At 45.5% G+C, this 104,532-nt stretch overlaps 4 protein-coding genes across 4 annotated transcripts; all 4 read left to right on the top strand.

Moving 5' to 3' along the window:
- Positions 1-6,277: 6,277 nt before the first annotated feature.
- Positions 6,278-38,867, top strand: LOC135812523 (uncharacterized). The gene is made up of 5 exons (XM_065325855.1): positions 6,278-6,443; positions 6,862-6,974; positions 29,567-30,070; positions 34,424-34,639; positions 37,814-38,867. Exons 2-5 carry the CDS (start codon positions 6,938-6,940, stop codon positions 38,821-38,823), a joined length of 1,767 nt encoding a protein of 588 aa, XP_065181927.1. The 5' UTR covers positions 6,278-6,443; positions 6,862-6,937; the 3' UTR covers positions 38,824-38,867.
- Positions 38,868-46,653: 7,786 nt separating this feature from the next.
- LOC135812522 (uncharacterized) lies at positions 46,654-52,026 on the top strand. Its single transcript, XM_065325854.1, has 3 exons — positions 46,654-47,135; positions 50,087-50,335; positions 51,151-52,026. Exons 1-3 carry the CDS (start codon positions 46,838-46,840, stop codon positions 51,681-51,683), a joined length of 1,080 nt encoding a protein of 359 aa, XP_065181926.1. The 5' UTR covers positions 46,654-46,837; the 3' UTR covers positions 51,684-52,026.
- Positions 52,027-61,905: 9,879 nt separating this feature from the next.
- Positions 61,906-65,476, top strand: LOC135812520 (uncharacterized). The gene is made up of 3 exons (XM_065325853.1): positions 61,906-62,236; positions 63,142-63,363; positions 64,545-65,476. Exons 1-3 carry the CDS (start codon positions 61,939-61,941, stop codon positions 65,078-65,080), a joined length of 1,056 nt encoding a protein of 351 aa, XP_065181925.1. The 5' UTR covers positions 61,906-61,938; the 3' UTR covers positions 65,081-65,476.
- Positions 65,477-72,362: 6,886 nt separating this feature from the next.
- On the top strand, positions 72,363-79,913 carry LOC135812519 (uncharacterized). Its single transcript, XM_065325852.1, has 3 exons — positions 72,363-72,390; positions 77,451-77,672; positions 78,861-79,913. Exons 1-3 carry the CDS (start codon positions 72,372-72,374, stop codon positions 79,394-79,396), a joined length of 777 nt encoding a protein of 258 aa, XP_065181924.1. The 5' UTR covers positions 72,363-72,371; the 3' UTR covers positions 79,397-79,913.
- Positions 79,914-104,532: the final 24,619 nt, after the last annotated feature.

Here is a 104,532-nt window from a genome sequence, read left to right as displayed (position 1 = left end):
AACTCCGTCAAAATAAGTCTATCGCGACAATCGATACACCGTTGGAAAGGTATTGAGCTCAGCTTTCCAGCAATAGAACGTTCTTCACGATAGGAGAAAGATTACTGGAGCGGCGACGGTGTGAACACAAAATTCACGGCACTGAGCGATCGTGAGTTTTTTTTGTTCGTGCGTTCGCAGTTTTCTGTTGCGTGCCAGGGGATTTCCCTTTGGCACAGCGCATGCGTAATGGACACCAGCGGAAGCACGTGGATCTCAGGTTTGCAGCGCAGTTTGAATAGTGAAAATCGGCTGACCTGGAACAAGAAACCGAAAAAGAATGTGAGATCGAGTTGCTGTGCCTTTCCGAGGCATCGTGAAGTAGTTTCGACAGGACATAGAAGTTGCACCGCCATGCATATTGAGTTGAGAGCTACCAGGATGGATTCGCTTGGTCGTGATCTTTCCAACAAGCCCAGGATGATGAAAATCCATCCAGGTAAACTGAACTGAGAGAAAAATTCGTTCGGACCTGTGCGCGAAAACGACACCAGGAGAGTCAGTGCGCTGGAAAGTCAGTTTGCTGGAGTAAAAGGGGTCAGCACGGAAAGGGTTAATAGCAAGTGTTAAAACACTTAGGTATAAATGTCTTCGATTGCGAATTATCATCCAGCAAGGTCAAATTACCGATTTCACTTCAGTGTTGATCCTTTGATGGTATGCTACCCATATTCACCTTGATGTAATGATGTGAACAAAAGATGCTGCTAGCGTCAGAGCTCGCGCTCTCTTCTGACTGACTGACTCGTGATTGCCTGACACATGACTGACTCACGGCTACCTTCTGGGGTACACCAGAAGATTTCGGGACCATCCACTCTTCAAACCTGCACATATCCCTCACCGTGAGTCCGGCATTCAGTAAGAAGGAATCGAAATTTGTTAGCCAGCAGTCAAAACCTTCTTGGAGAATTGTCCAGCAATATATCAGTCAGAAGCAATACGGTTTTTGAACACTGGGTAAAATGTCTGAATTTCAGTTCATGCATCTTAATCTATAGAAATCAGAACGGGGGGGGGGGAACGACAAAATGAATGTTATTCAAACAAAACTGAGTGATGTTTAACCACGAAAGCGTGTTTAGCGACTTGCTGAGTAATTCCAATAGATTGATTTAGTAACTCGATGCCTGTGTGGCCTTAACCCATACGCAAGGTTCATTAGCAGTGGTTCACGTCTAGCAATAGTTTAAATTACGGAGTACACACTAGGTACCCAGCATGGAACAACCTGCATACGTCCCACAGTGCCGATAATTGGTCTTGAAAAACAGTTCACCACAATGAATGACTTGGGGAATATTCACATTTTCATCACTCCAGCATGAGCATACCCGCACTGAAATTGACCTCCTTGAGAGCAAGGTTAGGACGACGTCACTTGCTTCTTGGTCATGTACAAGCTTCCTCCACAAATACTTCCACAAATTGGGTGAACTGACTCATGCATAATCGTTAATTCTATGATTGAATATGCTGAAAATTCATCTGTCACGACGTGCCCTTTGTGGAAAATGGCTGTGAGGACTGCAGCAGCTACGCGTGCTCCCTGGAAAGACAACTATAACATGGCCCCATGACCACAGGATTTTCACACGGGTATCATGGTGAACTGGTGGGCAAGCCAAACTTTCACTTACGTTGGTTGCAAACACGGAATGTTTCGACGAGTTGGTTCATCTAGCTTTTCTCAGCTCATGGTACTTTGCGACCGTGCTCCAAAGAGATGGATAAAACAATCTTTGGATGGCATGTGTTACTGCTCCGATCTTCATTTCAGTTTATCTAGAGTTAACTGCACTCTTTTGATTATACAGTCATGTACTTGCACGTGAATTGACCTTTTGACGCCCATCGCAGGAGGGGACGATAGCGTTGCTACGGCAGAAGCGACAGGAAGTTGTGCTTGGATAGCAACCTTCAACAGGTTGAAGAATTGACCGCCACTTATCAGGCTGGTCTACACCACACAGCTATGCAGTGGCGTTTTCTGGCCAGTGAATCCATACTTTTTCGTCTTTTTCCATTAAAAAAATGAAATGCACGGATATTATGTATAGTATCTCTTTCATAATGCAGATAGTGACACAAACTGTGCAGCAGTAAGCAATCTTACCCGCTATTACCTCGCTCGGTTTATAGTCTTCAATAGGGAACCTCACGCGAACCTTCGCCTCGTGGTCCAGATAGGAGAGAAAGCTGCTACTGAAGTACATCGTATGAGCATTACTCTGCACAAAGTCAATCAACAAATGGCATGTAGGACTTGCAAGTAGGAATTGGAGTACGGCCACTGATGGGGAACACAAAGTACCTGATAAATAGTTCAAGAAGCATGGCAGCACAGCAAACTGGAATGAGAAAAACTAGAATATTGACTGTTGGATGTGTAATCCAACGCTCTTTATCACACGAGTGCAAACAGTGTGACTTTGCGTTTAGCGTTTCTGTGGAAGATTGTCAGAGCTACCTTTGTCATGTTACTACATTGAATTTCAAGTTAGCATTAAGACACTACACGCCTGAAGTACGAGAATCTACTCTGATACATAACTGCACTACAATCATGAACATGCACTTCAGGTATTGCAGAGACGAGAACTGACCTCATACTGTCAACTTCCATACTTCTCTGATGTAAACATATTATAAACATGGTGCATATCGTGACAAGACAGGTGTGATTTTATTTTAGCTCCACAGTAGGATACCGGATGGCGTTAGACTGGTGGTCTCTAACTGTACCGACGCAAGAGACTTTGAATTGGTGCAGAGTAAGTAGATGTGCTTCCTTATGGTTTGCCAAAGACGTGGGCCTAAACCCAAAAACAAGTGAAGTCTGGGGAAAATAGGTTATCGCTGCTGATACACGCCACCTTCATACTGGCTTGAAGTTACGCGAATACAGCACGCATCTCCTATAAGGTTGGCGGCTATAGTGATCAACTTCTCAAATTCATTTTCATTTGCCATAACTAAGTGTCCTGAAACTTTATTCATAATTATGATGGTAAACACGCACCTGGCTATATGGCGGTAAATACACGCCGGCCAGTGATTAAACAACAGGAAGAAAGGAGATGAATTCCCGTAAATACAGTACTGTACAAGTATAATGTATAGTTACCACGTACAGTAATATCGTCTATAATAGTATATGGCCTCTAGTGATCAAATTCAATTTTCAAACCCCTCTGCTGCATAATTTTTGCATCGGGTAAAGTAATTGATGTGACATTAAGTGGTATCAGATGCGAACAGGCGAAATATTTGCCAAGTGTGGTTTCGTGAGTTCTACTTGTATTAGTTGTCCAAAATGCTCCTCCATCATGAAGATGAGTCAGATACCGGACGAGTGACCAGGCGGTGTGGTGGAATGTACGAGTCAGGACCTGCAGTATCGACAGTGACTGCAAAGCGACTGCAAAGTAGAGAGAAAGGGTCAAGAGCTGCGACATTGGAGGTGACGAAAAAGACGCGACATTCCAGCAATCAGCAATCGGCTATCAAGAGTCATCTGTCGGCTAGTGTTACCTGTCCTGAGTTGTAGAGAGATGATGTTTTCTCCATGTTGGCCCGTGGCAGACTGGTACGACATTTGTCTGTTTTGGAAACGTTATAATTATATTGGTAAGTTTTCCCCCTGAACTATGCGTCAGACATAATAATTATGCTTTGTCACTTCAGTTGTTTACCGCTAATCCACGGGAAAGTGTTCGGAATGTTACTCCTCAGTGATGGTTTCATTATGTTTCAGTCATTTCTTCGTCTTCACCCTGTTTTCGACTTGTTCAGCTGAATTTTATTTTCCACACGTATAGCGTGAGGTTCCCGATCTATGCCTTTGCTTTAGCTCTATACGTTACAGTATTTTGACATTTTTTCCATTCTTCCCTGTACTTACCCATGATGAGAAGGGAACGAAAACGTTCGGTTATTAAATTGGCTAACTTGATGGTGTAAATTGCGTCGGTGCTGACACGTTTCTTTAGAGATGTTATTATTGTTATTATTTGCCTCTCCGCGTTTGCATCAGGGTGGGCTACTGCAAATATCAACAAATCGACATAATACACATCTATCCCAAGCATTCGCTCAGGTCGATCAACAAGTCAGAAAACAGTGAGGACAAGAGATAGCGAGGAAGGGGCACAGAGCAGCGGGGTCGAAAGAAGGAAACAAGAAACAGGAGGTAAAGAATATGGAGGAATTATATCAGATTGTCCATTCGTTCACTTCATACATCATGATTGACATGTTCCATTTGGGCAAATCCGGACACTTCTCTGCAGGCTCAGGTTCAGAATAGCTGCCGCCACACGGCTGTGTCTTGTGCCAGGTTCCTGATATGAAATAGATCTTTATTCGTCTGCAGCTTCATTCCCTTTGATGCAAGGTCCGTTCTCAGTGTTGTTGGGAGTGTGGAAGGTGGCCGGCTAAGGATCGTTTTATCGTCCTTTGTTTGTCGGCAGTAGGATGTAATGGCAACTTGTCCTGGGGACTCCTTGTCCACTCTGCCGAGGTTACGGAGTAGTCGTATCCAAACAGCTTTTACCAGGACAGTTAGTGGTTGCGTCTCTGTTCTGCAATGGATGTCATCGTTGCTGATTATTTGTAGGTAGCGGATGCCCACCACGACTCTCTGGTGTCTTCCACATGTCGAGTGAAGAGTACACAGCTGAGAGTCTGAGAGGCCCCATGTGCCTGCGTTGTACATAAGCAGAGGCTTAATGAAGGCTTCGTAGAACCTCACCCGTAGCCTTTCGCTGACCAGATGTCCGCGTGACCACACTGGCCATATCTTGTTAAATGTGCCCAAATCAATCTGGATTCGGCGCGCGATAATCATGTTCTTTGTCTCCGATAAAGAATCCAAGCTTGCATGTTCGCCTCCACTCTTGCTCCACTCGATCCTTCTTCTTCTGGCCAGTAGTGCATTCTGTTTTGGCTTGGTTAACCTTCAGGTCCCAGTCCGCGAGGCAGCCGCCAACAATAGGAATGATCGAATCCAGGTACTCAGAACTGGTGCTGACAAAGTCCACATCATCGGCATAACCTAGGGACGGCGCCAAAGTGAGGGTGATGTCCAGATTAGGTGAAGGTGGGATACAGGAGAAAACATCGCGCAGTGCAGTCTCGAGGTACATGATGAATAACACGGGCGACAGCGAATCACCTTCTGGGATGCCTGATGTTGTTGCGAATGGTCGTCTTTGGGTGTTTTTGATACGTGTTGATAGCTTTGTATCTGAAACCAGGAGCTGGTTTTCAGGGCACCTCATCTGGCTCCACGAATGACCGCAGAGGATTGACGAGTTTCCTGCGACAGATAGTGTCAAGAGCGCGAGACATATCGATACCCAGAATACTGATTCTGTACTGTAGGTGCTGGCAGCGCGCAGCGATCCACGGATAAGCCCATACTACATCTGTAGTGCTTCTATTTGGTCTGTAACCACTCTGCATTTGCCATTATAAGCTTGATCTCGGGGGTTATCTCATTTCTGCAACGAGATTAACTCGCTACTGCCAAGTGTTCGGTGTTGTCCTGTCTCAACGCACATGGTATGCAGTTCAGCCAGATATGTGAAAAGGCAGGCAGCTCATCTTTGAATAATTCTGCTCGGAGTTTGCCTAGCCCAGGTGATTTGTTGTTCTTAAGCCGTGTTGCTAGGTTCCTGACTTTTATTTTTCGATTGGTCTTTCCATTTTGCCTATGTGATAGTCAGCCATGCTCAGTCTGTCTTGGTCGCTATTCGAGAGAGCAGCATTGAAGTGCTCTGCTATCTTTTCAGCCAGTTCCTGAGATTGGACGATTTATTGGCGATAAACTGACTACATGGAACAGCCATACATAGGGCGATGATAAAAGAACACATGGGCAAATAACCAATCAACAGGCTAAGTACGCAATAAGTGAGCGTTGATCACGCGCAGGATACTAGTCTAGACGTACTGTACTATTAGTGCATGCCATTATGTGGTTCCTGCAGCTGGTCACAACTGGTACATGCATTGCATTCACGCATGGATAGCTCCGTTCAATCTGCGCACGCATCCCGTACACTCACGATAGGTCTCGAAAGGCATCCTGTTGCACCCACTGGGCTACACTGCATGTGACTGTAGTGAACGACCACACAGTTACCCTACCCGAAGCTCTACGGACGGTCAGCGATTACAGCCATATGGCTGTTAGAAGTTGTCCAATGTGACTGCATTGGGCGAGCGTTCGGGATTATTCAGACGGTCCTGCAGCATTGCTAGATTTCTTGTTGAATCGATATCAAATCAGGTACTGTTCATGTTGCCTTGTTTGGCCAGAAACGCAGTTGCGTGTCCATTCCCTGCAAGGTTCATCGAACACGACGGACACGTTGCTTCACCGAACGGAAAACCAACCAGTAAGTTCTGAGTCTATTGTTCTACTATCAAACATTGAGCAGGCAAAACATTTCAAATGCCAATCGTTCTCCTTTCGACATGGCCATGACCATGCACTGTACTGTATAACTATCGTTTCGACCTTCTGATTTCGGAAATTCTTTTAGCACTACCCTGAAGCATGCATTGTGAGCATAGTATCTGCCTTAGCTGGCCATAATGCACCAGATGTCTGTCAGCCGAGTCAAAATCTGATAAATAAGCGATACACCCAGGTTTGTTTAGAACAATCCAGGTCCGCTTTTCTGACCGTTATTCTACCTTGCAAAGTGCTCGTGATTAGGCAGAACGGGATCTGCACTGCACACAACAACCAACGCAAACATGTTGCAATTTCAATGGGGGAAACTTATAATCTACAATGTTGCTGTTCAATAGGCGTTCCGTTCAGAAAGCAACACGAATGCTGCTATAACCTCCCGGGAACCAACGACAGCCAGTGACAGCAGCTGGAATGAAAATGCAGTTTCCAATAGTTCTAATTCTCCCAGGTAAGGCTGAAATACTGCTTGACCATCTTTCCGGCTGATATTATCTACATTGTATTTTTGTCCCTTTCCATCGCCATCATAATATTGGGCAAGTCTGCCCATTTGGGTTGCGACGTTAAATGAAAACAAACAGCAACAACAGCAACAACAACAACGACAACAACAACAACAACAACAACAACAGCAACAACAACAAAAACAACAACAACAACAACAACAACAACAACAACAACAACAACAACAACAACAACAACAACAACAACAACAACAACAACAACAACAACAACAACAACAACAACAACAACAACAACAACAACAACAACAACAACAACAACAACAACAACAACAACAACAACAACAACAACAACAACAACAACAGCAACAGCAACAACAACAACAACAACAACAACAACAACAACAACAACAACAACAACAACAACAACAACAACAACAACAACAACAACAACAACAACAACAACAACAACAACAACAACAACAACAACAACAACAACAACAACAACAACAACAACAACAACAACAACAACAACAACAACAACAACAACAACAACAACAACAACAACAACAACAACAACAACAACAACAACAACAACAACAACAACAACAACAACAACAACAACAACAACAACAACAACAACAACAACAACAACAACAACAACAACAACAACAACAACAACAACAACAACAACAACAACAACAACAACAACAACAACAACAACAACAACAACAACAACAACAACAACAACAACAACAACAACAACAACAACAACAATAACAACAACAACAACAACAACAACAACAACAACAACAACAACAACAACAACAACAACAACAACATACCCGTACACACTGGTAGAAATGCAACAACTGGGGACGCACTTACAACAGCAGGCGCTGGTGGTGCACCAGTACAGCCAACATTTACTCAGGGTGCTGCTGGGAGCACAGGATGCGATCCCCGTCAGAACAACTGGCAAGAACAGCGGCGAAGGAGCAATGAATCAGCGGCGCACAGCGATCCCATTGCCCGGGCAACAAAATCCAAAGTTGTGTCTGTCTACAGAAAAATGGCCACAGAAAACCCCGACCCCAACACACTCACTGGAACACATCTTCCCAAGCGATGTGCCTTCTTTATCGGGAATGTTAGCCTTGGAAGTAAGGCACAGTCCATTGTCATCTGGTGCACTGATAGGGGCGCTGATGTATACGCATGCACAATTGCCGAAACCCAATACTTTGGTACCTGCTATTCACGCGTTTCTGTCGCGGAAGAGTTTGAGCAAACGCTGCTTGACAAGGAATTCTGGCCCGACACCATTGCGCACACCGTCCGCAAATGGCGCTATGCCGACTCCGCTAGCAAGTGATGGGTCCTTGGTTACCTAGCCAACAGCTAAATCCTCTTTCCCAACCCTTTGTGCCCCACGCAAGTTCATCACACCCTTCCGCTCATTGCGTTACATATTCTTCTATATCTAGTGGTCATATTCCACTTGCTAAACCATTCCTTCCTGATTCTGGACGACAAACTACTAAAACTCCTAATCAACAGCAGCTCCACGACGCCCCTTACAACAAACTAATGTCGGTCTTCACCCCGTTGAGCGCTCATGCTTTCCCGTTTTTCCCGGACCACGCAAATTCTATTAACATTGTAACTATCAACTGTCGCTCTGTAACAAACAAACTTCCGGAATTGTACGCAATATGTCATGCCAACAAGCCCACCATAATATGTTTAAAAGAAACCTGGCTAAGCCCGTCACTTTTATTCAGTGTTCCAGGCTACACATGCTTCCGTAAAGACAGATCTACACCCAAGAACCTGAGATCAAACCTACGTGGCTATGGTGGCGTGGCCATTCTCATACGTGATGGGACATTTCCACATTGCACCCGTCGCCATGACCTTGATTCTCCCCAAAGCGAGGCCTTATGGCTTAAGCTTGGTGTACCGGCAGGTCTCCGGGCCAATCCGCTACTCATTTGCTGTCATTACCGCCCCCCTTACAATCCCTTCTTGATATCACCTCCTTTTGCGACATACTTACCGACAATCTGTGTTCCTTGGACCTCTCTTTATTTGATGTTTTTCTTACCGGTGACTACAATGCCCACAATTCTGACTGGTGGAGTGGTGACACCACATCGCGTGCTGGTACGGAGCTATCACACGTGTTCTCTAGCTTTGGCCTCCAGCAGCTTGTCAATTTCCCCACCCGTGTCGCTCCGAATGGAAGACTGTCCTGTCTGGACTTGCTTGCTACGAACCTCCCCCTCTCTGAACGCTCTGCTAACGGTGCTGCCCCGCTTGCTGCATCGGATCATTTGGAAGTCATTACAACGCTAGCCTACAACATTGCCACTGCTAACACCTCTTACAACTGCTCTCAGACTCCTACCCCTCCGCGACATGCCTTCCGCAAGGTTGCACCCTCCACTTGGTCAATCATCAACTCTGCACTTTTTGCCTGTGACTGGCATCTTTTATTCACCTCCACTACTGTTGATGAAGCTGTGGAGAAGTTCACCACAGTTCTTGATGACGTGCTCTCCTTCTATGTGCCACCATACGGAGCAAGACCCGCTACACCTAAACATGACAGCCACCACCCTCGTCAGTCCAGCCGTAACCCCAAGATCCCTTGGCTCGACAAAGATCTCCAAGGTGCAATTAAACTCAAATACGACTACTATAGCTTAAGTAAGAAGTACTCCACCTATGCTAATATTTCTTTATACAAAAACAGCGCAGTCTGGTGAAGTCATTGTCACGTTCTAAGTATCGAGCATATTTACGTTCGCTCACTGCCACCCTATCTCACCCCTCTTCCAGGCCTAACCTGTATACCTTTGTTCGCACTCAAAGGACAACTAGTACACGTCAAGACATACCACCGTTATTGGCTTCCAATGGTTCGATGGTGACTGACCCCAAGTCTATAGCTCATACTCTCAATACGCAATTCACATCAGCTGGTATTCAAGACGACCATTCCTCTCCAATACCACCTCTGCAACGTTCTGCGACTGTGTCTTCTGATCTGCGCTCTATACATACCACCACATCATCTGTTCGCAGCTACCGAAAAAGACTAAAAAGCAACAAAAGCCCTGGTCCTGATGCCCTACCAAATGAAGTTCTCAAAGTTCTGGCTCCATATCTGGCGTACCCACTGTGCCTTATATTCAACCTGTCCTACTCCTCCGGCGTATTTCCTGATCGTTGGAAGATCGCTAAGGTCACGCCCATCTACAAGTGTAAAGGCTCCCGATCACAAGCCTCAAACTATCGTCCAATATCTCTTCTCTGCTCCCTTTCAAAAGTATGTGAAAAGGTATTTTACGACCAGTTATATTGCCACATTTCACCATGCCTTAGCCCTTCCCAATCTGGCTTTCGGCGCAACGACTCAACCTCTGACCAACTAGCTCGTCTAGTACAAGACATTGCCACCCTTCGTGATGCTCGACACCATATTGCTCTCTGTTTCTTTGACTTGGCAAAGGCCTTTGATACTGTCTGGCATCGTAGCCTCCTTCCCAAGCTACATATTGTCTTTGGTGTGTCTGGCCCTGCTCTCTCCTGGCTGGAGTCCTATCTGAGTAGCCGATCACAGTTTGTTTCTGCCCTCTCCATCAACTCTGATCCTCTACCAGTGTCTTCTGGAGTTCCCCAAGGTTCCATACTTGGACCTCTTTTGTTCGTAGCATACGTAAATGATTTACCCTCTATAGAGGTTATGCGAAAGGATCACGTGCAGGCGGTGTGCAGGCGGCCAAAGCGGCCGCGCTCCGCAGGGGTGGCAAAAGAGATGAAAAGTTCAAAAGAAGTACATGTGCCTGGAATAATTTCACGAAGGAAATTTCCTGTATCGCTGTTACGTTCCTCTTCTGTTCTTTACAAAGGACTATTGTACGAACGCTGAATCAGTGGCCATGACTTCTCCTAAGTTTTCAAAAGTGTATGACGAGTTAGTTGACTCCAGCAAATGCCGGTACCGTGAAAAGCTCGAGCGCGTTGCACCAGACTCGAGTGATCCGTACCTGCCCAGAAGTATTTTTTTAGAGGAAGATAAATTTCCACTTGTGGACTATCCCGATATTTACAATTTATTGGTCAACGCGCCCAGCCCCTACACCAAGGAGCAGCTCAAGGCCTACAAGAGCTTGGAAGGGTACAAATACCTTGTCAGTGGCTGGGTCGGCGATGTTCGTGCGTTTCCAGCGTCCGAATCTGACACATGTGACAGCAAGTTTGTCATCGCCAAAGTCCGCCATTCCCAGTCAGTTTCCGGCACCCATCTGCAACCCTGGATTGCTGCGCAAAACGACGGTAGCGTGATTTGTGCACACTGCACTTGCATGGCTGGTCTTGGTGAGTCTTGTTCTCACGTTGCTGCACTGTTGTTTAGCTGATTCAGAACACAGGAAGCACTTCATTGCCGTGCCAATGGTCAACTCCTTCAATGAAGGAGGTGGAGTATGCCAGGATTCGTGACATAAACTTCACTGCACCCGACACTAAGCAGCATGGGAGCAAGCGCCGTAGGTCGGAGAAGAAGGTCCCTGCTGATATTAAGCAACCCTCCAGTGCTGAGCTGGGTGAACTATAGGAAATTTATGTCAAGCCGGTAAACCGTCATTACTCTACCTTGTTCCCGGGTTCTGCGATAGGTACGTACCTTCCAAGCCCGAGGGATATCCACCCATTTTGGATTTATTGTACGAACCAGACATGCTGGATGCTAGTTTTGGGGACCTGCTCGTTCGTTGCAAGGCAGTATTTCCAGCGGTCTGTGTTTCAGAGGAGGAAGCACGCGCTGTGGAACAGGCAACGCGGAACCAGGCAGATTCCAAGGCCTGGTTTGAATTTCGCGCCGGCCGGATCACAGCTTCAAAGTTGAAGTCTGCCGTTCGCACGGATATTAGCCAGCCCTCTGCGTCCTTAGTCCGCTCTGTGTGTTACCCTGAGGCACACAAGTTTCGTAGCAAAGCCACACAATGGAGATGTGATCACGAGCAGAAGGCAATTGACAACTATAGTGAACATGCCAGTGCAACACATCAGAAGGTTGAAGTACTGCCCAGTGGCTTTGTAATTCATCCCGACTATCCATATCTTGGCGCTACTCCCGACTCCCTTGTGCAGTGCTCCTGCTGTGGCAACGGCGTGGTGGAAGTGAAGTGCCCGTACGGGTGCCGAGACAGTGGTCTGCATGATGCTGCCGATTCAGGGAAGTTCTGTCTAGTAAAGTCCGGCGGAGCACTCCATCTTAAGCAAGACCACATGTACTACTACCAAGTACAGCTACAGATGCTTGTGTGCAAGGTGCAGTACTGTGACTTTTTTGTGTGGAATGAAGGTCAGCTGTTTGTGGAGCGTATCTCTGCAGACACAGATTTCATCCGTGAAGCGGTAGCAGGTGCCAAGAAATTCTTCCAGTGGGCTGTTCTCCCAGAGCTTGTTGGGAAATGGTTCACTAAGACGTTCTCCACTCTTCCTGCCGATGCGTCTTCAGCGGCTACATCAGCCTCGGAACCACTTGGTGCTGCCAGTACAACATCTACTGCAGATCAAGAAGGCCCTCCGGAGTTTTGCTACTGCAAGTCTGTGAAGGCTGGCGAGGTACTGCGATGTTCCAACAACGATTACAGTATTCGTTTGTTCCACATGGCTTGTTTGCAGCTGAAGAGTAAGCCAAAGCGCAAGAACTGGACCTGCCCGGAGTGTCGCAAGATCAAATCTGCCACTAAATAATGATATGCATGTACAATTACAGTGGTAGCGACTTTGGCGACAAGGTTATAGGAATGTTGGTCGCTAAGCACAACGTTCGTCAGCCTACTCAAGCTCAACTGCCTGAGGGGTGAATTCCCCGAAACTCTGTGTATTGAGCAGGGAGTGGTGCTTTCTTGCAGGTTTGCCGGAAGGAGGGCTCGAGGGACTTCTTCTCTGCTCTGGATGGCAGTTGTGAGTCAGTCAAGTGTCTGGATGGAAGTCGTGAGTTTGTCAAGTTTCTGAATGGCAGTCGTGAGTCAGTCAAATGTCCAGTCAAGGCGGCAGAAAAGCTCGACCTCTAGTATGGGGTGCAACCAACTTTCCATGTACATAGTCATTTTTGTCGTAGCATTTGTAAATCCAAGTCTCAAGCATTTGAGAAGTGATTTTATTCATGGAGCCTGCTATTCTGGTATTTCTAGAGTTGCATTTTCAACTTTTGTTCTGCTGTGCCTTCCACGGTACTTGCTGTTGCACTTGCCACGTGTGTGCATACAATCGGTGGCTGGGCTTTCACAACGATTTCCGTTACCTTTCTTGTATTTCTTTGCTTGCATGTATCTCTGAAAGACCATAATGCTGATTCGTATTTGTGGGTCCCAGGACATGCGTGAAGACCACTCACTGCTTATGCATGTGAGCAGAGGAACTCCATCATTACACATCAAACACTTCGCTCTTTTACGTCTCTTCCGGGTGATGTTGGCATAAGTTGAGTTGTTCTTTGGTGCTGGGCATACTACATCTGATGGTACATCGCGCACTACCTAGCACCCTAAGTTGGGTTTCAGGGCTAGTCATAATTGTTATATTGTGTTGTCCCTATTTGGACCACGAGTCATTGTATTGATGCAACAAGAAACGGAGGCATGTCGTGAGTGATGATAGAAGCCATTATTATTACTATTATTATAAGTCTGTTGGCTTTGCCATGACCAAGCAAACTTGGCTAGCCAGACAAAAGAAACTAGGAACAAGCGAGGTCAATGAGGTGAACACATGCGCATGCAACTGCAGAATAAGTAAAACAGAAATATAATTGCCGGTATATCCAGACAGTCCTAAAAACAAACGACATGTCAACTATTTGCTTCAACAGATACTATAAACGGATGAATATTCGTTGGTTTGAGGGAAAAGATGCAAACGGGACAAGTTTGAAGACAAAATTGACTGTCACCACCAGGACTTGAACCAGGAACCTTCGCTTGAGGCCAGGGAATATAGATAACTAGAAAAATTGACTGTCACCACTAGGACTCGAACCAGGGACCCTCGCTTGAGGCCATCGATGCTCTAACCACTGAGCTAACTTATGGGGTAGCTGTCATCCCAGCAGAGGATGAATATAGATAAGAATAAATAGAAAAATTGACTGTGACCATCAGGACTGGAACAGGCAGGGACCTTGCCTTCAGGTCAGCGATGCCCTAACCACTGAGCTATGGTGTAGCTGTTATCCCAGCAGAGGATGACTATAGATATGAATAAATAGTTGATAAATATGGTGGTAAAGACACACCTGGCAATATGGCGGTAAATCCACGGCTGCCCACACACGCTCTCTAGGCTGCAAAGTTCTGGCAAAGAGCTCTCCGTCTCACCACCACCACCATCAGTTCGCGCCTGGCGTCTAGTCGATGCATGGTTAGCGGTATCCGACATAGCAGGCTGGTACATCAAGTAGCGCATGGCACATAGAAGAGGACACAGCAACGACATAGCTCGATTGCGACGTACGTCTCGTCCCCGCTGGACTCATCAGGCAATCTTCTTCTTGGATGTCTTCATACGGAGCTTGACTCGGGAGAATCAATAGAATAAATAGTAATAATAATAATATATTGATAATTGAAATGGGAATGGGATGAACTTGAAATTCAAGGGTAATAATAATATTCACTGGTTTGAGGGAAAGGGTTAATAATAAATATGAATAATAATAATTTGAAACTCGGACTCTTAACTCGTATCCATATGTCCTTTTCTCTTCTACAATAATAATAATAATAATAATAATAATAATAATTAAAAAGCTTCCGTGGAGATAAAAATGTAATCAACGCAATAAATAGAGTAAGCTGCGCACTCAGTACAAACACCATAAGCAAAACTTGTTTTCATGTAAATAAAGAAGCTTGTTCCTAAACGTTTTCGTCGCCATCTCATCAGAGGATTACTGGCAAATCAACAAAAGCTCTTAACTCAATATATATACGCACAATGCAAGTAATAATTTAGACCCTAACTAGCGCGATAAAATGAGAGCTGAAAGAAACATTACACCATTCAACGATATCAGGTGACAACAGATGCGATAAATTCACCACTAGAAAGTTACCATGCAACCACAAACGAGAACTACTGATCTAAATTCACAAACAATTTCAACGTAAACAAATTCTTTTTCTGCCTACACAAAATCGGCTTAGTGGTAAAAATGTAAATAGACTCCAATACACGCAAATACCTTTGACTACGTGAACGAGACCAAACAGAAAAGCAATCATCAGCATAACTAGAACGACAATCACTATTCTGAACAAGATGGTTGGCGATAGAAGATTCATACACCCTAACAACGCTACTAGAACCAGTACATACTTTGGAATTACGTGACAATGTAACCGACCTGACATTCCTTGCCGCTACTGCCAATCCAGACGAGGCCGATGTAGATGTCAGTACCAAAGGCACGTCCGTTACTGGCACTACCTGCTGCGATGATGCTCCCTTTGACGTTCCAATGGCTGTTGATGTTGATGAAGAGGAGGAGGGAGATGAGGAAGACGCTGACGACGACGATGACGACAACGACGGAGACGATAAAGACTCTGCTAACCTCGCCCTAGAGCGAGTCACTGGTCCCGCAGACACACCATCCGGTGGCTTCTTCGATAATAATAATAATAATAATAATAATAATAATTTGAAACTCGGATGTTGAGCCATAAATAAATGTGGAAGAGAAAAGGACATATGGATACGAGTTAAGAGTAACTCTCCATCACTGTAACATGATACTATATACAGTCAGAAAGTGCAATAACTAGGCACAAAACTGACAGAGTACTGAAACATTCGACGTCCTGACACCTAGCTTCAACACATCTCCGTAGCGCTAACCGACAGCCTTCCAACTTGGAAGGTTCAAGGTTATGGAAAAGACCAAAGAGGGGAAGGCAAGCGCAACGAAAACGAGCAAAAGCTACAGTCCCAACGGAACAAAGAATGTCGATTGTTACTGGACGATGACGAGACCAGTACGATATCTGACAAAGCGGTCTAACTACAATTCGAAGCAGCAAAGCAGCACACCACCCAACTTGGGTGAGTCATAAATATCAAAGATAAGTAAAGAAAGGGAAGCTTTGCGAAAACGAATTGTACAAGCCGAAAGCCAAACTCCTACAGTACTCCTCATGCATGACATTGTGATGGACTAGTTGACTACTTTGCTGCTTCGAATTGTAGTTAGACCGCTTTGTCAGATATCGTACTGGTCTCGTCATCGTCCAGTAACAATCGACATTCTTTGTTCCGTTGGGACTGTAGCTTTTGCTCGTTTTCGTTGCGCTTGCCTTCCCCTCTTTGGTCTTTTCCATAACCTTGAACCTTCCAAGTTGGAAGGCTGTCGGTTAGCGCTACGGAGATGTGTTGAAGCTAGGTGTCAGGACGTCGAATGTTTCAGTACTCTGTCAGTTTTGTGCCTAGTTATTGCACTTTCTGACTGTATATAGTATCATGTTACAGTGATGGAGAGTTACTCTTAACTCGTATCCATATGTCCTTTTCTCTTCCACAATAATAATAATAATAATAATATATAAATAATCGACGCGGAGACAACAATTTTATAATAGCTATAAAGAGAACAAATTCTGCTGTCATCGCCACACTACAACAAAGTCATGAAGGTTTACCAAAATCGATTTTAAGTCATGAAGGTTTACCAAAATCGATTTTCTTGTCACAATCATCAGTGGAAAGCCGTGATGATTGTGACAAGAAAATCGATTTTGGTAAACCTTCATGACTTTGTTGTAGTGTGGCGATGACAGCAGAATTTGTTCTCTTTATAGCTATAATAATAATATAGCAATCATTACAGCTGACAAAGCGGCATGATATAATTTACTCAAAAGGTACGATGGACTCACAACAGTTGCACAGAGCACAGCAGACGGTGACAACCTTGTCAATGAATGCACATGATGTAGCTTTATCGTCATGCATGAGGAAAGCAATGGGCAAAGTGCCAGAGAGGATCGTGTATTTCTGGCGAAGCATTCCAATCACTCGCTCCACATGGATACGGACGCGTGTCACTTGTCTAGCACTGTCCAATTTCAGCCTGGAGAGTTGCTTCTTCCCCTTCGTAAATGGGGGCATCACCAACTCTGCGCAGAACATGCCAACACTGTCTTCAACAGTGAAACCACGGTCAGCCAGCACCTGGTCACCCGGATGTAGGTGACTAAGCAGACCGCAGTGCTCTGTGATGAACTTGTCTGAGGCTCTCCCGCCCCATGCATGCGAAATAAATGTAATGACACCTTGTGGCGCGACGCCAATCAAAAACTTTGCAATGTTATGGCTTTTATAGTGAGAGTACGTTTGAGCTCTTGCCATCAGATCAGAAGGTCGTTCACAAAAAAACTTCAAAGCAGTCAATAATGACAGCACAGCCCGGGAAATGCTTACGAAATTCAAGTGGCAGAGTTTTGCGTAGTTCGTCCCTTTCCGGCCATTTGACAAGTGGTCCCAGCATCACATGCATCACCCGGATCCAGCGCTGGAAAATCCGGCACACGGTCGACTGGTGAATGCCGAATCTGTACGCCAAGTCTTGGTCCCGACAATTCAGCCGAAGCTTCAGGAGAACAATCAAGAACTGCTGGAAGAGAGAGAGCGTGTGGCGGTGGTGCTGTGGAACTCTCTTCCTCACGTGTTCAAGTATGCCCATCATGGTCATGCAAACCAGTGTAGAAGAGCACCTTCGCGTTGTCTTTCTCGAACGACTCGATTGACAAGGTGTCACCTTGTCATGGAGCGTTTGGCGTCCGTTTGCTTTCCAGGACCAAACGGTTGTTTGTCTCCTCCAGCCGCGTCAAGTGCTCCATATCCATGTCAGTCTGCGATGAGACACTGGAGACTGCTACAGGATCAGACTCTACCTCTGCACCATAGGCACCAGGCAAATCTGCCATTGCCTCTGTGAAGTCATTCCCGGAGGCGTCCACTTTCATTGGTGTCTGCGTCTTGCTCTCCTCGAACGTCAGCTTCCGCTTCGCTCGGCGTTCATATGCCACCAAATCCCTCTCCGCTTTACGCTTTACATGAGTCCCGACATGTTCAAAAAGTTTCGGAACGTAAGCGGGAGATAGTGGATCGTTGCTCTTCTCTGCGCCTACGAAATGGTCTGAACAGATCCTGCTACTGTCAGTTGGCTTCCAATTCTCTCGTCTCAAAGCCGCAACCCATAGTTTGCGCCGCTCGTCCGCTACAGGAAACTTGTAAAACTTCACAGCCGTTCCAGGATCGGCACGATTGCTACATCCGACGGCTGCACAACTCTTCGGCGTGTTGAAGGCTAAAAACTTCAGCAAGTGAGACACCAGCGGAAATCAAAATAAAAGTGAGGAACGACATGTCGACAACCAACAACAAATTTTACTTTTCCTCTCAAAGACGAGTAAAAAATAGATCAAGCAGAAACGACTTCATTTTGCCACCCCTGCCACTCGCAGCCGCCTTGGCGCTCCTCGTGACGTCATTCGCATAACCTCTATAGACCCAGGTGTCTCGTTATTTGCTGACGATACAACCCTACTGTCAGCATCCTCGTCCTCAGCGGCTCTTGTACCTCGAGTGTCGGCTCAGATATGCAGTGTCCTACGCTGGATGCAAACATGGCGACTTAGACCCAACCTGACTAAAACCGAAATAATGTTCCTTCCCCCAATCTCATCCATGTCGCTTTTACGCCATCCTGATTTCCCAGAATTCATAAAGGTTGTTTCCAACCATAAACACCTGGGAATAATGTTTGATGATCGTCTCTCTTGGTCTTTCCATATTGATGCTCTTTGCAGCCGTTCAAGCTCTGCCCTAGGTGTTATACGTCCCCATTGTTTCCATCTTCCTTTAACAATTGTAAAATTTTGTTTTACAAACTGTATATCCTGCCTCTTTTCATGTACGCTGCTGTTAGCTGGTGTGGCTTGTCCTCGGTTCTCGCTGAGCATCTCCAAATCCACCATAGAAACTTCTTCGTATCCTGTTTAGTCTACCTCTACTCTTCTGCTTCCCTGTATGTCCTTGAAAATGCTTGCCCACTGTCGACCCACCGTCAAACATTAATTTGCACTTTTGCTCACAAATTTAAACTAGCTCTACATCCTCCTCATCTTAACGTGTATAACTGGTTCCGAATCACAGATGGCTCCCAGACAAGATGCTCTGTTGCCCTCCCCTTGGCTAAAACGTCCTCCCTTGTACGCTCTCCACTCTTTGTTGCTTACTCTGCTTGGCTTGCGCTGCCCGCTCCTACGCGCAATGCCAGTACCCTGGACGCATTTTAATCTGTTCACTCGATTCACCATCACCTGTCCCTCCCATGCTTCTCCGTCTTGACAATTACTTTTCTTCTTTTATTCACCATGGTTGGTTAACACCCACATCTCCAGTACTGGCTGATTTTCTTCTCATGCCATGAGGTGTTGTCTATAATAATAATAACAACAACGACGACGACGACGACGACGACGACGACGACGACGACGACGACGACGACGACGACGACGACGACGACGACGACGACGACGACGACGACGACGACGACGACGACGACGACGACGACGACGACGACGACGACGACGACGACGACGACGACGACGACGACGACGACGACGACGACGACGACGACGACGACGACGACGACGACGACGACGACGACGACGACGACGACGACGACGACGACGACGACGACGACGACGACGACGACGACGACGACGACGACGACGACGACGACGACGACGACGACGACGACGACGACGACGACGACGACGACGACGACGACGACGACGACGACGACGACGACGACGACGACGACGACGACGACGACGACGACGACGACGACGACGACGACGACGACGACGACGACGACGACGACGACGACGACGACGACGACGACGACGACGACGACGACGACGACGACGACGACGACGACGACGACGACGACGACGACGACGACGACGACGACGACGACGACGACGACGACGACGACGACGACGACGACGACGACGACGACGACGACGACGACGACGACGACGACGACGACGACGACGACGACGACGACGACGACGACGACGACGACGACGACGACGACGACGACGACGACGACGACGACGACGACGACGACGACGACGACGACGACAACAACAACAACAACATCAACAACAACAACCACAACCACAACCACAACAACAACAACAACAATAACAACTACAAAGACGTAAAGACTTAGCCATCTGATTTTTCGATTACACACTACGGTATAAAGCGCTGCGTCTACGTCCACGTTAGGAGTTTGTGGTCGGTTATAATGATGATCCGTTTTCGGGGTGAAAACGGGAGCAGAAGAAACCGGAGACGTAGACGCGGTATGGAGAGGGGGTGGGGGGGGGTGTATACGACTTTCTGTATGAATGTGCGTATCTCCCCCAGCCTTTTTTCGAGCGATCCTGTACTTCAATGATCGTGTGTTCATATAATAATTTCTTTTTTACTCTCTTTCCCACTCCTGTGTGCAGCCACACCATACGTGCTCCCACCCCTAACACACCTTTCTCACATACACACGCACACAGCAACAACAAACAGCCTCTGCGGGAACAGCAGCAACAGCAACTACACTGCACTTGCAAAGTAAGAAGAAAAAAAGAATGCCTCAGCCGGAGCGCGACGACGACGACGACGACGACGACGACGACGACGACGACGACGACGACGACGACGACGACGACGACGACGACGACGACGACGACAACAACAACAACAACAACAACAACAACAACAACAACAACAACAACAACAACAACAACAACAACAACAACAACAACAACAACAACAACAACAACAACAACAACAACAACAACAACCACAACCACAACCACAACAACAACAACAACAACAATAACAACTACAAAGACGTAAAGACTTAGCCATCTGATTTTTCGATTACACACTACGGTATAAAGCGCTGCGTCTACGTCCACGTTAGGAGTTTGTGGTCGGTTATAATGATGATCCGTTTTCGGGGTGAAAACGGGAGCAGAAGAAACCGGAGACGTAGACGCGGTATGGAGAGGGGGTGGGGGGGGGGTGTATACGACTTTCTGTATGAACGTGCGTATCTCCCCCAGCCTTTTTTCGAGCGATCCTGTACTTCAATGATCGTGTGTTCATATAATAATTTCTTTTTTACTCTCTTTCCCACTCCTGTGTGCAGCCACACCATACGTGCTCCCACCCCTAACACACCTTACTCACACACACACACTCACATACACACGCAGACAGCAACAACAAACAGCCTCTGCGGGAACAGCAGCAACAGCAACTACACTGCACTTGCAAAGTAAGAAGAAAAAAAGAATGCCTCAGCCGGAGCGCATGCTCCTAATATCTCGCATTTGCGAGCAGCAAATGTCAAGTCATGCAAAAGAAAGACAAAAAGAACTACATTTCACGTTTCTTTCCTACGTCAGCCAACGAGAAATGAGGCATTTTCTAAAAACCGGACTTCGTGCACGCGTCAGGAACTGTGCCTGTCTGCTGACAGGACCATCCGTTTTGTTTTTCACCATAGACGTAGAGGTAAACGGGAGTCGGAGAACGTAGTGTGATAACGGTCTCAGCATTATACAAACGTTTTTGGACCATTATCGGCTGGACCGTAGTCCACTTTACACTATGCCATTAATGCTTATCTACATTGTTTAAGGAAGTGCACCCATTTTTCAAGTAGTGTCCAGAAGAAAGACAATTTGATAGCGGTTCTAATCTTTTGCTTGGACACGATAAGCCAAACTTGGCAACGCGCCAATTGTATGATCACGTTGCCATACCGACCAGCAGAGCGATGACGCGCGTTCAGCTTAGCTTAATGAGAGAGAAGGTCAATCACGGCAGAATTTAGTCAATTACAATTGGTTTATTGTATTCACATGTGGAAAGAAGGTCTGTCTTCACCGCTGTTATTGCCTTGAAATGTTTATTAGTAGTACTTTCTGTTGTCTGTCACGAGAAAAAGAATATGGATGCAGTGAATGGGATTTTCGGTCTTTGACCACTCGCTGGTGAGCTGATCTACTCACCTCCCACCGCTTTAGGAGCTGCGTCTGCTCCTTGATCCTTGATATGTGGTGGCGTTCCTACGGATGCGGAAAACTCGGTTTCCAGCCGAGTCTCACGCGTGATTTTTTTCTTTTTCTTTTTCTGTTGTCTACTGGGACGTGACACCGATCGAAGAACGCTGGAATGCGGAGACATCAGCAGACACGCAAGAATAGTGACAAACAAAGTCCTGAAATCTGTTTTGAAACAAATCAGACTTTCACCATTTACCTCAACCAAGGACCATGCCGTTTGCTCAAGTACCACGACGATTCCTGATGAGTTTTGTACGACAACTTGTTCAAATAATACGCGGTAGTACCTTTTATAACTCTTCTTTGAGCCGATAGCTGGTAACTTTCTAATACGGGTGGACCTTTCGATTGCTCGATTCTGTTTATGGAAAGCCCCTAGACGGCTTGGAAGCCCAGGAGCCCTCCCTATTCTTGGCCTTTAATTACCCAGGTAATCATGTTTTTATCCTAACTGATAGAAACTTGGTTGTGAGCAACACTGGCTCACACTCAAATCACTGCTTTTCACCAGAAAAATATTTTATTTACATCTGCTGGGCGTATGCAGTCAATGTATGGTGTGCCTGAACCTCAACTTTTTTCCTCCCATTGAACAGCATTCTGTTACCGTGCTGCCACCCTTATTTTACATTTGCTCTGTACTGCTCCTGCTCATTTTTTCTATTTTCGTATTTTTCTGTTTGGCGCGCATGAGTAATGCTGAGGCCGAGACGCCTGGTCGGTTTAGCTGCTCTTGCCCCGCCTCCGCTGCTTCGGCTGTCATCGCTATGTGTATCTCTGTGCGTTTTTTCCGGCGTTTGCACCATGATGGTTTGTGGTTGTCTTGTATAAAAAAATCAAAAATTCATTCCTGATGATGGTTATTTCATGACCGAAACGTGGAAATAAAATATTTTTCTGGCGAAAAGCAATGACTTGAGTGTGAGCCAGTGTTGCTCACAACTAATTTTTTACGTATGAGGCTGCGTGATTTGTCCTACAAGATATTAAACTGATAGAAACGTCTTCGCAATACAAAACATGTGCGCGACAATCGTATTGCAAAGACGTTCCTACCAGTTCGAATAACACTCATGGTGACCTAGGTCAAGCATATCGAGGGCTCCTGGGCTATCAAGGCTTCTCCTTCACAAACCCAACTGCGTGAAACCATAAAGCAAAAACCGAAAGACTCAACCCAAATGGCAAAATCTAAAACACTCAATTGAATTATAATATTGAACAAAACGTCTTGACAAGAAAACTTTACCTATTTGGCCTACACGCCTCTGTCCCTGTCAGCACAGCGGGCGGCAATATGCTTAAGGTAGCAGTACTGGAAAACGGGTGTCAGATTTAGCCAAAATATCAATTTCACGGGAACTGCTTCAAGTGTGATTTTTCTGAAAGAAGGAATACCAAAGGGTCTACAAATGAATTTTTTTGGCATTCGAACCAGCCAAAGCAGAGATATGGCCCTTCAAAAACTGAAAATACCCGTCAAAATTTCAAAATTGCACTGATCAGCTGATCGATGTCAATCTATTTCGAGAGGGTTTCTGTACAATATCAGCGCATCCTTGCCAATCTCGGCCTGATTCACACTATCTGTCCAGCTAAAACCAGTTTAGAGCTGGGCTGAGTGTCGCGATCGCCACATTACATGCAGCGCCTGCCTGGCCTGGCCCAAGCTAGCTGGGCTGGCCTGCACTCAACCCACGCAATTGTATTTTCAAAAATGATAAAAAAATTCTTTGTTCTCAAACTGTTTGCCAATGCGACGAGCGTTTGTCAGCGACGTTGGAGCTCTGCGCTTGAGTTGTTGTGCTGGCGCTACTTGGTCAGGAGACGGGTGATGAACACAAACGAAGGTCGCTCAGCAGGCCAAGGAAAAGCAAATTTCCTAGAGTTACGTCCAAGCTCGTCTCAAATCCTGAAGTATTTGAGCCAATTGAGGGGAGTGAAAGCGAACACGAGTCGCAGGCTGATGGAGCTGGTGAGGGCGTAGAAGATGACTCTGATCTTCCAGCTGATTTTTTATCCAGTGATGCCTCGTGTGATAACGATGGAGATTAGTCTGAAGAGGATTGCGATGATATTCCATCAGGAATTCGATTTGTTCACATGGAGAGCTTACAGCAATTGGTGACGTCAGCGTGTGTATGTAGTAATTATCAAGAGGGCAACCTGACTATCAAAGATAATTTTCGTCATGGCCTCGCCTCAACAATTAGTTTGCAGTGCGAATCGTGCTGCTCATCAACCAGTGTAGCCCTGGCAGAAAGACACCCACTTGCTAAATTGTACGATATAAACCGCTGCCGCAGTGTGCTTGCCATGCGCCTTATTGGTAGTGGACGAGAAGGTCTGAACAGTATCTGTGGGATATTGGATATGCCGCCTCCTGTTAGCAATTCTGGGCACAGCGATGCACTACACACTGCTGTGGAAACTGATGCTAGGGACAGCATGAAGAGTGCTGCACAGCGTCTTCTTGTTCGGCGAACAACAGAACAGCATTCCCACCCGGAGCATGTTGCAGTTAGCACCGATGGAACGTGGATGAAGCGCGGATTCTCATCAATGTTTGGTATGCCAACTGTTGTGTCCCATGAGACAGAAAAGGTTCTGGACGCGGAGGTGCTATCAAAACTCTGCAGTGGATGTGAAACTTGGAAGAACAGATGGCAAGCAAGAAAGATTTCTAATGCTGAGTACGAACAATGGAAATGTTTTCGGCTGTGCTGGAAATGATGAGCTGCTCTAAGTTTCACTTGCCAGCTCTGGTCTTCTCAAGTTGGATGAAGAGAAGCAGTATCACAGGAGGAGAAGGTCCAGTGAGGAGCAAAAGTCAGCCAGGAAGAGAAGAAGAGCCATTCGAAAGGGATTTGCTGACACGATACAGCAAGCAGAGGTAGTCACATACATTGCTGGAGGGTTTTCAGAGTGCCAAAAGTTAGTGTTTTTTGGCCTTCCGACCAAACTTTGGTACACTATATCTCCAGACTGGCTCATCACAGCCCAATAAACCTTATATGTAGATTGATCAGTGGAAAATTTCCCAGATGCTGAATATATTTATAAAGCCATAGTTTTTTGTTTGGCGGATGTTAGCTGCCTCAGTAGTAATAATCTTTTTCGACGGTGACGGGCGTCTTCACAGATGATGTTGACTGGGTGGTGCTATTTGTGTCCTATCTCCAATCTGTTCTATTCAGCATCTGCTACTATTGTAGACTGTCGCTTATGATGCATTTTTAACACTTCAGCTGATATTATGTTGCTGCTAGCATGTACCAAAAATCTGAGATGACGGCATTTTTTTACTCTCCAGTGCAGTGAACTTTTGGGACGATGCGAAGTAAATAAGTTCAAGGTAGTACTTTTATTAGGTGGTGGCGTGAATCATGAATCTGTGCTCAAAGTTTTGTGGGAAAAGATCCACAGACACCGAAGTAATACCCGATTTTAGTTGTGTGTATTTGCGAATGGCATATTCCAGTACTGCTACCTTAAAAGGAGCTCCGACTCTGTAGTGGATGTGAGAGGCTATGCAACCCTTAAATCATGTGACTACCTATCATACCAGTATTAAGAATTCAGATGTGTAGAAATCGTGTAGTGAACTGACGGACAAACGAAAAATCTATATACACATTTATCTCTTTTAAACAGAGAGGTTCCAGGCTGTCAAATATAGTGCTCAATTCCGGAAGACAGATCTAGTTCAACCAATAATAACAGGGTCACAAAGGTGTTTTTATGCCGAGTTTCATGCAATAAGCGATCATCAGAAAACAGTGAAGAGTAAATCTGAATACTGGTTTATAACCACAAAGCTAAAGTGTAAATGACTCCCTTCTACTTGTGTCTGGGGTGCCACCTTCTCTGTTGAGCATGCTCTCTCTCTCTTGCCCCACTGGTGGTTTCCTGACGCTCCGCCATAATGAGGTACGGGACATCATCGCTGGCCAACTGAAGAAGGTGGCACACAGCGTAGAAGTAGAGCCTCATCTCCAACCCCTCACCGGCGAGCTTTTCCGCTACCGGACACCGTCCACTATCAGGCCCGTCTGGATGTGGCAGCGAGTGGCGTTTGGAAAGGACGGTTTGAACACGTTTATCTTGATATACGGGTGTTTAACCCATTCGCTCCTTCGAACCGTTGTTCTTCTCTCGCTGCTCGCTATCAAAGCCACGAGCGCGAGAAGCGTCGCAGGTATGGTCAGAGGGTGCAAGAAGTTGAGCGAGCCTCCTTCGTACCAGCCGTATTCTCACCCACAGGTGGACCCAGTCGAGCTGCTTCCGCTCTTATTATTATTATTATTATAGACAACACCTCATGGCATGAGAAGAAAATCAGCCAGTACGGGAGATGTGGGTGTTAACCAACCATTGTGAATAAAAAAAGAAAAGTAATGGTCAAGACGGAGAAGCATGGGAGGGACAGGTGATGGTGAATCTAGTGAGCAGATTTAAATGCGCCCAGGGTACTGGCATTGCGCGTAGGAGCGGGCAGCTCAAGCCAAGCAGAGTAAGCAACAAAGAGTGGAGAGCGTACAAGGGAGGACGTTTTAGCCAAGGAGAGGGCAACAGAGCATCTTGTCTGGGAGCCATCTGTGATTCGGAATCAGTTATACATGTTAAGATGAGGAGGATGTAGACCTAGTTTAAATTTGTGAGTAAAAGTGCAAATTAATTTTTGACGGTGGGTCGACAGCGGGCAAGCATTTGCAAGGACATACAGGGAAGCAGAAGAGTAGAGAGGGGGTTGACTAAACAGGATACGAAGAAGTTTTCTATGGTGGATTTCGAGATGCTCAGCGAGAACCGAGGACAAGCCACACCAGCTAACAGCAGCGTACAGGAAAAGAGGCAGGATGTACAGTTTGTAAAACAAAATTTTACATTTGAAAGGAAGATGGAAACAATGGGGACGTATAACACCTAGGGCAGAGCTTGAACGGCTGCAAAGAGCATCAATATGGAAAGACCAAGAGAGACGATCATCAAGCATTATTCCCAGGTATTTATGGTTGGAAACCACCTTTTTGGGTTCTGGGAAATCAGGATGGTGTAAAAGTGACATGGATGAGATTGGGGGAAGGAACATTATTTCGGTTTTAGTCAGGTTGGGTCTAAGTCGCCATGTTTGCATCCAGCGTAGGACACTGCATATCTGAGCCGACACGCTGAGGACGAGGATGCTGACATTAGGGTTGTATCATCAGAAAATAACGAGACACCTGGGTCTATAGAGGGTAAATCATCTCAAGCGAGTTGCTGCTCTGTCTGCAGAGAAAACAGGAGAGCCATACGCAATGGCGTTTCTGCGTTGTCCCCTCGGTTTTGGTCTCCTGCGTGCCAGTGCTGCCTGCCTTCGCGGTGCCCGGCGAATGCGTCGTGTCAATGATCAGTCTGCTGTCCTCGCAAACGCGGAGCGTGCATTGATTTAATTTTCTTTGCAACTCCTGCAGGTAAAGTACTAAGTATCATTATAATCTTGTGTCTGTGTATGCGTATGCCAGCAGAGTTGATAACGTTATTGTGTGAAAAAATGTTTTACCCCTCTTGATTTCTCATCATTGTGTTGCTTTTAATTTTGCCCGTAAGAGAGGCTGTTGGATTCTGAAAAAAAGTGTAAATGACAGCAGTGGTGAAAGATTGCATCATGGCGTAAATTTAAAAGGTGCGAATGACAGCAGTGGTGAACTGTATCACTTCAAGTGACAAGCACTGGAGCTGTATGGCTGTGGAGGGTTTGAAGTTCCGAAGGTAGTGTTTATTTCTGTGGCCACAATTTGGCGTTATTTAACTCATCTCGTTGAGGGATAGGTGCTTGGGTACTGGCGCAATTTCTAATTTTTTGAAGGACAAGATTGAACATAAAGGCTTGACAGGAAAAAAATAGCGACACACACAAACCAAAAGAGAGTCTTCTGTCTGGACGTGACATTGACCCTGATCACCGGACAGTACTTTCCTTACCGGAAACCGAACAACAACCCGAATAATATTAACTGGAACTCAAACCAGCTACCTACAATCATCCAGAATCTGTCTGCATCGATGAGCAGAAGACTCACAGATATTTCCAACGATGAAAACATGTTCAGAGATGCGACACCGGCCTACAGTGACGCACTGAGACAGAGTGGATACGGGGAGAACGTACAGTGATTTGACGAGCGTACAACGAACGAGCCAAAAAGGAAGAAGAAAAGGGATCGCCACCGGGGCATAATATGGTTCTATCTACCGTTTAGGAAGAACGCCGCCACCGACGTCGGACATCGCTTCCTGCAGCTAGTGGCCAAACACTTCTCTAAAAGCTCAAGTCTCATCAAAATCTTCAACCGCAACTTGTTAAAGATTAGCTACGTACCTGCTTGTAGAATATGGCCACCATCGTCAAACACCACAATTAACACTATCCTACGACCCAAGAAACAAGCCAACTGAGAGTTCCCTGTGAAAAAAGGCTGACGCCTGTTGGGAGTTCCCTAGTAAAAGAAGAATATATAATAATGATAATAAGAATAGGTAACAACGACACCAGGACTTGTAACTGTCGGACGAAAGAATTATGTCCACTGGACGGAGCGTGCCTAACGGAGAGCACTGTCTATAACAAAGAGTAACCACAGTTGCAGAAAGCAAGAGTCTACTGAATTACGAACAACAACATTCAAATAACTCCATTATACCCACCAATCATCATTCCCCCTAGGACAACAGGAGAAGGAGACCCGCCTACCGCCGTACTTCTGGGCCAAGAAGGATGAAGGGAAGGCATTCAGCATTCAATGGGCAGTACACCGCAGAGCAATGACCTACAGCAACAAAACAAAAATGTTCAACCTATGCCGGACGGACAAATTAGCAATCGCGTTAACACCCAAGCTCCCCTCTCTCTCTCTCTCAACAAGAGGAGTGAACTTGTGTCAAAGTGTCGGCACAAGATTAAGTACTACCTTCGGAATTTCAAACCATCCACAAGTATCGCCTAATCAAGTAGCAGACAACCAGCTCCAGTGCTTGTGACTTGAAGTCACGCCTTTCACTACTACTGTCATTCGCACCTTTTAAATTTACGCCATGATGCAATCTTTCACGACTGCTGTCATTTCCACTTTTGCTTTGTGTTTATATAAACATTTTTTCATCCTCAATTTTCGGACAGAGCTTTTACGTCCTTTGTGGACTCGTCAGCGCAGCACAGAGGAAATGAGATCGAACCTGATAGCAATGAAATATGTATTTTCCAAAGCCAGATTTAAACCAGGCCCGAACGTTCGTTGCCAGAGTGCTCAAACTGAAAGTCAGTGTTTCGTCATTCTCTTATTATTGTTTGAACATTTATCTCTGTTGTGTAGGTCTGTGCTTCCTCGTCTGTGATGCGCAAATATGCAAAACAAGGCGATGTCAAATGTCTGGTCTCTACCAGGAGCAGGTCAGCTCTATCAATACTGTAGGAGTATTGTACTACAGCTCACTCACCAAACAGCACGCCCATTGGCGAAACGTGATGTATGGTCAGCAAGTCTATGCACCGTTTTCTCCGGCTTCACAATGCAACATGTTGGTACGCTACGTGAACTTCTACATTCAAGGAGGATCAGCCTGTCAAACAGATATTCAAATTATCCGCGGAGGGAAGGTGGACACGTTGCACCACATCGCACATTGTGGCCCAACGGAACAAAGTTGTCTTCGATGGCATCTTCTGGATTTGCTGTCAGCTAATCTAAGGCAACAGTGTCCGCAGACATCTCAAGTGAGAGTCTTCATCAAACCATTGGTGGTAAACAAAATAGTCTATAAGTGCAGTGTCAGTGCAAACTCGATCAATATACCGATCATCCGTCTCTTCATGGAATGTAAGTGAATTATGAAGGCAGGTCTATCTAGTCTTCGTCCGAATCAATTAACTTATATTATTTTTACATAGCAGTGAAGTGCGAGCAGAATATGTACAGATACAATACTTTTCCGTAGTGGTACGTCAAGGTTTCCTTCCCAGGAAAGGGGAAAAGCTCTTACCATTTTCACACCGGTAAGGCCTGTGCGGTGTTCTTACGTCAGATTTTGCCTTGCTTTTCTTATACATGTAGTTTCTGGATAGCGAATGCAGAATCTATCATAGTATGCGTTTCAAATGGTCATTATATCTCTATAGAGGTAGCTATTGCTAGTCAGAGGGAGCTTTACAAACACGAATATAGCTTTGATGCGTGCGGGAAAGAATACGGAAGCCAGTCGGGTGAACAGAAGGTAATAATCAATCTCATATTTGTTTTCTACAAAAGCATCAAGTCCCTGTCGTCTCTACATTGCTTATTTTTATGGTGTACGTCAGGTCATAATTTTAATAATAATAATAAAACAGGTCGCATAATGAAGCAGCATAACGAGAGATGTGCAAAGTCATGATGCCTGGTCTGCTTCTGTCCTGGGTTCACTACCCCGTGCATTGCAGTCCAGAGCAAAACCAGCTCAGGCTGAGAGTTCCCTCCATGATTACTTGTCCAAAGCGCGCATCCTGAGCCCACTCAGATCGGTTATGGTCTTCAGTCTCTGGAAGCTGCGCTTGCCTTGACTGCCGTAGCCAGGTTCGATTTCGGGCGTCCATTACCTGCTGTGGTGGGGCGTCTGATGGCATCCTTAGAACATGACCCAGCATCCGGAAACGGCGGACAGCAACGGTGTGCGAGAGTGGCTGTGTGTGTGCTCTGGAATATGGGTCTTTGTTGGAGATGATGCCGGGATACCTAATTTCGAACGATTTCCGTAGTTGACGTCTATGGAAGGCGTTCATCTTTTTCAGTGCAGCCTCTGTCAGTCCCCAGGTTTCGCAGTTATATAACAGTGTTGGCAGGACGATGGCATTGTAGAGACGAAGCCTGGTTTCCTCGGATACAAGTTGAGGTCGCATCCAGGTCGAATGCATGCGGCCATACGATGTTGATGCTTGGTCCGTTCGTCGGCTCAAGTCCTCCTCTTCCCCCAAGAGAGAGCCAAGTTGCTTCGATCTTCGCCATTCGGTGGTGGAGGCAGAGATGTGAGGCCATTCTGTTTTCCTGCTGTTAATGTTGAGTGACCAGTCACCCAGGCCGTCAGCTATCACGGGTAGGGAGTTGGCAAGCCATTGTCGCTCAGTCGAATAGAAGGAAATGTCATCTGCATATCCTGTTTCCTGTAGTATTGCTGCATCAGTGTCTGGCCGTGCTTGTAGTTTGCTTCGAGTCTCCCTTAGTGCTGCTTCCAGGTAGCAAAACGAACAGAACCGGGCTCAGCTCATCACCCTGTGGTGTACCTAGCATGCTAACAAACGCCTCCGCTGAAGTGGCACACACTTTCGCAGAAAGTGTTGTACCATACAGCAAATGGTGAATTAGGCATGCCTCATCAGGGCCGGTAATCTCTGACATAACAGCAAGGGGCTGTGTTCGGCTAATGGTGTCGAATGCTTGAATTCACACTCACTTCAGGGCATAGCTTAAGGATTTCATTTAGCTCGGACAAATGTCCTTCCGTTTTGAAATCTGTCCGGACATGCCCGGACATTTTCCACGACACATTTTCAGGGTGTTTCTTCTTTTTTTTTTAGTAGTGCTGAAGTATACTAGTATTTCACAATGACTCATTATGTGGACGTATCTCACACATTACTATGTACAATTCGCCAGTTTATTTTTATTAGAAACTGAAGTATTTACTGACGACAAATGTATGTACAAGAAAGCGTTGCAGTCAAGAATTTTGCGAACGCGATATGCTCCTTGCAGAGAAGGTAAGTCAGTTCGAATTTGCGTCGTGCAATAGCGGCAGCACAGTGCCTTCGCAATTGGAGTGAATTCGAGGGCATTTCGAGCGGGACACTCTTGCCTGCGGAAAAGATTCATTGCTCGTTTATGCATCTCCGTTCCAGCATGATCCTTGAACGCTGATGTTCTCAGGTTCTTGGATCCGGTTATGAAAGCCTCGCTGAAGTTTTTACAACTGCGGACTCTGTTGCACACGGAACACTTAAAACATTCTGCTAACAGCCGATCATTCTTCTGCTGGTCATAAATCAGCCGGGCGGAAGTCAGCTCTGCATCGTCCGAGATCCACTTACCGCAAGAAGCGGCCTTCACACCACGGACTTTTTTGCCCGGCGGCAAGTCCTCTGAATCTCCCTTTCGCTTTCCACAAGACATTCTAAAAGACTCAGGATCTGCATTCCTGGTCAGTGAAAGAGTGAAAAATAAAAGATGACATCTTCCTCTCAAGAGCGAACAACTGCACTGAAGACTGCAGTTCAACCCATCGATTCAAGTGCGAAGTCCACACCAAAGGTTGAAAGTGTGAATTGACTGTAGCAACCGCGTTGCTACAGGCGGATCAAGTAAATCTGGTGAAGTCTACGCCTGAGGCTACGGTGTAGACGTGTTAGTTGTACGATATGAAAGTCGCATTTGGCACGAAGCTCCGAAGAAAGCCCAATTCTGCATAAAAAGGTCGAACGGTCGCTGCTCTTTTTTTCTTTTTTGACCGGACACTATGTCCGGTGAAATTGAAAACGTCCGGTCAGTGGCCGAAAATGGCCGGAAAATGTCCGATGTCCGGCCGTTAATCTATGCCCTGCACTTGAAAGGCATGACTTGAATGTTCAGAAACACACAAGCCTTCGCTTCCGCTGGCCACCACTATGCCTTTTCACCTTAGTGGTGAGTGCAGACCTCAAAAGTTAGTCATGGGAGAGGAGGTGAGTCTCTCAACAAATCGGGCGTGTAACGGCCCATAACCCAGTAAACTGCCTTCTTGTTATCCTCATTCGGAGCTGTGAGTACCCAGTTGACCATCGATGTCGGCGCAGTTCAACACGCGTAAAACGTGTGTTTGAAAGCTCCCTGCTACCAGCGAGTGTCTTGAACTCAGGACCTCATGATTCACAGGCAGGCCTGCAAACCAATCGGCCATCTGCGTTGGTACGAGTTTGAGTAGGCTAAAATTTCAGCTCCGAGACCACTGCATTATGTAGTGCGATCCGAGTCAAAACATCACTAGGGATACCAACTGAAACGTACAGTGACGCTCAACTTCCAGGGTCAAAAACATCTCGTGAGCACAACACAGCTTCGTGATTCAGTGTCGCACATGGAGTTGTGAGAGTATACGCTGAGGGTCTTTTGTTATTCCCAAATCTGTCACCTCCAACCAGCTAGTCGCACCCCCACGCAGGGGACGACAGAACCGACAAAAATGTTCCGACTCCGGTGGTAATTACTAAAGGAACACACAGTATCCTGCCAAGTGATGTGGTCTAATGTGAGAGCAGGATAATGCAGTGAAGGCAGGTCAAGAAGTGTGGCGCAGGTGTAGCAGGTGGGGATAGTAAGGACTGTGATGGTTAGTATAGTGACGATGAGCATCAAGAAGATGAGGAGGGCCACGACGATGGGGACGGAGATAACAAGAAGATATCGGCGGTGTACAAGCACCTGTTGTCAAGTGAGCGGAGTCTTCAGTCACGTGATGGTTCATGGTTTAGAGTTGTGCGTTGGATTTCGCAATTTCTCTAAATTGAAGGTTTTTAATTGTAGGTTAGTGCATGGCAGGTAGGGCCTTGTGGCCTGTTTCTTCCTTTTCCAAAGGTATCAAATCGCTCTATGTACTACCTTTCACACTATTAGGTCCTTGTTTGCCGTTACTGTCTTTTCTGTTGAAAAATGGTGCACTTCCTCTCTTCATTCTCCGTATTTTTTCTTTCATAGCAATAAGGTGGAGTTATTCCAACTGATAACTGTCACGAGGAAATGTTTTAGGAATTTACCCATCAACGGTGGCAAATGACAGTCCCTCTTTTCAGCTGCTGCTCTTCATCTATAATTATCAAAGATTTTTTATTACTTCAAAATGTGTGCTTTTCTGTGAAATATATGAGGTGCCTGATGTTTGTTTCGCGGTGAAATGTGATGTGGCTCGAATAGAGAATGTATACCTAATACATGTGAAAATAAGTACAAGCTTGATACTTTCTCTACATAAGAGTTTTATGAATCAGCTGGTCAGAGTAATGACGAGAGACAAAATTGCATGGTGTTGATCATCATCACACTGCCCAATTGAATCATTCTTGCTACGTTCTATAAACCTTTATCTGTCTAGACTGCCCTGATGCTGTCCAGGATGGCAACTTTGTTTACCGGTTTTGTTTCTACCTACCAATTTGCTTGTGGTTACTCCAGACACGACAGAGCCCCCTACACTGGCACCCACTTCAGATAGACCTATGCTGACAACTGTCATAGCAAGACCTGCAACATCCAAATATATACCAGCCGAACCAAGAAATACATCCATTTCACCGACCATCACCGCAACAGAGCACACCACACAGCCTACATCCGAGGTCACAACAACAATTGGAAATTGGCCTGTGAAACCATCCGACGAAAAGCCCGGTATTGAAAATTTGAAATGTTTACCTGGGAATATTTTGAAAGCCTACACTTTCTCTATCTTACAAAATTCTCCGCTGTCCGCATAGAGCATTATTATTGCCTGATGAGTATTGAACTGTACCAGTTGGAAATAGACTTAAGAGAGCATGTCTGAGAATACCAAAGTGTGTGTGCAAGTGGATCTCTCCGATTTCGCTCAAAATTTGCAGGTAGGTTCCCTTTGGGGTGTGGATCGATTGTGCAAAGCCCTTGAAAAAGTTTCTGAAGGGAACCTTGAAATTTGCATACCCCTCAAAATGGCCGAAATATCACGTTATTTATGGGGCTAGAAACGAGTCACGCCACAGCGTATACGAACAAGCTATGAACAAAACTCCATCAAGCCAACATTGGCTCACCTTAGAAGAGTTCCTGGAGTAGTACCGCTTAGCCAACACTACTCCCAAGGCCGCAGAACAAAGTGTAGTGTTGACTCTGACAAGGAAAAGCAGCGGTGATCACTTGTCACTCCAAACGACAAGCTTCTCCTTGCGCCACCAATCATTTTTTGTGCGACTGTTGATGCAAAAGTGACTGAAGGCCTGAGCGCAGTTTTTGAATTTTATTGCAAGATGCACGGTGAAATCACGTGCCTTGTGACGCAAGAATGCCAAGTCGCGTGGCCCACGGCTCACGAGATTTCAGAGTCACCTTTGTCAAGTGCGCTTGTTACTCGCCTTGAACGCCCGTTGGTCTGGAAGTGATCACACTTGTGTTGTTACTACGCTCAAGAACACGCTGACCGTCTTGTAGGCCTACGAACCGGGACTTTCCCTGACAATGTAGGTTGAAGTCGAAGACCAGTGAAATGATGATGAAATCACATTCTTTATGACGTTAGAAATCTCTCATCCAGTTCACGCGACAAGTGCGTGCAGCCAGTGCTGCTCGCGTGCCAGTCAACACAAAGGGACCGAGCTAGCCGCTTTTGTCGAGCATCGACATGAAAACAAAGGACTTTTACTGTTGGACTATGTTCGGGATTGCAGGAGGTAAGTGTGAAAGACGAATAACTCTCCATGCTGTACGGGGCATATTTCAACGGCTTGCTGCCATTGCAACACTCCTAAGGCAGTTTGTGGGGGTTCTCAGCAGTTCAAGCAGGAAATGAAGCTTATCTTACCTCTGCCATCATGGTCTGTTCCGAGTAGCGTTCCAGGCACATTCGCGGTCGATGGCCGCGTATCGAGATGCAGGAAGCGTCATCCTACGTCACAGAGCACGCGATCTCACCGTGCATCTTGCAACAAAATTCAAAAACTGCGCTTTAGTTACTTTTGCATCAACAGTCGCACAAAAAATTATTGGTGGCGCAAGGAGAAGCTTGTCGTTTGGAGTGACAAGTGATCACCGCTGCTTTTCCTTGTCAGAGTCAACACTTCACTTTGTTCTGCGGCCTTGGGAGTACTTTTGGAGTAGAAACTGCTGAGGAGACGTCGCGGAGTGGCGAGCTTTCCTGCGCAGGTATGACTTTGGCCGTATTTCAGCATGGTCGAGTGGAAAAATTCAAAAAAGTTTATTTCAAGAAAACCCCAAAAGGAAAATGGGGGACATGTCCTCAGCGCTAGACGAGGTGTTCTACTATCTGCCGGTGTATAGTTCTGGCCAATTGAGGACATAGCTGGCTGTTTTGCCAGCGCTTGTAAATTGGCTACTTTCAAGACGATCATTTGTGGCGTCAGGGGGTGATGGACCTGGTCTTCTGGGATGATGGCGTGGCTAAGCGGTACTGCTCCAGGAGCTCTTCTAAGGTGAGGCATTGTTGGCTTGATGGAGTTTTGTTCATAACTTGTTCGTATACGCTGTGGCGTGACTCGTTTCTAGACCCATAAATAATGTGATATTTCGGCCATTTTGGAGGGGTATGCAAATTTCAATGTTCCCTTCAGAAATTTTTCAAGGGCTTTGCACAATCGATCCACACCCCAAAGGGAACCTACCTGCAAATTTTGAGCGAAATCGGAGAGATCCACTTGCACACATACTTTGGTATTCTCAGACATGCTCTCTTAACCCATTCAGCGCTACTGGGCCTTGCCTATGGTACTCTGCATATAAAATGCTAAAAACAGGGCCAATAGCAAGTTCTAAAACTCCAGGGTTCTGGCAACTGGGGTCCTCAAATATGTTGGAAAGGATTGCCAAGACTATCATCCACAGGGTGACAGAATCGATACAGTCCCCAAAAAGAATAGCGCCTCACAATAGGGGACGCAAGTTTGCTCAAATTGCGTGAAATACGCCAAATGCGTGAAATTGCAGCTAAAAGATCGCTGAAAAGACTAGAAAAAAAGACGCGTAGTGTTTCCAAGCGTGATTCGAACCAACGACCTATCGTACAATAGGCAGGATCATGATCCAACTGACTAACAGTGCTTTTACACACCAAATAGTGCCAGAAATCACTATATATCCCATGACGTCTATAGACGTCATCCCGCGCATGGGGGGCATTTTCAATGACGTCTATAGACGTCATCAGCGTTCAATGGGTTAAGAAGATTCAATTTGGACCTATCACCTAGTTAAGAACCTACATACTCTCCGCCTGGATTAGGAAGGAGATGCCAAGATATGTGGTGATATTGAATATTTTGTTCAGAGCAGAAACCCTGTTGTGACTAATTTGACATTGTCTATAGGTGCAGGATGCATCCACATGTGGCCAGACCGCTATAAAATTCGCTGTATCCCATAACCGACCACCCCCAGCCCACTATCTCCCTCAACACGTCAAGACAAAAACCCTTACATTATACATGTATGTTCATTTCATTCTCAAATTGCCAAAAGCTTATTGCACACTCTGGGTAAAATTGAGAATAAGGGTAAGCGGCGTATTGCAAGAGTCCTTACATTGTACAAGTATCGGCATTCTGAAGTTGCCAAAAACCTTGTTCCCATTCTGTGTAAAGTTCAGGATAAGGATAACAGGCGTGTGACTGTACAGCACGGAAATTGCAGTTATTGCTAAAGGCACAATGGAGTTTAAGAGCCTTTTGTAATTCTGACGGCAAGCCAAAACTTAATATTTCACATGGTATATGTACAGCGTTATCCGAAGGTGAATACCGTGTGGATTGCATCCTTATGCCTAGGGCACTGTTGTTACTTTCCTTGTTTCATTGCCTTCAGATTCGGTACAATCACAGTCAACTGTAACAACCACATCATCCACTACGACTTCAGCTGAATCACATATATCGAGTATGAACAGCGCTGGAACAGACGAAAACGCAATCCCCACTACACACGAAGCAACAGCTGCAGCTCCTCTACCGACAATTCAATCGACCAGCGCATCTCTGATTGCTGAATCGACCAACCACACCTGGATAGGTATACTGACAGGAAGCATTCTAACTGTAGTTCTTATTGCTGGACTATTCGTGATTCTATGTAAGAAGTGCCGCCGAGCCTCCGCGCAGGTCCGGATAACTGACACCCAAGCTCATACTAACAAGCCGGACACCCAGGCGTTCAGCAATCCTGATTATAGCTGCTCCGACTTGCGTGGAAATGCGTGTGACCCAACACGAACCGTGTATTATGCCAACCCACACCGAGACTACCTACCAAACCAACCAGGGGCCACGGGGACACATTACACAAACACGAATCCACAGGATTGCAACAACCTTTTGCCACAGACATCGAACACGTCCAAGGCTGAGGCAGAATACTCATTTGCTGGTGCAGTGTCAGACCAACTTAACATGCCCCAACAGGAAAACCGGGAACATCCCCTTTACTCTTTTGCAGAGGAAACCTCCGTTCTAGACCTACAACAACGAACTGTTTCCACCTATGATAAACTGCGCTATGCAAGCAAGGAATGGGGCACTGACGGAGACGCAAGGCAACAAGTGTATTCTGATGTGAAGGAAATTGACCATTTCCACCAACCACAACAGTCAGAGTCATTATACGACAAACTATGCCATCCCAACTGTGCGAAGGAACGGGAATTCAGCGGGGAGCGACAATCACAGATGGATCATGGCGAAAATGCAAGTGCCCCCGAAGATCAGCCAGAGGAATTGGACCCTACGTACGACAACGTACCAGAGCACAAAGAAGGCAAGGAATCCTGCGCTTTTGCAGACATACAGCAACAGGACTATGACAACGTTGATCTGCGTTAAAGTGGGTTTTACACAGCAGATACGTGCGGCAACCAAGATCCAAACGCCAAGCGTAAGCTAATATATATATATATATATATGTACAGCCACGACGCGATATTGAAACCTTTGAATACACGAATGCAGACTGAGAGTGAAAAAAATGGAAACTAGCACGTACGCTTTTAAAAGTAACTGCATTTGGCCATTGCCGTTTTGAATTTCACCACTTGTGTGCGTGTATGTACGTTAGATCACCTGCTTACATCATGTTGGTGCCCCTGACTTCTAAGCGTATCTCGTAACTTTATGCTGACCTTTGAGTAGGTTGATTCAAGGCTAGTACTCCAGAAACACAAGGATTCCTTCCAATGATCATTCTAACAGATCGCCACTAAATTTCGATGCTAAATTTTCCTGGTACTTTGCACCACATCGAGTAGGCCCTTTGAATATCCCACCAATATGATACACGTAATCTTGTATTTTAAAAGAATGATTAGCGAACATATTAACAGTGCAATATCCTGCAACTGACCATGTAGAGTTACAAATCACATTTTGAGTTATACATCCCCTGCACGTGCATTAACTTTTTCATTTTCCTGAAATCCTGTATTTCAGCGTAATACATACACTGTAGATACTGCCATACCATAGATGATACATTCTATTGAACTACACGCATGGGACATGCGTATCTTTCATATTTCTATTTGGCGGTTGCTAATCAGCATCACCTGCTTACGTAATGAAATTCCTTTTTCTTGTTTAAACCATTTCCTTCCTCTATTTTGTTCGCCTTGCGGCCTGAACCGATGTCCCTACTCCAGATTTCACAATAATGACCCTGCATATATCAATGCCTGCGTGCTGGGTGCCTGACAAAGTTCATATTGGGCTAGGTGTCTCGGTGGTATGATCTACATTGTCCTGGTCGCATCAGACATCTCGAAACCTGCAGCAATTTATCTTTCATAGTCAGTTCAGGATCGTGTGAAACGTTTTCAATTGAAATAGAACTGTAACTATGGTTTTGTACAATGTGTCTTATATTTTAATGTTGGACGCAATAGGAGGTAATCTGATTTATTTTAATGTCTGAAGGAAAGAAACAGCACGAAGGAACTACAAATTACGCTATACCGTGCAATGAGACACCCGTCACTTGACTATCAGCTCGTTCCGTAACCAACCACGACACTGTCCGATGGTACTGATGTTCTACAACTAAATTGCAATCAACTCTTTCACGTATTGGATGTGCACTCGAACAGCTGACTCCATAATTGAAATATTACATAGTTTTTATAGTCTTACGGAAATTGCCTTGAAAGACATACGGCCGGCCTGCCCGAAATGCTATCACCATAGGCACACATCCAGTACTGCATACAGAAACATACAATGTTCTCATCCTCCAAATCCTGAGCGCCTTTGATTTAAGAATTTTATAATTGTTGAGTAACCCGCAACGTAGCTGCCAATGTCTATAATGACGAATTATCATGCAATGAGTTCCAATTGCCGATTTCACCCAAGTATTGTTCCGTTCTTTCAATGGTAGGCTATATCAGTCACCTTCTGTGATGCTGTGAACAAAAATGCTTCTGCAAGCGTTGGAGCTCGTGCCTCCTGCTGACTGACTTTCGCATGACTGACTCACAACTGCCGTTTCGAGTGCACCAGAAAGAGGCCTGATCATCCACTCGTCTAAATTTCAAAACTCCATCAGTGTCAGCCAGTCATTCGGTCGGCATGAAGCCCAGATTTTGCACCATCAGCCACAATATTCTTCTACAGTTATCTCCGAAGCAGTGAGATATCAGTAAGAAACACTGCCACAAATAGGTTGAACTGATAAGTGCATTATCATGAAATAATTATGATTGAATACTACTGAAAGGCCATCTACCACGACGTGCCCTTTGTGGAAAAACGCTGTCAGGACTGCAGCAGCTACGCGTGCTCCCCTAAAACGTCTCTACAACATGACCCCTGGACCACAGGAGTTTCACAGGGGTATCATGGTCAAGCCGATCGTTCACTTACATTGGTTTCACACACCGTTTGTTTCCACGAGTTGGTTCACCTAGCTTCTATCAGCTCATGATGCTTTGCGTCCGTGCTCCACAGAGAGAGAGAGAGATAGAGAGAGAGAGCAAAAATTTTGGATATGTGTTACTGCTCCGAACTTTATTTCAATTAATCTAGAGTTAACTGCACTCTTTTGATTATACATTTACTTGCAAGTGTATTATGTCTAGTAGCTCTTTCATAATGCGGATAGTGACACAAACTGTGCAGCAGTACGAAAACGTACCAGCTATTGTCTCGATTGGTTCGTGGACTTCAATAGGGAACCTTACGCTGACCTCCGCCTTGCGGTCCAGATAAGAGAGAAAGCTGCTATGACATATGGGCATTGCTCTGACAGAGTCAATCAACAAATGGCACGTAGGACTTGCAAGGAGGAATTGGAGTACGGCCACTGATGGGGAACACAAAGTACCTGATAAATAGTTCAAGGAGGATAACAGCACAGTGCGCTGAAAGGAAAAAACTAGAATATTGGCTGGTGGATGAGGAATTCAACGCTCTTCATCATAAGAGTGCAAACAGTGTGACTTTGCGTTTAGCGGTTCTGTGGAAGATTGCCTGAGCTACTGTTGTCGTGTTGTCATGTTACTGCATTGATTTCAAGTTAGCGCTAAGACACTACTAAGTCTGAAGAACTAGAATACAATCATGTACATGATTGTACTACAATCATGTACATTCATTTCAGTTATTGCAGGGAAGTAAACTGACCTCATACTGTCAACTTCTATTCGCGTAAACAAGGTGCGTATCGTGACCACAAAGGTGTGATTTTAAGTTTAGCTCACCAGTAGAATACCGGATGGCGTTAGACTGGCTGTCTCCAACCGTAACGACGCAAGAGTTTTCGAAATGGTACAGACAGAGTAGATGTACATGGGCCTAGATTCAAAAACAAGTGAAGTCTGAGCAAGATAGGTTATTGCCGCAGATACACGCCACCTTCATACTGGCGTGAATTTATACACATATGCCACATATGATAAATTTCATGGGATGCTGTGCCAATTATTTGGATCAATCACCATACCATAACTGTGCGCTCCAGCCAACCGTGACACGTTGCCACACAATACACCATCAGCATAGCAAGACATTCAGAGTGAGTTCCTTCATCCAGCTGTTTGGAGTGTACAATTCTCGTCAGTGAAGGATAGGAGAGAGCAAGTATTGTGTGTGGCGGGTGGTTAAAATTCTGTACAGAGCCGAATGAGTCCGCTTAACCATTATTAAATGCTGTATCTATGCTCATTCCACCCGGCAACATTAGTGAGTATTGTGGAGAAGGGACTGGTTTATCAGTCTAACTGTAACTTGAATCTGTGAAATCACTTACTTCTATAACTATTTGTCATGGATGGAGTTGTGAATACTTCTCAGTACACGCACATTCTTTTTCTACCTGCACTATGTTGGGACTATGCCGTTTCCTTGTGCTAGCACGCCACGTGCGTGCCACTGAACATATGGTGAAGTATGGTGAATAATTATTACTGCTATTCAAAAAGCAAGATCCACGATAGGCCGTTGATAACGTAGTCTGGATGGCCATATCTCTTTGTAGCTTTTTGGTGCTACACGATATGGGCACGGCGACTTTACTTTTGAGTTTGACGCCCTACCTCTATCCAGCATGCCACATAAGAAATGCAACGGGACAAGGATGGAGAAATACCACAAAGGCCACGAATAATTACAAACCCTCGCATGGTCTTTATCACAACCACCATTCCTTTCACTCAACTTATTCGGAACTTGCTTTCTTCAGATTGGAGGTATTCTGAAGGAAACAATACCCACAATAGTACCAATGGGTCAAAGCTACAAACTGTAGTCATAAATATTATCGCAAAGCCGCTTCTTCTGTGACGAAGCGGGTATCAATGCGAATTGACTGGAACATTACAAAACACCACTTGATGTTTGCCGAAAACTGAGCAGCATGGACTAACCCTAATAATGTCCTCACACTCACAGGATGAAACATAGAAGAAAGTTTAATAGTACGCTTCTATCAACGAAGTGCATACATACACCCTCACATAACCTTATGACCGAATAAGTGCAACACTTCAACCAAACATACACACATAGATATGCGTACTCCCACCCACCCACACACGTAGATCTACGACTGGCCAGCCTTCTTCTTCGAAAATGCGACTAGAGTCTACTTTAGTGCTCTACCCCTTGACTTCTATTTACTGCTGATGATCTTCTACTGCAATGCGTCACAGACCAGGGGACTAACAAACAAACAAACATGAATAATCGTAGAGTAGTGCGAACTATGCATTCTCCTTCTCTACGCTTAGTTTCCAAAGAATACAGAATACCTTACTCACGACTGATGATAGTAATCCAACTTATAATGAGTACCCTGCAGCAACGGTGGGTCACTGCCCCGTGTGTATTGTGGATGATGTGTGTCACTGCCAACTAAAAACCAATTGGAACACGTTTTCAACTTGAAGCTGGCGAGAGCATCGATTTTAGGACATGGAGCTTTAAAGAGAGTTCAACTTCAATTCCTCTCCCTCACTAGCATAGCCTAGCGAGAAGGAACATGATGTTAAACACAACCATTGATATAATAATAATAATAATACCACAGCACGCGTACAAAGGCCAAAGAACAATGCATGAGAATACACTGAAATTAAGCCAAGTCCGCTTCTGTCTCCAGTCAACAAAAAACTCATCCATAAACAATGTCTGATCTCCATTTCGACTTGTCTGCAGCAAATGCTCGTGCTCCTTCTAGGTCGCTGGCATTCTTCAAAGGAATGTCGTGCAGGTCCTTCATGATGGTGGTAGGGAGAGTAGCCATTGATATGACGCTTGTTAATTTCACGACGCAATAGCTTCTAACGTTTCATTCGTAGCTGGTCAAACCAGGAACTTGCATTGTGGTCTACTACTCGGTCCTTTTCGCTGTCTACGTATGCAAACCCGAAACAGGGCTGACAAAGGTTTCCATGGGCTGCAGTGCGCAATCGTTAGTGTTAGTTGGAATGTACACTGGCCAACGTCTCATGATGAATAATTCTTAACACTGACAAGCACAAGAGTTGGGAGACGAGTTTGTGGATTAGTAGACGGATGTACAGAAAATTGGCGACCGTATGATGCGTACTGATAACGATACTGACCGAGTCACCAGATAATCCATGTAAGACAGTTTACAACGTAAGCCTGAGCAATTCAAGAGAACTTTTCAGACGATTTGATTGAAAATTAAAACAATAATGTTCAAGAATATACCAGTAAGCAGCTCTTTGGTTTGAATGGATTTGTTCACACTTCCAGCTCCTATTTATCTGAACATTGTTGTCGATGTGCTGGCGATAAACTGACTACATTTAACAACCATACATAGGGCCATAACAAAAGAACACACCTGGCAAAAAAAACAATCAACAGGCTAAGTACGCAATCAGTGGTCGTTGATCACCCGCAGGATACTAGTCTAGACGTACTGTACTATAATTGCATGGCGCTGTGTGGCCCTGCATCTAGTGCCGACTGGCGCATGCATTGCATTCACGCATGGATAGCTCCGTTCAATCTGCCCACACATCCCGTACATTCACGATAAGTCACAAAAGGCATCCTGTGAGACCAACTATGCTGCACTGCATGTGTCTGTCAGTCCTCACAGTTGCCCATCTTAAACTCCACGGTCGGTCAGCAAATTCAGCCATATACCAGTAGCTGTTTGAATTTGTTCAATGTGACTACATTGTGCGAGCGTCCAGGAATACTGAGACGGTCCTGCAGCATTGCTAGATTTCCTGTTTTGAATCGTTGCCAAATCACATACTGTTCACGTTGCCTTGTTTGGCCAGGAACGCAGGTTAGTGTCAGTCCAGTGCAAGGTTCATCGAATATGGAAAACATGTTGTTTCCCTGAACGAAACAGTGTTTTCTGATTCTACTGTTCAACAATGAAACATTGAGTGCGCCAAAGGCTAAATATGCCAAGCCTACGCCGTTAGCCATGTCCATGTCTGTACACAGCACTGTATATCAATCATTTCGCTCTTCCGAGTTCGGATTTGCGTTTTGCACAACCCTGTGGCATGCACTGTGAGCATCGTGTCTGATCTAGCTTGCCGTAATGCACTACGTGTCTGTCATCCCAGTCGTGGGATTTAACCACAGCTGGTAAATACGCCCTAGACCCAAAATTCTTCCACGCGTCAAGGCTGCTTCCCTGTCAGTTCTTCGACTGTGCTAAGTGCTCTTACTTAGAGGTAGGTGGTATAAGACCTGCGCCCACACGAACTTCGACACAAGCAGTCACGGCCTCATTTCCTTGAAGATTTCAAAAGCTGCGCTCAATGGTTAGTCTGTTCAGAAAGTAATAAAATCCTCCTCCACGCTAGAAAAGTATCAACGAGAGCTAGTGACAAGATAAGGGAGTGATGATGCAGTTTCAAATAGTTCTATTTCTATTTGGTAAGAATAATGTACTGTTTGATGTACAGCTTTGACCATTTAAGGCTCAGAACACTTATTCTGAGCGATAAATTTCGTAAATCCAGAATTTCTGTTCAGTATAACGCAATGATTAGCCGCCCCATTTACAAATTCCAAACCGGTACCCAAAATCTTCATATGGCCTCTGAAGAGTGACGCTTCAATTATGTTGAACACATTATTCTACTCTTCGTTCGATCCAAACAGAAGTGCATTCAGAGGCATATCCTGCCCATATTATTGATTTTAAAAGACTTCTAGATCATGTGAGCAATCATGAGTTGAATATGTTAGTTCTAGATTGTGTTCTGGCAGCCCCCCCCCCTCCCCGCCTAGAATCAATCTCATCATTTGCGACACCTAGGACTCACCTTCAACAATATGTGCTGCCTACATGTACCGGGGTATGTTGTATTTGTCGTGATGCAATTTTTGGAATAGGTGAATGGAAGTTGGTTGCTCCAACGAGGAACACACGCTTCCTGCAGAACTGAAATCGTAAATTGAAGATGTAGTTAACTGCCATTTTGTCTCTACTTTACATACAGCCTTCTGCCCACTCTGAAATCTTTGTGACAGGTAGTTCCTTTGTCACACGTAGTTTATAACGAAATAGTTTTGTGTACATGTACCTCTCTTTGTCTCCTTGTGATTGATCTTGCTTTTGTGACACCTGTGCTTTTCAGGGTTCATAACAGCACCATTTTTGCCCTATTTTTCTGTTACAATTCACATGTGAGGGTTAGTGGTGTTGTCTTACCCTCGGCTAATGTTTACAGTATAAAACCCTTTATCGAGCTCTACCCTTTTTAATCAAGATGAGAAACCAAAAGCGGTAGTCAATCACACCGATTCTCCAAACTACCCCCCCCCCCACCCCCCAGACAAATCTGAAATTAGAATGGGGTTTTGCACAAATCTAAATGAATTCATTACAAAATGAAAGGATACATGGGATTTTGGGTCCAATTTTAAAATGATACGCAATCATCGACCGACTTTCGGCATCCTCAGTTAGCGCATGTCAAACGGACTCGATGGAAATGAGAGCTAACCAGGTTCATTCTAACTTTACCTCAACTGAGGCTGCGTTCTGTGTACTTACAATGGACATCACCACCTTGTTCCTTGCCTTTGTTTACATAGTGGAACGCAATGGTCCTGTAATGAAGTTTTAAATGCACGGAAACCGTATGATGAATTACCCGACAACCCGAACATATAAGTTGTTATGAACTGTCTCTGTTAAGGGCTAAGCTTGATGGTCAACGGTGAGCAACCTTGCAAGAGAAGGCAATGTTTATTGAGAGGCTATTACCAAGTGCAGGCCAAGTCTATCAACGCTGCTGGAGTCTTGTACTACACTGCCGCTTTGCCACAGCACTCTCGATGGCGAAGGGTTACGAGGGAACAGGTGGTCTCTGCACATTTTTTGCCAGAATCACGATGCAACATGCTAGTACAGTATGCGAACGTCTTCATTCGAAGAGGATCAACCTGTCAAGTAGACGTTACACTTAAACGAGGAACGTACACCCGTTCTGTTACTAGTGAACATTCCTGTACCAAAGGAGGAAGTTGTATTCGATGGATTGGCCTGGATACACTGCCATCGAATCTAAGACATCAATGTCCAAGTCCGTCTCGAATAACAGTCTCTATCAGGCCAGTAGTGAGGGATGGTGTAGGCTCACAATGCAGTGTCAGTGCGGACAGTCACAACCGTACGATAATTCGTATCTTCATGGAATGTAAGTGACCAGCAACGACACGTTTCTTTAGTACTCATATTGAAGAATAATATCGTAATGAAATAATTTAAGTAAAGCATGGTTCCAATTGGATGCAACGCTAATGGTACTGGGGAAGATGCATTCAACTCCCGACACAACAAGAGCACAGTAATGTTAGTTATAATTCATACATTACAACTTTATTATTGATACCTGAATGGTTTCTGCAATTAGAATGCTTCATCAGGGGATGAAGAATGAGGTACAAAACACTAGCTTATATACATAGTAGGCGTGAATTGGCATAGTGTAAAGTGGAGAAGGTTGCTAATCATGTTGCACTATGCACCAGTAACTGAGCGTGAAGCAGTGCAGTAAAATAATTGTCTTGGCGCAAATGTGGCTAATACACACAGGTAGCGTGAACCTTAGGAAATTATTATTATTATTATTCACACATATCCGCCGGATGAGTACGCGTGGCCCATGCACCATGGGGACCCACGAATACAAACCAGCATATGTTCCCTCAGCAATACAAGCAAGCAAGCACGCAAAGATAAATGAGAGCCCAGGCAGCGAAAACAAAACGAAGAGAGATGAGGACATAGGCAACGAAAACAATTCCAAAGCATAGCCAGGGATTGAATGTGTGCATCTGGGTACGACAGTTAACACGGCTAGTGCAGCCGTACAGAGCGCAGCAGCATGTAAATACAAAAGCGCCACAGCAGCAGCAGCCAAGAGTGTGCAAACACTAAAAAAGAAGATCAGTCCATGAAAAAATTATTGTCGCCACAGGTAGACATCTCCGGCAAGAATGCATGCGTGCGCACAAGTAGGCAGGTTAGGAAATAGCAAGGTGAAAAGTTGTAAAGCTGTACAAAAGTAAATGAACATAGGGTTGAACTAGGTGAAAGTTGTAGGTTTGTACAGATGTTTTTGGTTGGTTCCAGAAATTTCTGGAACCAACCAAAAATGCAGAGCAAAGTATGCTCTGTCGTATGAGTGAACTACCGGTAATTGTAAATAAGCTGCTTGGTGCTTCTAAAGAAAATCTGAGAATCAGTAAAAAGTGACTGATTCAGAAGGGAGCGATAGTTTGTTCTGACAAAGTGCGGATGGTATGTGGTACAGAAAACATACTGTTTGTTCTTATGCACCGAGTCTGTAGATTTATTTACAAAGACTTGCGGTTTGGGCTCTACAGCAATGAATAGCGTACACAGGAATTCGGGTGGATATCCTCGTTTTCTGAGTCTGAGCCAGAAAAGCTTGCGAATCTTGAGAATATCCTCTAGTAGCTGGTTTGTACGGTTGTTGTACCGGATGAGCTCTGCATTGATAAATGATCTAAGATTAGAGCGGGGGTGGTCTGACTTGAAAGGGATGTATAAATATGCATTCCTGTCTTTCTGGAAAGTTCCGTAGGAGAATCTATCCGCATCTATCTTAAAAATTTCTAAATCTAGAAATACAGCTGTAGAAGAAACATGAGACCAAGTGAGCTTAATAGGCGTGGTCCTTGACGAGTTGACTTTCACACTTTCGACGGGTTGACTTCTTTTCAGGTTTTTCCCTTGAATGAAGCGGAATCAAGTTCACAATACCAGTTAATGATGACGACCAAAAATGTGTAGCCATGGAAGGTGTGCCATTCTATAGCCCAAGGAGATGATAAAGCAGTTCGTCTGTAGCGCTCCTGCACTACCCCTACATACAATAAGTGACATGAGATCTTATCTTTCTAAAAGTCAACTCAAATCGTGTTAGCCGTTCTGCGAGTTATCATGGCAAGCGTAGTGTTTGGCATAATACAAATTTCCAAGTACAAATCTGGAGCAGTCGCACTCGAATTACAGCCGTGTTAGTGCACTTGCGTCCCCGTCTACGTTATGAAAATGTTAACAGCGAAACGCAGCAACGTGGCAGTCGTGCTCACACCAGGCCTCATACACGTCTAGATGTGAAGTTGTCACCCAAACTTTGCGACTTGCATTTCCTAACCATAAGAATGCGTGCGTTTCCATAATAAAGTTGTGGTCCGTTTTGGATGTAAATTTTCGCCTGTTGCATGTTGGAGGAAGTGCCTCGTGGCTCGTTTTATTGAAGTCGACGAAAATAATTCATAAAATCATGTACTTGTAGGTTTGGACTCTTGAGGGGCTGCCGCTGACATCCAAGCGCTTTCGCTTTCCTGTCCTCGTGGTCGGGGCAAGTGCAAGTGCAGTGTAAATTCCGGTAATGGTTTCTGTTGTTTGTTGCCGAGATGAAAACTGCATTTTCCGATGATATGTAACTGAACTTTCTTGAGGTATGGCATTCAATCATCGCAGAAAAAGAAGACAAAGATGGTTTCCGAAACCAGACCAAGCTGCCATCCTATTCAACGAGTACACCGTAGAAATTGGTCACGGACACGATCAACTCACAACGAAGCAACAAAAACAAAATTGTCCAAAAAGGGCAAAGAATGCATATAATTATAGCGGTGCGAGCGTGCAAGACCCCAACTACAAAATGTGCAGATGTTGAGGATGACATCGACACTTGCCGAGTTTCATGAATCAACACACCAGAATTTAAGAAATTGAACATACTTGAGGCCACGTTTTACACAAACACGCTTCACGTCCACGATCATGTTGCCGCCAAGTCGCGGTACAATCTCCGGAGGTCGCAATCACGATTTGAATCGTGGCCGAGACGTTTAGGTCAAGGGGATGCCGTTGCCATACAACTTGCCGCCTGGCCGCATGGACACTGATTTTGGGCGCAGTGCAAGGCCGGTCGGGAAGGCTGGAGTGACGTGAGCTGTAAGATCTTGTACGACTCGTACGACACGACATGCTGCAGTCGTTGCGTTGTTCAACATTGAACGTCGCGAGTCAGAAGGCACGGTCTGTGACAGGGTGACTTTTGGAACTTATTTCTTGCTTTTTGTTTCATTTTTCATAACAATTCTGCAGACACCACAGAGGAAGAACCACCTGCAACCGCCTCTACAACACGTAGATCTGTTCCGACTACTTCCATCGGCGAGCGTACAACATCCAGATATGTGCTCACAACTTCCGTACAGGGTCCTATTGCATCCAGGGACATATCTCACAGACCAACCCTTGATTTGAACACAGAAACATCAACAATTAAACCGTTATCCGCCCACTTGACATACATTGACGAAAGGGTCGTAACGACACTCAACGCAAAGTCAGGTATGTGGAGTTAAGCTTCAAATATGTTTTAAGCGAGAATTAACCTTGGCTTTCTATCTCCAAAGCTGCTCTTACCTTCTACGGAATGATTTTCTACTCGGAAATTTAGAAACGCGAGGTTGTTTAGTTTGGGTGATGCTCAAGATGACTTTTAATCCAAAGCCGAATCAATCGCGCAAACACAGCTGCGCTAGTGGATACAGTAGTCAGCTCCGACTTAATAATTGTTTGTTCTGTCAACCGTCAACTTCGGTTTTCTAGTCGTTGCTTCGTTCTCACTGCATGCAACTTTGTTATCTTTTTTGTTATTATATTTTGTCTCGACCCGGGTTTGTGTTCTTTGTAAAAAATTAATAAAATAAACTTCAAATGAGCAGTGCAAATATGCCCATTTTAAAATGCCTACTCATGGCATTTTCTTGCGAGCCAGATACTGAGAACTTTGAGACATGACAAATTCTCCACCTTCACCTAATCTACTCAAATATGCCCTACTTCGTAGTTTTTGCAGCATACCCACCAACATCATACTGTCTTGGCAGTGGATAGGTCTGAGAAAAGAAGCTTGAATTAAAATTTCACCCATCACCTGCCAATGGACAAGCCTGGCGTGCACAAGCAAAATCATATTGTTTATCCAGGATATTCCTTGACGTGTCGCTCTATGTACACTTGAGGAAAAATGTGGGCATATTGATAACTTCCAATCCAATTTGACAAGAGACCGCATGCAGCATATATTTTTGTTTATTTTTAGTGCAGAAACTTTCTCACCGTAAAATACAGTATCCTTGCTTCGATGTTTTCTCCCGCAGATTCATCTTCGAATTCAATTCACATCACGCCCAGTAGCGACAGTTATACGACTAGACAGTCAACCAAAGAAACTGTATCAACAGGACGAGGCAATACAAATACCAATGCACTTTCAACGCTCACAGTGACCGCAATGGCAGAAAATCAACCTTCTTTTTTTCCCAGCCGTGGTGCCATAATAGGCATTTCAGTGTCAGTTATTGTCTTCGGACTCCTATTAGGAACAGTTTTCCTACGTAGATTTCGCTCTTCCATGTGTCCAGCGGAAGGCCAGAACCCACCCAAATGTAATAAATCTGTGCAGAGCAATTCAGGATATCCGGATGGCCCTGTCCGCAACACCCAAGAAATTGCCATGTACGAGACAGTGACAAATGATGCCTCAAAATACTCAGAACAATCAGGAGCAACGCAAGATAACAACCAGTCTAATGTTCCCATGTACGAGAGCACAGCGTATGTCAGCATTACAAAGAAATCCTGTGACCTCACGGAGAGTTCTGTTTACCGCACCAACACGGACACCAATTAAGTATTACCCATCGCCATTGTTTTAAACAGGGTTACTTATGAGATATTTGACAATTAAGTACAGTGAAAATGAACACAGCAACTGCAGTACCATTTTCGCTTTGCGGTACCTATCCATAACGTTGTCTGTTGCCTTTCCCTGGCATATACATGTACCTCTGTCTTCACCAATATTGTATGACATGTGGGGTTCGTAACCCCGGGCATTCCCTTAAGCTGAGTGCATTATTTGTTCTTTGAGATTCTCCTACTCCATTGTATGACATGATAGTGCAGTTAAGCTTTCTTCCCATATCATCATAAACATACGCTGGGCATGGTTTGGATGCTGTCAGCATGGTAGACGTTTCTCTCATTGTCGCATACAGTCACCGCACACCGCAATTTTTTTCTTTTCGAACTTAGAAGTTGCGGCTGTATTAGTCATCAAGTTAGTCGTTCCAACGAAGAACACACGTTGCTCGCCGAACTTTAAACTTGAGTGACTCACGACTGCCATCCGGAACACACGAGGAGCAGGTCGTACCTTCCAAGAAAGCACCACTCCCTGCTCAATACACAGTGTTTTTAAGGGAATTCATCCCTCATTGGTTGACCTTGAGTAGGCTGAGGAAGATAGTGCCTAAAACGCACCACTTATATACTGGTCTCCAAGCTAAACCATCAGCACGGATACAGGGGAGGGGGAGGGGGAGGGATGGATACATAATCGGCGATCAAATGATGTATCTACGAATATGACGAATCTAAGTGAATCACACGGGAACCCATGGAGGCCAATTTCCCACTTTATCTTCAGGATTTGATTGAAAATGGAATGCGAATATATACCAAGGAATAGGTTTTTGACAGTATACAGTCCTTGGCACTGCATGGGATTTGTCTTCCACCCCCTGTTAATGTCAACATGGATATCAATGCATATGCGGTAAACCGGCTCCATTCAATTCAAATGCATAGGGCAATGACAGATCATAATGTTGAAATAAACAATCAAAAGGCTAATTGCACAATAATGGGACGGCCTTCGTTATTAGCTCGTAGCACACGAGTCAAGGGAAGGTAAGTAGGTAGGTACGTTCCTGTTTGGAGTTCGTATAACTAAACCGGAGGTGTCGCCCAATATCATGGACGCGAGTGGGAGCAATAAATTATCGTAGCAATTTGCCTAAATATTTAGCAGCGTGTAGTTCAAATCAAAGGAGGCTCAGTCAAGCGTCAGGTGGTATGTAATGCATGCCGTTCTGTAGTTCGTACAGCTGGTGACAACTGGCCCATTCATATTATTCACGCATGGAAAGCTCCAGTCAATCTGGCACACATCATGTACACTCATGATAGGTCCGGAATTGCATCCTGCTAGAGCCATCAAGCTACACACTATGTTAATAACTACACGATCATACAGTTCCCTGCACGATCAGCCAATATTTTGCATATGGCCCGTAGTATTGTTTCAATATGACTTCCACACAGTTCGTTAATACACATTGATCAGTTGACCTCCGTTACTAACACCCGCATACTAGTCTAGACGTACGGTGTACTCTACTGCATGCTGGTGCCTGGTTCGTGCAAGCTGGTGACAACACATTCATTGTATTCACGCATAACTAGCTTCACAGCATGTCCCCAGTGAATGACTATGCGGCCGTACCTTATACTACAAGGTAAACATATTTAGAGCTATAGATGTTAGAATTTATTCAAGGTGACTACATCCGTTAACTGTCCAGAAATATTCAGTCCATCACGCGGCATACATGTACTTATATCACCAATTTGAATGGCTGCCAAATCAGGTACTGTTCACGTCGCCTTGTGTGGCCAGAAACGCAGTTGAGTGCCAACCTCATGCAGGGATGATTGAACATGCACCAATTATTTAAAATGCATCAACGCAAATTCTTGATATACGTTCTAATTTCCAGTCATGAAACATTGAGCGCGCCTAAGACTAAAGGCCAATCGTTGTCCGTTGGCCATGAGTATCACCATCATACATCGTCCAGTATAACTATCGTTTCGGCCTTCTGACTGCGAGAATGATCTCAGCACTCCCTTGTATCATGCATTGTTAGCATCGTGTCTGCCTTAGCTGGCCATGGTGTACCACCTGTCTATGAGCGGGGTTGTGGGCTTCAACCACAGCTGATAAATACGCTCTTAACCAAGGATTCTTCTACTCGATCCAGGCTGCTTCCCTGTCAGTTCTTCGCCCGTGCTACGTGATCTAACTTACATTACAGCTGGTACAAAATCTTCGCTCCACACGAGCAAGAACACAAGCAGTTACGGCCTTCTTTCCCATTGAGAAAGCTCCTGAAGTCTTCCAATGATATATTCAATGGTTGATCTGCGCTGAAAGCTAAATGAACCCTCCTCTAGCTTGAGAATAGCAAGGAGAGCCAATAACAAGAGAAGAGAGTAAAGATGCAGTTTTCAATGGTTCTATTTCTATCAGGTAAGACAGATAATGTTTGATCTACATATTTAGTCATTTGATTTGACATCGAGGCATTTAGGAGACTCTTTTGTAATGCTCGTAATACAAATTTAAATCCCACAAATTGAGAATGCATAATCCCTTTGAAGTATTACGAATTTATTGGAAGCAGTAACTATTCAAAAAAAGTATCCAAATTTCCGTGAATGTTAGGTGGCGCGTAGACACGAAAATGTGAAATTAGTGTTAGTCACGAAAATTCGTCACTTTTAACCTAGTCGTATTCAGTCTTCGTATTGTCTCTGGAGAGTGACGCTTCTATTATGTTGAAAACATATTTTCTACTTTCATCCGAGCCAATTGAAGTGCCTTCAGAATAATATCATGTTCGAGACGCCATGGCGTTGGATATGAGACTGCTGTGGTGTTGAATTTGAACTCTAGTTACTCTGCTCGCGGAGCGCTTTCCAGGAAGCCCCAGATTATGGAAATCCAAAAACGAACACAAAATTTATGACCACGATAAGGTCAAGAATATGTCGCAATAGCAGTTGCATACAATTATGAGGTTTGTTTGGGGCTCCAAACGGTTAATATAGTTTATAAGGTAAGGGGCGAGTGTGAATTGAATAGGTTCGTTCTAAATTTTTCTGCCAGCCCCCTCCCCCTTTTTCGGCTATCAATTTAATTATATCTGACACCTAGGATGCACCTCAAACAAGATGTGCTGTCAAATAATGTTCTTCGTACTTGAATTCTGTTGCCAAAGGTCAATTGAGAGTGTTGTTTTGCTGATATCAATTGTCACCCGGTCTCTGCTTTCCATAAATCCTTGTTCCCAGTCCAACATCTTGAGTTACCTTCGGGAACGGACATGATCATTTACTTTTACTTTACTCGAACGTATTCGTGACACGTAGTTTATAGTGAAATATGTTTGTGAACAATTGCCTCTCTTTAGGCTATTGATTGACTATACATGTACGCTTGTGACAGTGGTGCATGCAGGATTGAGAACAGCTCTATTTTGCCTCAATTTTTGTGTCATAATTCACATATATGCGTCATTGGGTTTTTCCTACCTGGGCCAATATGTATCGGGTAAAACGTCATCATTCAGCTGGATACAAGTTGATACACCAGAATAGGTAGTCGATCTCTAAGATACCCCCCGCCCCCCCCCCCCCCCCACCCCCTCCACACACACACACACACTCACCCACTCACCCCAAGCATCTATAGTAAAACCTGTGAATACCGACCACCCCTTGGTGCCAGCAAAAGCGGTCTTTAGTAGCAGGTTGTCTTTAGTTAGAGGTTTGAACCGCGCGACCATAATGGATCCCATTATATGATAATTATGTATATCAGAATGCAGCTAATACAATTCCCCAAGACTTGCGCAATGCCATTCCTATTTCAGGTCAAACAACACTTGGAGAGAAAGACGGAGAGATGAAGAGAGACAGAGAGAGAAGATTAATATTTGACCTGCGTTCATTTCTTCAGCTATAGTATCCAAAGATTCTTTTCAGGACCACGGAAAATCATCAAAATGTCAAGAAGGAGCTTCGAGCAACATTTGATTTCCTACAACGCGGTCGCTAGTTACGGGTCAAAAATCATCTTTAGGACAAAAAAAAGGCGATCGCTGGTCGCATTCAGCAGGTAGTCGCTAGTAACAGTGCATTTTGAATGTGAGACCGTCCGTGCCTGGCGAAGTGGTCGGTAGTACCAGGCTGGTCGCTAGTCACGGTGGTCTTTAGTTACAGGTTTTACTGCACACACACACACACATGTAGTATCCCTGCCCGACCAATACAGAAGTATAACGGAACTAATACGGAGCTTTGCCTGATGTATATTTAGTGTATCTCCGTATGTAAGCATACGGCGTCTGCATTAAAGCGGCTGCGCATTTCTGTTTTGATTGAGATTAGATAGCAACGACAAAGCTAACTCGAAGAAGAAGTAGTCGACCTCTAGGTGTGCACCGGAGAGTTATTTATTTATTGTGCCGCTTCTTTTTTACTAATAATTATATCCCAGGTGTGTACCTGAGAGAAGTAGAAAAAAAGATAACTCGTGTTAATTGCACCGCGCCTACCACTCGGCTATCTGTTACATTGGTGGCAGCGGTGTGTTTTGTAAAATAAAACAACGTGATTCGACCCCAGACCCCCATGGCCCAACCCGCTGCAGCTCCGTGCGACGAATCAAGATGAGAATCATTTTTCTTGCTTCCCTGGGCCTGGCCCTGCTTATTAGCTTGCAGCACAGTCAGGGTGCAAGCGTGGATCCCCCTTCTCTCCGCACGGTACACACTGGAGACTCCGATGGCGATTCCAAGCGACCCGCTACCTACATAATTGTATACTACCGGTGGTGATGGCGAAGCTGATGAGGACGACAACAGGCAGGCTGCTGCCCAAGACAAGGAGGGTATTCCCCAAGACAAGCAGCGTTTGATTTTCGCCGGCACGCAGTCGGAAGCAGGAGCCCACTCTTCATTTGGTACTTCGCCTCCGTGGTGGGATGCAGATTTTCGTCAACACTCTTCCTGGCTAGACCATCACTCTTTACGTCGCGCAAAGCGATGCTATCGACAAAGTGAAGACCACGATTCAAGACGAGGAGGGAGGTCATTTGTCTGACGCCGAGCTAGCCGCTCTGAGTGACCGGCTCAACCAAGATGAAGATAAAACCTGGCTTGCCCTCCGCCGTAGCTCCAGCCGCCGCGGTGCTGCTTCCAGGTATGGCATTTTCTTTCCTGTCCTCCTTCAGTCTCCCTGTTCTCTTCAGTCTTCCTTTATGCGAGTGTGTGAATCGTTAGCTCAAAGTAGAGCTGCTGTTAGCTCAACGTAGAGCTGCAATGCTAAATGGTTGTAATATAGCGCAAGGCGGAGCCACAGCAAATAGCTAGATAACACCAGTTGTGAGAGTGGACCCGATTAGTGGGTACGATAATTATAATGATGGTGTGAATAAGTAGTTGGATAGGGAGGGATGGTGGGAAAAGAAACACTGCTGAAGCACGATCCGTTGTCTGGAAGAGCACAACAGGGCAAGCAAGATTTGTTTTTCTTTTCAGCAAAATGGGCTGGTGCCATTTGTGATTACGCAGCAAAACAAAGCGCATGACGTCAGTCTTGAATGCAGTACAAAGCAATGCAGTGCAGTGTGTGCGCTAGTTCGGATTGTTGCTAACAAGTACTAGCACAGCTAGTACACCATTAGCCCCATCCCTCACACAAACAAGTCAACAAAGAGGCATCTTTGGATTGAGGAGTGTTGGTTTCGAAACAACTGGGTTGAAGCTCAAAGTAGAGCTTGTGTTAGCTCAGAGCCGAGCTGCAGTCAGCTCATAGCAGAGCTGCTGTTAGCTCAGAGCAGAGCTGGTGTTAGCTCAAAGTAGAGCTGCGGTTAGCTCAAAGTAGAGCTGCTGTTGGCTCAAAGTAGAGCTGCGGTTAGCTCAAAGTAGAGCTGCGGTTAGCTCAAAGTAGAGCTGCTGTTAGCTCAAATTAGAGCAGCGATTAGCTCAAAGTAGAGCTGCTGTTAGCTCAAAGTAGAGCTGCTGTTAGCTCAAGGTAGAGCTGCTGTTAGCTCAAAGTAGAGCTGCTGTTAGCTCAAAGTAGAGCTGCTGTTAGCTCAAAGTAGAGCTGCTATTAGCTCAACGTAGAGCTGCAATGCTAAATGGATGTATTATAGCGCAAGGCAGAGCCGCAGCAAATAGCTAGATAACACCAGTTGTGAGAGTGGACCCATGAAACCAGCACTCCGTTAGCTAAGCACTATTGACGCACAGCGAGGGTCAATTAATGTCAGCACAGGCAAGCATTGCGCAGCAAGAGTTCAGTAGCTCATTACTCACCCGAGTTGGGGATCATGGCATCCATGACACGGCAGCAAGCCGGGGCGATAGCTGGCCTGGTCAGCTGCTGTCTGTTCGAGAGAATGAACGAGAGTTGCTCCGGTCCCTCGCGACGAGTGACAAATGGGTAGCTAACCATGGCACGGACCGGGCAGTACGGCAGTACAGACGGGCCAATGTCACTAGTAACGCCTTCACCGAATGGGTCCGTCTTGGATGAAAGCAGGAAGAGTTGCAGGCGTCCGTCACCAGAGGAGCTAGTACAGCCCCGTTTGATGCCATTAGTGAATTCGGCACACCGAAGAAATCCAAAGAAGCAGCATGGCGGCTTGGTAGAGCAGCTTGTCATGGCCATTCAGGATACTACTTTTCCGGCGTGCATCCGTCAGGTGTCGTAGGATTGGCATAGTTATAGGAAGGCGAGGGGTGAGTACAGCCGTACCATGGCATCGCTGGATGCCCTTCAACACCCTCTTCAGAAGCCACGCATCTGCTAAGGGGCCGACAAACCCATTCTCAAGGTGGGCTTTACGCACCGCACTCACATACACAGATACAGTTCAGGGCACGCTGATCATAGTTCACGCATGAATGTGTGTCCAGGAACGATGACTCGGGCAGCAAAAGCGAGCTTCCCCAGGAGGGACTCGAGTTGACGCTGGCCGATGCTGCACTCGCTGATAGTAGCCATGAGTGGCGCACGGATCTCGGACAGCTTGTCCTCTGGTAGCCGAGCTACTTGGCGCTCGGAGTCTAGGACAAAACCAAGGAAGGTCAATGGTGGTGATGGCCCTTCGAGCTGGGATGGAGCAAAGAGGAATGCTGAGATACGTGAATGCCCAGAGGGGGATGGTGAGTTGCTGGTTGGCTGCAGCCAAACCAGTGGAGATATCGAGAAAGTCATCGAGGTAATGAAGCCGGTGATCTATAGCAAACTCGTGCTGCATGATCCAGTTGACTGCTGTGGCTACTGAGTCAAATACGGCTGGTCTGGAGCGGAGGCCGAAAGGCAGAAAGCGTTCGTAGTAGTAGGAGCCTTCCCAGCGAAGTCCTGACGGCGGACTGGGATCTGCCGAAATGCACTGCGTACATCGAGCTTAGACAAATACACAGGCTGTGGGCATGACCTGATGATGTTGATCGCGTTGTCAATGCTTGCATAGTGCAGAGAGAGCGGCTCGGCAGGAATGCTGTCGTTCGCACCGGTGCCTTCCGGACTAGACAGATGGTGGATCATTCGCAGCTTGCCGTTCTTTTTGGGGATGGCACCAATACCAGAGCGGCACATGAACTGAAATGGAGGTGACGGAAATGGGCCTGTGGCCTCGCTGCGGGCGCAGGAAGCAGCTAATTGCTCGGATATAAATGCCGAGTGAGTGAAAGCCGAGGGCAGATTATTAGAGAAAACCGAAATGTCGTGTTGGCCGGCAGATCCAAGAGTAAAGCCACGGCGCAGGCCATGGAGAACATACGCAACACATGATTGATCTGAGTGGTTACGTAACTGGCGCGCAAAGTGGTCAGCTAGCAGTGTGGTGTCTGCAGAGTGTATAGGAAAGAAGCTACGTACCGAGTCAAGCGATTCAGTAGCCATTCTGCTAGGAGCGGCGGGGTGGCCGATTGGCTCCGCGCCGATTGGCGGTTAGCAGTCAGGATCAACTGCTGATACGCAATCAGTTCAGCAGTTCAGCAGTGCGGTGTAGGGCAGCAGCCGTGATAACAGACATGTATGTGGTCCAGACCATGCCTCGAGCCCGGTAGCTACATGTATATTTATCGTGAACCTTGCGACGCACCTGCTTCGCGTCATCCGACTCAACGATATTTAGCTGGCTATCGTTATTCGGGCTGTGCACCAGTCGGAATATTGGGCCGGAAGTGTGCAAGAATTTCAGGCAACAAACTCGAAAAATCTACGAACTCCCCTCGCAAGATACGCTCTTGCACAGCCTTGGGCAAAGCTGGTGCAGGTGGCTGACCGGGTGGGTTACAGGAGCTTGGCCTGGCGTAGTGGCGGCAGCAGCCGCATTGCCTTGGCTTTGGGTGAGGAGTGGCACAATGTAATATTGTTCTCCGATAATATAAATAATATAATGGCGGCCGACAAAGCCGACCACACCTCGTCCCGTACTAGAGCGCAGAGATCCGTTGAGCCCGCGTCACCTGAGCTGGCGGAGGAGGCATTGGTGCCAGTCGGGCTTCTGGGCTCGCGAGCCGTGTCCGCACTGTCATGTTGCTGGTTCTCCTGGCCGGAGCAGACCTCACTACCAAGGGCTAGTCGTGCCACCAAACGGTCCTGTAAAATACTTTTACTAGTTTCCTTTCGGATTCAAGCCGCGCTGAGAAAGCTCGCCGCGGAGAGCTTGGCAAGGCATTGCCTTGACAGTGTCGACAGTTAGGTCAGACATACTGAAGAAATACAGTGTCGAGGTGACACTCGGGCTGGCAGCAAAGCTACGAAAGGAAAAGAAACACTGCTGAAGCACGATCCGTTGTCTGGAAGAGCACAACAGGGCAAGCAAGATTTGTTTTTCTTTTCAGCAAAATGGGCTGGTGCCATTTGTGATTACGCAGCAAAACAAAGCGCATGACGTCAGTCTTGAATGCAGTACAAAGCAATGCAGTGCAGTGTGTGCGCTAGTTCGGATTGTTGCTAACAAGTACTAGCACAGCTAGTACACCATTAGTTTGGTAGGCGTCTGATCATGGTTAGCCACGGTTTACCTAAGTAACCTGGTGGGAGAAGTGTGTGAGAATCCCCTTTTACACTCCAGGTGTGTACTGGAGTAAGTTCCCACGATGCAGTGCATTTATTAGAAATTGTGAATTTCCTGGCAGTTTGAGCCCGCGATGTGCAGAAATTTGGCTGTCTTTCACGTCATGTTTGGAGGACCATTCTTTCCCTTTTGACCCCGAGAGATCGTGTGAACCTGGTGTGCTTTTACTTCTATGTTTTGATTTATTATCAGTTCATTTCTTCTGTCTACTCTAAACGTTATCATTTCCGATACAATTTGCCATCTTCCGGTTGACGCTGTGCTCATAACTCTTCACTATTTTTTTGAAAATCACGAGGGCGTGATTATCTGTAGGAAGGGAGGGTGTAGTATCCCTGCCCGACCAATACGGAAGTAGTACGGAACTAATACGGAGCTTTGCCTGATGTATATTTAGTGTATCTCTGTATGTAAGCGTACGGCGTCTGCTGCATTAAAGCCGCTGCGCATTTCTGTTTTGATTGAGATTAGATAGCAACGACAAAGCTAACTCGAAGAAGAAGTAGTCAACCTCTAGGTGTGCACCGGAGAGAAAGTTATTTATTTTGCCGCTTCTTCTTATACTTATAATTATATCCCAGGTGTGTACCTGAGAGAAGTAGAATAAAAGATAACTCGTGTTAATTGCACCGCGCCTACCACTCGGCTACCTGTTACACACACACACATACACCCACTCACCCCAAACATCGAAATGAATTGCACAATATCCGGATACAGTGAATATAGGGTCCAAAACGAAATGGTCCGAAAACATTGACTGACTTTAGGCACCCTCCGTGAGCGGAGGTAACACGGACTCCTCGCAACTAATTAAGCGGACATCACCACCATGCAACTGAGCTTTGTCCACACAGTGTAAGGAAATGGTCATCAAATGCAGTTTCTGAAGAACGGAAACGGTGTGGTGAATTGTCCGATAACCCAAAAATCGTTGATGTTTTTTACTGTCTCTGTTAAAGGGTTCTTCATGGTCTCTGGTCAGCAAACGTGCAACCGAAGGCAATGTTTAATGAGGGACATCTACCAGGAGCAGACCACCTCTCTCGGCACTGCTGGAGTCTTGTACTTCACCGCAACTTTCGCACAGCACTCTCATTGGCGACGTGTTGGGCGGGGACAGGCGGTCTCTGCACGCTTTTTGCCAGAATCACAATGCAACATGGCTTTCCGGTATGCGAATATCTTCATTGGCGCAGGATCAACCTGTCAAGCAGAGGCTAGACTAAAGCGAGGAATGTTCGTGCGTTCTGTTTACAGTGCACATTCCTGTAGCGGACTACGAAGTTGTATGAAATGGGTTGGCCTGGATAGACTGCCAGATAATGCAAGACACCAGTGTCCAAATCCATCTCAAGTAACAATCTTTATCAGACCAGTGAAGAGGAATGGTAGAGTTTCAAATTGCTATAGCAGTGTAGACGGTAACAATGACCCGATTATACGTATTTTCATGGAATGTAAGTAACTGGTGCTCATGATGAAGAATATAGTCATAAAAAATGTATTTTAGTATCCTTAGCCTACTCAAGCTCTAGCTGAGGAGAGGTGAAGTCCCCAAAACACTGTGCATTGAGCAGACAGTGGTGCATTCTTGCAGGTTCGCCGAGTCGAAGGTTTCATGTTCTTCTCGTGTGCTGTGGATGGCAGTTGTTAGTCAGGCAGGTGTCAAAATGAAGTGGGCGAAAAGGCACGAGCTCCAATAAAGCAGTTTTTTATATTATACCGATTGGTCTAGTAGGGGACGGCAAAGTATTTAAGAAATAAGGTGAAAGCGCCAGTGCACGAGTACTGCAACTGCATCATCCAACAGCTATAGACAGACTGAACAACGAGAATTGACCACTCAGGTCCATCCCATTATGTCGTTCTATCCGCTTTCTCTGCTTTAGCTCTAGCAAAGATAAGAACGAAATTACGCATTATTAATTTGAACAGCTTGTGGGGAAACCATAAATCTTTATTCTGCTAAGCTAAACGGAGGTTAATGCGGAAATATTTGCTCGTGATCGGCTGGGTGTATAGATATAGTCTTGTACTTTCTACAGACAGCTGACCAGTTGTCCGATGATTACTTTGCGACATAAAACTCAGTTGTCAACCAACATGAACGTCTACCCCTAAGCCTGCTATGATCGAAGCTCTGTCTTTGACATTGCTCACTCTCTGCAGCTCGTGGATCAACGTGTTTGTAAGAAAAAATACTTGTATGATTGAACTGGTCAGAGAGATTTCGATCATCATCAAACTGAAGAATTGTGGTTACTCTCTAGCTCTCTCGGTGTCTAGACTGCCCTTCTGTGTCCCATCTGGCAACCTTGTTCACATTTTCCTTCTACCTATCATTTGCATGTGGTTACTGCAGACACGACAGAGAAAGAGCACCCTGCATCGGCACCCACTTCACGCAGACCTCTGCCGACCACTGTACAACCATGGCCTACAACTTTCATATATACGCCAGCAGAGCCAAGAAACACACCACTTCTACCGACCTTGGACATTACGCAGCTCATCCTACAAATTACATCCGAGATCCAAACTAAAAATGCAAATTCGGTCTTGACAAATTCCGACAAAGGTCCAGGTATTGAGCTTTGGTCTCAAGACAATTTGAACGCCTACAATTGTATCCATGTTCTCTGTTGGGTAGCAAAGCATCATTTAAAGAAGCAGGTGAAACCGCCACTGCACGAGTGCTTCGTGTGCATTGTCCAACAATTCTTATAATGACTGAACGACAAATAGTTTTGTTTGCTAAGGCCGTTATCACACTGCGTTTGTTTGAGTCGCGTTTCCGTCTGCGTTGGCGTTTGAGATTGGAAAACTCAAGACTTCATATCACACTATACTTGTGATTTTCAGCGTTTGCGTCAAAATCTGTGCGCGCGGGAAAATACAATAATGTGGGGAATCGATCTCGAGGTGGCCGTGTATGTTGAATTTATTTTCCTGAGATCGAGAAGTGTTCGGTTTCTGCTCCTACATGTATATCCTTTGTCAGTGGTGCTGGGGAATGGGAGTCGATGGGAAGACTGCAGCCGTTGCGTTGCCTGTGTTGGGGTGGCAGCTCCGTTGTTGATGCACATCGTCCAGCTAGGCTAGCCGCCGCCAACTAGTCAGCGCAACCTCAGCCACGAGCTCGCATCACCTCCATGTCTCGCGACTCCAAAATCAATCAATCAGTACATGTAGTAGAAGTACCCTCGCCGGCCTCCGCAACTAGATGGAAATGAAGATTTGAAAAGCACACTTGAGAATCGCTTGAAAACACTCAAAAACAATGCAGGAAGTGCTGCGATAAAGAAAGTCCGATCTGGGTTCACGCGATTCAGTTTTGACCACCCCCCCCCCCCTCCCCTCCCCCTGGTTTGCGTCTGCGGCTGCGGCTGTGCGTCTGGAAACCAATGCGCTCGTGATAACGTCACGTGATGGCATTTCCTAGGCGACCGTCAAAAACGGAAGAAAACGCAGACGCAAACGCGACTTTTGACCGCAGTGTGATTAGGGCCTTAGGAAATCTGATATTGGCGGCCACAAACTTTTAACTACCTTTTTTATCCTGATAAACGTGCTTGCATTACATTTAGGAAGTGATGTATCCCTGTATCGTCAGTGCACGTACACATTAGTACGATTTATCCGTTTTGAAAACTTCACAAGAGGCGAAGTGCAGACCTGTATGCATCACATTTTCTAATATAACATAATGCATTCGTAGTCTCATCGTAACAAAATACTCTTCCTTCGATCTTTCCCTCATAATAGATTCATCTTCAAATGGGACTTCCTTCACGCCCGGTGAAAACCGTATCACAAGGGGAGTCTCAAACACAGCAATTGCATCCGCAGAGGGAGACCATAACAATCGCAGTATACCATCCACGCCAACACTGACTTCAATGGAAGCGTCTCAACCGTCGTCTTTTCTCAGCCGTGGAGCCATAATAGGCATTTCAGTGTCAGTTATTGTCAGCGGATTCCTATTGGCAGCGGTTGTCCTGCGTAGGTATCGCTCTTCCAGGCGTCTAACGGAAGGTGGCCAGAACCCACTCAACTGTACTAACGCTGTAGAGAGCAATTCAGGTCATCCGGATGGCCCTGTCGCCAACACCCAAGACATTGCCATGTACGAGACCGTGCCAAATGATGTCTCGAAACGCACCAAACTATCAGGAGCAACGCAAGGTAACAAGCAGTCCAATGTTCCCATGTACGAAAGCACAGCGTATGTCAGCATCACCAAGAAATCGTGTGATCTCACGGAGAGTTCTGCTTACGGAACCAACTCAGATACCAACTAAAAATTACGCATTGCAATTGTTCAAGCGGTACTTTTGACACATTTTACAAGCACATTGACACCGGAATTAGTACCCCCCCCCATCTTTTTTACTTTAGCGGCACGCATTCATTACGTTTTCTGTCTTAACGCTCCCTTCTCACATGTATGTACCTCTGTCTTCACCAATATTGCATTAATATAACCCTGAGGTTCGTAACTCCAGGCTGTTACAGAATTTGAGTGAAAGAGTTGCTCATGAGCTTCTCTTGCTGCAGTGAATGGCATGATAGCGTGAGTAAGCTTTCCAGCTTTAATTTTCTCACCACAATGATCATAAAGTTGCCCAGGGTTTGGCTTGACTGCTATCTGCAAAGTAGACGTTTCTCTCTTATTATCCCAATTCATTCTTTTACACTGTTCTATCACTTGGATTTTTCATTTTTCAAGGGTCACAAACCATTATGGTGCAATTTCTAGCAAAAAGAGAACAGTTTATAGCCGGTTTACAGCCGAAACCGCCTGGTGACAATACAATAACCTCCTGCACCCTTGTTGATGAATGTAGTTTTGTAGCCGTTTATGAAGCACAATGCTAGAAGGCCGTTTCCTGCGGTGGCATGAGGGCCCTAAAAACTGAGGGTAGTACCGTACTGCAGTAATATTTGCTTTTAAAGTTATGTGACAGGGCATGCTAATGACGGCAGACGATTGGGTTGTGGATGACAGCTTCAGGTCCAATAACAGTCAAGGCCTTCTGCTTTACCCAGTCTAGCCTTTGTGGGAAGAGAGGGGTGTAAGGGGGCAGAGATACACACATCCACACTCCTGGTGTGTACTCACGTTTGGGGCATACAAGGCCTCCACATGTCGCTGGGCGAACTTGAATATAAAGGAAGAACGATACTCGCCGTAAGAATCTCAGCAGAGTGACAGTCCAAAGACCAATAATACGACCGCGACAACAGAATCTGAGTTCGCTGACAATATGCACACCCAGGAATTATCGCGTTCGCAAGGGAAATATCATGTAAAAAATGTATCATGTGTTTAAGAAGCTGTTTACACAGTATCCTGTGTTCTAAAATATAAATATCTAGTAGCAGCCATGATTTGGGGTGTTAGCCGAAATGCCGCAGTTGGCTGGCAATTAACGAGGCACTGTGCTCACCAGGAACGCAAGCCATTCAGACGAGCTTCAATTCTGAATTGGTGTCAATGGACTATTCTTTGGTCCTGATCATGATGTGGAGTGTGGTACAATCTACGTACACCTCCGTTCTCGTTGCTGGGGAGACCTGATCGTTTACGTACTAGTAGTTTGGAAATAGGGTGGGCGCCATGATGCAGCGTGAGGTACATCAGCCTCACACTGGAAATTGAAGAAATCATTAAAGTACATGTATAAGTAAACATCAATATCATGATGTGGAGTGTGGTACAATCTACGTACACCAGGTACCGCCGTTCTCGTTGCTGGGGAGAGCTGATCGTTGACATACTAGTGTTGTTGCAAACCACCAGTTTTCAAGTGGAAAAGGCCTTCGCGCTTATGGCATTGTATTCGTTGCAATGTTGTTTCTCGATTCGGCCGTATCGCTGATGTTTGCTGCATGGCATACGCTATATGGGCTGTGTGCGGTTTGCAGTATACGCTGTCATGTCAATTTTTATATGTGTATGTTTTGTGCATGTACGCTGTTTTGCATGCACCGGAAATTGAAGGAATCATTACAGTACATCTATATACAAAACGTAAACACCAATAACCCGGCAAAGAGTTTTGCTTCAATGTACGTAGGTTCCTTTTAAAACCACTAATCAGCTGTGAGTATTTTGGCTGTTGTTTTTGAAATCTTCCGAATTGTTGTTTTTTGTAAGTCCCGAGTCTTGGACCTATCTCAGTAGTGGACTAACATTAGGCACTAACATTTAGCATGGTGGGGCTGTGGTATATTCTAAGGAAAGCTTGTCAGCCTTATTTGACTTGTACGAGCAGGAAATAGAAATTGTTGTGCAATGCTGCGGGTTAGGTATGGGTTAGAAGAAGTGCTGAGGCTTCCTGAAGCTTCATCTGTGAAAGGAATTCGTGTGGGTAATGGGTGGGTCCACCCGAATTCCTTTCATAGTTCTGGGTTAGTTTGCGTTTTTCCGGTTCTTACTTTCCTTTGAATACCTCTTTGTCGATTGAAGCTGGTTAGAGTACCAATATCAGGACGCAGCGTGTTATGGAGAGTTGGGATTCATTTCCTCTCGTAGCCAGGCAAGAGAAAACATGGTGTTCAATGAAACCATTGGTTTTACGCAATTGATTATCAACATATATTACGGTCTACACAAAATGATGCATTCGTTCAACACCTGTAGCAGGCAACAACAGTAGAGTGTTTTTTTGATTCAAGCCTCTTGTACGGGTAAAAATACCATCTGGGTGGATATTAGAAATACAACTAAAAAAAAATCGAGATGTCGATTGAGGAGGATGGGAGGGTGGAGGGGGTGTCCGCATGACACATACTGATCAAGATGTTGAGAGCATCGCCAGACCGCCAATTGATGACACTTTACCACAAAAACTTTACGAATCCAACACGGTTTGATTTTCAATACACAATGATCAGTTGGCCTCCATTAGTAGCATCCGCAGGATATTAGTCTAGACGAACGCTGGTCTGTACTGCATGCTGGTTCCTGGTTCGTGCAAGCTGGTGACAACACATCCATTGTATTCACGCATGGCTAGCTCCGTTCAATCTGGGCACACATCCGGTACAGTCGCGATTGCCCTCCACGCACAGCATCCTCTAAGGCCCACAAGGCTTCACAGCATGTCCCCAGTGAATGACTGTGCGGCCGTGCCTTATACTACAAGATTACCAAATTAAGACATATAGATATTAGCATTTTATCAAGGTGACTGCATCCGATTACTGTCCAGAAATATTCAGTCCGTCATGTGGCATACATGTGATTTCCGTTAACGCAAAATCTTGATATACGTTCTAGTGTCCAGTGATCAAATATTGAGGACGCCAAAGACTTAAGAGGCGAATCGTTCTCCATTGGCCATGGGTATCGTTTCGCCTTTCTGACTTCGAGAATGCGAAACGTTACGTTCTGGTGTCCAGGGATCAAACATGCAGGGCTCACTACGACGGTTCAAAGCGTCAATAACGGTCATTTGGATTTGACCTATCAGCGCACGGCAAAAGGGGCTGTTTCTTGAAATTATGGGGTGTTTTCTGAATGGAACTTGGCTGTATTCGTTGGTTTTAGACATTAGGCCATCGTGGATTCGTTTCCAGAGGGTGTGTCTTTGGAGGGTTACCGTCTCGAATTTTTCGATTTGGCCTTCGTTTGGCTGAGATCGGATGGTGAAATCACTCAAACGCGAAGCCGTGCGAACAAGTGAATGAAGAGAAAATTAGAAATCGGGGACAGTAGACCTATAGAGAATTCTAAGACCTTGAAAATGAGTTAACCATGGTGAGAATCGGCCAAGGAGAACCGCTGTTTTACTTTTTTGAAGACATCAAGGTCGGCGGTGCGTCCCCGCGCGCACCAACAAAAACTGGCAGCCGTGCGCATATCTGCAAGTGCAACAAGAAAGGACGGAGGAGACAGCAAGCGTTCCAAGTGTAGACTCAAGCTAAGGACTCAGGCCAGTCAAAGATCATACAAGTCACCTCTCATCATGGTTATGACTAAGGGATTCATTTGGGGCCAGGAAACTCCCCGCTCACAGCGTGAAACCTGCGACCACGAACAGAAAAGAGTGTGCTGAGCCGCGATCAGGAACCGCTGAGTTCTACTGACAACATTGGTTAGCTAGGCGCCGCAAATTCGTGTAGATGCCAGGACTCCTGTTCACCAGTACCTCACGGGCATATCTTGGTCCACACCCACCAGCGGATTGAGAAAAATGACCAAGATGGCTTGGACAAAGGACGCTTCTCCGCGTGTCTTTCCCAACATCAAACAACAAGATTCGCTTCAGCATCGGCCCTTCGTTGTACAGAGTAGACCAGGGAGTCGTAAAATACATGTACCGGCATTTTACGACTAGACTGTACATCAATCAGCATGAACTCGGGTGCGTAGCCGCTATGGCTGCACAAACTTCTGGCCTTGGCGGCATCGCCATGTTTTCAAAAATTAATTAATGGTGGTCGACGCTTTTTGAATTTTGTATGGTCGTGGTGAGTCCTGACATTGAGCACCCCAAAGACTAAAGAGGCCGTTCGTTCTCCGTTGGCCATGGGTATCACCATAATACATCGTCCTGCATAACGATCGCTTCGCCCTTCTGACTTCGAGAATGCTCCCAGCACTCCCTTATATCATGCATTGTAAGCATCATATCTGCCTCAGGTGGGCACGATGAACCATATGTCTATCAGCTGAGTTGTGGGCTTCAACCACAGCTGCTAAATACGCTCTTCACCCAGGATTCTTCTACTCGATCAAGGCTGCTTCCCCGTCAGTTCTTCGACCCTGCTAAGTGCTCTTACTTACATTATAGCTGGTACAAAATCTTCGCTCCACACGAACAAGAACACAAGCAGTTACGGCCTTCTTTCCCATTGAGAAAGCTCCTGAAGATTTCCAATGATATATTCAATGGTTGATCCGCGCTGAAAGCTACACGAACCCTCCTCTACGCCTGAGACTAGCGAGGAGAGCCAGTGACAAGAGAAGAGAGTGAAAATGCAGTTTTCAATGGTTCTATTTCTATCAGGTAAGACAGATAATGTTTGATCTACATATTTAGTCATTGGATTTGACATCGAAGCATTTAGGAGACTCTTTTTTAATGCTCATAATACAAATTTAAAAACCAACACAATTAATTGAGAATCCATAATCCCTTTGAAGTATTACAAATTTATTGGAAGCAGTAACTATTTAAGAAAAGTATCCAAATTTCCGTGAATGTTAGATGGCGCGTAGACACGGAAATGTGAAATTGGTGTTAGTCACGAAAATGCGTCACTTTTAACCTACTCGTATTCAGTCTTCGTTTTGTCTCTGGAGAGTGACACCTCTATTATCTTGAGAACACGTTTTCTACTTTCATCCGAGCCAATCAGAAGTGCCTTCAGAATAATATCATGTTCGAGGCGCCGTGGCGTTGGATATGAGACTGCTGTGGGGTTGAATTTGAACTGTAGTTACTCTGCTCGCGGGGAGCTTTCCGGGAAGCCCAAGATTATGGAAATCCAAAAATGAACACCAAATTGATGGCCACGATAAGGTAAAGAATATGTCGCTATAGCAGTTGCATACAATTATCAGGATTATTTGGGGCTCCAAAGGGTTAATATAGTTTATAAGGTAAGGGGCGAGTGTGATCTGAATAGGTTCGTTCTAAATTTTTGTGCAAGCCCCCCCCCCCCCCTTTCGGCTATCAATTTAATCATATCTGACACCTAGGATGCACCTCAAACAAGAGGTGCTGTCAAATAGTGTTCTTCGTAATTGAATTTTGTTCCCATTTGTCAATTGAGGGTGTTGTTTTGCTGATATCAATTGTCACCCGGTCTCTGCTTGTGACCAGTCGAAAGTCTTGAGTTACCTTCGGGAACGGACACGATAATTTACTTTTACTTTACTCGAAAGTATTTGTGACACGTACTTTATAGTGAAATATTTTTGTGTACAATTACCTATCGTTCGGCTTGTGATTAACTATACATGTACGCTTGCGACAGTGGTGCATGCAGCATTGAGAACAGCTCTATTGTGCCTCCATTTTTGTGTCACAATTCACATATATGCGTCATTGGGTTTTTCCTACCTGGGCCAATATGTATTGGGTAAAACATCATCATTCAGCTGGATACAAGTTGATACACCAGAATAGGTAGTCGATCTCTACGATCCCCTCCCCCCCCCCCCCCCACATACACCCACTCACCCACTCACCCTTAACATCTAAATGAATTGCACAATGTCCGGATACAGTGAATATAGGGTCCAAAACGAAATGGTCCGAAAACATTGACTGACCTTTGGCACCCTCCGTGAGCAGAGTTAACAGGGACTCCTCGCAACTATTTAAGTGGAAATCACCACCATGCCGCTGAGCTTTTTCCGCATACTGTAAGGAAATGGTCATCAAATGCAGTTTCTGAAGAACGGAAACGGTGTGGTGATTTATCCGTCAACCCAAAAATCTATACAAAAGAGAAAGACCAAGGAACTACAAGTAACGCTATACTGTCCACTTACACCACCAGTTACTAAACAATCAGCTCATGCGATAACATTGCACGACACTGACCGACGGTACTGACGTTCTACAACTAACAGGCTAACAGCTCAAGCACATCTTGGATGCGCACTCCAACAGCCTTCAAACTTGAAAGGTTCTAAGTTATAGAAATATCATAAGAATGTTGCTTTGCGTTCGGGAATCGTGGTTTGACCGTATTGCCCAATGGTCTTGCCAGTATCGTCATCGACATGCATGAACATCCGCCAATGGCCTTGACAGCTGAGACTTTCAGCTTGTGCTTATCTTGGTTGCGCTCAACTTCCCCTCCTTATGTTATTTCTTTAACTTAGAACCTTCACAGTTGGAAGGCTGTTGGAGTGCGCATCCAAGATGTGCTAGAGCTGTTAGCCAGTTAGTTGTAGAACTTCATTACCGTCGGTCAGTGTCGTGCAATGTTATCGCATGGGCTGACTGTTTAGTAACTGGTGGCGTTAGTGGACAGTATAGCGGAACTTGAAGTTCCTTGGTCTTTCTCTTTTGTAAAATTTAAACCTTTGCTCTCCATCTGAGTCCAAACCCAAAAATCAATGATGTTTTTACTGTCTTTGTTAAAGGGTTAAGCTTCATGGTCTCTGGTCAGCAAACTTGCTACCGAAGGCAATGTTTAATGAGGGACATCTACCAGAAGCAGGCCATCTCTCTCGATACTGCTGGAGTCTTGTACTCCACCGCACCTAACACACGGCACTCTCAATGGCGGAAGGTTGGGCAGGGACAGGCGATCTCTGCAACCTTTTTGCCAGACTCACAATGCAACATGGTAGTACGGTATGCGAACATCTTCATTAGCGGAGGATCAACCTGTCAAATAGAGGCTAGACTAAAGCGAGGAGCGTTCACCCGTTCTGTTCACAGTGTACATTCCTGTATCGGAGTACGAAGTTGTATGATATGGGTTGACCTGGGTGAACTGCCATATGATGGAAGACATCAGTGTCCAAATCCTTCTCGAGTAACAGTCTTTATCAGACCAGCGGAGAGGAATGGTAGAGTGTCAGCTTGCCGCACCAGTCTAGACCGTCTCAATCACCCGATTATGCGTATTTTCATGGAATGTAAGTAAGTGCTCATGATGAAGAATACAATCATTAAAAATGTATTTTAGTATCCTCAGCCTATTCAAGCTCTAGTTAAGGAGGGGTGAAGTCCCCAAAACCTTGTGTATTGAGCAGAGAGTGGTGCATTCTTTCAGGTTTTCCTAGTCGATGGTTCCATGTTCTTCTCTCGCGCTGTGGATGGCAGTCGTGAGTCAGGCAGGTGTGAAAATCAAGTGGGCGGAAATTAACGAGCTCCAATAATGAGTTCCTGCGTGCTTGGAGACGTTGTTCCTTCAATGCTAGCTGCTGAATTGAGAATAGGTGGCCTAGAAAATACAGTTATTTCCACAGTCAATGGCCGGATACTCAGCTAGCTGTCCATGTTTGGTCCCATCAGCGGAACTCAGAATCACTGGCTAAATTGATCGCAATCATTATATTAACTGGTATACACAATCCAGTATAGTCCTCACCAAGTACACATTCTTTCTGTTGCTATTCAACGTTTCTTGAACAATCAATCATCAGGCAACAAACAACTAAGACTGGGCATGCAAAAACAATGCTAGACATACCCATCACGCAACAAGCGCGGACACAAAAATGTCAAGCGCAAAGTGTCACGCACAAAGTGTCAGGCGCAAAGAAACTTAGTTAGAAAGACAAGTGCTAGAAAGCAGCGCATTTGTCAGTATGCTTTTCAAGTGGCAAGCTTGTGAGTGTGGGCTTTGTATAAAGTGACAGTCGTATTCACGCAATTTTGATGGAAGTGTCCGTTGCAAGTGAGGTGGGTTGTCACGTCCGTTGGCCGGAGTGCAGCGTGCTTTCCTTGCTTGTTATGTGACCCCGGTGAAGTTGGCTAGGCCATACTTGTTAGCGTGGTGGCATTTAGCGATGACTTCGCTTCTCTTGTTGAGCATGGTCTCGTCGCCAAGGAGAATCCATGTTTTCTCAGCTGTGCACAGGTTACATCTTTTTGTGGTGGTGCTGTAGGATATTAACTGGTATATAATATATATTTTAATTTTATATTATACCGGTTGGTCTAGTGGGGGACAGCAAAGTATTTAAAGCCTAGTTCACATTCGAAGGGGCGCGACGGGACGCAAAGTAAGGATCGACGGGAAGCGACGGGACGGTCTGACGGCGTCCAATGTGAACACCAGAAACGGGAACGCAACCGTACTACCGTACAGATCGGGAAGCGACGGGAAGAGTTGGATCGGTCTTTGTGGTCCACTTTCACAACAATAACACACACAGAAGTCTCTGCTGTGAGCACGGTGGCTCCGCACTGGTGACAGAAAAGGATAGCCCTGCGTACATGCCTTGCCATATACTCTGTGTTACCTGTCAAATTGTGTCATCCGATTCGGCTGCATAGCGCTTGTATAGATTCCCAATGTTTGCCAATAAGAGCTTTGGATTCGTCCAGTAAGGCAGACTGCACTATCTATGTTCCTGAACAACACTCTCGTCAACATCCTACTCGCGCAACATCTAAAGAAAACAGCTCTCGGCCCTGGTATACGTCATAGAGACGTAAAGGCCATGGTGAATGCCAAGCATGTGTCTCGCCTTACAATGGCTGGCCCACCTGCTGATGTGATCATGCCAAAACGTCTGTATGTCGACCACAGTCCATACAGTACAGTCAGGGCATCGACTCGGTAGGTACCAAATGGCCCCATGAACCCAGGCATTCTTCGTGCGCTTAAGACCACTGCGATAGCCACAAAACTAAGAGCAAGGTTAAGACGAGATATGTCACTTCTGTGCCCAACGCCTCCACCTGTGGAAACATACAAGTCACAGAAGCGAAGCACAAACACAACACAAAATTGCAGGCCAAAGAGGTACTGTACTGTATTTCTCACCAATTCCCCGACAGTACTCACACCCATCAAAACTGTGCCACTTTGGCAATATTTCTCTCACTCGTTGCCCGAAGGCATTTACACCCACGAAACTGCAGCATCAGCTCCCTCTTCCTCTCTCTCTCTCTCTATCTATCTATCTATCTTTCTATCTCTTTCTCTCTCTCTCTCCCTCATTACCTGAAGGCATTCACACAGACCAACCTGTGCCACTGCAGCATTAGCTCTCTCTGTCTCTTTTACTGATTGCCCGAAGGCGGTCACACCCACCAACTGTGTCACTACGGCATTAGCTCTCTCTCTCTCTCTCTCTCTCTCATTGCCCAAAGGCATTCACACCCACCAAACTGTGCCACTGCGGCATTAGTTCTCTCTATCTCATTGCCCGAAGGCATTCACACACACCAAACTGTGCCACTTCGGCAATATCTCGGTGCCACTGCGGCATTAGCTCTCTCTCTCACTCATTGCCCGAAGGAATTCACACCCACCAAACTGTGCCACTGCGGCAGTAATTCTCTCTCTCTCTAACTCATTGCCCGAAGGCATTCACGCCCACCAAACTGTGCCACTTCGGCAATACAAACTGCACCAACGAAAAGCCACTGCGAAGTGACAGGAATGCTGTCCAGCACAACATTTTTGTTGAAGCAAAACGTTGTGGGGAAATCCAAAAATCGGTGCGATTTTGCAAAAGCCCAAATGTTCAAGGTACCCAGAAAGACACAAGCTTTCCAACTCTCTTTGCCCGTTGGAAAGCGTACCATCCAACTTTTCATACCATAGACGGGCTTAGACTGTAACAGTCCAACTAACTTCAGTAGTCATTCTTGGAATAAGCAATGATCCTTGCCATAATGCATTCTTATATACATGAACAAGCAATGATGGACATAACACCTAACAGCAGCAGCGTGATAATAGCAGGTGATAAGTGTATCCTATTCCTAGTGTTAGTAGTAACAGTGAATCTGTTACATAGACGGGGACGCAAGCGTACAAAACGGCTGCAATTCGAGTGTGAACAGGAGACGGCGTCGTGGGCCGACTACCCCTGATTCGTACTTAGGTATTTTCTGCATTTCGAATACTGCGGTTCCCATGATAACTCACAGAATGGCTAGCATGACTTGAGTTGAATTCTAGCAACATAGACGAACTATTCTATTATTTCTTGGAGCTATTATTTGAATGCCACCACTTTCAGGGCTAATTTTTGATCTTCATGAAAAACTGGAATTGTGAACTTGATTCCGCTTCTTTCAAGGAGATATAATTGAATAGAAGTCCCGAAAAACGAGAAATTACGTCCAAAAGTCACCCCGTAACGGACCGTGCCTTAGGCCTCGGTCACACTACGGCAAGTTTGAAGCTGGACGCAGCGTCAAGCCCCAGCAATTGACGCAGACGCGGGGTCACACAGTGTTTTGTTTTTGCACCTCATGACTGCCGCGGCCTGACGCATTTGTCTACGTTACAAAATCACCAGGGAAACTCAATGGCGACACGGATTCCCACGGAAACCGGCCTTTGGCGTATTATACAAAACAATTGTCGGACAAAGTTTGCAAATTTTCCATTGATTTTTGATTACAAGAAGACGAAAGGTCCACGCGTGCACGATTTTTGTTGTTTCTTTCCGAATTGCGGCCATTTTCAGTTGTAGTGTCATGGATCAGGCAAGAAAAGCCCGCATCGCAGCTGTGTCTCTCCATAACATCGTCATACTGGTTGTCCTTTTTGGGGCTCTTGACGGCAACACAACACTCACAAGCCAACAGGCTCCAGTTGGCCGATAACCCACTCAAACAACTGGTCCTTTCTCGACATCATTTTCTTCTCAGAAAACGCCTCGCTCTTCCGTCAGGTTCAGAGCAGAGCAGCCTCGGCCTCGTAAGTCCACGGACTCATCTCGAAAAAAAAGAGGGACAAAACAAACCTCAAAGAGACGAATGTCGAATGACTGCTCAACTCAAGCAACTGTCTTGAAACTACTTGAAAGTCATTGTTTTTCCGCCAAGCGTCACTCCCATCAGCGGCAACGGAGGTGATTTCCCCACGTCAGACGCATTAGCATCTGACGCTCAAACTTCCGGCGTTTGCGTCAGTTGCCATGGAAAAGCTCAGGATTATGACGCTTCCGCAGCATTTTTGCCGTAGTGTGACCGAGGCTATATGACTCGCGCCGACGTTGAACTTCGCAACGACTGCCGCATGTCGTGTCGTACGAATCGTACAGGATTTTACAGCTCACCCCAGCCCTCCCGACAAGCCCTTACGTCCCGTACCGTCGGCGTTGCGTCGACTGTGAACTAGGCTTGAGAAATAAGGTGAAAGCGCCAGTGCACGAGTTCTGCATCTGCATCATCCAACAACTCTAGACAGACTGACCAACGAGAATTGCACACTCAGGTCCATCCCATTATATCGTTCAATCAAAACACAATTGTTCAATCGTTCAATCCGCTTTCAATGATTTAGCTCTAGCCAAGATAAGAACAAAATTACAAAAAGAATAGAATGGGAAACGGAGCTTGGGTTTGCTGTGACTCAGAGTTTCACGCTTGTGGCGATCATCAGACAGCAAGTCAGCAAGTTGCTGTCTGATGATCGCCACAGGCGTGAAACTCTGAGTCACAGCCCACCCAAGCTCCGTATCCCATTCTATTATTTTTGTATGAAGCTCTGCACCCCGCTGCATTGAGCACTCTTTCGAGAACCACACCCAACTTTCTGTGTGTAAGAACAAAATTACGCATTATTAATTTGAACAGCTTGTGGGGAAATCATACATCTTTATTCTGCTAAGCTAAACGGAGTTTAATGCGGAAATATTCGCTCGCGATCGGCTGGGTGTATAGATATAAACTTGCGCTTTCTACAGACAGCTGACCAGTTGTCCGATGATTGCCTTGCGACATAACACTCAGTTGTCAACCAACATGAACGTCCACCCCTGAGTCCGCTATGTTCGAAGCTCTGTCTTTGACATTGCTCACTCTCTGCAGCTCGTGGATCTACGTGTTCGTAAGAAAAAATACTTGTATGATTGAACTGGTCAGAGAGGTGTCGATCATCATCACACTGAAGAATTGTGGTTACTCTCTTTATCTCTCGGTGTCTAGACTGCCCTTCTGTGTCCAATCTGGCAACCTTGTTCACATTGTCCTTCTACCTATCATTTGCATGTGGTTACTGCAGACACGACAGAGGAAGAGCCCCCTACATCGCCACCCACTTCACGCAGACCTCTGCCGACCACTGTACAAACATGGCATACAACTTTCATATATACGCCAGCAGAGCCAAGAAACACACCACTTCCACCGACCTTGGACATAACGCAGCTCATCCTACAAACTACATCCGAGATCCAAACTAACAGTGCAAAATCGTTCTTGACAAATTCCGACAAAGGTCCAGGTATTAAGTTTTGGTCTCAGGACAATTTGAACGCCTACAATAGTATCCATGTTCTCTGTTGGGGGGCAACGCATCATTAATGATTTTTAAAAATCAGGTGAAACCGCCACTGCACGAGTGCTGCTTCGTGTGCAGTGTCCAACAATTCTTAAAAGGACTGAGCTACAAAATAGTTTTGTTTGCTAAGGCCGTTATCACACTGCGTTTGTTTGAACCGCGTTTGCGTCTGCGTTGGCGTTTGAGATTGGAAAACGCAAGACTTCATATCACACTATACTTGTGATTTTCAGCGTTTGCGTCAAAATCTGTGCGCGCGGGAAAATACAATAATGTGGGGAATCGATCTCGAGGTGGCCGTGGATGTTGAATTTATTTCCTGAGATGCAGAAGTGTTCGGTTTCTGCTCCTTCATGTATGTCCTTTGTCAGTGGTGCTGGGGAATGGGAGTAGATGGGAAGACTGCAGCCGTTGCGTTGCCTGTGTTGGGGAGGCAGCTCCGTTGTTGATGCACATCGTCCAGCTAGGCTAGCCGCCGCCAACTAGTCAGCGCAACCTCAGCCACGAGCTCGCATCACCTCCATGTCTCGCGACTCCAAAATCAATCAATCAGTACATGTAGTAGAAGTACCCTCGCCGGCCTCCGCAACTAGATGGAAATGAAGATTTGAAAAGCACACTTGAGAATCACTTGAAAACACTCAAAAACAATGCAGGAAGTGCTGCGATAAAGAAAGTCCGATCTGGGTTCACGCGATTCAGTTTTGACCACCCCCCCCTCCCCTCCCCCTGGTTTGCGTCTGCGGCTGCGGCTGTGCGTCTGGAAACCAATGCGCTCGTGATAACGTCACGTGATGGCATTTCCTAGGCGACCGTCAAAAACGGAAGAAAACGCAGACGCAAACGCGACTTTTGACCGCAGTGTGATTAGGGCCTTAGGAAATCTGATATTGGCGGCCACAAACTTTTAACTACCTTTTTTATCCTGATAAACGTGCTTGCATTACATTTAGGAAGTGATGTATCCCTGTATCGTCAGTGCACGTACACATTAGTACGATTTATCCGTTTTGAAAACTTCACAAGAGGCGAAGTGCAGACCTGTATGCATCACATTTTCTAATATAACATAATGCATTCGTAGTCTCATCGTAACAAAATACTCTTCCTTCGATCTTTCCCTCATAATAGATTCATCTTCAAATGGGACTTCCTTCACGCCCGGTGAAAACCGTATCACAAGGGGAGTCTCAAACACAGCAATTGCATCCGCAGAGGGAGACCATAACAATCGCAGTATACCATCCACGCCAACACTGACTTCAATGGAAGCGTCTCAACCGTCGTCTTTTCTCAGCCGTGGAGCCATAATAGGCATTTCAGTGTCAGTTATTGTCAGCGGATTCCTATTGGCAGCGGTTGTCCTGCGTAGGTATCGCTCTTCCAGGCGTCTAACGGAAGGTGGCCAGAACCCACTCAACTGTATTAACGCTGTAGAGAGCAATTCAGGTCATCCGGATGGCCCTGTCGCCAACACCCAAGACATTGCCATGTACGAGACCGTGCCAAATGATGTCTCGAAACGCACTAAACTATCAGGAGCAACGCAAGGTAACAAGCAGTCCAATGTTCCCATGTACGAAAGCACAGCGTATGTCAGCATCACCAAGAAATCGTGTGATCTCACGGAGAGTTCTGCTTACGGAACCAACTCAGATACCAACTAAAAATTACGCATTGCAATTGTTCAAGCGGTACTTTTGACACATTTTACAAGCACATTGACACCGGAATTAGTACCCCCCCCCCATCTTTTTTACTTTAGCGGCACGCATTCATTACGTTTTCTGTCTTAACGCTCCCTTCTCACATGTATGTACCTCTGTCTTCACCAATATTGCATTAATATAACCCTGAGGTTCGTAACTCCAGGCTGTTACAGAAGTTGAGTGAAAGAGTTGCTCATGAGCTTCTCTTGCTGCAGTGAATGGCATGATAGCGTGAGTAAGCTTTCCAGCTTTAATTTTCTCACCACAATGATCATAAAGTTGCCCAGGGTTTGGCTTGACTGCTATCTGCAAAGTAGACGTTTCTCTCTTATTATCCCACTTCATTCTTTTACACTGTTCTATCACTTGGATTTTTCATTTTTCAAGGGTCACAAACCATTATGGTGCAATTTCTAGCAAAAAGAGCACAGTTTATAGCCGGTTTACAGCCGAAACCGCCTGGTGACAATACAATAACCTCCTGCACCCTTGTTGATGAATGTAGTTTTGTAGCCGTTTATGAAGCACAATGCTAGAAGGCCGTTTCCTGCGGTGGCATGAGGGCCCTAAAACACTGAGGGTAGTACCGTACTGCAGTAATATTTGCTTTTAAAGTTATGTGACAGGGCATGCTAATGACGGCAGACGATTGGGTTGTGGATGACAGCTTCAGGTCCAATAACAGTCAAGGCCTTCTGCTTTACCCAGTCTAGCCTTTGTGGGAAGAGAGGGGTGGAAGGGGGTAGAGATACACACATCCACACTCCTGGTGTGTACTCACGTTTGGGGCATACAAGGCCTCCACATGTCGCTGGGCGAACTTGAATATAAAGGAAGAACGATACTCGCCGTAAGAATCTCAGCAGAGTGACAGCCCAAAGACCAATAATACGACCGCGACAACAGAATCTGAGTTAGCTGACAATATGCACACCCAGGAATTATCGCGTTCGCAAGGGAAATATCATGTAAAAAATGTATCATGTGTTTAAGAAGCTGTTTACACAGTATCCTGTGTTCTAAAATATAAATATCTAGTAGCAGCCATGATTTGGGGTGTTAGCCGAAATGCCGCAGTTGGCTGGCAATTAACGAGGCACTGTGCTCACCAGGAACGCAAGCCATTCAGACGAGCTTCAATTCTGAATTGGTGTCAATGGACTATTCTTTGGTCCGGATCATGATGTGGAGTGTGGTACAATCTACGTACACCTCCGTTCTCGTTGCTGGGGAGAGCTGATCGTTGACGTACTAGTAGTTTTGAAATAGGGTGGGCGCCATGATGCAGCGTGAGGTACATCAGCCTCACACTGGAAATTGAAGAAATCATTAAAGTACATGTATAAGTAAACATCAATATCATGATGTGGAGTGTGGTACAATCTACGTACACCAGGTACCGCCGTTCTCGTTGCTGGGGAGAGCTGATCGTTGACATACTAGTGTTGTTGCAAACCACCAGTTTTCAAGTGGAAAAGGCCTTCGCGCTTATGGCATTGTATTCGTTGCAATGTTGTTTCTCGATTCGGCCGTACCGCTGATGTTTGCTGCATGGCATACGCTATATGGGCTGTGTGCGGTTTGCAGTATACGCTGTCATGTCAATTTTTATATGTGTATGTTTTGTACATGTACGCTGTTTTGCATGCACCGGAAATTGAAGGAATCATTACAGTACATCTACATACAAAACGTAAACACCAATAACCCGGCAAAGAGTTTTGCTTCAATGTACGTAGGTTCCTTTTAAAACCACTAATCAGCTGTGAGTATTTTGGCTGTTGTTTTTGAAATCTTCCGAATTGTTGTTTTTTGTAAGTCCCGAGTCTTGGACCTATCTCAGTAGTGGACTAACATTAGGCACTAACATTTAGCATGGTGGGGCTGTGGTATATTCTAAGGAAAGCTTGTCAGCCTTATTTGACTTGTACGAGCAGGAAATAGAAATTGTTGTGCAATGCTGCGGGTTAGGTATGGGTTAGAAGAAGTGCTGAGGCTTCCTGAAGCTTCATCTGTGAAAGGAATTCGTGTGGGTAATGGGTGGGTCCACCCGAATTCCTTTCATAGTTCTGGGTTAGTTTGCGTTTTTCCGGTTCTTACTTTCCTTTGAATACCTCTTTGTCGATTGAAGCTGGTTAGAGTACCAATATCAGGACGCAGCGTGTTATGGAGAGTTGGGATTCATTTCCTCTCGTAGCCAGGCAAGAGAAAACATGGTGTTCAATGAAACCATTGGTTTTACGCAAATGATTATCAACATATATTACGGTCTACACAAAATGATGCATTCGTTCAACACCTGTAGCAGGCAACAACAGTAGAGTGTTTTTTTGATTCAAGCCTCTTGTACGGGTAAAAATACCATCTGGGTGGATATTAGAAATACAACTAAAAAAAATCGAGATGTCGATTGAGGAGGATGGGAGGGTGGAGGGGGTGTCCGCATGACACATACTGATCAAGATGTTGAGAGCATCGCCAGACAGCCAATTGATGACACTTTACCACAAAAACTTTACGAATCCAACACGGTTTGATTTTCAATACACAATGATCAGTTGGCCTCCATTAGTAGCATCCGCAGGATACTATTCTAGACGAACGCTGCACTGTACTGCATGCTGGTTCCTGGTTCGTGCAAGCTGGTGACAACACATCCATTGTATTCACGCATGGCTAGCTCCGTTCAATCTGGGCACACATCCGGTACAGTCGCGATTGCCCTCCACGCACAGCATCCTGTAAGGCCCACAAGGCTTCACAGCATGTCCCGAGTGAATGACTGTGCGGCCGTGCCTTATACTACAAGATAACCAAATTAAGACATATAGATATTAGCATTTATTCAAGGTGACTGCATCCGATTACTGTCCAGAAATATTCAGTCCGTCATGTGGCATACATGTGATTTCCGTTAACGCAAAATCTTGATATACGTTCTAGTGTCCAGTGATCAAATATTGAGGACGCCAAAGACTTAAGTGGCGAATCGTTCTACATTGGCCATGGGTATCGTTTCGCCTTTCTGACTTCGAGAATGCGAAACGTTACGTTCTGGTGTCCAGGGATCAAACATGCAGGGCTCACTACGACGGTTCAAAGCGTCAATAACGGTCATTTGGATTTGACCTATCAGCGCACGGCAAAAGGGGCTGTTTCTTGAAATTATGGGGTGTTTTCTTAATGGAACTTGGCTGTATTCGTTGGTTTTAGACATTAGGCCATCGTGGATTCGTTTCCAGAGGGTGTGTCTTTGGAGGGTTACCGTCTCGAATTTTTCGATTTGGCCTTCGTTTGGCTGAGATCGGATGGTGAAATCACTCAAACGCGAAGCCGTGCGAACAAGTGAATGAAGAGAAAATTAGAAATCGGGGACAGTAGACCTATAGAGAATTCTAAGACCTTGAAAATGAGTTATCGATGGTGAGAATCGGCCAAGGAAAACCGCTGTTTTCCTTTTTTGAAGACATCAAGGTCGGCCGTGCGTCCCCGCGCGCACCAACAAAAACTGGCAGCCGTGCGCATATCTGCAAGTGCAACAAGAAAGGACGGAGGAGACAGCAAGCGTTCCAAGTGTAGACTCAAGCTAAGGACTCAGGCCAGTCAAAGATCATACAAGTCACCTCTCATCATGGTTATGACTAAGGGATTCATTTGGGGCCAGGAAACTCCCCGCTCACAGCGTAAAACCTGCGACCCCGAACAGAAAAGAGTGTGCTGAGCCGCGATCAGGAACCACTGAGTTCTACTGACAACATTGGTTAGCTAGGCGCCGCAAATTCGTGTAGATGCCAGGACTCCTGTTCACCAGTACCTCACGGGCATATCTTGGTCCACACCCACCAGCGGATTGAGAAAAATGACCAAGATGGCTTGGACAAAGGACGCTTCTCCGCGTGTCTTTCCCAACATCAAACAACAAGATTCGCTTCAGCATCGGCCCTTCGTTGTACAGAGTAGACCAGGGAGTCGTAAAATACATGTACCGGCATTTTACGACTAGACTGTACATCAATCAGCATGAACTCGGGTGCGTAGCCGCTATGGCTGCACAAACTTCTGGCCTTGGCGGCATCGCCATGTTTTCAAAAATTAATTAATGGTGGTCGACGCTTTTTGAATTTTGTATGGTCGTGGTGAGTCCTGACATTGAGCACCCCAAAGACTAAAGAGGCCGTTCGTTCTCCGTTGGCCATGGGTATCACCATAATACATCGTCCTGCATAACGATCGCTTCGCCCTTCTGACTTCGAGAATGCTCCCAGCACTCCCTTGTATCATGCATTGTAAGCATCATATCTGCCTCAGGTGGGCACGATGAACCATATGTCTATCAGCTGAGTTGTGGGCTTCAACCACAGCTGCTAAATACGCTCTTCACCCAGGATTCTTCTACTCGATCAAGGCTGCTTCCCCGTCAGTTCTTCGACCCTGCTAAGTGCTCTTACTTACATTATAGCTGGTACAAAATCTTCGCTCCACACGAACAAGAACACAAGCAGTTACGGCCTTCTTTCCCATTGAGAAAGCTCCTGAAGATTTCCAATGATATATTCAATGGTTGATCCGCGCTGAAAGCTACACGAACCCTCCTCTACGCTTGAGAGTAGCGAGGAGAGCCAGTGACAAGAGAAGAGAGTGAAAATGCAGTTTTCAATGGTTCTATTTCTATCAGGTAAGACAGATAATGTTTGATCTACATATTTAGTCTTTGGATTTGACATCGAAGCATTTAGGAGACTCTTTTTTAATGCTCATAATACAAATTTAAAAACCAACACAATTAATTGAGAATCCATAATCCCTTTGAAGTATTACAAATTTATTGGAAGCAGTAACTATTTAAGAAAAGTATCCAAATTTCCGTGAATGTTAGATGGCGCGTAGACACGGAAATGTGAAATTGGTGTTAGTCACGAAAATGCGTCACTTTTAACCTACTCGTATTCAGTCTTCGTTTTGTCTCTGGAGAGTGACACCTCTATTATGTTGAGAACACGTTTTCTACTTTCATCCGAGCCAATCAGAAGTGCCTTCAGAATAATATCATGTTCGAGGCGCCGTGGCGTTGGATATGAGACTGCTGTGGGGTTGAATTTGAACTGTAGTTACTCTGCTCGCGGGGAGCTTTCCGGGAAGCCCAAGATTATGGAAATCCAAAAATGAACACCAAATTGATGGCCACGATAAGGTAAAGAATATGTCGCTATAGCAGTTGCATACAATTATCAGGATTATTTGGGGCTCCAAAGGGTTAATATAGTTTATAAGGTAAGGGGCGAGTGTGATCTGAATAGGTTCGTTCTAAATTTTTGTGCAAGCCCCCCCCCCTTTCGGCTATCAATTTAATCATATCTGACACCTAGGATGCACCTCAAACAAGAGGTGCTGTCAAATAGTGTTCTTCGTAATTGAATTTTGTTCCCATTTGTCAATTGAGGGTGTTGTTTTGCTGATATCAATTGTCACCCGGTCTCTGCTTGTGACCAGTCGAAAGTCTTGAGTTACCTTCGGGAACGGACACGATAATTTACTTTTACTTTACTCGAAAGTATTTGTGACACGTACTTTATAGTGAAATATTTTTGTGTACAATTACCTATCGTTCGGCTTGTGATTAACTATACATGTACGCTTGCGACAGTGGTGCGTGCAGCATTGAGAACAGCTCTATTGTGCCTCCATTTTTGTGTCACAATTCACATATATGCGTCATTGGGTTTTTCCTACCTGGGCCAATATGTATTGGGTAAAACATCATCATTTAGCTGGATACAAGTTGATACACCAGAATAGGTAGTCGATCTCTACGATCCCCTCCCCCCCCCCCCCCCACATACACCCACTCACCCACTCACCCTTAACATCTAAATGAATTGCACAATGTCCGGATACAGTGAATATAGGGTCCAAAACGAAATGGTCCGAAAACATTGACTGACTTTTGGCACCCTCCGTGAGCAGAGTTAACAGGGACTCTTCGCAACTATTTAAGTGGAAATCACCACCATGCCACTGAGCTTTGTCCGCATACTGTAAGGAAATGGTCATCAAATGCAGTTTCTGAAGAACGGAAACGGTGTGGTGATTTGTCCGTCAACCCAAAAATCTATACAAAAGAGAAAGACCAAGGAACTACAAGTAACGCTATACTGTCCACTAACACCACCAGTTACTAAACAATCAGCTCATGCGATAACATTGCACGACACTGACCGACGGTACTGACGTTCTACAACTAACAGGCTAACAGCTCAAGCACATCTTGGATGCGCAGTCCAACAGCCTTCAAACTTGAAAGGTTCTAAGTTATAGAAATATCATAAGAATGTTGCTTTGCGTTCGGGAATCGTGGTTTGACCGTATTGTCCAATGGTCTTGCCAGTATCGTCATCGACGTGCATGAACATCCGCTAATGTCCTTCACAGCTGAGACTTTCAGTTCGTGCTTATCTTGGTTGCGCTCAACTTCCCCTCCTTATGTTATTTCTTTAACTTAGAACCTTCACAGTTGGAAGGCTGTTGGAGTGCGCATCCAAGATGTGCTAGAGCTGTTAGCCAGTTAGTTGTAGAACTTCATTACCGTCGGTCAGTGTCGTGCAATGTTATCGCATGGGCTGACTGTTTAGTAACTGGTGGCGTTAGTGGACAGTGTAGCGGAACTTGAAGTTCCTTGGTCTTTCTCTTTTGTAAAATTTAAACCTTTGCTCTCCATCTGAGTCCAAACCCAAAAATCAATGATGTTTTTACTGTCTTTGTTAAAGGGTTAAGCTTCATGGTCTCTGGTCAGCAAACTTGCTACCGAAGGCAATGTTTAATGAGGGACATCTACCAGAAGCAGGCCATCTCTCTCGATACTGCTGGAGTCTTGTACTCCACCGCACCTAACACACGGCACTCTCAATGGCGGAAGGTTGGGCAGGGACAGGCGATCTCTGCAACCTTTTTGCCAGACTCACAATGCAACATGGTAGTACGGTATGCGAACATCTTCATTAGCGGAGGATCAACCTGTCAAATAGAGGCTAGACTAAAGCGAGGAGCGTTCACCCGTTCTGTTCACAGTGTACATTCCTGTATCGGAGTACGAAGTTGTATGATATGGGTTGACCTGAGTGAACTGCCATATAATGCAAGACATCAGTGTCCAAGTCCATCTCGAGTAACAATCCTTATCAGACCAGTGAAGAGGAATGGTAGGGTTTCAAATTGCTACATCAGTGTAGACGGTAACAATCGCCCGATCATGCGTATCTTCATGGAATGTAATTAAATGGTGCTCGTGTTAAAGAACACGACCATAAACAAATTGTTTTAGTATCATCAGCCTCCCTAAGCTCAAACTTATGAGGGGTTAATACCGCGAAATACTGTTCGTTGAGCAGGGAGTGGTTCTTGTAAATGTGTAGAGGCAAAGACTTTTGGTGAGCTCTGGATGGCAATCGTGTGTCAGTCAAGTTTTAAAATCAAGTGGGCGGAAAAAGGCGAGCTCCCACGTGGGGAGTACAGCCTTAATAACCAGCAGATTTACTTCAGAATAAAAAGACCCAACATTACACTTCAGGAGTTTATATAGGTTGCCCGGCAGGCTTTGAGATCAGTTCATAAAGTTTGACATCGGTGGCACCCCTTTAGAGTTCCTTCGTTTTATGAGACGTTGTTCCTTCTGACGATGATGAGTATTATTTTATTATACTGTATAAATATCTCACAGCATGTCGCTGAGACTGCCAATAATGTAGAGATATGGGTGATTGTCAACCATGGCCTATATGATGAAACAAGAGAAGCGATAAAGAGAGTTAGTTAGAGTACAATTACTTGTATAACAAGAGACAAGCAGAGACTTGGACAGTTTGGTGTCATGAAAAAGGAAAGCATCTCATACCACAACAATAACAAGAGGCAAGCAATAATTTAACTATAATTCTTCCCAAGCGCATGGCTAGAGTACGACCGCCAGCTGCAGATGCTCACGGCCAAGTAACCAGGCACGAAGAGGTTGGACCCCATCGACGTGAACATGGCAGATAGATTTCACAGGCCATGCAACCCCAAAATGCGCTCAATGTAAGATGCACAAGCCCAGGGGCGGTTTGTGTCCTTTTCGTCCCCAATCTCAATTCCCCAAACCAGCAGCATTTACCTCCAGTGGTCGCACCCATACCAGCGACAGCCAAGAAATCTGATGCAACTTCAATAGAGGTCACTGTTCTTTGTCGTCGTCCTGCTTCTCCCACACCTGCAGCCAGTGTGGCAAGGACCACCCATGCATCAGGTGCAACCAGCAGCAGCGCGGAGCCAATCAGCCACCCCGTCGCTCCTAGCAGGATGGCTACTGAATCGCTTGACTTGGTACGCAGCTTCTTTCCTATACACTCTGCAGACACCTCACTGCTAGCTGACCACTTTGCCCGCCTGTAACGTAATCACTCAGATCAATCATGCGTTGCGTATGTTCTCCATGGCCTGCGCCATGGCTTTACTCTTGGATCTGCCGGCCAACACGACATTTCGTTTTTCTCTAATAATCTGCCCTCGGCTTTCACTCAATGGGCATTTATATCCGAGCAATTAGCTGCTTCCTGCGCCCGCAGCGAGACCACAGGCCCATTACCGTCACCTCCATTTCAGTTCGTGCCCCGTTCTGGTATTGGTGCCGTCCCCAAAAAAGAACGGCAAGCTGCGAATGATCCACCATCTGTCTAGTCCGGAAGGCACTGGCGCGAACGACAGCATTCCTGCCGAGCCGATCTCTCTGCACTATGCGAGCATTGACAACGCGATCAACATCATCATGTCATGCCCATAGTCTGTGTATTTGTCCAAGCTTGATGTACGCAGTGCATTTCGGCAGATACCAGTCCGCCGTCAGGACTTCGCTGGGAAGTCTCCTACTACTACGAGCGCTTTCTGCCTTTCGGCCTCCACTTCAGCCGAGCCGTCTTTGACTCAGTAGCCACAGCAGTCAACTGGATGATACAGCACGAGTTGGCTATAGATCACCGGCTTCATTACCTCGATGGCTTTCTCGATATCTCCACTGGCTTGGCAGCAGCCAACAAGCAACTCACCATCCCTCTCCGGGCATTCACGTATCTTGGCATTCCTCTTTGCTCCATATCAGCTCGAAGGGTCATCACCATCATTGACTTTCCTTGGTATTGTCCTTGACTGCGAGCGCCACGAAGCTCGGCTACCAGAGGACAAGCTGTCCGAGATCCGTGCGCCACTCGTGGCTACTATTAGCGAGCGCAGCTTCGGCCAGCGTCAACTCGAGTCCCTCCTGGGGAACCTCACTTTTGCTGCCCGAATCATCGTTCCTGGACGCATCTTCATGCGCGAACTATGATTAGTGTGCCCTGAACTGTATCTGTGTATGCTAGTGCAGTGCGTAAAGCCCATCTTGAGAACGGGTTTACCGGCCCCTTAGTAGATGGTTGGCTTCTGAAGAGGGTGTTGAAGGGCATCCAGCGATGCCATGGTACGGCTGTACTCACCCCTCACCTTCCTTTCACTATGCCAATCCTTCGACACCTGGGGAATGCACGCCGGAAAAGTAGTATCCTGAATGGCCATGACAAGCTGCTCTACCAAGCCGCCATGCTGAATCTTTGGATTTCATTGATGTGCCGTATGCACTAATGGCATCACACGGGGCTCCACTGGTGACGGTTGCCTGCAACTCTTCCTGATTTCATCCAAGACAGACGCATTCCGTAAAGGCGTTACTAGTGAAATTGGCCAGTCTGTACCGCTGTACTGCCCAGTCCGTACCATGGTTAGCTACCCATTTGTCACTCATCGCGTGGGACCGGAACAACTCTTGTTCGTACTCTCGAACAGACAGCAGCTGACCAGGCACTATATTACATTTATTTAGCATTGCAGCTCTACGTTGAGCTGACAGCAGCTCTACTCTGAGCTAACAGCAGCTCTACTTTGAGCTAACTGCAGCTCTACTTTGAGCTAGCAGCAGCTCTACCTTGAGCTAACAGCAGCTCTACTTTGAGCTAACAGCAGCTCTACCTTGAGCTAACAGCAGCTCTACTTTGAGCTAACAGCAGCTCCACTTTGAGCAAACAACAGCTCTACCTTGCGCTAACAGCAGCTCTACTTTGAGCTAACTGCAGCTCTACTTTTAGCTAACAGCAGGTCTACTTTGAGCTTATAGCAGCTCTACTTTGAGCTAACTGCAGCTCTACTTTGAGCTAGCCGCAGCTCTACTTTGAGCTAACAGCGGCTCTGCTATGAGCTAACTGCAGCTCTCCTCTGAGCTAACAGCAACTCTACTTCGAGCTTCAAACCAGTTGTTTCGAAAACTAGCACTCCTCAATCCAAAGATGCCTCTTTGTTGACCTGTTCGTGTGAGGGATAGGGCTAATCGAAATATAGCCGTAGATCTAGTGGGAACAGCCATATATTTAGACATCAGGGCGAAGCGCCTGCGTACATGTGGTATATCTGCATCCTCCAACACCGATAGAAAGAGTGAACGACGAGAAGCGTGCAGTCAGGACCATCCAATGATATTCTTCAAACTTACTTCCCTACAATAGCTCTAGAGTAGACATATTTCAACATAGGAAATAAATACTCTTGAAGTAAGAGTAAATCAGAGGTCGTTCAGGTTAGCTGTTACCCTCATGTTCATGCTGCTACGCAATCATCAGACAACTTATCACTTTGTCAGTTGTCTGATGATTTCCTAGGGCATAAAACTCAGTGTCTCAAGCAACCTGAACGTCCTCCGCTGAGTCTGCTGTGTTCTAAGCTCTGTCTTTTTGGTTAAGTACTCTCTACAGCTCCGGGAACAACGGACATGTATTGGTTAAAGAAAATACTTGTAACATGACTCCAGTTTTCCGAGAGTAGTTTATAGAAATAATTATCACCATTATGTTGATCATCATCACACAATGGTATTTACTCAATATCTCTCTAGTGCTGTCCATTCTGGCACCTTTGGTTACAGGTTTTGCTTCTAACTACCACTTGATTGTGGTTACTGCCGACCCGACAGTGGAAGAGCGCATTACGCGGAAACCCATGTTTTGCTTATACCTTTTCCCGAAGACTATTTAATAAAAACAACATTATGCTTTAAGGTGGCAGACTACCCAAAAATTCGCTGAAAAATGGAATTTATCAATTCATATTGAGTGCTACGTCAGTTGAAAGAGCATGAATAGCTGCAAATTCTCTGAAAATTGTGTCCCTATCTGACCAGCCGTTCAAGAGTTATGGCCGAAAATGTGCCCTTGCAAGGAAAGATTTTTTTGTTGCATGCTGTCATTTGTTGGCAGCACTGTATTTGAATGTGAGCAGACCGTGCGCAACTTGTCGTATTATGGAAACACGCGAAAGTGTGCAGAATTTTGCCCCAAGTCCAAAAAAGTCCAAAAAATCACGTTAACCCTTTGTGGGTCTTACTCAATGTATGTGAGGGGTGGTCACGCAAACACGCGTACAAACAACGAGCCATAACTCAAGTTCCGTGAGTTGTAGGTATGGGTAAACTATATATTTTCAAAATCTGTATGCCTGGACGCGTCCAGAAAACACAAATATGACTATGTCCAGGCAAGGATATAACCCGTGGTAGCCCTTCAAGTTGAGAGAAAATACAATTGCGAACAAAAAAGCACAAAAATCACAGCACGAAGTGCATACCAAGTTCGTGATGGAGCTGAAGTCCTATGATAAACAATCAGGTAAGCGCTACGTCTTGGTGAAGAATATATCCTCCTAATTCCGTCCTTGAACTCCAATACCTCGCCATCGGCGATGCACCAGCAGCAACTGTTCCACAATATCACAATTTTGGTTCGTTCACCTCAGCGCCGCTCGCGTCAGATTCACTCTTGCTCAGATGAGTACTCAGGCGCGATGTCACGCGTGCCGTGATTCTCACGGCCAGGCGAATCAGCTGATCGCACCTGACAAGTCCTTGTAAGAGTTGCTGTTGCTGTGCTTCCTCGCTGGTTGGTAAATTTGATTTCTTCATTCGGGGACGATTTATTTGAGCTAGGAGGACTCAACGGAGCTCTCTTTCTCACGACATTACACTGGAAATCCTCCAGGGACATCCAGCCTAGACTGGTGCCGTCAGTGTCCTCAGAAAGCTTTTCTGACACGGCTTCAAGAGATGCACTCCCATTCTCGAAATGCGCGCATGGCGGATGGTCGTCTTTTCCAATTTCACCAGACTTCAGTCGATCGATACTGCAAAAATTTGTATGGTAAGTATGGTTGTTTTTTACACCGTTGGAAAGCCTGGGACCTCAGCTACGAGTTGAGCACCATTTTAGTTGTCTCCTAGCAACAAAACTCACAGAAAATGCGATTTTACTGTAAGGGTCACATACGACCCTTACGCTTATGTGAGACCCATAAAGGGTTAAAAAACCACGTATTGGGCTGCACGGCGGCGGGCGAAGCCCGCCGCCGTGCAGCAGGGCTTTTGCCAGCACCCTCGTGACGTTGCAGATATGTGGCTTGATTATTGTAGTTGACGTTGATTTAGTGACTTTGGCAAGTTTGAGTCGTGTCAAGAAGTCAGGTAGGATTCAGTACTAGGCAGTAGTGAAACGTGAGTGGCAGTCTTTGCCGGTTTCTGAGGGCATCCTGGATTTGGTGTGCAGCGCTGTCGAAATGGCTTGCTGTGGAGGTCCCAGCACTGGATGTTGTATCAAAGGTACGACCTCGTAGCACGTGCTAAACCTAAAAAAATTCAAAAATTGACTTGGGTCTGTGGGAGTCCGTGAGACAACGCCCACTCGTTCCGTTGTGACAGATTCCAGGGCCACGTTGAGGGGCCCTATCCCACCACCCATGGCTGCTTCTGGACTTGTTTTAGGTTTGGGTCCCGCGCACGGACAGAATGGGCACGAAAATGTGAAAAAAATGTAAATGCATTTGTTTGGCTCCTGGGTGGCTCGCACACCGTGGCACTATGCCGGAAATTTCAGTTTTTCCGGCCTGGAAAGCCTGTCAGTGAGGCGCAAGAACTTGTAAATCATGTCCTGAGGGCCAGCATAGTGGCAGGAGTGTGTGGTCAAAATTTCACTCAAATCCACTGAGAAACACCAAAGTTACGGTCAATTGAATGCCATATGAAATTTATGGGTAGGCTGCCCCCTTAAATCATCAATATGGGAAAATCACCAATATTAGGTTCGGACTTTTAGGAAGATGCACCCTATGTAACTGTTTTTACGATCCAACTTCAACGCCATATGGGTGGTCAAGGCACGAAAACCGTAAACAATAGTGTTTTTTGCTACGAGTATCTGATACTGGCGGTCACCAACAATATAATACCTTGACCAAAGCTACCAATTTTCATCCTTAAGGTGGCTCACACCCTCTGGGCGCACATCGTTTGAAAAGTGTAGATTTTCAGTAAATATTTCGGTAGCGATGATTTTTGTGCGATCAATCGTTGTAGGAAACGTCTTCTCGCTTTTCTGGTGACCTAGCTAGAACCTGCAGCTAGTGTCCCTCTTCACTCGTTCTTTCTATGAAAGGGGAAGGCAGCACTCACAGAAGATTTTCCAAGAATGCAATGTCGACTGGTGCTCGTACCATAAGAAGGGAGAAATCAAAGTCCGCTCTCGAATCATGCCTGAGTATAAGAAAAATATTTCAGAACACACTTGTGTAGATTTCCTGCCAGTGCCACTGACATCTCGCGACCTTCAAATATAACTTGCTCGATCATCTCCCGCACTGACTGGCAAATTCGTCGGATAGCTATGGATGGATCGATTCAGGGAGATCGAAGGTAAATACATCGAAGCACTTCAAACACGTTTCAAGACGCACTTCAAATTTTTAAATTGTGTCTTGAAAATTGTTTAGAACAATTCGAACTTCAATACGCTGTTGAATTGTATCCTCTGCTTGGGAGTCTCGACTGTTTTATTGCTGCATGGCTTTCCTCAACACCGTTCACTGTACATGTATTGCGGAACGCAGATCGGATGGCATTGGAGGTGAATTTGATAATTTGTGACTGTGTCATCAACCAAGTGAGAACATCAAAATTCAACAGGGACGCTCCGAAAATCACAAACGCTGCGAAATAGATATGAAATGATCTTACACACGGGAGGGTATTCCACATTCATTTAGCCATATCTTTAGACTGTCAGAAAGTTTGTCGTGCCGTGAAACTTTCACAGACTAATCCGATAATTGGCATGTGGCCCTATTGGCAAACACTCATGCGTATGCCGTTGAGTTTATCTATATGTGCACGCACATGTGTGTATACATATACAATTTCATTACGTATGCAAAATTAGGCAATCTACATGTACATATATATGTGTGTGCACTCACTCCTATGACATAGAATGACAGTGCAGGCTATGTAAAGTCGCACGAATGTGTGTCACCCGGGTTTGTACATGCATGCGCGTTCCCGCGTGCGTTTTGTGTGAGCGCCTGGTATGGCATAACGCTGTTCAATATGGCTAGTGTTGAACCGTGGTAATTTGCTCCCACCCCTCTTTTTTCTGCTGGCGTTGGATATGCAACTAATGACATAAACTCGGTTGTTGAAAACGAGTGCCATGCACCACCATGGATTGACAATAATATAATACAAGTAGCACTGTAAAAGCGCTGGTAATACTCATGTTGCAGCCATGGCAGTTGTGATTAGCTTTCCAAGTCAATCCTGCTGCAGAAATTATTGCACTCTGACCAGCTGGAGTGGCCCAGGACTGCCGGTTGTAGAGAACAGGAGTGATGCTTGTATACGCTTGTATTTACATGATGTACACAGTGTACTTCGAAGTTACGTTAGGTGTATTACTTTTGTCTTCTTCTGCCTGTGCGCGTGTACATGTGCTGGTCAGTGTGGAACCGCCATCCATATCAGATCATCCAGCTGCTATCAGTCTCCACAGCTTGTATCTGGCAAATAGGGTTTTAGTGACTTGATTTTGCTTACTGTGTTCAACAGAGTGGCATTGCACACAGCTACTTGATGTAAAAGAAGCATCTTGGAAATTTTATATTTTTGATAGTTAGCTTCAGTAGGAACTTCTCCAGTGTGGCTCTTAGCTTCATTACAACGGAGACTAAGCATTCAAGTAATGCACGAAGAACAGTGGCTAGATGTGAAGTGAAAAGCCAATGGACCGTACCCCGTGGAATACGCATTTAGTATAGAAGTATTTCCTGCTATGTTGGCAGCAAACACTGTATAATATAATAATTACATTACCAGTAGAAAGTGCCCAATGTGCATTGCTTCAGCACTATGTTTTGGACAAAAGCAGTCACCAAATTCCGCATCACTATCGGCTTCATGTTGGAGAAAGTTGTAAAAAACACTAGAGCATACATGTACACTCAATACACATGCTCAGCTACATGTATGGCATTTAGTATGTGGGCGACTTCAAAGTTCTATTTTGGTAGTTTGCTTCGGTAGAAACTGTCTAAACTTGATCCAAAGCTCTACTACTATGTTCTGAAGATGTTGCAATCAAGTAATGTAAGACACGTATCGGCCACATTGGAGCTAGTTGTGAAAACCTTTAGACCATACACTCAATGCACATGCTCAGCTATGGCATTTAGTATGTGGGCGACTTCAAAGTTCTATTTTGGTAGTAAGCTTCGATGGAAACTGCTAAAACTTGATCCAAAGCTCTACTACTATATTCGGAAGATGTTGCAATCAATTATTGTAAGACACGTATCTGTCATATGGTGGAGTCAGGGGTTCTAAGGCGTTGGACAATGTCCCAGTGCCATGTGCTGATTCTTGAAATATGGCATCACTTGAAACTTCAAAGTTTTATTTCACGAGTTCCCTTCGGTAGAACCTCCTCAAACTTTCTATACAGTACCATTATTAGGTTATGACAGCATAACCATCGAATACAGGGCAAGTCCAGTGTTAAATACTTGTGGGCAGGGCTAATATGTGGGACGTGTGCGCTGAAATGGGATGATTCCGAAAAGAGAAAAAGGTCACCTTCTAGCAGACTTCTACACACTTCTACAGCTTATGCTGCTATTTAGCAAGTATACTACTGTCCTGATGTTGGGCACCAAGAAAAATGAGGTAAGTACCAGTGCTACGGCCAAAAAAGTGGTTTTCCGTTATTTTTTTGGCCTAAATTGGCAATTGTGAGTATGCTATGTTTGGCCCCTGCCCCGAGTGAAACCGGCCGGAAGAACTTGATAAAAAAATTTCTGCCTACACTAGATATCCAACGGAACAAAGTACAATCGTTTGTAGCCACGTTTCAAACAAAACAATTTGGACCCGAGGGGTAGGAGCCACCTTAACCTACACTTTTAGTTACACCTAGGAAGTGACGTATTTGTTTCAAGCAATGCAAATTCCCTTTACATTAATTAAAGTTAACAGCGTAGTGTGTCTATGCATTATCTTGTCTGCTTCTACTTCGCGAGTTTCTTGCTCAGTAAATGAATACGGGTAACACCCTGTACAAAGGTGTGAGCGACTGGCCACATGTACTCTCTTAGGACTAACCCAGTCATATAAAATTCTGGCAAATTTGTTTAATTCTTGGCATATGCGGCCCTTTTCCATGACATTTCTGCAGACACTACAGAAAATGATCTATCTATTCTGTCATCTACAACGCATAACGTTAGATCTGTTCCGATTAGTTTCAACTCCAATCCAACAACATCCAGACAGGTGGTTATAACCTCTGTGCATGGTCCGATAGCATCCAGCAACATAGCCAACAGACCGACCATGGATTTTAACACAACAAAATCAACAATTCGAGCTTCATCCACTCACTTGCCATCGATTTACGAGGGAGAGGTTACAACGCTCAATGCAAAGTCAGGTATGAAGAGTTTAGCCAAGAATGCATTTAGCCTGCATTTTACCTCTACCTGATTTTAGATCTCTCAAGTCACTACAACTTTATCTTCAGAATAATACTCTACACAGATATTCAGAAACGCACATTGGTTCAGTTTGGAACATGCTCCAGAAGATTCATCTTTTTCCTACCCAGGTACTGCATAAACCACGATGAATTCCCAGCATAGACTTATCTTCTGAACCATGACCTTGGTCGTGTGCTTTCCTAAAAATAGCAACATCGTGCTTGACGGTAGACTTAATATCTGCGAGTTGACTGTCGAGTTCAAATATTCACCCATCACATGCCAAGTATCGAGCATAGTTTCCAGAGGTATAACATTTGTGGCGGATTTGTCCTGATGTGTCCCTGTATCATCAGTGTACGTACACTTTAGTACAAATTCTACGTTTTGAAACCGTTCAAACCACACAAGAAACTGACGGCTGCCCTGTATGTATCACATTTTCTACAATAGCATAGTGCATTCATAGTCTCAGTGTAACACAGTACTCCTTCCTCGATATTTTGCTCATATAGATTCATCTTCGAAAGGGACTTCCTTAACGCCCAATGGAAAACGTATCACGAGGGGAGTCTCAAACACCGCAACTGCATCCGCACAGGGAGACGATAACAATCGCAGTATACCATCAACGCCAACAGTGACTGTAATGAAAGCGTCTAAACCATCGTCTTTTCTCAGCCATGGTGCCATAATAGGCATTTCAGTGTCAGTTCTTGTCACCGGATTTCTATTGGTAGCGGTTTTCCTGCGTAGGTATCGATCTTCCAGGCGTCCAACCGATGGTCAGAACTCACCCACATGTACTTCAGGTCATCCGGATGGTCCTGTCGCCAACACTCAAGAGATTGCCATGTATGATACCGTGCAAAATGATGCCTCGAAACTCACCAAACTGTCAGGAGCAACGCAAGGTAACAACCAGTCCAATGTTCCCATGTACGAGAGCACAGCGTATGTCAGCATCACCAAGAAATCATGTGATCTCACGGAGAGTTTTGCTTACGGAACCACCTCAGATACCAACTAAATATTACGCATTGCAACTGTTCAAGCGGTACTTGTGACACATTTGACTAGCAAATTGACAGTGGAATTAGTACCCCCCCCCCCCCACCACCACCACCGTTTTACTTTGCGGCATGCATTCATTACGTTCGCAGTTCTCTTCTCATAATGTCATATGCATGTACCTCTGTCTTCACCAATATTGTATGAATGTGAACCTGAGGTTCGTAACTCCAGTCAGCTGGGTGCAATAGTTGCTCATGGGCTTTTCCCCCTGCAGTGAATGGCATGTTAGTGCGCGTAGCTTTCTTGCATTAATTTTCTCATCACAATGATCATAAAGTTACCCAGAGTATGGCTTGGATGCTGTCTGCATGGTAGACGATTCTCTCTTATTATACCAGAAATCCACTTCATTATTTTACACAGTTCTAACAATTGGATTTTCCATTTTTCATGGATCACAAACCATTATGGTACAAAAGCTAGCAAAAACGCACAGGCGGCACCTAAGGTTGCGGCCGAAACCGCGTGGTGACAATACAAGAACCCTTGCACCCTTGTTCATGAATGTAGTTTTGTAGCCATTTGCGAAGCACAATGCTAGAAGGCCGTTTCCCACGGTAGCACGAGGGCTGTAACACACAGGGTCTTGCAATATTATTAGCTTGTATATAATAATTATGTCAGAGCATGCATATGACGGCGGATGACTGGGCTCTGGAGGATAGCTTCAGGTCCCATAACAGCCAGGGCCTTCCGGTGTGCACAGTCTCTTTACTTTGTGGGGAGGGGGGGGGGGTGATGCACACATCCATACTGCTGGTGTGTACTAACACATGGGTCACACGAAGCCTCAGTATGTTGCTAGGCGAATGTGAAGACCAGGGAACAGCGATACTCGCCGTACGAATCTCAACAGGGTGACAGCCCAAAAACCAACATCAAGAAGGTGACGACTGAATGTGAGTTTGATGACAACATTCACGCCCAGGAATTACCTCGTTGCCAAGGGCAATATCATGTATCATGTGTTTAAGGAGCTGTTTACACAGTATCCTGTGTTCCAACATACAAAATATAGGAGCGGCCATGGTTTGGGATGGAGGCCGAAATGCAATAATTGGCTCGCAACTACCGAGGCACTGTACTGAACAGCAACGCAGGCGATTCAGACGAGCTTCAATTCTGAATTGGTATCAATGGAATCCTCTTTGGTCCGAATCATTGATTGAAGTGTGAAATCTACATACACCGCTGTTCCCGTTGCTGGGAAGAGCTGATCTTTGACATATTAGTGTAAATGAAAGACGGTGGGCGCCATGATACAACGTGAGGTACTTCAGCCTCAAACCGGAAATTGAGGTAATCATTAAAGTACATGTATGTACAAAACGTAAACATCAATAACCCAGCAAAGCGTTTTGCTTCAATGTACTTAGGTTTATTTGAAAACCACATCGATTGTTTTTGCAATCCTCCAAATTGTATTTTTGCAAGTCTCGAATCTTCGACCAATGATAATGATTCCAGGCACATGCAAAGTGTATACAGGAGTTCGGAGAGATGTCGATTGGGGGAGGATGGGAGGGAGGAGGGGGTGACCGCATGATCTATACTGATCAAGATGTTGAGAGCATCGCCAAACAGCCAATTGAGGACACTTTACTACGAAACCTTTACGAATCCAAGAGAATTTTTCCCCGCAGTCAACTTGAAATACACATTGATCAATTGGCCTCCGCTACTAGCACCCGCAGGATACTAGTCTAGACGTACGCTGTACTCTACTGCATGCTGGTTCCTGGTTCGTGCAAGCTGGTGACAACACATTCATTGTATTCACGCATGGCTAGCTCCGTTCAATCTGAGCACACATCCCGTAAAGTCGCGATTGGCTTCCACGCAGAGCATCCTGTTAGACCCACCAGGCTTCACAGCATGTCCCCAGTGAATGACTGTGCGGCCGTTACTTATACTACAAGATTAACAAATTTAGACATATTATAGATGTTAGCATATATTCAAGGCGAACGCATCCGATTACTGCCCAGAAATATTCAGTCCGTCACGTGGCAAACATGTACTTATATCACCAAGTTGAATGGCTGCCAAATCAGGTGCTGTTCACGTTTCCTTGTTTGGTCAGAAACGCAGTTGAGTGCCAACCCCGTGCACGGCTGAATTGAACATGCCGAACATGTGATTTCCGTCAACGCAAAATCGTGCTATACGTTATAGAGCCCAGCAATCAAACATTGAGTACGCCAAAGACTAAAGAGGCCGATCGTTCTCCGTTGGCCACGGGTATCACCAATATACATTGTCCTGCATAACTATCGTTTCGCCCTTCTAACTTCGAAAATGCTTTCAGCACTCCCTTTTAGCATGCATTGTAAGCATCAAAATAAATATATGCTTTAGCTTGCCAGAACAGAATGCTCTGCCTCCGCGGTGTTGAGCACTGTGAGCACACTGGGTACATCCCCTGGTGCTTCACCTGGCCATAATGTACCATATGTCTATCAGCTAAGTTGTGGGCGTCCACCAGCTGCTAGATACGCAACCACGATTCTTCTACGCGATCAAGGCTGCTTCAAGGTCACTTCTTTGACTGTGCTTAGTGCTCTAACTTAGACTATAGCTGGTACTACACGAACAAGAACACAAGCCGTTACGGCCTCAATTCCTATTTAGATAGCTCTAGAAGATTTCCAACGCCACACTCAATGGGTGGTCTGTGCAGAAAGCCTCACGAATCCTCCTCTACGCTAGAGAGTATCAACGAGAGCCAGGGACAGGAGAAGGATGGGGACGATGCAGGTTTTAATGGTTCTATTTCTATATGGTAAGACTGATAATGTTTGGTCTATAATAATATTTTAGTCATTTGAGTCGCCATCGAGGAAATATGCAAACTCTTTAAAAGGATCAGAGTTCAAATGGACCTACAATTTGGGAAATCAAGAATCCCTGTACAGTATCATGTATTCTTAAAAAAAAGTAAATTATCGTATCCGTTCCCGAAGGCAACTCACATTCCCGAAGGGAACTCACGACGGCCGCTAACACCCGATAAACAGATTGGCAGATGCAGCGCCTAATGGTGGGGGTGAGTGGGCAAGTCTCACAACCACTGGCACAAGTGCCGAAAACGACCCCATTAGCTGCATCCATGTACCCCTTGGGCCTGGCCACAAGTTCCCAGTTGACTGTGGGTAGCAGCACGGCTGGAAAAACCGCTCCCAGGCAGGACTTGAACCAGGTACCTCTCGTATCTCAATCATGGTCTTTGACCAACCCACTGTGCCTGCCTGGTCTATGTATTCTTAGGAACAGTGCAACAAAATTAAAAAGAGAATCCAAAACTCAGTAAATTTTAGAATGACACGAACATGTAGTATTGATGTAAGTGGTCAGGCGTCGTCTTTTCCCTATCCAGTCTTCGTATGGTCTCTGAGCAGTGACGCTTCTATTATGTTGAATACATTATTCTACTTTCATTCGAGCCAATTCGAAGTGCCTTCAACGTCATATCTTGCCCCCTCTAACTACAGTCGTCGTCTTTTCCCTATCCAGTCTTCGTATGGTCTCTGAGCAGTGACGCTTCTATTATGTTGAATACATTATTCTACTTTCATTCGAGCCAATTCGAAGTGCCTTCAACGTCATATCTTGCCCCCTCTAACTACAGTTTAAAAAATTCTTAAAACGTTTCTAAAAAGGAGTATCATAGGTGACGCGTATCATACCGCAAGAGTCAGGCGCAGGCGTGAAGTAATGGGCCATTCACAATACGCCCAAAACCTGGCGTACGTGACGTTTTCGTCCCAATAGCCATGACAACATGGAACGTGGCGGGAAAATCGAGCGCCTGATACGAAAACGTAGACGACGTATCCAGACTCCAGTACGGACAGTCGTTCTGTCGTTCGCGGCAGTTTGTATCCGAAAAAGGCTGTTGCCTTCATTGGCTTCTGGCGGCCCTGGCACTGGCTCCACGTGGAGGAGTACTACCAAACCGGCGTCCCTGCTTGACTTCATTTCTTGCTTTCACTTCTTGCTTTCCCTTGCTGTCAGCAACTTGTCTTGCATTTTTCTCTTTCTCTTTCAGTTTTGTAAAACGGTCTCTTCATAGTGCAAATCATGCCTGCCCGTTGTGATACAAACTCCGAACACCTGTTCATTGAAATTTGGGCAGATTTGATGTCGAGCATGGATAAAACTATGACTACAAAAGCTGCAAAGGAGGCCAAGGCAACCCAGCTCCTCAACGATCGTCAGAAGGAGAGAATCTTCACAGTGCAGGAGGTTCATAATAAAATAGACAATTTGAAGAAAAAGGGCCGGGAGCTAGAAACCAGAACGGAATGAACATCATGTCGCAGGACATTGGTCCGATCTGACGACGGCGTGATGATTTTTGGTGGAAATGAAAGGGGATCGGCGGCACGGTGTCAGCTTTTGGAACTTGCTCCTGTTTGATGCTTTGATCTGGTGGCAACTGTCCCAAACCACGAAAGGGCAGAAGTGCCATCAAGGCATGCCCCTTGATGCTGGCAATATCCATATCAAAGAGAAAACAGAGAAGCAAAAGAGAAACTCATTTGTTCACGTTGTGATTGTCTGTCTCCTTGCATTCGTTCTGTTGCTCGTTTTGTTCGATGAAAGCTCTTGTCACCACGTGTGTGTTTGTCTTCTTTTGTAGTTTAAGTTTCCAAATGTGGCACGGTTTGTTCATATTTGTCTCCTATTGGTCTTTTTGGGCTGGCTGCTACTGGTATTTCATGTATGCACACGTGTACGATTGTACCCGCTGCGCCACTTTTGGTATATCATTGCCGTAGCTCCACTCCGCTTCTGCATTTAGAGTCTTTTCTCTTTACAAATATCCAGTTGTATCACGCCCTGGCCAGGACCGCACCTCCCGTGAATGCGAATCCCTGGCTGTGTCCACAAAAGCTGTACGTACAGCCGTACGAACAGACGGGACGTGCTTGTGTGAATGCACAGGCATGAAAACGACGTCTGCCAGTACGGGGTTAAAAACGTGACCCGTTTTGAAACGTAGTATGAACACCCTATAAGCTGCGAAGTCTTCAGACTTGGGGCTATGCAGCAGCAGTTCCGGCGTGAACGATAAAAATAGAGCTGGAGACTTAAATACCAAATCCACACATGGCCACACCATTACACACACATATATCCACAATCTCTCCCCTTTCTCACATACACATACACTCACACGCGCGTACACACACACACATTCTCTAAATCTCTCTCTAACACACACAAATTCATTCTCTCAATCTCTCTCTCTCTCTCACACACATACACACACACATTCAACCTCTATATTTCACACGCATACATTACACACGCATACACACATTCATTCTCTAAATCTCACACAAACACACACACACACACACACATTCTCTAAATCTCCCACACACACTCACATCCTCTAAATCTCACACACACACACACACTTCTCCAAATCTCACACACCCATTCTCTCTCTCTCTCTCTCTCTCTCTCTCTCATACACACACACACGCACACACACACTCGCACGCCCACAATACTCATCCCGTCATTCTCACACCTACCGCACACATACCTGCTCCCCCACTTATCCAATCACCAACACGCACTCTCTTTCTCACGCATGCACACAAACACACATACACACTCACATATGCGCGCACACACTCACACACACACACATACGCACACACACACATACGCACACACACACACACACATACGCACACACACACACACACACACACACACACACACACACAAAATAGGCAGCAGGACCACCAGCTAGATTCACGTGACCTTGCAGATAAAGTTACTACAGAGGTAGAACGTGTTTCATGACGACACTTGGACACAAGCTCTGACCTCTTGTTGAGGGAGCGGGTCTTGTCGGCCCAGGCGATCTCTAGCTTCTCCGCCAGTTACAGGTTGCAGCGCTTCGAGATGTTAGAGTATGGTGCGGCTCTCCTCACAACGGACCACTTGATACTGTAAGGTTTGTTTTCATTCTTCAGTCTCCAGATGTGTCTGGACAGTCTCGTTGAGGTCTCATGCTTCTTGTGGCGAATAGTATGTTGCTGACCATTGAATCGTGTCTTTAATGTCCCTTCCGTTAATCCAGTGTACTTCTTGATGTCGCTGCCGGTTACATGGGCCCTGTACACAATGCTTAATGTTCGACTGTTTGTTCAAAGGGGCAATCATTTTTGACACGGCAGTTGCAGGTTCCCACATCCTTGGTCTTATTCTGGTGGTCGCTGCGGAGGATAGTATTGTTGTGTTGCTTGATGATGGTGGCTCAATTCGGCATGCAACTGTAACTAAACTTTAGCGTGTTCTGGTTAAATATCTTGTAGAGTTTACATCCTTTGTGGAAGTGCTTGCTGACCAGTTGCAGGAATCACTCACCAATGTTCGTAGACACATTCTTCCTGAACGGTGGATTAAACCTGGTAATATTCTGGTGTCGCCTCCTTTGCCTCTTTTTTCCACTCTTCCGTTCCTCCAAGCACTGGACGGTCTCATTGTACCCGCTGTCTCAGAGCGCATTGTTGTACATTTGAGATGCGTCCTGGAATGCCTCTTGATCCGTTGATATGTCCATTAGTCGTCGGCTGAAGGAAGAGGGCAAGTTCTGGATGATGATTGGTGGGTGGTTGGATTGGTGATGGACGTACAGTGGCAGGTCATTGGGCTTCCGGTATGGACGGTATTGCCGGTGCGTCTGTATTTGAAAACAAGATTATGAAGCTGAATCCTTTCATCCAATCTGAGAAATCATTCTTTTGAGAGGAAGTCGATCTCTTCTCCCCCCCCCCCTTCCTCTATCTGGCATTCTTATGGGATTTTGCGGCAAAACGTCTATGTCACTGAAGGATACATGGGATTAAAGGTCCAAATCAAAAATAGTAGTCTGCAAACATAGACTGACTTTTGGGAACTTCAGCGAGCGCATCTGAAAAGGAATTGAGATATATCCAGTATCGTTCCAATCATCAGTGGAAAAATACTGATCAAAAGAATGACCAACCAATACAAAATAGCAGAACTCGTGAATGAATTGATATTTTTCCATGATATTTTGAACAGTTAATAAATTTATCTCGTGCACGAAATGGCACCGAAGACAAGTGAGATTTCAA

The sequence above is a fragment of the Sycon ciliatum genome, chromosome 3, assembly GCF_964019385.1.
Source record: "Sycon ciliatum chromosome 3, ocSycCili1.1, whole genome shotgun sequence".
Lineage (NCBI taxonomy): Eukaryota > Metazoa > Porifera > Calcarea > Leucosolenida > Sycettidae > Sycon > Sycon ciliatum.
This window is presented reverse-complemented; position numbering and strand designations above follow the sequence as displayed.

What these genes read in the sequence shown, in the direction of transcription:
- LOC135812523 (XM_065325855.1), top strand. Translation starts at nt 6,938, where the DNA reads ATGAAAATGCAGTTTCCAATAGTTCTAATTCTCCCAG. An exon ending in CATCCGTCTCTTCATGGAAT is followed by an intron (nt 30,071 to 34,423) that starts GTAAGTGAATTA and finishes TGGTTACTCCAG; the next exon opens with ACACGACAGAGCCCCCTACA. An exon ending in ACCATCCGACGAAAAGCCCG is followed by an intron (nt 34,640 to 37,813) that starts GTATTGAAAATT and finishes CATTGCCTTCAG; the next exon opens with ATTCGGTACAATCACAGTCA.
- LOC135812520 (XM_065325853.1), top strand. Translation starts at nt 61,939, where the DNA reads ATGGCTTTCCGGTATGCGAATATCTTCATTGGCGCAGGATCAACCTGT. An exon ending in TATACGTATTTTCATGGAAT is followed by an intron (nt 62,237 to 63,141) that starts GTAAGTAACTGG and finishes TGGTTACTGCAG; the next exon opens with ACACGACAGAGAAAGAGCAC. An exon ending in AAATTCCGACAAAGGTCCAG is followed by an intron (nt 63,364 to 64,544) that starts GTATTGAGCTTT and finishes CCCTCATAATAG; the next exon opens with ATTCATCTTCAAATGGGACT.
- LOC135812522 (XM_065325854.1), top strand. Translation starts at nt 46,838, where the DNA reads ATGCTAGTACAGTATGCGAACGTCTTCATTCGAAGAGGATCAACCTGT. An exon ending in AATTCGTATCTTCATGGAAT is followed by an intron (nt 47,136 to 50,086) that starts GTAAGTGACCAG and finishes ACAATTCTGCAG; the next exon opens with ACACCACAGAGGAAGAACCA. An exon ending in GACACTCAACGCAAAGTCAG is followed by an intron (nt 50,336 to 51,150) that starts GTATGTGGAGTT and finishes TTTCTCCCGCAG; the next exon opens with ATTCATCTTCGAATTCAATT.
- LOC135812519 (XM_065325852.1), top strand. An exon ending in AAATTCCGACAAAGGTCCAG is followed by an intron (nt 77,673 to 78,860) that starts GTATTAAGTTTT and finishes CCCTCATAATAG; the next exon opens with ATTCATCTTCAAATGGGACT.